Source organism: Oculina patagonica, chromosome 8, assembly GCF_052425735.1.
Source record: "Oculina patagonica isolate OP01 chromosome 8, crgOcupat, whole genome shotgun sequence".
NCBI classification, from domain to species: domain Eukaryota; kingdom Metazoa; phylum Cnidaria; class Anthozoa; order Scleractinia; family Oculinidae; genus Oculina; species Oculina patagonica.
In genome coordinates, this window is record NC_135765.1 from 13,183,365 (window position 1) to 13,320,708 (window position 137,344).

Sequence of the window (137,344 nt, forward strand, 5' to 3'; positions counted from 1 at the left end):
CCATTCTGGGGCGACAAAGTGAACTAGTCTGACCGATTTTTTACGGGTAACATATTTTACGGCTAACGGTTAAAATGTTCCAATTTTAACGCCTAACAGCTAAATTTTTTGGCCGTTTTACGGCTAACGGTAAACCCCATTGAGACCCTCTTCTTTGGTGGGCTTTACTGGTTAATTTATCAAGATTGCTATATCTTCACGATCACATCACATCTTAAGTTCTGTATTTGCTACTGGATTGTTAGCATTTATCTTGCCATCTAATTTGTTGAAGTGCAAAAGGTGTATTGTCGATGGAGCTTCAGCACATCACAATGCTAACAAGCCAGAAGTTTATACACAGCTAATAATACTTCCACCTTATATTTCCTTCGCTGAATATGCGATCAGTGCTCGCAAATTACATGAAGACGATATCTCTCAACACGCCATTCAAGAGGAGTTCAAACGAAGACGTCAAGGCATTAATCTTGGAGACTAGTACGAGGCAATTATTTTAAAAGCAAGCCGATGAAATAGAAACGGTAAATCAGTCCAAAGAGCGCGCATTGGATTAGATTTAGCCGCATAGCTGGAGCAAACCTGAACCCAGAGTTGCTTAAACCGATAAAAAAGGGAGCTTGCTATACAATTGCCGAACAAACTTAATTAACGTTGTTTTATTCATTTCGGTTTAGCTGTACCTTCTTAGTATGATATTTACATGATAATGATAGCATATTTGTGTTAATTAATGTTCGTACTTACAAGCACTTTTTAATTAAAATGATTGTCTTTTAGTCAACTTTTTACCATGTTCTTGTTTTTTAACTCAAACATGGCGCTGATGAAAAGACTATGAAAATTTATCGTGTTATAATTTATTGAAAGGAAAAAGGTGTACAATAAAATGAAAGGATATTGGTGTAAATGAATATTGGTGCAAACATCCTTAATTAAAAAACTCAAAAAAATGATCGTCAATTTGTAAACTCGATATCGCTTTCGTGTTATTGAATTTTAAAATGATGCTTACGAAAACTTATTTGACGTTCTCGAAGGACGAATTTAAAAGATGTTAAAGTTCTATTGTGTTGGACCTTTTGCTTATAGCGAATTATTCCAGTTACTCAAGTGTGGAGAGTTGATAAAGAAGTTTGTAAATCCATTTGTAAAAACAAAAAGGATTGTTCATAGTTGTGTATATAAATTTTGTCTGGTGGAAGCTTGAGTTTGCTAAACACGAGTTGATTTCCATGCAACTAAATCTAAGGAAACAAGCACATTCCAACGAATGTAATGATTTGAGCAGTTTAAAAGGTAGGTTGATGACTTCATTTTGTTTGAATACATTTGTAATTTTATGTCTCATTATAGTGCGTTTGGCGTTTGAGATTTGGTATAAATATTAACTGTCGTTTCTTTGCTAATAACAACTCACTAAATCATAACAATGTTTTGATTTAGTAAGTTATTATTAGCAAGCAAGAAAAACAAATGAACTATCTAACGGTGGCAAGTATGCACCATCGTACGCGTCTGACAGTCCTTAAAAAAGTACCAACTACTTCCTGCCCTTCCATTATTCCAGATTAGTTGTATCGTGATCTACGTTTCTTCTTTTTTTTTTCTTTTGGGGCTCACGAGATATCAACTGATAAATCACCATTATTGCAATCATGTTTAGAGCCAACTAGGGCCGACTAGATTACTGGTCATTACTGGACGATAAAGGGCACGTGTTTACAAGCAAACAAGGCGTGTAGCATAGGTTAGGGAAATCAAAGTTACATGCTACCCAATAAATTAATTTTAGAATGAATTGATCTATTTTAGCATTAAGCCATTCAAAGTGTTTTTGTACTGTTCTTGTAAGTTCTAATATACATTCTAGTACATTTCAAGGGTCAAAGTGTAAACGGCGAATGGCCACGTGAATCTCTCTCACGTGTTTCGTTGATGGTAATTGGTAAACGCAGCTTTTGAGAACAAGTTTGATAAACGCAGCTTTGGTAAACGCACCTTTTGAGAACAAGTTTACCAAGCGCAAAGGAAAATGTTACCAGCTAATTATCATCGAACTCAGGCCAAAAAGTATATATGCCTGTAATGACAACGACTATTGGCTGCTTACTAGTTAGATATGTGACTACTTCACACTTCATTGCACGTCCCGAGTGCACTGCTTCAAAATTAGACGTACTTTACTTGCCACATTTAACGGGGCCAAAAAAAAAAATAAATACAGGCATTGTTACCACGGTTATGTAACAATCTGAGTCATTCAGACAAGCGACCCAGGTGTTTTGTGTGTGTGCGCGCGTGTGTGAACATACATATTGGCTGCTTGTGTTAATACTAATCTTTTAATGCCCACTTATTGTTTTTAAACTCAGTTTACATGTACAGTATGCACTCTTATTTGCATTGTGACTGTTGGATCGTTACCTATTGACTAGTGTTCACTCATTTGCAAGGTACAGCTAAATTACAACTATTTGCCACATTCATGTACATACAACTTGAGTGCATCCCAGACCGACCTAACAAAATTCTGCAATTTCACATTGTTTTCAAACACTGTCACTCAAATTATCAAAAAGTTAGGAACGTTTTGCCTTACCTAATTAAGTAGACTCTGTTTTATTCTGTAAAGTACACTTTCTTATACAAACAAGTGTGAAAAGAAATGCAGTTTTCTACGCACTTTATCCTTTATGACTAATTTTTGGTAAACTTTCAAATCAGCTCCATTTAGATCGTGTGTTAGCTCGATGTTATTTTTGTCTTCAAAAAAGGAGAACAGCAGTTATCCCCCAAAAGATGTCAGCGCCTACTACACCATTCCAAGTTGTCAACTGAGCTGATTTACAATGACAGACATCCAAAATTTTACGTTGTCAATCGAAGACGAAAACGAACCAGCAGTTTCAGGTCACGTGAATTATTCACACGAGTTTACAGAGAGCCCAGAATCGGGATCAACAACAGAGAAAAACCTTCAAAAGCTAAAGACGAATTCTCCAAAGTCAATCAACACAGTACTGGACCAAGAAATTATTGCAGATTCTAAAGAAAACAAGACCGACGAGTGGTGGAATCATGTTAATTCACTGGTGAAAAGTGACGAAGCTGTTACATCAGAAAATAATAATTGTATCAGTAAAGAATGGTGAGATAGTACTTTCTTTTAAGGCATAAATGACTTTTTAAAGTTCTTGCCTAGGGGCTGTTTATATGGAGAACCGTAACCCTGGTTAGAGGGTTACCCTCCCCCCGAACCATCTTTCACCGAGCGTTTCGACGAGAAAAAGTGTTTCTTCCAACTGAACCATAAATTAGCCCTTCTGGTTTCACGCATGCTCTATATGTGCAAACTTTAATATGGAAAAAAGTTCCCCCCTCCCAAACACAAGCAAACACACATACGGGGTACGCCTACCTTCAAAGCGAGTGACCCTCTACCCAGGGTCACCCTGCCAACAGAGCCGACTTTGCGATTGCTCATATTAACGTTTCGAAGCTATTTATAAAGACATTAAATATATCAAAAGTTCTCTCGCCCGGAGTGGCATAGTATGGAGGGTAACCCTTCTACCAGGGACAACCTTTCTCCACATAAACAGGTTCTGTGCTATACGTACTATTATTTTGTTGCAGTGGAGATGAAGAAGGACTATCTCAAGATGTAAAACCCTGCTCAACTGTCAAAGAAGAACCAGACCCCGAAGATAAAGCTAGGAGAGTAAGTCGTGAGTGCCTTTACACATACATTTTACTTCTCTTGGCATTGTAACACAATTATGTCATCTCTCTTTTTTAGGAGAAATTCCCGGAAGAAAACACCAATTTTCTCTCTAGACTCACCTTTTGGTGGTTTAACGGGTAATTATACATATCCAAGCTGGTATTGGCTTTGCGATTGACTTCAAAGTATACCAACAATTTTAATGACAAACATGTTTCTTTCAGGCTTGTAATAACGGCTTACAAAAGACCTATTGGTGACGCTGATTTATGGGCCTTGAGAGAACCTTTAAGAGCCTCATACTTGGCACCCCGCCTTAAAAGCTCCTGGGTTGAGGAACAGAGAAAATGTTATCAGTAAGTGAGCCATTTATGGGATAGGAAGAGAGAGAACTAACATAACAATAAGGTAAAACAGTAGTATACTCTGATAAACAGTTTTTGGTGGATTTGTTTGTCTCAAGAGAGATCCGAGTGTGGCGGCTCGATCTGAGAAGACGTGACAAATAAGATAAATTTTCTTGCTGAACTGTGTTGGGTCCTTAATTTGCAGATAAAAGAAAGAATCTACAATAGAAACCCCTGAGGAAAAGGCAGAGTTGCACCCTTGTCATTCCTTGCCCTCGTTTCTAATAAGGGCCATATGGAAGCTATGCTAATCATTTTTGCTAAAACATAGCGGCATTTTTTATTTATATATGCCCGTATTTCTCCGACAGTGGTGGTATCAAAGGAAAACTTTGTTCTCCTCAAGACACAGCTCATGACGACTCTACTACGTCGAAACAAAATGCACACCACGAACATTACGCCCCACCACATAACACCACGAAAGCAAGGAAGCCAAACCTCCTAAAAGCAATATTCAAGATGCTCTGGCAGAACTTTCTGTTGGCTGCGATTTTTAAGGTCCTCTTCGATATCGTCTTGTTTATCCAGCCACAACTGCTAAAGTAAGTCACACACTATTGTCTCACAATAAGATTGAAATAAAACTTTCTTTAACTTTGAAATTCCATGTTGTAATTAAAATAAACAGCTAATGGAGCAGTTTTCAATTGAGTGTCGTAAACCCGAAATCAATGTTATTACTCTGGCCAATCACAAAGGACACAGACAATCCAGTGAACCAATCAAAACTCGAAGCAAATTCATGAAGCTGGCACGAAGCGCGGGAAAACGTGCGCGAGCGAGTCACGATTGGTTTTGGTTTTACTCCTGAGAAAGTTGCGCGAGATTAGGCCAATCACTAAGCGTAATAATGCAAAACCAAAGCAAACGCAATCTACTTTCGACACTCAAGTGAAAACCGCTCCAATTAAAAAAGAAAAACAAACGAAATTTATATTAATTTAGTTTTAATTCGATATTGACCATAACATAAAGCCCATAAGCCAGCTGATGTTATCCCATCTCGCTTGGCGGTGTGTGACATCACTTAATTTGTCATTTTAGTTTGCTGATCAAGTACGTGGAGGACAAAAACAACAAAACTGGGATTTGGAAAGGATACGTTTTCTCCATAGCTATGTTCCTTACTGGTGTAATACAGTCCGCTCTTCTGGAATACCATTTTCATATCATTCGCTTGTTGGAAATCAAGATAAAATCAGCCATTATAGGACTTATTTATGAAAAGGTAAGGCTGATAAAGTACGTTTTTTGGAGGCTCGTAGGGTCGTAGGACACGTCAACTGCGGAAGGAGCAGCAATAACAACAACAACAACGAAAAACACACAGAAAGCAATGTCGGCGTTTGCCATAAAAGCTCCAAATTCAAAATTCACAAATTGAAACAAATTGCTGCAAGCATCGACAGAAGCCGACATTGTTGTTTTTGTATCACAATGAATATTCCTCGACTTGATGTGAAGTGTCCCGAACCGTCATGCCGGTTGCTCCGGTTGGGTGAAGAGCGTCGTCACCTCCGCTTTTCCCGAAAAAGCCACCCCATGCATAAAATTGGGTTTAACATACCGTGGTGATCAAAACTACTATAAGTTTATTTCGGCATTTTTAAAGGTATGGGTTTTTAAAAACCAGAATGTTCGGTGTAAAAGGAACCTGGCTTAGCCATTCTCACGTTCAGTTGTCAATTAACAACAGTTGATGATAAAGTATATGTTATTTTTGCTGAGAATGTAAAGTTATGTATTATTTTAGGCTATGGTTTCTTCTAGTTTCATGAGATTTTGACAGGTGTTCAGTTTGCAGAACGCTTAACTGCAATATGGCATGGACGCGAGAGTCTAAATTTGCATTTTGCGCCCAAAGGTGTGAAATTGGGGAGATGCCATTTTATGTTCTTGCGTACACTTATTTATGGAGGATTTCCTGCTTTTTCCCTGATGTTTAGGCCCTTGTTCTGAACAGCGCTTCTCGACGACAATCCACAGCTGGTGAAATGGTAACCTTGATGTCGGTTGACGCTGCTCGTCTTTCTCTTCTCGTTAACTACGTGACCATGCTATGGTCAGGGCCTTTGGAAATTGCAGTCGCCATCTACTTTCTGTCGGTTTCAATGGGGATTTCAGTTCTTGCTGGCATTGGAATCTTGATTTTGTTAATACCGTTGAATCTTCTAATTAGCAGACTGACGAGAAAGCAACAGGTAGCGATCTGAGTGAGAATAAGTGTTTTTTTTTTTTTACTGAGGCCCCGTCCACACTGACCGGGGTAAATTTGAAAACGCATCTTTTTCCCCCGGTTAGGCCAACCCGTCCACACTGAACCAGCGTTTTCGTTCACCGAGAACGGTACTTTTCAAAAACGCTCCCCAAATAGTCGCTGGTCAAATAGTCACGTGTTTTCTTTCAAAACAAAAGGTTTAATTAGCTTAACAATAAATCTTTGCATGCGTTGTTTCTATGCGTGTGATGAAGCGTATTATTTTTCAAATTTACCCGGTTTAATGTGGACGGATAACATTTTACACGGCTTTTTTGAATTTTCTCGTTTTCAAATTTACCCGGGTCAGTGTGGACGGGGCTTGAGAATAAATAGTTTTTTTTATCTTATTAAAACAGAATAAGTAGTTTAAGTGCTTTTGGAAATCCTTGTTCGTGTTCAATTCATTTTCTGTCTTCTCATTACAAAAATTCTACATTAAAATTAATTTCTTGTCAGGCCCCAGCCAGATTTTGTTTGAACATAATTAAACTAGAGGTTCTAAAAATAATCGAAAGAGGGAGTGTCGAAATTTAGTTTACTATTTCCTAGAAGAATAGAAATAGGTAAAAACGAATAATATAAAAATATTTATTCTTTAAGACGTGTTGTTATCCCCAAAATATAATTAAATAAAATGATTTAACATTTAAGAAACATTTAATCCAATAAGGGATAAGGTCTATTTCAAAGTCAGAAGTTATTTCTTAATTATTACAAGGTTCCTCGGGGATTTCTATTGAGTTTATACATGAATCATTTTCGTAACTTTCGGGGTATTTTTCGACAACGTATGACGGAACGAAATAGAACTCTAGTAGGAATATAGTGTTTGTTCCTTGACTTAATCCACTTATATTCATATCGTAATGACTTGCGCCATGAGATAAATGAAGTTTTTTTTAGTTTAAAACATTTTGTTTTAAGGTGTGTTATTCTAAAATATGAATGCATTTTGCTTTGTTAGATCAAACAAATGCTGAAAAAAGATTCACGCATTGTCATCATGGATGAGGTTTTAAGTGGAATTAAGGCACTGAAGTTGTATGCCTGGGAGGAATATTTCCTAAATAAAGTTATGCAAATAAGGAATCACGAGCTGAAATATCTCAGAAAAGCATCATGTTTAAACGCCGTGACTGAATTCACATTCACTTGTGCTCCGTTTTTGGTAAGGTTTAATACATTCTTCTTTAAATCTTGTTTTTTCTTGACGATTTGATTTGAGTCCGTACTGCGCAATCACCATGCATGCAATGCGGTTTATGCAAGCCTCACAAGAAAGAATATTTAATAGCCATATTATTTCGTTATTATTAACGTTATATTTCCTTGCAAAACAATAATAACGAGTAGAAGAACCTCGGCGTTATTCCAACTCCACGTTTCAGCTCTTCGAGCATTCCAAGAAACGACTCGTAATAACGAAATCGAAAACTTCATATACGCTATTATCGAAGTGTTGCATGTCAATGAATAATCAATTCAAAACAAAAATAAAACAACCCCAGTGACTGCAAAGTCGTCATCGTCATCTATCCTTTCAACTCCAGGCGGCACATAAGGCCTTCGTTGAGACTACGAGTTCGGACTGAAATTCACCTTTAAAGATAGGTTGTTTTCTTTAAGAGAGAAGGATAAACAATGGTGTCACTTTTGAACTAATGACATTAATCGTTGCACGCTTTGCAGTTCTCCTTTGCGATGTTTGGAGTGTACGTGCTAACTGGAAACGAGATGACAGCCTCCAAGGCCATTGTAGCCTTATCGTTAATTAATATCATAAGGATTCCTTTCACCGGTTTACCGACTGCTATTGTAACTCTTGTACAGGTGAGTTAGATATTCTGTTTTAAAATGCATCAGTAAATATTGAAAATAATTTGTTTTAACCCTTCTTCTCCAAGACCTTTTTAAGAATGTTAAAGCTCGGAACATCCGCCATATTGCATTACGGTATCATCATCTAGCAGAGCCCTTTCAAACTGACGTAGATCCCCATGTGTGGATAAGGGCTCTCTTTGTTGGCTTATAGTACCACCATTACTTAAGCCCGGGCCAAACGAGGATGATAGTTGATGAGAGTCCAAACTCTCACTCTCGTTTGGCATGAAACTCTTATGCACTCTCATCGACTCTCATGCGCTCTCATCAACTTTGAACGTGCTCAAATTTTTCATGAGAGTCGATGAGAGTTTGACGGACTCTCGTTTTCGTTTGGCCTGAGTTCATGATAGTCGATGAGAGTTGACGAAAACTCTCATGAGAGTCAACTCTCATCAATTCTCGTCCTCGTTTGGCCCGGGCTTTACTAACGTCCGTATGGATAGTACATAAAGTAAGTTGTATTCACTTCTATTTTAGGCACTGGTATCAGTAAAGCGTATCACTGAGTTTCTGAACCTTGACGAAGTGAATCCTAATAACATACAGAGGAGTATGCCAGAAGGGAGTAAGTACTTTGATTACGTTCGCATGTAGCTTAACTGTTTGTAAAGCAAAGTGTCGCAACACGAGGGCAGGAGCCAGCAAGGTCTCAAATCATTGATGGGTGCCAATGTATAAAAAATACAATCAGTGCAAGTTGAGGGAATTTTAGTCATTTATAAGCTGTTGTTTGAAGTTGGCTCTTTTGTAGTGGTGAGTTAACCCCATGGCGACCCTACTGCCAAGCGCTTTGAGGACACTGAGTGATTTTTAGTAGCAAATCTCACAGCTATAACAGTTTAATGCACGCGAGAAACCAAAATCAGTTTCGTAGGAAACAGATTTAAGACAAGTAAAACTAGTCGTGAAGTAACTTAAGTTACATCTAATGAATGTCTTATCCTTAAAAGACAGTGGATCAGCCGTTTATGTCCAAAATGGATTGTTTAGTTGGGACAAAGATGAGCTTCCTGTTTTAGAGGAGTAAGTAGCTAATACTAGAAAAATGAGAAAATCAATTAGAGCCAATTAGAGCCAATCGTTTTGAGCCAAGTTTTGAGCCAATTACAGTGGAAAACAAAACGTTCCAATTGTATTAACTGAATGATTATTTTACTGTCCCCGTCGTCGTTGTTGTCGTTACTGCTTTTGTTCGTGTTGTTATTGACCTCTGCTTGTAATTTACATCACCTTCTAGTTCAATTAAATAAAGGCTTGTCAATAGAGCAACAAAAAAACAACAACAGATGCAACAGCAACAATACTGTACTGAAAAGAACTACTGCAATAACAACCAAATTTTAACTTATAGCAATGCATAGTTACAAGAGGTATGTATGCATACGACAGGTGATGAACTAATTTGAGATAATGTCATTTTATCGCTTATCTTTATAACAAAACTGCCATTGTATTCAAAGATGGTACAGACAATAAAATGTATGGACTTCCAATAGATCACGGATTTTTTATTGTTTTAAATTAATCAAAGCTTTATTACAAAGAAACAAGTTGCGCAACACTTTTGTTCTTTGGTTTCAGCATCAATATGGACATTCCCAGTGGATCTCTTGTAGCAGTTGTTGGTCCTGTTGGAAGTGGAAAATCATCTTTGCTGTCTGCATTGTTGGGAGAAACTGAAAAACTTAAGGGACTAGTTGCTGTGGAGGTATTAAGATCGGTGTCACCTTTACCGTTTATTTCTGTGGTTTATGTGCCACTACATACACCCCTGTAGTTGAAAAAAAAAATAATAGTAAACATAAGAGTTGAATTGTTCAAGTTACATTTATTATGCAGGGGTCAGTGGCTTATGTACCGCAACAAGCGTGGATGCAGAACGCCACCTTACGAGACAACATAACGTTTGGAAAGCCGTTTAACCAGAAATTGTACCAAAAAGTTCTCGATGCCTGTGCTCTCAAAACAGATTTGGAAATCCTTCCTGGAGGTGACATGACCGAGATAGGCGAAAGGGTAAGAACATGCAATGTCCCTGTTTATTTGCAGGAAGCTGAAACAGGCTTTGCCAATCATGCAGAAAAAGATTTTGGCATGCTTGATTTTTTGAAAAAAACGCAGCCCAATCAATCTTTTATAAATAAAATAAATAAATAAATAAATAAATAAATCACTTTTTACAACCAAACCGAAACGTGCGCTGTACCCCTGAGGTCAGTGGTTATTTTCAATTACGGATGCATTTCCCCATTTCCTATACAATATCCTGTTAAATATAATTTTCTTTGTGAAATTAAGGTGACTAAGTCTTGATACATTTTTCTGACGCACAAGTGTCTTATAAATTGAAGGAAACCTCAACATGATATTTTTCATAACTGTTCTTTATTGTGGGCTACGCAGGGTATTAATCTAAGTGGAGGTCAGAAACAGCGTATCAGCCTGGCTTGTGCTGCGTATTTCAATGCTGATGTTTATTTCTTGGATGACGCTCTCAGCGCTGTGGACGCACATGTGGGAAAACACATTTTTGAAGAAGTTATCGGCCCAAAGGGAATACTACGTACAAAGGTGGGCACGCCACGCATGCCTGTCAAATTTATGAAAATGATCTAATTTCTACATTTGGAGTTTGGGTTTGTGTTTAACGAACCCAGCAGTCATTCTCAAATTGTAATTTTTAGTTTTACGTTCAACGTGTTTGGTGGATATTCTTCTCTTTTAAGGTAATAACGACTGTTATGGTCGGCAGGGAACGTTAAAGAATCCACATACTTATCGCAAAGAGAAGGGCACGGTGTTCCTGGTGTTGTGGTCTGGCCTATTCCGCACATGTATTCATGGGTTAGGTGGTGGGACAAAATGATATACATGGACGGATAGCAGCTACCAAAGGCGCCTGATCTCATTCCGTAACTCTAACTGTGAAGCGCATCGAGCTTTGAAAATGCGCTATACAAGGACCATTACCATTGCTATTGCCATGTCGCAAATACTCATCATTTATGTTACCCCAGAAAAGTCCTATTCTTGCAGTGGTGTTCAAACTCGTTTTTTCGAACCGTCAGGGGAACCCGAAAAAAGTTCCAAATAGCGGGAGTTCGGAATAGGCGGTAATAAATGACTGAAGTGCAAATTTAAGGGAAATGCGTTTAAGTTCAAAATAACGGGGAATTCGAAATAACCGAGTTCGAATTTTTGGGATCCAACTGTATCAATCGATGCTTCCTAGGAAGAGAACTGATAACGAGTATAGAGTAGCATAGAGTATAGTTACCTTAATCACAGACATTTTTTTCTTTTAATGTAGACGCGTGTTCTTGTAACTCACAACGTCAGCTTCCTTCCTCAAGTTGACAAGATTATCGTTCTCAAAGATGGAACAATTTCTGAGGTAAGTTTACTTTAGCATCCGCTCCTTGTAGCTTCTGTTATTGTGTAAATTCGGGCGTTGTAAAGAGTTTTCTTTACAAAATGTAGTATTCGTATTTTGTGGAACCCAATTTGTGAAAAGTCGCTTAATGAGCTTAAAGCTGTCAATAGGTCTGAGTCAACGACAAATTTATACCCTACCCTAGCTAACTTTACCATCCCTTAAACTGCTTCGCACTGAGTATATGACAGTGTAATGCGTTCGTTATTACTAAGTGTTTGCTACAAGTATTCATTTCTTTATTTGTGTTTTTTCTTATCAAGGAAGGCACATATGCCGAGCTCATGGCTAGTGGAGGAGATTTTTCCGAATTTGTTACCACGTACACTGCCAAACAACAACGCCTAGAACAAGGTGTCTATAAAGTGACTTTGAAATGATATCTTTTCATGTAGTGCATTTGTCTTTTCCAAACAGCTAAGCCTGCGAATCAATATATGCATTTTTTGAGCTCTGGACGGTGTCTCAAAAGGACCGAGAACTACCGCATTCACAATTTTTTTGGCTAAACTAGGTATTAATTACAGCCGACAATTTCCCATCTTGACCGGCATCTAGACCAGTCTAACTATTACATTTGACGTGCAAAAGAAAGTCTAAAATAAAACTGAACTGAATTGTTGTTATAATGTTCGCTAAAAAAAGGTAACAATATTATTTACAAGGCTAAAAAGTTATAAAATTTAAAAGAATCCAAACATTTTCGACTTGTTGTCATCATCAGGGTGATGATGACAACAAGTCGAAAACGTTTGGTTTCTTTTTAAATTTTAAAAACTGAATTATGGTGAAGTTTCTACCGCATATTTTTAGTCATAAAGTGTTATAAATCCTTTACTTACCGAGCCGACTGTGCACCGGACTGAAAGAAAATCAGTCCTTAGTCTTTTCTGTACAGACCTCTTTGCGCTCGATCCGTTCTGTAAAGGGTTCAGGAGAACTTATTTTCGCCCATCACGGCTGTTGCGTTTAGTTGATAACAGATACAAATAAGGTATATCCCTTTTTGCAGCCTAAATTCAATAAACCTTATTAATCTTGAATTTCCTATTACTATATTTTTTTGTTATTTTTGTTTGTAGAGGAACAGCGTGCTAGAGGGTATACATATTTAGAGGAGATTCACCAAATGGATAAAGAAGGATCGGAAGTCATTGATGAAACAGAGGCAAACATCTCCAGTCACACTGGTACAATTATTAAACTTAAAAAATATAATGCTTCTGTATTCTCGAGCTTGGTTAGATAACTGTGTTGCTACAAGGATATCGATCATGGAATGTAGATGGAATACTGTGGGATGTGTCAATTTGGGGCCGATGGATCCAAGTTACCCATAAGTACTTATTATATAGCTTTGCCAACTACTGATGAAGAACAAAGCATAACTTTATGTTTTTTAAAACAAAGTTCAGTTGGAAAAGTGATCTTGTTTGCTTTTAGGATATTCTTTGTTTTTTTTTTCGCATTCTTTAGGTAATGGTTATAAAGAAGAAGAGAAGACTGGAATCGAAGGCAATGACCAGCAATCCGAAATTGAGCTTGCAGAGAAAAAAGACGGTGTTCCACCAAGTACCTCCATTCAAGGCAAGATTAATCTCAGACATTTCCACTCCTAGCTAAAAATGTATAAATCCTTGTTAATTATTATCCACCATTTCGTTAATTAAATGCCAGATCTGAGAGCCAAATATAGCCCACGAGACATAACCTCATAAGGACTGTGGTGTGTACCACAACTCAAATCATATTTAACTGTCTCATCAAACAAATCTTCCCTACCTTTGTAAACTCTAAGAAGCTCAATGTAAATCCACTGAAGAGAGTCCCAAGAGCTTCTGATGAAGGGCCTGATAACATCACCAAATGTGTTGCTATCTCAGTGATAACCACTTTTACCGTTGATGTTTTACCACCTCTTACAAAATTTGACTCAACGATAACTGGTAGTGGCATTGACATGGTTTTCGTTTATTGCAGTGTTGTCTCCTTTTAAGGTACCGTCCTAAAGTACAACTCAAATAGATCACTGCTGGATAATTATTTGTCGCCTAGATTATGTACATGGCTGTTTTTCTTGTTGCTATCACGTTACCGCTACCGCTAATGAAATCGCATTTCTTCGTAGATTTAGAAGAGGGTGAAAGGAGTAGATCTCACACCGTTTTAGAAAGCATCCAGGAAAACGAAAATGAGGACATCGAAGACGATGGTCATAGCATTAATCCTTTCACCGGTAAGTCTCGATTTTTTGTTTGATGGTTTGTTTGTTTTCTGCGTTATTGAGAGCAAATGATATGAGTTCCCATTCATCTTGCTGAGTTTTTCGTTTGCGCGAGACATTTTGGAGAGTGTTCAAATTTAGCTACCTAGACGTAAGAGGCAAAATGGTGCATTTGTAGTGGATATCTAGGAAGTAGGTTTTCAATTATTCGTGTTTTATATTGGCGCTTGATTTGAAGAAAGCTTACTTTCATAATTGCAAAATAATTTAATCTCAGTACATGTACTGGGTGTTGACAGAATTGTGAAATTTTTTGACTATCAAGGATTTGAATGAAAATGTTTGTTTCTGCAGATAAGACCGCATCTTCCGGAAGTAATTTAGAAACACGAAGACGAAAACAAGTCATCACTCCAAAATTCCTATCGATTCCAAATGGCACAGGGGACCACATTAGGGAGCGATCGTGGACCCTTCCTGCAAGTCCAGAAGCACAGAGTGGTGATTTAACTTGGAGCCCGGCACCAGGTGTTACAATAAGTTTAACTTTACACTTTTGCAAAACTTGAACGGTTGATGGTTATCATCGGTCAGCCTTTTACATTCAAAGGCTCAAAATATTAATCCTAGCGGCAACTGACTACCTTATATTTACTGAGGGCCTCCAAACACTAGTTATTTTGGTGTAGACAACTATTTGTCATCGAAAACTAAATGTTATCGACAACTGATTCTGTCCTATGCAAGCATTCCACACATTGGAGTGTTAGTTGTCGATAACTAAGTCAGGCCAGCGAGGGTTTGGGAACTAACATTCACTAGGCATGCTCAGACAATTGACCACTAACAACGCAGTTCACATAGTTGTCGAAAACGAAGGCCGAAAATTTCCACACACGGGAAAAGAAGTCAAAAACTTAGTTCTCGACAATAAGTTAGGGAAACTGCCCAGCTGTTGAGAGCTAACAATTTAGCATTTAGTTGTCGACAACTCGCCTCACACACTACGTTTTTAGCTGTCGGTAACTTTTTTGTCGATAACAAATAGTTGTCGACAACCAAATGTTTAATCAGTGGAAGCCCAAAATTCCTTCAATATGTTTATATTGCTGTAACGCCTAACTCCTATAGATGTCTTTAAACGTCATCGCTCACGAACCACGTTGGAATCAAATACGAATCTTGAGAAGTCCGAACAACTCATCAGCCTTTGGATCCCGAAGAACAGCAACAGGGACAATGGTCACTGTGAGAGAATGAGAAAAATCAGCTACATGCGGGGAAGGCCTCGCCAAATGTCGAGATTCAGGTCAGATACAGTGACGTCCATCAAAAGTTGGCAAGATTTTGAGATTGACGAAAGAAGCAGGAGGAAAAGAGCAAGCAGTCGTTTGTCCACGGTTAGCATTGTCAGTGAAGATGTGGATTACCTGAGCTCTGTCATGCCGTTCGATTCGCTAGCGGAGGCGATGACGTCCAAAGAAGTTTCTCAGGAGGGAACGGTAAGACACACAGTTAATATATTTACAGTGCCTCGAACCAAATCCCATATGACATATCGCACATTTTTAACAAATTTTTGACAAGTTTCAAATGGGTTGAGTTTTAACAAGACAATGAAAGCAATGAGTAGTAAGGGAGGAAGAAGAAGAGAAGAGTGCCTTTATTTAAACAGTGTTGCACTTTAATTTAGGAGTGTAGCAGCTCTCGTTAGCGTGTAATTCTGCTGGTCATCTAGTGTAAAAGTTACTACTGTTTTTTGGGGCTAGAGGCATTGTTCCTGTTGTTTGTTCTATTGTTTTCTCGAAGGGCAGCGAGCCATTTATGTAAGACCTTTATTTGGCCAATTTGAACAAAAGCCACGAGAATGTCATATTTCTTGTGGTAATTGCATCATCGTCCTTTAGCACATTTTCGATTTTACCAATATCAAGTCTTCTTAACCGTATCATGACAGGATTGGGGAAATTCTCAGTGTCGATAACTCTAAAAGTATTACCGTTAACTTTGATAAGTGTTAAAGACAAATGTCTGAGAAAATCACTTTAACTTAAATTTACCTTTTAGCAAGATTTTTGCCAACTGTATTTTGAAAGGTAAGGCTAGTTTACCCACATTTCGATATTGAAAGATTGTCAGGCTGAATGAACGCCTGCCTCTTCTTTCTTTGCAGGTCAAACTGTCGGTGTTTCTGTCTTACATCAAATCTTCGACATGCTGGCTCTTTGTGTCATTTCTTCTGTTTCTACTGTTTGCCGAATGCTGGTCAGCGGCAGCTCGCATTTGGCTCGCCCACTGGAGCAGTTCTTCAACAACGGAAACCACCGCAACACAACACACACGTGACCTCGGTTTATACGGTGGACTCGGTTTTTCTCAGGCCGTTTTTGTCCTCTTGGCTTGTTTTGTTCAAGCGTTTAGCTCAGTTAAAGCATCAGACAGGCTTCATCACGGATTACTCACCAATGTTCTGCATTCTCCAATGGCATTTTTCGAGGCCACTCCTTTGGGGAGAATCGTTAATAGATTTTCAAAAGATATTGACATGATCGACGACCTAGTGCCCAGGTCCTTACTCACATTTCTGAGAAGTAGTCTGGAGCTATTGGCAGCGATCGTTATCATTAGCTTTGCGATGCCGCTCTTCTTGTCCGTCATCTTACCGCTTGGACTTCTTTACACTTTTATTCAGGTAAGAGGAAAGCACTGATTGAAGGTAATATTCCGAGTTTGAGCTTTCTATTTGCTGATAGTTGGCGAGGAGGGTTTCCTTGAGACACCATCAATTGCAAAGTCTAAAGTAACGATCAGTCTAATTGTTTTTGCATGACAAAATGGCTGATCAATAAACGGTGGTTCATCGATAAAACTGCTTAGATGGTGGTATTTTTGACCATACTGCATGAAAACCGGCGCGCGCTCCTAAACCTTCTGTCAATATCATCAAGGTATGTTTGGCCATTCACTTAACGAATTTGCCATTAGTCGGCTGCGAGGGTTGTACTATAACAATTGTCTTCCTACAGAAGATTAAAGATTAGATAATGGAAAATAAATTGGGCAACAATTGAGTGGCAAAAACTCGTGTAACGTATATAGTATCCCTCGGGTTTTGTTCCCAACAAAGCGAATCCTTTATATTGGAACAAATACGTTGCGCAATTTCATAAATATCCTGAACTGATTTTCATCCAGTCTTGTTGTTATATTACTGTCAGATAACTCGCAACCTTAGCTGGATGGTACGTAAAGGAACAGAGCTTGAATCCAGTATAGTGTCTGTGGAACGAGTTAAAGAATATTCAGAGACCGCTAGAGAGGTATGCTGGGGGGGGGGGGGGGGGTTACTCCCTATAATGGCCTATACGGGAGGCTCCACCCGGAAGGGGTACCTGTACCTTATTCAGGCTTCAGGTATATAAAGGGTAGGGATTTATGCAATTTATGGCTGTATTTTTTCAATTTATTAAGCGCTACTTGAAAATGACAAGAAACGTCATGTTTTAAGTCTATACCATGACTTCCAGCTATATGAAAGGGGTACCTTTTTTCATTAAAAGATATACGAGAGGGATACAATTTTTGGCAAAATGGTTATAAAAGGGTAAGGGATAAGAGCTCGGGGCGGAGCCTCCCCTTACAAAACTCTTTTGGGTACCCGTTTTGGGTAACAGTCCATTGGATCACTAGTCTGTGTGCAGCCGTCCTCCTTTCTCGGATTTTTTGAGGGGATTGGATTTTCGACTTTTTAGGCTATTGGAACACATGTTTATGTCCATGCTGACTGAACGGAACTATTGTTTAAATAGTACTTCAAATATATTTGGCAGATTTATGTAGGTTTTGGTAAACTTTTAAACTTTTTGATGCCTATATAATAAAAGAGGGTCAGAATTGCGGTGGAAGGGGAGGGGGGGGGGGGGGGTCCACATGTCGGTAGTCAGGTAAAATTAAATTACTTTTGTCGGTTGTCAGTTATATTTTTCGCCCTTTGATGCTAGTCGGTTTACACCACTCAATGTGTATCTGCATTGATACCGTTTTTTCGTATCCGGTCATACGGAATTTGAAATGCAGCAATTTGCTAAGTGTGTTTGTTATGCTTCAGGAAAATACAGCTATACAGTTGGTCTCCTTTGTTCTCCTTTGTTATAGTTTCAGTCCACATAAACTCTTATATAAACTCTCATAAACTCTTCAAGCTTGAAGAATAAAATCTTTGGAAAAATAATCACATTTTGTAAACGAGACTGCAAAAACATTCCTTTTTGTGTCTAATGTTTAAACTTGATCTCCAGCATTGAGCATTTAGACCGAGGAGATCGAATGATACATAAGCCTTATCTTTGTCGTACTTATTGTGAACCCTTTAACGTCTTTAAATTCTCTGATAACCAAACTTGTTTTTTATGCGTGTTTTTAAGGCGGAGTGGATAATCCCGGAAATTCGACCACCAGAGACATGGCCTCAAAATGGCAACATAACATTTAAAGATTTTGATCTGAGATATAGAGAAGGGCTTCCTCTTGTGCTGAAAAGTATCAACTGCCTCATTGAACCTGGGGAGAAGGTAAATATATTACATGACAAACGAATCCATGATGTTCTTGTAAATATATATCCAACCGTAAGAATATTTTGACTAATAGTCCGTAACGGATAGAGCTACTGAATTTTACATTCTTCAGGAGTCAGCGACTCGTATTCTGATAGGAATCTATATATTTGGACATAATCCTCTAGACGTGCGTCCTGCATTTTTTGTCTAGCATAAAAAGTAAAATTCTTAGAGGGTATTCAAGGTGCTTAACCGATAGCTGAGAATATTTTCAAATTTGGACTATCCCTGAGAAATGACCGACGCATTTTTAACAAAAAGTTGGGATCTGATTTCTGCAAAATTTATCGACAGCTGCGAAATAGGCTGTAACGTTTAATTATTAACTGATGGTTGAAAAATTGCAAAAAAATTAACTAAGTCTGATAACCGAGTGAGATTGCAGGACCCCTATCTAGACTGTCTTATTATTATTACCTTTAACAAACAGATTGGCATAGTGGGGCGTACAGGAGCAGGCAAATCAACTTTGACTCAGGCTTTGTTTCGTATTCTGGAAAGAGCTGGTGGACAAATTGTCATTGATGATATCGACATTGCAACGATTGGATTACAAGATCTTCGTTCACGGCTGACAATCATCCCGCAGGTAGTAATTGTACAGAAACCTCAAAGTAATTGAGGTTTCTGAGGTCTGCATGCTTTAATTCTTTCCAAGCTGCAAATTAAATTCCACCTTTTCGCACTGTTTTATTATAGGATCCAGTGTTGTTTTCTGGAACTCTTCGACTGAACCTCGATCCATTAGGCAGGCACACGGACGAAGAGTTATTGCAGATACTTGAGGCTAGCCACCTTAAGCGATTTGCAGCTGAAACAGAACGCGGGTTGCAGTTCATCATTACCGAAGGTGGAGACAACCTAAGGTGGTTTGACTTAGTTAAATATATTTTGAACACATTTCACCTAGCTTTTAAGTTTAAATGTAACTTCTAAGTGTGCATGTATAAGCCTCATTAAAATGTACCATTTGTCTTTTCGTTCTTACGACATGTTCATTGCTTTATTACGTCATAACTTAAATTAATGTTCAGTGTCATAACACAACACACACTGTTCTACATCAACCAATTCCCCCCCCCCCCCCCTCTAAAAAAAGGGGGTAAGCCTCCAGCCATGGGGCCTATACTTCCGGAGTTAATCCCGGTTTCCGTACCATTAAGCGGCTAGAAATATTTCTACTCCCCCTAAATGGGATGCTAGTCCATCGCAGGATACCCTTCCCAACATTATGTCGCCGGTATCCATTTATGCAACTGGGTGGAGAGAGGCACTATGAGAGTAAAGTGTCTAGCCCAAGAACACAACACAGTGACCCCGGCCAGTGCTCGATCCCGGACCGCTCAATCCGGAGTCCGGCGCACTAACCATTAGGCCACCAGTCCACGCCTCCCATAAGTTTGTCCCCAAGATGGCCGCTATATAAACTGATGTTCAACTGTATTTCTTTAACAAATTTTTCTTTGTTTAAGTTTGGGTGAAAGACAGCTGGTGTGTTTGGCGCGAGCACTTCTCCGCAAAGGGAAAATCCTGATTCTTGATGAAGCCACGTCCGCGCTGGACCTGGAAACTGATGAGCTCATTCAACAAACGATTCGACGTGAGTTCGCTGACTGTACAGTCTTTACAATTGCTCACAGGCTCAACACCATTATGGACTATTCAAGGTATAACTTGAACTTTTTTCAGTTTACTATTTTTGCCAATTTTGACTTTCATATGATGTTAAATCTGTCCCTAAAACACTGTAAGAGTTATTTCTGCAATACAGTAAAAACCCGCGAGTAAGAACCTTAGTTTTCCAGGTTAGCCTTAACAAGTTCTTACATAAATGGTTGTTGACACCAATTTAAGCTATTTAGGTTCTTAATTGGTTCATATTTTCTGAGGAAAAATTTAGATTATTGCTAATAGAACTTTTAGTGATATTCAGCCTATTATTTGTGTAAAATTTGCTTACCACACATAAGTGTTTATGTAAAAATGAAGCACTAATCATTCAAAACATTGCATTGTATACGTGTTCAGTAAAGCCTTGTCAAAACATATTTTTCAAATTTAAAGTGGAAAATAAGAACCTGTTTTCAAATTTTAGGCTAAATAGGTTCTTATAAAAATGGAGTCTTATTTGAAAATTTTAGCCTAACAGGTTCTTAAATGTTAACCCTCGGACGTACAAACAAACTTATACCCCCACCATCGTACAAAGGAGGCGGGAGGGGCGGTGGATGGAACCCCTCCCCGGAGTTTTCGTCATATTAAGGCGTAGTGAAATTATTTTGCATTGAGGAGAAAGCCCTTAGCTTACTCTACAAGATTACATACCTTTAATTGGCTATGACGTCATATGACGTCACCTGACGTCATTAGAGCTGTCATCTTGGATCCGCCATCTTGGATTTCAACATTTTCTTAGAAAGTCACAAAATAACGGAAATTGATGCAAAATCAAGCCGGAATGCTTATGGAATGTAAAAATAAACGAATCTTGCACTTCTGTTTCAAAAAACTGAAAAAAATAAAGAAAAATGTTAAAAATGACGCTTTTTGGCAAGACCTGCTTGTATTTGTGACGTTGCCATGGTAACGTCAAATATCATGGACACATGGTTGATTTATCAAAATTTCTGTAAAGGATGAGTGAACAGCTACTGAAAGTTTCAGCATTGTACGTAGAGTAAATCCTTTTTTCAAAATTTGGAAAAAACCTTGTACGTCCGAGGTTTAAGTTCTTACCAGCGGGTTTTTACTGTAGCTGAAAAAGTACCCGATCTTCTTCCATGATGGTAACAAGGTTGATATTCTCAACTTTAATAATTTTCGTCTCCCTGATGGTAATCTGCCGCCTAACAATCAACCAGGCTTGTATTTTACCACAAGACTTAAGTGAAAGATGCAAGCGCACATGATAACATCACTGCAACACTGATGTACATGTCAATGTGGGTTGGTGACATGCAACGTGCATAGCCCTAAAATACCGATCAGTGGCGTTTAAAATCTTGTGAATTTAAATCAGACCTGGAGTTGGTTTAAAGACCCTCTTTAAACGCCTGTGGGTCCTCGTGTGTTAAACAAACTGCTATGTGAAATAGTTGAGTAGTAGCGTAGTACTTGTTTTGTGTTTAACAGTTAAAGTTTTTACTTTTCGAGTTATTTGTGGCTAAAAACGTAAACAAGCCATCTACGTATTGCAACACGATTGTTTTGTTTTAAAAACCTAAAGTTTAGTAGTTTTAATCTACGCTAAACATGAAAGAAATACACATTCTGATTCACCATCTCGACCAATGAAGTCATACATTGTTCAAATTTCATTTTAATACAGATATAGGCTCTTTAGTCACCTCTCTCTTGGCCGAATTACGTGTTTGGTTAAATGCATCTGCATAATGAAAAGAAAATACATTCAGTGATACGGCAGGTTTGTTGCCATGCTAAAATAATTTGTTCTTGTGAACAAAGCAATTCAGAAATAAAGTTCATCATGATAAAAGTATCTTGTACAAGCTGAGTAGAAAACGACATAAAGAATATTTCGTTCAGTATATTATATAATTTATTTTTAGAAGCTAGGGACAAATAAATAAAATTATTTCCTTGTTTAATTTTGCTGTCTTTGATATTTTCAGAATCATGGTTCTTGACAAAGGAGTGGTGGTGGAGTTTGACACACCCCTTAACCTGTTGGCTCAGAAAGGAATTTTTTACAGTATGGCACAGGAGGCTGGAATTGCTTAAAATCTTAGTTGGATGCAATAATGAGCGAGTGACATGGCTTAAAGGAAAGACCTTTCGGGTGTTTTCCATACATTTAACGAGTGTGTAACGGTTTGACTTAAAGTGGTCATGTGACTTGAAGCACTCTGTTCCTGTGTGACTTGATAATTGAGATATTTTTAAAATGAAAAAAAAGGTTGAATCGTGAGCAAAATTGATTACCTAACGTTGGCAGTGAGTATGCACGATTTATTATTGTTACTGATTTACAAAATAATTATACAATAAGCGCTCGAAGCGTTTTCGAGTGAACACCTCCCTCCGCCTACGGGGTGGATGATATTTTCTGTGCTTGGTCATGCTCCTGCCGGACTGTTTTCTAAAGACTTAACTTCTACAGGAGCCGTGAAAAAGGGGAAGCCTCGAGCCATGCGGCCCCTACTGTTGGCCTCTACCGCTTATCCAGGTTTCTGTAGCATTAAGCGGCTAGGAATATTTCTACTTCCCCCTGAATGGGATGCTAGTCCATCTCAGGGTACCCTCCCCCCCAGCATTATGTTTCCGGAACCCATTTATACAACTGGGTGGAGAGAGACACTATGAGAGTAAAGTGTTTTGCTCAAGAACACAACACAGTGACCCCGGCCAGAGTCGGAGTCTGGCACACTAACCATTAGGCCACAGGAGCCCTACAAGTGGTGTAAATATTTATCCTTATTGATTTCGATAAATGCTGTGCACAAAATGCGAGAATTGGAATTTGTTCCGAGCCTTTGATGAGCGGTTCCTTCCTCTCTTTGAATGTGCTTTGGTATGGTGATAAAATATAAAACTGACCGCTGCCTGTGGTATTCATTAAATATATTTCGTCTGGATTGATTAAAATAATTAAGGTCTAGAGTCAGGGAAAACGCATAATGAGAACATTTGCGGAGTAAACCACTGTGCGTATACTTCTCTCAACATAATCTTGAGATTAAAACAGTAAGACAAACTGATCTCCCAACAAGGAAAGTCTATAGGCTACTAGTGCCTTTGAACGACATCACAGTTCACGTGAAGCTTCATCATGCTCATCCTCGCTTTTCACAGTAGGACCATAAAGTCACTTCTCCATAGCCACCCCCTACAAAAGTTAAAACTAGTTTTTCACTGCGCATAAGCACAAGCACTAGTACAAGAATAAGCATAAGGGCATGAGGAGAACGAACACACGCATTTTTCATGTGCTGTTCTCACTAGAAATAAGAGGGTGTGAATGGAGTTTATTGTTTAGTGTTATTTGCCAATATATTTTAATATTTGCTGTTAAATTGGCCGATTTTTTAATATTTATTGTTTCCGGAGAAAATATTTAGTCTTTAAGCATGGTAAATCCTATCTGCTCTTCGAAAATCGGTAACAAAATCACTCATGAAATTTGAGCCTGTGCTGTTTGTTCTCCTCGGAAATCTTCGGTAGGCTTCCGAAATCCTCGGTAGTCTTCGGTAGTCTTCGGAAATTTTCCAAAATGATCGGGTATCGTCGGAAAATGGGCGAGAACTTTTTGATATTCCAAACAAAATAATTTTGTCTTTTTTAAAACCGTTTTTTATTCTTTCTGGGCAAAATTTACTGTTACAGTGATTTTTTTTTTTAAAAAATGCCTAAAATTTAACTGCTTCATGTTACAGAGCCAAAAAAATTAAGTGTTTTGTGATATCGAAGTAACAGACCCTCAAATACACATTAGCACAGGAGAAGGAAAAATTTTGTTGTCTTTTGAGTATCCTACTGAGGACAGCATGAGAATAATGAGTTTGTTCGTTATTCTTATGGGCTTATTCTTGTCATCATCATCATCACTTTTATTTACCCTCGGATTTCAAGAGTAGCTTTTGTTAGCTAATTATCCGAGCATTTCAACAGTGCGCACAATACAACGGACAAAGACCAGATCACAAAACTGGGAACTCCATGCCCTACTCTTTGCCATAAGTGTGTGGGTTCTTTTACGTCCCCTGCTGATCGTGACACTGAAGATGCAAGGAGACTGGGCCTACGGTTTACCGTCTTGTTCCGTCCTTATCCTCTATGCTAATGCTTATGCTTTAACTTATGCTTATGCCTGAGTTAAGTTTACTTTATTAAATTTGCCAAATACTTGCTGTAGAACTTAATGTTTGGAAAGAAATTAATTCTATCGATCTAAATTTCAAAACCATAGCTTCAAGTTTCAAGGTAAGGAGACTAACTTTGAAAACTGTTCAGCTCATCATTTTTTCAAAAACCCATATCTCAATCCGTTTCAATCTTCGTCACTTTTGGCCATCCGTACTTTCTTTTGTATTTGCTGTGTATTGAAATGTTCCTTCACTGTTATAAAGAGGTTATTTTTAAATTTCACCGAATTTGGTGGCATTTCCCATGCCAAAATTGGGCTAGAATCCGTAACACAGTCCTTTTAAGGACAGCAATAGAATATGAAGTTTGGCAGCGAGCTCAGTGATAACATAAAAAAGTGTTTATCTTCCGACGGGCACTCCACCTTTTTGACGTGTGAACTACCTTTCATAACAGTGCAAATAGTGGACACCATTTGCACTGTGCACATTGTGTGTGCATTGGTTCTCTCTTGCCAAAAGACACTGAAAAGACGAAGCAAGTTTTTAAAGCGGGTCAAATCACTGTTACTTAAGTTTGAACATAAACTGAGAGGTCGAAATTAATCATTTTGTTTACATAGATGTTTAGACCGAACATAAATTATTTTGGACCAACTCGTGGTTCCATGCAAATTTGGCTAAGTGGCAAAATCTTCAAGGGACCTGTTCAACCAAGTCTTTTTGTTCTTTCTAATCAATTTACTCCAGTCACTCAAGTGTGGAGAAAATAAAAGAGAATACATTTGTTAGTAGAAAAATCAACAACAAACTTTTCTTTGTTGTTCTCTTGCATTTGTGCAGTGAGTCACCTATTTTGACTTCGACAACTATATTTGTTAAGGATTTATAATAGATTTGTTCAAGTATATTGTACCATGCGGATATTAAATTTGCACCTTGTGTACAAAAGTGGCGATCAAAGTTGTGTCATGGATAGAATCACGCCTCGATGAAAGGAATAGTTTACAAGCACTGTTTCTTAAGGTAACTTGTTCATGAGGAATTTTTGTATTTCTAAGGGAATCGTTTTACGAAAGATAAACCGAGATGTTTTGATAAATGTTTTGCCTCTTAAGTGCGGATTCCATGTCAGTAATAACTAAAGTATTTGTAGCAGTTAGAAAAATTACAGCAGCAACCAAACCTCTATGTTTCTGGTCAGAAAACACAAAACTATCTGTCATTTTTTTCATAACACATTTAAGGGTGATTGATAACGTTAAGGAACAGACATTCAGTAGCACCAAATTGACTGGCAGAGTTGTGTCCATTAACAATGCCAAAGGCTGGCATGGACAATTCTGGATAACGCTCCTTCGTCACGTACTATGATCTTTTTCCAATCTAAAAAATTTCAGTTTTATAATAACAAAATTTATTGCATTTCTGAAACAAATAATAATAATTGGGACTATTTCGAGAATGATCTTAAAGTTGAAGAGTAAACTTTTATGCGTCTATTTTGAAGGTAGTAAGAGTAATGTTAACAGAAGCCATAAGTACACATGTCTTATATGCAAATCCTGTAACGACAAACTCTAAAAGAATAGTTAATCTTGTTCCATCTTTTTTCTTATAATCCCTTAATGGCCTTTATTGTATGATGGTCTATTGTTTTGATTACTTTGAACTAGCTAATGATAATTCAGTTTTAACTTTGCACTCTGGCCAGTTATACCATTACGAATTATGTTCTGCTTTTGTAAAGGTCTATATGGAAGTTAAATGCTAAATCTTTGCGTAATTTAACTCACATAGTTCCGCATTAAAAGAACAGAACAGAACGCTATAACAACATTATAGAATACTGTCCTATTGTATATTTATATGGATACGGTGTAGGACTGTTTGATTTTATTCTCTTGAAATCAAGTAAATGGCCTTTACACACTCCTTTTAAAATTAAGAAAACTAAAGTCATCTATTGATCAGCCGTTTGTTAAGTAGCTATTTATTTGTTTACAAACTATTCACATTAATTCTCCCACTCGCACTATCACTCCCTCAGTTATTGATCGTTTTTTTTTTTTATAAAAATTAAATCTATTTTGTTCATCTTTTTACTATATTTTTTTAAACAGATGTCAAAATCTAGTATTCCATTCTAGGACGTTGCATTTAAAGATATAAGCAATGACAGAATCTCAAAATCTCGCACTGTCTGTAGCAGATGAAGAAAAGAAGGAAGATGGGTCAGGAATGGTGAATGACGCACTAGCTGCCATAGACAGTCAAAACTTAGAAAACACTCCCAGAATTGAGGAGTCTCCAGACTTGAACAACGCTACAACTAATGGAGATTTGGTGGACAGTGAACAAGTCAATACAGATGAATGGTGGAATTATGTTCATTCGCTGGTGAAAAGTGACGAGGCTAAGGAGCCCGACCATAATAGTAACACACCAAGGTGAGAGCGTACATTTTGTATCTGTGTTCTCTTGCCTAAACGAGGTCTTGGTTCTTCTTTGGTACAAACCATGTACTCATCTTCAGCAAAAAAAAAAAAAAAAACAATGTAGACGGTTCAAAGTCCTGGACTCAACTTCGTTAGAAGGGTTTTTAGGTGGGGTCTTTTTATATTCTTTATGTACTCATTAATTCATTTTACGTATTTGTTCATTTATCTCTCATTGACGGGTTGTGTTTGTATTTACGTTTTAATAATCAATTACTTATCTGAACGCTATGTATACCGCCTTATTATTGATTGATTAATTGCTTTTTCTTTTTCAGTGTTGATAGAATCTCCAAAGAGTTAAAAACTGGGTGTAATACTAAAGGAGAGAAAAACGGTGACAAGAAATATAAGAGAGTAAGATTTTTCTGGGATCCCTTGGGGGGGGGGGGGGGTGCCTTGGTTACTGTCATTTATACCACTGGCTAGGGTTTGCCGTCAAATGATTAAGATGGTTTTCGCCGAACATTCAAGCAAAACAGGCAAAAAATAAAGTTACCACAGAGATCTCGTAGCATGGTAACAGTTTGATGCAGCTAACAAAAGCCTGCCAAAACTTTTGCTCTTAAGCTGACCCCACAAGAAGATAAAAATGGATTTGGAAAATTAGTGTTACCGTACTATGAGTAGGTTTTCCATGGACACGGTACTTAAAATTTTTGCAAGCTCATTGCTCCGAACTTTCAGCATTGTAGGATCCATCTTTTCTTCAAAATTTGGAAAAAATCTTAGGGGGGGGGGGGGGGGCCCCCCCCCCCCCCCCCCCCCCCCCCCCAAAAAACATCAGGGAATTTTAACACTGAAAACTCAAATCTTCATGCTATTCCCGGACCAGCCTAATGGAGCTTAGTAAAACTGGGCTTTGCTAATAATTTAAACATTCATCGTAATTTTTATTCCATCAAACGAAATTTAAAAAAAACAGTAATTCAGCGCCGGTTTTTTTGATAAATTTTAAATAACTATTTGATAATAACTTGGGAAATCTTGCTTTCAGCTATTTTTTTTCCATCCTACACTTTGTTTTTTTTTTTTGTTTGGCGCCGTTGAAGGCAAGAAATCCTGGCACGTTTTGAATATTTTATACATGTAACTAAATCTATTTTTTTTTTAATTTTTTTTAGGTACCATGTCCTGAAGATCAGGCCAATTTTCTCTCCAGACTCACGTTTTGGTGGTTTACTGGGTAATTGCATAACGTTTGAAAAATTACCGACCAGTGTTACATTTAAAAAAAATTGTCACTTTAGATAATTTTATGTCGTATTTTCCAGTACAGTACTAAATTTAGCTAGAAAAAGCTATTCAAATTTATATCTTTTGCTAGGTTTGTTATTACTGGTTACAAGAGACCTATTGACGACAGTGATATATGGGCCCAAAGAGAACCATACAGGGCCTCTAAAATAGTACCTCTACTTAAAGAATCATGGGAGGAGGAACAAAGGAGATGCTATAGGTAAGTGTGACAAGATTGTGAAACAGTAGACCCTTCTACGGTTTCTGACCTCATCTTGGTTGGGGGGGGGGGGGGGGGGGTGAAATCGGGATTCAATGGACAGGGAATGCGGTATAAGATAAACTAAGTCCCTTGTTTTACATTTTAACTCATACTAATATACGAAAAAGACGGACGGAGGGACGGGGGGCCTAGAAGAAAAGAAGAAAGAAAATAATCCATTATGGAAGCAAGAAAAATGACTAAGTGAACAAACAAACTAACAAACAAACGAACGAACGAACGAACGAACGAAGGAACGAAAGAAAGAACGAACGAACGAGCAAACGAACGAACGAACGAACGAACGAACATCCAACGGCCAATTGAAAGTATTTAGGCGTAAAACATTCCAAAAAGCAGCGCCCTAAAATGACAAAATATACTTTTCTTTTTTTTTTATAGCGTTGCGAACCAGAAAGATCCTTCCTCTCGGCCTCCAGAAGCCGACGAAACTATGAAGTCAGACTTGGATTTATACACTGTAAAATACAGCTCGCAAACCAAGAAAACGAAGAAACCAAGCCTCGTAAGAGCACTTTTCAAAGTGTTTTGGCGGAACTCTCTACTAGTGGCTTCACTGAAAGCAGGTTTTGATATCGTCCAGTTCATACAGCCGCAACTGCTTGAGTAAGTTTACCTGAACGTGGCTGTTTTGTTGTCAGATATTAGAGAGCTTTAATTAAAATCACTTCCATCGTAGTTTAGAACAGTTCCCCTGTATTCTGGCATGTTGCTGATATTCAATAACTACCCAAGCCGTTCATTTAATTACAAAAGCTACCAAAGCCCTTTCCCTCACCTGGGGGGAGGGGTGGGGGTGGGAGTGGGTAAGAGAAGGGTAGTGAGGACTTAGTTTTGGGGGGGGGGAGGGGGCTATACTAGCACAGGTAAAACGAGAAGAAAGGCATCTGCAATTTAACAGCCAAAGTTAGCCGACATGTCTCTTCTTAGTCATCCTGAAGGACTTTAGCTACGACACGTTATTGCATGTGTAAAAAGTTTCCTCTTTTTATTGCCAGTATGCTGATTGAGTACGTGGAGGACAAGAACAACCAAGTTGGAGTCTGGAAAGGATACATCTTTGCTGTAGCAATGTTTTTTACAGGAATTGTTCAGTCGTTTCTTCTGCAATACTACTTTCATACCTCGCGGTCACTTGAAATGAAGATAAAATCTGCCCTTGTAGGCCTTATTTACGAGAAGGTATTTAAAAAAAAAAACATGTTACTCACTGCAGTCGTACTTATGACAAAGCGTATGACTGGTTTTCCTTTTTTTATCTTCTTGTAGAATGGTTTTCTGTTTGTACGTCAGTCCATGTTTCAACGAATGTTACGGTACTTCAAAACGTCACGTGTCTGTTTTTCTGTCTGTCTGTCTGTCTGTCTGTCTGTCTGTCTGTCTGCCAGTTTGTCTGACTGACTGACTGATCATGACTGGCTGACTGCCTGACTGGCCGACTAAATGAATGCATAACTGACTGACAAGCCGACGGACTAACTTGTTGTCTTACTGATTGATTGATTGATTATTATTGATTGATTGAGTGATTGATTCAATTGATTAATTGGTTTCTTCTAATTTCTTTTAATTTAATTTAATAGTTAGCTTTGTCCAAGACGTTATCGAATAACATAACTAACAGCTAATGTTTCCTGGATCAACTTAATGAATATCAAAAATAAAAACAAAAAAGTAGCCTAACGGTTGAAGACCGCCAAAACGTATGCTAAATAACATGTTAATGAGATTTGACTGTATTTGCTATTTGTTATTCTTGTGTTCAGGCAAATTGCCCTCCAAGCCTTGCTAGCTTGTGCAAAGAACAAAAAGAATTTGACTCTGCAGCGAGGCTTGGAGGGCAATATTTGGCATGTTCACAAATGAATAACAAATAGGCTGCAAACGGTCTGATGACATGACTATCCTTCAGACAAAATCTCTAACCACTCTGACTTTACGCCTAGACTTTTCTTTTCATTTCATTTTTAGTGCAGAATGCACTATTGTGATGGTTTGTTGGGGCTGTCGTCCGCTAACCCGCTAGTGCGCAACGTGTAAACTTTAATAGTCAATTAATTAATTAATATCAATTAATTAATTATTCCTGTGGAGGGGGTTGGGGTGGGAGCACCTGACCATACCCCCCCAAGTAAAACGTGGAGCACATCTACCACTTTATATGAGGATCCCAAGGAAATTTGTTTCAGAACTGCCCCGCGGTACACCAACGTAATTACACCAAACGCATGCGCAGATAGTCACGTGCACACAGAACACGCTGACTGCGTGTTTGCGGTAGGCGCAGACTTCGGCGCCAAAAAAACCGCAAAGATTTTGAGACTTTCACAGCGCCGTAATAGGTATGCAAAAACTGCACCGGGATCGGCGTGAACCCTGATAACCAGGAAACAAATTCCTAGCTGTACTGCGTTTTAAAAACCTGTCGAAAAATATGTTTTTGATAGATTTGTAGTGAGAATCGCTTCGTGCAGCTAACCGTAACTTATTTAAATTAAACAAATGTCATCGATGCCGCCGTAAAACAAACAAAAAACAAAAGTTTCATGTTATCGCATTTTCAAGGAAGACAAAAGTATTTGTTACAAAGAACAAAAGTGTCGTGTTACGGTTGCAAAGATAGCGTAAGGAACACCTGGGAGAGCCTGTGAACAGTTTTTCTGAAAGTAAAATAAAGCAAATAAACACGAACATATATAAAACATCATACTTTCAATTGTTCCATATTGCATTCTGCACTTACCAAATCATCGAGATTTTTTGTTTTACTTTTCTATTCTTCTTTATACAGGCCCTTGTTCTAAACAGTGCTTCTCGAAGGCAATCCACAGCAGGTGAAATGGTGAACTTGATGTCTATAGACGCTGCACGAGTATCCGACCTTGTCACTTACGTGGACTTGCTGTGGTCGGGACCTTTCCAGATCTTGATCGCCATTTATTTTTTGTCGGTTACCATGGGGATCTCTATTCTTGCCGGCATTGGAATTTTGCTTCTGTTGATTCCTGTTAATCTATTAGTGACAAAACTAGCGAGAAGGCAACAGGTGAAGTAAAAACGACATGCTCTAAACGTGCACAACATTTAATAATCTAGTATATAAAGGACGATAAACCGTAGGTCCCGTCTCCTGCATCTTTAGTGTTATGTTAAAGAACCCAAGCACTTATCCCAAAGGCTAGGGCATGAATGTCCCGGTGTTGTTGTCTGGTGTTTGCCCGTAGTACTGTCAAGGTTTGGGAATGCTCGGAGACTTTAGCTGTTTAAGCTACTCTACAAATCCAAAGATTAAATTAAGTATTCAGCTCAGCTCAGTTCATACCTAAGGTGCTACCAAAATAATCTTGAAGAAAGTAAACATAGTCTTGAGTTTCAAACAACATGTTTTGGATGAAATACCATCTAAAAATAGTTTTAACGGCCATTTCATCCGCTTTTATGTATGATATGAATAAACTACTATGATCTAAATAATCTACTATCCTGATGACTAATTTAAAATCATGATGATAAAATGCGAAGTAATTACAATTTAGAGGAAAACAAAATACTCTTAGAAGTTAAAAACAAACATGAAAAAAGCAGTGATAGATTTATATGATAAATATGCTTGCTTTTCCCATCTTATACCAAAAACATTGAAGACATTCGCCATTTCATGTGGTAGTTCAATTGTATAGAAGCGTGTTTTGAAAATGCAATCAAAAAATATTTAATGTTAATAGATAAGATCTTTTCTTTGTTAGATCAAACAGATGTTGAAAAAAGATTCTCGCATTGTTCTCATGGACGAGGTTCTTAGTGGAATAAAGGTAAGTCCTTCTTTAGCATTCGTGAATGGGTACTAACAACACTTTTTGATATAATCTGGAAACATTAGAAAAGTTCACGAATTTACAGTGAGAGGCTCAAGGTGCTGACACACACAGCAACATTTCGGAGGAGAATATCGCAGGGACATGTGGCCGCGACATTTATATTAGCAGCTAGGGACAAAATCACATGAAAACATTTAGTGGGGGCGTCATCACACACGCAATGTCTGTGTGTGTGTACATGCCACATGTCCCTGCAATATGTATCCCTCGTGTGTCAGCACTTCTGGACACAAGAACAAGCAGATTAAATCTGAAAATTTCCCCATCCTTACACGCTATGGAGTTGCTGTATCACGAGTAAAAGATTTTAAAACAAGGCATTTCTCACGGAACTTTTTAAAATTAACATGGCACCCTTAGGCAGTGAACAGGCACGTTCATTATATAAAGGGCGCTTTCCGTTAGTCAGAACTGGCCGTCCAGTCCGGTGGTTTCGAATAAAGGTGGATTTCCACTGTTGCGTTTTTGTTTACGCACGTTAACGCGCGTAAAAAATATAAACGTACGTAAAATGAAATTTTACGCGCGCGATACGTGCGTCGAATTTACGTTGTCCAATTTCCAATGCCACGTTTTTTTCCAGGTATTTACGCACGTGACGGGCACGTTTACGCACGTAGCGATTTTGGGGTTTTGAAAAAAGTTGAACCGAGTTCAACTTTTTTCGCGGCTGTCTGCGGTTACGCAACGATTTACCCAATCATACTTTTGGATTTCGTCACGACACCACTTACCATGTGGAAAACCATTTGTTTAATCGCCCCTACTTGGGAAAACATTCAGATGTAGAAACACTCTCACGAGAAGTCTAACATTCAAGAAATATCTATAGAACTGCACAGAACCATACACGAACGCAGTGTGGCGCCTGGCGTCAGGTCACGTAGGCTGAACGGGAATCCGGGAAGGTCGCCTCAAATCTTCACTTGATGGTGTCTTACGGAAGTATTTATAAAATGCCTCTTGTCTTATTCACGCATTTCTTTTTCTAGCGTTTGGTACAAAGTGTTTTCATGGCAGCCATGGTGGAAAATCAACAACAAGATTTATAAAGGTATGACTCCCAAAGGAAAAACACTTATTTCACTTCTCCAATATGGCCGACAACACGCACTCTATCACCACTTGATAATTCAGTATGGCGGGCATACGCGCGCGCGAAGGGCGCATTACACGCGACAGTGGAAATGCCACGTATTTTTTACGCACGTTTTACGTACGTAAATATTTACGCGTCAGTGGAAATCCACCTTAAGAAGGGGCCTTTCCGTGAGATTTTACCTCAAATCCACCACAACATTGTACAATATTTATGCATTGACTGATTTGACGGGACAAATCTGGCTAACAACGGAATTCTGTTCTCAAATAATACCGGTCTGGCCAGCCAGTTCTGACTAAGGGAAGTGGTCATAACAAGTGTACTCGACGAGGACCCACCTTGTGTTGGGGTAAGGGGGCTTTGGAAGATACCACCTGTCTGTTTAGAAAAATGGACAAAATTTATTGGCCTGAAAATTTGAGTTGAGGCTTTCGTATTAGGTGTGCATAAAGCTTGTTTTGCTGGAAAAGTGGCACAAGGAGGTTTGAATCTTCTAGTTTCTACTCCTGATAGAGTGGGGGCTATACAAACAAGACACCATCTTTTAAGATGGGGAACGGGGTACATGAAGTGACCACCTGTCTTTTTGCAGAGTGGTGGGTCCTGTCTGAGCACAATAGTTTTGACCATTTTCCTAATGGAAAGCGCCCTAAGACGAAGACTAAAGGACCATTATCAGAGGTGAATATTTCTGATTCTTGCGATGTTTTTTTTTTCTTCAGGCGCTGAAGTTGTACGCTTGGGAAGAATCATTCTTGGGTAAAATCATGCAAACAAGAAATGCTGAACTAAAATATCTCAGAAATGCGTTTTGTCTCACCGCCATCACTGAATTCACATTTACTTGTGCTCCATTCTTGGTAAGTATCGAGCTACTGTTGTTTACTGCAGGATAAATATCTATTTCTCTATTAATTTACCTTTTTCATGAATATTTTACCTTTTGGTGCAGTAAACAACTGATAAGTTTTCCTCCAAATTTATGCCATTTCGAATTCTCAATTCCTCCTTTTTTAATTTGAAAGATTCTTAACTGAAAATTCATACATAGTATTCTCGAAAATAGGGACACAACAATTCGCCCACAGAATATGCACCATGCACAATTCTTGCCTGTATGGTTGGCTTTCTATATCACTGCTATACCGGTAAGTTCACTGTAACCTGAGTTGCAAGGCCAAGCAGGCTGGTTATATCAGGCCACAGCATTTAAAGAGTCTATGATCGGCGCACACGAGGGAACTAGTACCTGCGACTAGTCCCTGCGCCTAGTCCGGGGAACAATTCCCTTTGGGTGAATTACCAATTTTTGTCAAAGAACTTATTGCAGGGATCAGTCACAGGGACTTGACCCCTCGTGTGTGCCGACCTTCACGTCGAAGTTTAACTCAAGATGCAGCCACGCTGGGGTGTTTTTGCAAAAAAAAAAAATAAAGGAGTCATAGGCGCATGCTGTTTCTCAACAAGATATATGTGAATTACTTTAATTATTATAAATGCTTTTCTCTACGCTTTGCAGGTGTCCTTCGCAATGTTTGGAGTGTACATTTTAACTGGAAACGAATTGACAGCTTCCAAGGCCCTAGTAGCCTTATCGTTAATTAACATCATAAGATTTCCTTTTACCGCTTTACCCAATGCAATCGTCAGTTTTGTGCAGGTAACTTATAATTAAATATTTTCTTATGATATTAAGCGTTGCTGACACATTTGAAAGTCGTGTTGTTTCCTCAGTGTAACCAAAACCAGAAATCAGTATAATTCAGTGGGTATTTTTTGCGTCGTCTCAACATAGACCTTGACAGTAATTACCAGCTATCATATGGCTTGGTCAAATAAAAAGAATCCTAAACAAAGTAAAGTCAAGAGTATCTTTGTTTTAGAGACATTCTCTTGCCACCTAGTAAGGTGGATTTTTGTGAAATGTGCAGGGTAATGCAAGCGGCTTATTCCATTGGTCAGTATTTTTAAGGAGGCTCACAACGGTTCCCTGCACTTTGATTGGCCAGTAATACAAATTTTAACCAGTTGCTGCTATAATAATGATATCAACCAAATGTCCAATTATTGCTAAACAAGTTTTCACCCGTTTTATGACGTCAGTGGTTTCCGTGGCAGCGGTATAACCTGTTAAAAACTCCGATCCCTTTGTTTTTCTTTAAGCGCTTATAACTCAAAAACGAGTCCGATGACCCTATTATTTTATATTGAATAAGAGACAACTTTTTGCAAGTTTAAGAAATTCTCTAGAGCGGTTTCAGAGCCACCTTAAATTTTCCTAAATTTAAGGTGGCTCTGAAACCGCCCCGGAGAATTTTTTTTTTTAATTTTGCAGAAAAATTGAAAATTGACTCGCCGATCATTAATTATTTGATAATGAAAAATGGGGTCACCGGACTTGTTTTGAGATATAAGCACTAAAAACGAAAATAAAAGGTGTTTTAATAGGTTTTTCTGTTGCTATGGTGAGAAGTGGCGTTGTCTTGTACAGCAATGATTGCACATGTGTTTGATATCATTATTGTAGCAGCAACAGATAAAGATTTGTAGTACTGACCCATCAACGTGTAAGAGCTGGAAAGTGCTGGAGACCGTTGTGAGCCTCCTTAAAAATAATCTTAATGGATTCGCTTGGAGACTACATAAATACATATCTACGTAAACTTTATTTGAATTCGGATTGTAAATAGCACTATGGTGCTAGTATCTCCGAATAGCAAAGTTGACGCATTCAATAGAGCTATTCGGAGATACTAGCACCATAGCGCTATTTACAATCCGAATTCAAATAAAGTTTACGTAGATATGTATGTATGTAGCTCGCCTCCCACTTATGTGGCCCGGGTTGGAATCCTGGGCACCATATGAGGATTGGGTTTGTTGATGGTTCTGGTCCATAGCTTGCTCCGAGAGTTTTTCTCAGGGTTCTTCTGTTTTCCTCCCTCCACTCTTTCTAACAAGCATCTGAGAGCTCTTTCGTGACACGTGGATAAATAAAATTACCTTTATTTTCTATGTTTTTTTACAATTATCTATACCTCCAGTGACCACAACCATGTTTTTTTCTCCGATTCTAGTCGCTGGTATCAATAAAACGTATGACAGAGTTTCTGAATCTTGGAGAAATAAATCCTGAAAGCATACAGAGGACTATACCGAAAGGGAGTAAGTAACATTACTGTCTTTATAATAATTAATCTTTATCTCTTCTTTGACGCATTAAATCTGCCTTAAAAAACTAAATTTTTTTGTTAAATTACAAGAAAAAAAAATATCTTAGTGGTGAAAATCACCTAACGTTACTTGTAACTATTGAATTTTCGACCAGTATCTAATGGTAAAAATGTTCCTTGTTCATTACTAGTCAGCGGTTTAAACGTTTATGTCAAGGATGGATTTTTCAGTTGGGGTAAAGACGAACCTCCTGTCTTAGAGAGGTAAGTAATATTGCACCATAATTATAATTATTATTCATTCAAAATATTTCTGTGTTTCTGATTGGCTTTTGATCCCCGGCTTATTCCAGCTATTCGGCTAACGCCGACCAAATTTGGAAGAAATTCCAATTATTGGATCGCAACCGTCCAATATAAAAAATTATTGGATCGCAAACTCGTTTCCAAGATGATTATCCGATCGCAACCTCGTTCCCAAGAACCGCTGACGTCACGCAACTGAACGGCTTTGCTGCCGAGCAGGTTGAAAGCGCGAAATGGCCGCTAGATTTGAGCATTACGAAGAGGTAAAATTTAAAGTTATTAGAAGCCAAGGAAAGTCAAAACACGGAAAAAGCGACGAAGGGGCGTCGATCGATTTTGAAAGAGTATCTTCAAGAGGAAATGATCGGATCCAGCCACAGCGGAGGACTTGGAGCGGTTTTATGAAAATTATACGTCGAAGTAAGCAAGAACGATGGAAACCTGTACTGAATACATTGCTTTGTGTCATCAGATTTAGCTTCTATAGACACTTCAAGCAAGTGCTAAATATCGACATTATAAAGGACAAGAAATTTAATGAAGGTAACCGAGTTTTTGAAGTTTAAATCAAATTTAAAAGCGAACGTTGTTGTGTATTTGTGTACTTTGCCTACTGTCAAAACCCTATTAAATTCATTTTGTGCGTTTCTCGGAGGGTGTTATCCGCCTCAGCCTTCCGCTTCGGCAGATAACACCCTCCTCGATCTGCATAATTCTTCATATTATACGCAGCCTCATCCAATAATTGCTAATTATTAGTACATAACTATGTTTCTAATAACAATACGGTTTGAGGCAATATCCCTCTTGCTCGTAAAAGCGCTCTATATCGATTATAGACGTTAAACATTGTACACCAAATTGAAGAAACATTGATCCAGCGAAAAGCTGAAGCCATGAACGATAAGACTGAATCGAACTTGGTAGACATCATTGGTAAGCTTAGTAAAAATCCATTTTATTTATATTCAATATATTTTCTTTCTTTGAGAACTTTAAGAGCATGATTCGTGCAACTTGTTTTATTATAATGTTCATTCTGTCACAGACGACAATTACTTTTTTCCGATTTCCCAGTAAATAAACATTTGGGTCGCAACGTTTATGGTTTATGTTTTTCATGGGTCAACGTTTCTTCAATTTGGTTTATTTAGGTTTTGCCAAGCCTTAAAACCCTTTATTTAAGGCTTAATTTACGTGATGTCTGACCGTGCAGAAACAACAGCAAAAGTGCGGACGTATGACTTTACCAATTTTATTTAGAAATAGGCTTTGTGCACTGCGCGTGCTTAAGCTCCGTTAAATACCCAGAGCCAAGAATCATACTGTCATTAAACACTAGTTATTTGGAAACACCTGAGATTACCTTTTCTGTGTCAACAAATTTCCTTCCTGTTTTTGTTTGTTTGATTGTTGTTGTTCTCGCTGATTTTTTTCCACTTTTTTGAGATTAAGTACTAAGGGATGCTATTAAAGTATTGCTATTTAACTATTCAGTCGCTATGAAAATTGATAACTTTTCGGATGCTTAGCTTCATACTCCCTAAAGTAAAAACGAAACGATTCAAACGGGCAAATGTAAATTGATGTCTTTTTAAATTTATTCCTTAAAATCTTTCTTGTAATAAATATGATAGGCTTTTTTTTTCTAGTTTAGCTGAGTTTGTTACTGATTGTAAAGCCACACGTATGTTGTGACTGATTTATTTATAAAGACTTCCACTACTAAAAAAATCGAGCACCTAGTACCAACACCTAGTAACACCCAATTGCTTACTTAAATCATAATTTCTATGAGAGAAATATGATGGTTTATCTTTAATCGTTTCAGCATCAATATGAACATTCCCAGTGGTTCTCTTGTAGCAGTTGTTGGTCCTGTTGGAAGTGGAAAATCATCTTTGCTGTCTGCATTGCTGGGAGAAACAGAAAAACTTGAGGGATCTGTTGCCGTTGAGGTAGAGCAATAGAGTCATATTTGCTCTTTCCGAAAAATATCTTCATATCTGGAAAGGAAGACTAAATTTCGCGTAAATGGATAAAGTCCCTAAAAAAAATCCTTTATACTGAGAAGGAGATAAAATATGTACCGTGTGTCTACCAAAAAGATACATTTGTCTTCAAGAACAGTTAACGTCTTTCCCACTTGTTCCCCGTAAACTAGACTAAGGACTTCAATACAAACGACCGTTTCCAGCATCAATCATCTGCGCCCCATAAGTTTATTTTTACCTCCGTCAAAGAAAACGTTTAGTGTCCAATCATTCAAGGCTGTAACCAGATCTTTGCCATTGACGAGGCAAGATCTTGCTCGGGGGATACATGCCGTCTAGAAGCTCTGAAACTCTTTCAGAGACATCAATCTTGTTCACCCGGGAATTGTTTTCCCAACAAAACATATTTTGTTTAATTTTGGGTAAAAATCTGCACGAGGCAAGTGCCTCGTCTTTCCTCTTGCTAGTTACGGCCCTGTCATTAGGAAGTATATTTTTTAGGGTTCCGTGGCGTATGTACCTCAACAAGCGTGGATGCAGAATGCTACGTTACGAGACAACATAACGTTTGGGAAGCCTTTCAATTCACGAGTGTATCAGAAAGTGATTGATGCTTGTGCTCTGAAAACAGATTTGGAAATCCTACCTGGAGGCGACATGACGGAGATTGGAGAAAGGGTGAGCAGCAGTTAAACAGCTTTTGTCATTTGGTTGTGGTGAAATTGTTGTCATTTGCGATATTGCCAAGAGGGGATGGCCGCAATTAAAAGGGCACCCGCAGGATAATTGGGCGAATAAATAGTTAGTATGGCAAGAAATCAAAACATACGCAGTTATTTACCCCTATTAAAGCGGCTTTTGGTTTAGTGTTAGGACATTTATCGGCTTACGCGACTTTACGTTTTCATTGCAACTCAGGCCCGCCGGCCGGCCGGGGGGGCCCGGCGGGGCGGCCCGGACCGCCCCGCACGGACGAGTGCGTCGCGCGACGCGGGGCGGAGAGGGCGACCACGAGAGCGGTGGACAGGGCCAGTGAGAGAGGGCGCGCACGGGCCGCGCGGCGGCGAGCCGTGACGGACCCGGCCCCGAACGGACAGGCCGACCCGTGGGTCCGAACGGGGTCCCGTATTTGTAACTTTTCGGTTGAGGTTTTTAAAAGCATAATTATACTTTGGCATTAAGTTTTATTTTTTTTTCTAATTTTCTGAAATTCAAAACTATCAACTTAAGATTATCGTGTTAAAAAAGACGACGTCATTTTTACAATAACGGACAGTTTTTTCTTCTCTGTGTCATTTGTAGGGTATTAACCTGAGCGGAGGTCAGAAACAGCGTATCAGCTTGGCACGTGCTGTGTATTTCAGTGCTGATGTTTACTTCTTGGATGATGCTCTCAGCGCTGTGGACGCACATGTGGGAAAACACATTTTTGAAAAAGTCATCGGCCCAAAGGGAATACTCCGCAAAAAGGTTTTTGTCCTTTGATCTCTAAAGAACCTAAACTTAGCTTAGTTTTGAGTTAAGACAACGAATAAAAAGGCCAATTTTCAGTAAAATTTAACTGTTAAACGGCAGTGATCATTTTAACCATTTATCAGATATCAGTAAAAGGACGTCGAGATCAAGACAATGCTAAGAGTTTGAGCCATTTGTCAATTGAAGAATATAATAAAACTTTTTATTTAAACCTTTCCAGGCCCTTATACGTTTGTGAAAGCAACGAATTTGTAGCAAAAAGGAAGTCGCCATGATCCCCATAAAAATACTCAAAAGCCCTACAGTTCAAGACACATACATTTTATTTTTTTTTTCTGTTTTCTGTAGACGCGTGTAGTCGTTACTCATAACGTCAGCTTTCTTCCACAAGTTGACAAAATCATTGTTCTCAAAGACGGATCAATTTCTGAGGTAAGAGTATTCACCTAAAGTTTAGATCTGATCGACGTTTTTGAATGAGTGAGATGCAGAAAACTTATATTCCAGTTAAATTATTGCTTTTACGAATAAGTGCATTCACGTGATAAAAATATGATCGTCGATGAGAATCAGTCACAAAATATTTGGAACCCGGAGTATTGGAATCTGTCAAGAAAATAAGGAATATAACACGAATTTTAACAGTGCTGTTTGAGTTTTTAATAGTAAAACGCTTATGATATATCTCTTTTTTTGTCTCCTTTATTTTAGGAAGGCACATATGCTGAGCTCATGGCCAACGAAGGAGAATTTGCAGAATTTGTTATTACTTACACTGCCATGCAGCAACAGGAAGAACAAGGTTTCTATTGGGATAATTTATGGGTGGTTTTTCTTCCTGATGAGTAAGTTTTGTTAAAGCCTGTTTTCATATGAGTGCTGCGTGCAAGGCCCCGTCTTCAAATGTATCTGTGGGGGACGCGGTGGCTGAATGGTTAGCGTGCTCGACTCCGAGTCGAACGGCTTGGGTTCGAGCCCTGGTCGGGGCGCTGCGTTGTGTTCTTGGGCAAGACACTTTACTCTCACAGTGCCTCTTTCCACCCAGGTGTTTACATGGGTAGGCGCATTTACTGCTTGGGGGGGGGGGGGGGGGATAACCCTGCGATGGACTCGAATCTAGGCCTTTCTCGATAGCAGTAAACTGGGCACAGAAACGAAAAGCCAAAAAATGCGAGCCGACAAGCACGCAAGGAGACCTCAAAGCTAAAGGTGATGAAACACACACACAGCCACCGACCGACACGCAACAGGAAAGAAGACAAAGATGGCAGGAGAGGGGAGGAAAGGAGGAGAGCAGCGAAGAAAAACGAAAAAAAGCCGCCCAAAAAAGCAAAAAAAGCAGCAAACGAGAAAGGCCTACTCGAATCCCATCCAGGGGTGAGTAGCAATACTCCTAGTCGCTTAATGCTACAGAAACCGGGATAAGCTCCGGCTATATGGGTCACTTGGCTCGGACTCAACACTTCACCTTACCGTCAAATGTATCCACTGCGAACAACATTTTTACCTGCACGCATGTTTTGATGAAAGTGATTAGCGTGTGCGACAGGCGGAAACTCATAAACAGAGCCAAAGAGCAGAAGACGTCATAATAGCGTGTGTTTTTCCTTGAAACTACTTTATCGCACTATCCTCCGTGCGGTCTTTTTTTGTTGATATTTTGTGTCGTAGTTTATTTACTCGTTAACTTACTGTTTGTTTGTCTGTTTCTCAGAGGAGCGCCGTGTCAGAGGTCATACATTTTTACAGGAAATCCAGGAAGTGGAGAAGGAGAGATTGGATGAACATGGGGAAACGAATGGTAAAATGCAGAGATTAGAAGCGAACAGATATAATGCAAATTAAGTTTCCGTAACGTTGTTACTATTAACTCCAGTAGATAGCTATTTATTTTTTTATAACGCACTTAAAAAATGCACCTGTACGGAATGGAGTGTGTATGGGCAATAATTGTACAAACTGCCTATGAACACCTGCGTTTTGCACGTGCTGCTGACCCCGTGCAGCTATTATTATCGCCCTTTTTGGTTTAATTAAACGTGTCATGTATTAACATTATCTTTGTATTTCCTTATGGACCCTAATTCAATATATTTGGTAAGAGATTTCAGTTGGGGTACTTTATCAACTGCAAGGAAATATTTTATTCGACTTGTATCAAATTTCTCATTTTCTTTTTTTCACACTTCAGAGGATGGTGATAACGGAAGAACAAATGGGATACAAACAGGCGAAATAGCAATTATGACAGGTGATAACGATGCAGCAAGCAACTCCAATCAAGGTGCGACTCGACTTATAAAAAAAATAATCGTTGCAGAATATCTTTCAATAATTGTTGCAGAGTGTCTTTCATTTTCTACTGTCTGCTTGACATGTATTCCAGCGATGCAATGCAAAAAAAGCTCTCTAGACTTAGTGTTAGCTGGATTTGTAACGGGATATGTAAGGTAAAAATTCGCGGGGCTATCTACCAGGCAACAACTGGATATGAACAAAATGGTAAAGGATAACCAAAGAGTCATGTTATTAGCTGTGTTCACGTCAATTGCATCAATCCTCAGTCACTTATTGTTTTGAAAACGACAAATTATGAGCTAGTTCTAGCAAAATGTTGTTTATCATGACTGGAATGCAAACGATTGTCACTTGGCATAAACTCCGCTTTAATTAAATAGCTTACAAATTGTGTTTGGATTTTTATTTATCTAGAACCAGAGGCACGTAAAAGGAGTAGAACTCGCACCATTTTAGAAGGCATTCAGGAATCAGAAAACGAAGATAATGAAGATGATGACGATGGAGTCGATATCAAAGGTAAGGTCAAAATCGATTACTTAGTCGGCTTACCCATTTGATAGCTTTGTTCAATTATTGTCAACAAATCTTATTGGAATAATTCACATAGAACCAGAGGCACATAAAAGGAATAGAACTGGTACCCATTTGATAACCTCGTTCAGTTTTTGATAACAAACATTAGGTCTGTAGAAGTGCGTTGTATACCCTCTGAAAATGAGGTTAACAATACAAAAATACCATCAATTTTGCTTATTTTCTGCAGTTGATCCTGAAAGCCTGGACGGCAGCGAACGCGCACGAAGTCGAAAGCAACCAATCGCTCCTAAATTTTTGTCAGTTCCAAATGTCACACGAAATAATTCCGCGTTGGGAGATCAGTTTACGAACGCTGGTGATTCAAGCCACTCTAGGGTGAGATCGTGGACTCTTCCAACAAAAGCAAGCGCAGGAAATGAGGAGAAAGCTGCGAGCATAGCACCAGGTATTGGAGGTTTAAGCAATTGTAAATTCTAAAGCTCCTAATTTTTCCGGTGATTACACTTTACCTTCCTGTATGGGCTTAGAATTTGGGGCGCGTGGCGAGTCCTTTTTTGTGTTCTGATCATTTTTCTTGCAAATAATCCATGCAACATCCCAGCTCTCAGCAACCCAGTGAATAGAGCCTTTAAAGCTAGATTTATTGGGCATAAGCACAGGAATAAGAAAAAAACACAATCATAAGCAAAAAGACCGGTTTTCATTGGGTACACATTGGGTAAAAACAGGTATATATATAAGCAAAAGCGAATGCACAAGCATAAACAATCGCACAATAACGAACACAGTCATTCTTCTTACGCCTTCCTTATTAGGAACAAGCAGAAGTACAAGCACACGAAAATGAAACTGTTTCTTCTTCTTGTGCTTATCCCAATGTTTGAGGGTCTCGATGGGGTTAACCCTTTAGCCGTAAAACGGCAAAAAATTTAGCCGTTAGGCGTAAAAATTGGAAAGTTTTAACCGTTAGCCGTAAAATATGTTAACCGTAAAAAATCGGTCGGTAATTTTAAATAAAACAGACTAGGTCAACTCATCGTCCTAGAATGATCGTAAGACCAAAAATATGTTTTTCAATAATGGAAATTAATTTTTAACTTTTAAAAGCAATGAAAATTATTTTTTAACTTCTATTAACCGTTATGGAAAAATAAAATAACCGTTTGCCGTAAAACAGCCAAAATTTTAACCGTTTACCATAAAAGCCACCACCCCATTGAGACCCTCATGTTTATGTTGCGGTGATTCCTAGTGAGGACAGGATAAGAAGAATGAGTGTGTTCGTTTACCTTATGTGCCTATGCTTATACTTGTGATACCCAGTGAGAGCCAACCTTAAGATGTACCAAACAAAAAATTAATTGTCAATTAAGCTACAATGGGAGAAAAGATATAAAAGATCCCTTTGCGTTGCAGCTGTTGCTCTATCACGACTAGGCATTGCATAAATTCATTTTGGTATGTTGCTTTCCTTAATTCCTGTAGTTTCCTTCGGACGTTTGCGATCACGAACTACATTGGAATCAAACCATCAAATTGAACAGTTTGAGCGGGTGTTAAACCTTTGGATACCGAAAAACAGAGACAGGGAAGGCAGTCATTGTGAGAGAATGAGGAAGATTAGCAACATGCGAGGATTACGTCCCCGAATATCCAGAGTGACAAGAGGAAGATCGGAAACGGTACTGTCCACCACAAGTTGGCAAGATATTGACATCGACGAACAACCTAGGAGGATAAGGGCAGAGAGCATTTTGTCAACCATAACTATAACTGGAGACGAGGATCATCTGAGCTCCTCTCTGCCTTACGACACAGCGGTGGAGATGATGACTTCGAAGGAAGTGTCTAAGGAAGGGGCAGTAAGGATGCGAATGAGGGTTAACTAATTTTAACCGCTATACTTCTGACTTCACTATGGCATCAACCCGCCGAGATAAATGAGTCTTCCATTTACGTACTTTTTTCCTTCTCTGGTTATCGACATCGAGATAACCAGGATCCTTCCCACGCATCCCCCACCCCCTGAAGAAAGTAGTTTGGCCGAGTAGCACTTCGTTGATCCTATTCCAACCAAGGCCAATTCTTTCACTATCTCGCGTGAGACAAAGGAAGAACAACAATGAGAGGTGGAGCGAGAAGCGAGCCAGAAGAGGCCGCAGAAATGAAAATCAACCCATCAATAACTGAATGATGTCTATATGAGTATAGATAAACTACGCACTCCACCCAGCCTCGTAAAGTGATTATAAATTACAAACTGGCTGGTATTTCAAAGCATCACAAAAACATGATCATTTGTTAATTTACGTGTTTCCTGCAGGTGAAGCTCTCAGTATTTTGGTCTTACATCAAGTCCACGACAGGCTGCCTCTTTATTTCATTTCTCCTCTTTCTACTGTTCGCCGAATGCTGGTCAACTGCAGCTCGTATTTGGCTCGCCCATTGGACCAGCTCTTCAACATCGGCAAACTCAACAACAGAACACACACGAGATCTCGGAATATACGGCGGACTCGGCTTCTCTCAAGCCGTGTTCATCCTCATTGCATGTTTTGTTCAAGCCTTCGGCTCAGTTTTGGCATCTCGTAAACTTCATCATGAACTACTTATCAACATTCTGCATTCTCCCATGACATTTTTCGAGACAACTCCTCTGGGAAGAATCGTGAACAGGTTTTCTAAAGACATTGATATAATCGATGACTTGGTACCAAGGACCTTTGTTGGTTTCCTAAGAAGCAGCCTGGAATTGTTGGCAGCGATCTGTACCATTAGTTTTGCGATGCCGCTCTTCTTGACGGTGATTTTACCACTTGGGATTTTTTACTTTTTTGTTCAGGTAAGAGGTTTCTCGTCTCCCAGAGGACCGCCTTTAACCTGGTCATCACGCACCTCTGGGCAGGTCCGATTTTTCTACCGCGAGCAGAGTGCTCATTTTTATGTTTATTAGCCAATCATATTTGAGTCTTTAGTGTCTCGACGTAGTGTCCTGTGATGAGTCGCGACGCGACTGCCTGCAGTCTCTCAGGCGAAGGTCGACTGGTTGTGCGTGACAAGCACGCTGCTGCGCGTGATGGTTGGCACAGCTGTGATTGGCGCCGATCTCGCTGCCTGTCGCTCTCTGACGGTGATACCACTGGGACTGTGCCACCACGATGATAACCACAACATTTTTTACGACATATTTGAGTAGATGGCCACTAATCGCGGTCTTCTAAATTTGAATCTTACAATAACTTTCTAATGTCTCGCATACTCATTGGCTAATCTTTTTTCATCAGTAAGAATACAGACAGTATAGATGACGCCAACACGAATGAGGCACTTCAGAATGTATTGAAATCGGAATACCGAGACAACGTCTTGATAGAAAGTTTAATACCCTCTTATTATTAATGCTTCTTAAACTCGTTAATAATTCATCAAGTCAAAACAAAGAATATCATAACCGTGAAGGAAGTTTGATACCCAGTCTTAATTAGCATACATATTTACGATATTATATATCCGCTTACTCTGTAGTTTTTGTTTCGATTGAGAAGATGAATCAAACATTTGTACAGTGTTTCATCGGCAATCCAAACACCTCGAATTGCGACAAAAATTCTTTGCTGCACGTTGTATTTTTAACTCACTGCTCGGTGTTTGGATATCCCGATGAAACGCGGTCTCTCGTGTTTGATAATTATATTACACAACAACCTCGCACAATCCGAGAGAACATCGATTAATAGAGGGCTTGTGTGTAGCCAATCATGTCGCGAGTTTTCCAATAGCCAGCCGCTGGGTTATGTTAATTGTATTGCATCGTGTTTATTGTTACTTTAGAGGGTGTATGCAGCAACCAGTCGACAACTGAGAAGAATTGAATCAATCAGCAGATCTCCCTTGTACAACCACTTCTTTGAAACTTTGAACGGTGTGAGCACTATCAGGGCTTATTCACAACAACAGCGATTCATACAGGAGAACTTTTCTAAAACGGATGAAAATCAACTCGCATTTTATCCGACGGTTATCTCCTTCAGGTGAGCGTATAAAGTGTATTTAACAATTATTCCACGAGCGAACGTTGGATATGTGATGGTAGATAGGCAACGAGGCGCGTAGCGCCCAGTTGGCTAGAACGATCTCATATCCAACAAGCGCGAGTGGAATAATTGTTTTATTAAAAACAGCCAAAGAATTGCGATATTTGAGCTCCCCAGCTGTTTCCATGACGCGTATCCGCTACCATATTTGTGGTCAATGGTATATGAGCTCATATACCATTGGCTGTCAAACAATCAAAACGCAGGAATTGCAATATACCATTGCATTTGCTAGTTCTTAATGACAACTTATATTAAGTTGAATTCAAATGTTCATTGGAGTAACTTGACCCTCGGACGTACATGCAAATTCATACACCTACTGTGGTACAACGGGGGCTAATGGAACCCATCCTAAGATTCTCGTTCTGTTTAAGGCACAGCAAAATTAATTCCCATTTAGTAGCTGTACAAGATGACACAGTTTTCGTTAGCTGTGACGCAAACTATGATAATTACTGTATTTTCTGAATAAAAACAAAATGATTACAGATTTTGTCAGACTTTCATATCGGTGGTTATCCCATTTAACAACCTCGTTCCCAGGGCTTTTCCCTTTGTTGTTTGGCTGGGAGGGGGGGCCCATTTAACTATTTGTTTTTTAATTTATTTATAGGTGGCTCGGATTACGTCTAGATTTCATTGGAAACTGTGCAATTCTCTTTGCTGCTCTTTTCGCCGCAGTCACTCGGGATAAGCTAGAAAGTGGTCTAGCTGGTTTATCCATTGTGTACGCCTTACAGGTAAGTGAATTATCTGTATAGGTAATTGTAAACTGGCTTCCTCGCAGGGTGGGTAGGCGGGAGCCAACATCTCGATGTCGCGGACTAGAGTAGGGTGCACAGAGGATGGCACGTGTTTCTCTTTTATTATACAACTATTTGCATATAATTATTTTATCCCCGGGGCTTCATTTCCAATTCAAATTGAGGTTAAGTAGTATAAACATTAGATTGACTAAGTAAGACATATTTATAAATAAATAAATTAAATTTCAACTTATATTTTGCACAATTAACCTGAGCTTATTTGACCCAGAGGCCTTACGTGCAATGTATGCATTTCGACGATATGAATGCGATGACTTTAATTTTCTTAGACTGGGCCATCCTAACCTGAATATGTATACAATTCTTGTCAGATCACAACCAATCTTAGCTGGATGGTCCGCAAGGGAACTGAGCTCGAGTCTAGCGTAGTATCAGTGGAGCGAGTCAAGGAATATTCAGAGACGGCTAAAGAGGTACTCTTTACTCCATAAGATTGCTTAATCTTTGGATGGTAAACAATTTCTGCCTATCAAAGGACTTGATAGTTGGTTAGTGCAATATTACATTACAAAATAAAGTTTCTATTCTATTCTATATTTCTTTCCATCTTGACGTTTCATAATAACCCAAATTGAGCTTTGTTAAAAATATAAATTGTTTTGTCTTACTCCGTTTTAAAGAGCAGAAAAAACCCTTTTTAAACTTTATAAAAATAACAACGAGCTAATCTATATACGTCTTTCGTTTTAAGGAGGATTGGATTATCCCAGACAGTCGACCACCAAACGAGTGGCCTCAATATGGAAACATAATGTTTAAAGACTTCGATTTGAAATATAGAGAAGGTCTTCCTCTTGTCCTGAAACATATTACGTGCGTCATCACGCCTGGAGAAAAGGTAAATACGTTTTGAAGTAGTTTTCTAAATATAGGCAGATGCAGGTAGCGAGGTAGGCGCTGACGTGAAGGCGTACGCAAACGCGACTAGAGCTACAGACCAGCACGGACACAGACCCGGACTCTCCGTTGACGCTGCGGCTATGGATCAACACGGGCACAGACCCTGACCTGCGCATGAGAATTGTTGACGCGGCAGTAAATGGACTCATTGGCACCTGCTTATTCGTAATTCGCGTGCATGTCCGGATCACTTGGGAGCCGGAAGGGAACAGAACTCAGGACGTGGGTCTTGCATGTTTGTTCTAACATGTTTTGACAATATCTATTTTTGATTGACAGATTGGTATAGTGGGGCGTACAGGAGCAGGCAAGTCAACTTTGACTCAGGCTTTGTTTCGTATCTTGGAGAGAGCTGGAGGAAACATTTTTATAGATGACATTGACATTGCAACGATTGGATTGCACGATCTTCGCTCACGACTCACGATAATTCCACAGGTGAGAATGATACAATCACATCATCAAAGTTTTCAACAGAATCGATCAAATTCACTATGGCCACTAACGTTTCGTACCCTTGTTTACCAGGCGAACGAAAGCTCCCTTCTTTTGACTTATTACATAAACCAATTACCTCTTTATACCATTATACCACTGTTTTGCCGTAGGACCCAGTGCTGTTTTCTGGGACTCTTCGTTTGAACCTGGATCCGCTCGGTAGACACACAGACGAAGAGTTATGGCAGATACTTGAGGCGAGCCACCTTAAAAGATTTGTAGCGGAAACAGAACGCGGATTACAGTTTGTGATTGTCGAGGGTGGAGACAATCTGAGGTAATTTGACTATGTATTCATGCAGACTTCGTATTAGAGGGCATGCACGTGCTTAATAAAGAGGTTAGGTATGGGACAGAATGACTTGCTCACCGTTGAGCTCAATGTTCCATTGTAACCCCTAGCATGATGAATTCGAAACGCACTCACTACACACTTTTTTTTATCTTTCAGTTGTAGAATTGTATATATTAGGCCAGAACTGAAGGCATTGACAACATTTCGAGGATTGCTTTTTTTTTTCTATTTTTTTTTTACCTCCTTTCAATTTTCTTCCGGCTTCACCCTTTAAAACAATAAATTATAGCTCGATATCAATTACAGTTTACTAACGAAGTCCTGTTAAGTACATACAATAGGCGATTAACAAAGTTCCCTATTCTCTATATTTGCTTTCTTTTTAGCGTGGGTCAGAGGCAGTTGGTGTGTTTAGCGCGAGCACTTCTCCGCAAAGGAAAAATCTTGATTCTTGATGAAGCCACGTCTGCGGTGGACCTGGAAACTGATGAGCTCATTCAACAGACGATTCGACGTGAGTTCGCTGACTGCACAGTATTCACAATTGCTCACAGGCTCAACACCATTATGGATTACACCAGGTAAAAGTGAAAAAGAAGCTCGGTTTAGTTTTAAGCAGGACAATTGCGAAGCGCTGAAGCTAGGGGTAAAATTCGAAGTGTAGAAGCCCAGAAATGCCATGTTTAGGTAATATCAGAACGAGGAACACTTTTTTCACATTAACCTTTTTACAGGAACATAAAAAATCAATTATTTCAACATTGTGTCCGGGGCAAGTACCTCGGTTTGCCTGTTACTAGCCCAGAACCATTGCGTAACGACGAATGTCTGCGTACACTCTTTTTTTTTATATAAGAATACAGTTTTTCCGACCCAGGCTGAATATTCTTATTTTTCTGCCGATTTTAGGCTGGAAATATTCTTTTAAAAGAACATTCTTAGAAAATACGGTTTGACATTTCCGTTTTAGCAAGTATTGGGTAATCAATTACAAGTGTTTGGTGTCCAGATCTGTATCGTGTTACATTGTGCACATGTACCATTGCTTTTCGTTGCAGCCTGGCCGTTTTGGCTTTAAACAAAGCATTCTTCACAGAGATAAAGTGACGGAAATGAAAAAACCTGATTTTGTTTCAACTAAAAAATATATTCTTTTCAAAATCTCAGCCTCGGGTTTATTCTTAGAATATTCTTAAAAACTCGCAAATTTCAGCCTCGATATTCTTATAAACTAGATTCTTATAAAAATAAAAAGGGTATATACGTAGAAGGATAGTTATGTACAACATTCCCATTGCGGAATATTTCTTTAGATATATTTGAATGTAATCTATCAGATGTATCGGATTTTTTTTCACTCTACGCATTTTTTTCGATGCAGTTATAAGATACACGTGTCATTGGGCCTTCTGCTACTAAGGTCCTCTAAGCAAAGATCATGCTAGTGCTAAGACCTTGCTGGACTGGAATCCAACTGAGATACAATATAGGTGACAATTTCTATTTTGTTTGTTAATGGCTTCATTGAAATTTTCAGGATAATGGTTCTTGACAAAGGATTTGTTGTCGAGTTTGACACGCCCATTAACCTGTTGGCTCAGAAAGGAATTTTCTACAGCATGGCACAGGAAGCTGGGATTGCGTAAAACAACGGAAAGCCAGAATTCAACGGCAGAAGAGGCATCTTGCTTTAGATTCTACGATTTAGAAACCGTCGTACGCATTAAATCTTGAACGGCCTGATATAACAATGCAAAGTGCTCAATAGATGTAGAAAAAAGCTAGCGAGGTTGTTGATGGTTGAAAGCAATTGTATTTGCATGACTGAATTCTTTTCCATTTTTGGCTCCATCACGTATGCTTGCTCGCTCATATATATGCAGTGTAATTCTGGGCGACTAGCCTTTGCGGTATCCCAGTTTACATACTACTTATTAACCGAGAGTGAGGGCATTATGGGGGTTCGGGTTTTTGGGGGGGGGGGGGGGGGGGGGAATTTTTTTTTTTTTAGAAAAAAAAAATAAAAAAAAAAAAAAAAAAAGGATTTTTTTTTTTTTTTTTTTTTTCCACAAAACCCCCGAACCCAAAAAACCCCCCCCCGGCGCCGATTATTAGAAATTGCCAGTGCTGCTGCTTCGGTAATTCACATTCCAGTTATGCTGATTGTATCGTGGATTACCTAGTCCTGGACCGGTGGTTTAGAATTTCTGCGACGCAGACTAGGATAAATGAGCACATTATCTTTTCTACATAAGTATATTTTTAAAAAAATATTGGTTGAATTTCTTTTGAGGGAATTCAAGGGGTTTATATTTGCTTCACGTCTCTTTTAAGTAGGCTTATTTCTTTATGGAGGGCTTATATACTGGCGTTATACAGCTATTTCAATAAACGTTGTGGGTCAAAGTTAAAGTAATTTGTTTTGTTTTTTTTTTTTTTTTTTTTTTTTTTTTTTTTTTTTTTTTTTTTTTTTTTTTTTTTTTTTTTTTTTTTTCCCTATACGGACTTATGTCTGGACAGGATACTGTGACTAAAGTGTTTTCGGTGCAAACAGGAATTCCACATAGTAAAACTCTCTAAACATAACGATGTGAAACCCAAAACAATTCCCACAGTCGCTTTTAGAAAGCCTTACACTACAGTAGGGGCTATTATTCAATAATTATAAGCCCATGAGCCCTGGGCTTGTAATCGGGAAGGGCTAATTTTAGGAAAGAATTTTTGTGTCTGATATTTGGGGGGGGGCTTCTTTTTTTGTGGGGGGGGGGGGGGTGGGGGTCTTAATTTTATAAATTTACGGTGTGTAGGTATAGCATTTGCCAAGTTATTTACTCAAGTTGTAGGTTGTAAAAAGTGTGAGAAAAAATAATAAAATATTTAAAACTTTTCAGTTAGTTTTCTACTTACACACATGTATTTAACTGTCAGTATACGCGGAATAGAGTGACGTTATTTACCAGTTGAAGAACTGTTTAAAAACACGGTGCCTGTGTTAGGTATAATTAATAAATAATCCATTACTTAATAAAAACATTTTATGTTTCCGGAGAGTTCTTTGTAACAAGGTTTTGTGTAGTTTGTGCTGATCAGTTCGGAAGATTTCCGAAGATGTCCGGAGACTCCCGAAGATGTCCGAAGACTACCGAAGATTTCCTAGGAGAAATGCAAATAGTTTATCTAAGTTTATGAGTGATTTTATCGGATTTTGAACAGCAGATAAGAATTTACAATGCTAAAATTTTTAATGAACACTTAACAGTATTTTCTTCGAAAACAGTAAACATTAAAAAATTGACCAATGTAACAGCAAATACTAGCAATTGTGAGGAAATAACACTAAACACTAACCCCATTCAAACCCTCGTTTATGGACTGATCGTTCAACTTAAAAGTCCCTATTTTTCCTGTTCTGCTTCGTTCTACATAGTTCGCTTAAAACCATTGCGAACGATCCAAAAGTATTTCTTGCACTTTCTGTCTACGACTTTGTAAATATGGCAAAAAAAAAAAAAACATTCATTTATAACTTTATGTCAGTCCCTAATGGCTACGAGTTGTTCTGCAATAATCCCAGAATATTTTATTTCGAATGACAGATTGTGGTTAATGACCCACGCGTTAACTCGTACCGGAAGCCAAAGCTATATCACATAAAAGAGAAATGTATGATATGTCGTAACATCGATCGATATTTTCACAGCTCTAATACTGGGAATTTTTGCGTATCAAACGTTTAAAGAAGGAGCTGGAACTAATTTGTATTCCAAATAGTATGTTCGTAAAGCAATCATAAGCATTCATGCATCTGAAAATTTATGAGTGAGTGAGTTGGTCCAACATGCGAGTTCAATGAATTGGCGCAACTGTACATTAAAGACGATTGTTATATTGAATTTTCATCGAACAAAGGCCGACCTTGCTTTTAGTGTTTTTATTTGCTACCTCATTTCTTCAATCTGAGCTCTAACCCCAAAGTACATTTACGGTTTAATGAAATTGCACATTGTAGATCAATATTATTTATCGCTTTACCAAAAAGTAAAGCTGTTGAAGAGGTTGTCTGTCTGTAACGCCAACTGAAAACAAGAGGCGTTTGCATATCACTTAGAGGTGTGAATTTTGACAGGAAATGTTTAGCACCTAATCAACACATTTTTGCACATATTTCAGGAAGTAGAACCATATTCATTCGCCAGTCGCCGACTTTAGTACTTTAGTAAGGGAAAGGGCAAATATAAAGCCCTGTTCACATAAACTGACCTTGAACTGTTCGTGTAGACTTTTTGATCACTGGAGGTAGGTTTCAAGAAGTACTTTAATTATTAGATGCTCTATATATTTTGTTGTCAGTAATGTTACGTTTAAAACGGGCAACGAGGGACACATCGTTTTGTTTTAATAGGTCTTTAATTGTTGCTGCCCTTAGCGCCGATGGCGTATAGGGAGAAATAATATTATATAGTGCTTGAGCTTGCTCTGTGTTAAAAGCGACGCATGTGAAGACGTTGCTTGAGCTTGAGCTTGCTTGAGCTTGAACTTAAAACTATATTTTATTTATTTATTTTTCTTTATATAAATATGATTTACAATTCATTGCATGCCCCCCGCTTTTAGTAACAACTATAAATTGAGGTGGGGCATGGGTTTTCGAGGACAAGGTTGGCGGGGGGCAAGGAGTTGACGAAAACGCGATTTTTTTAAGTCAAAATAGTTTATTGACTTATCATTTTCACGAATCAGTATAATGCGCAATCTGTCGACCGCTTGAACAATATAAATAACATTTCTAAATTTTAGAGTGGGTAGCTTAGTATAGCAAGCTTGCTCACGATTCCAAACTCGTGGAGTCATTTATAACTAAATTACGATCGCCCGCCATGTTAGTGTTTGACTTTTATGAGGCAGTGAACCATCAAGGGTACAAAAGCTGATTTGAAGAATAAATTTATAATCCATCCTGCTTGTAAACTAGTATTTTAAGAATATGTAATATAAATCGGTTGAAAGACTCTTGAACGCCCACCATTTCTGTTTCTGTCACGCAGTGCGTGACACAAATATTTTGTTATGCAAATTTCATGGAAGCCGACATTTACATAACATCAACGTGATGTGGTTCGGTGAAGTTGATTCACCGAACTTGCGCTCAGACCGAAAGAACAAGAAAGGTATAAGTCACAATGATAACGCAGTTTTATTTTGGGCTGAGGTGTATCCAGAACTACCAGGTAACTCTCTTCATCAGAGTACGGACAAAAAGATTGGCAAGCTTTGAGGTGCAGTGCTATGGTCACGTCCACGATTAAAATCTTACGGGCTCTGCACTTGTGTACCGGGAATAACCCTTGTATTTTCTTTGTTTAGGGGTCATTAGATAGCTGTAGTGTATTCTTTTTTCGATTGTATCGGCCATTATGTACCGGTGCACGAGGACAGAACCACCAATTTCTTTCTTGATATTGTGTAACTTAATTTACTTCTGTATTGTAATACAATTACTTCCACGCTGTTGTATGTTACTTAATTCTTCTTTCATAGTAATGAAGACATGCAAGCTAAGATGACCTTGGAATACTTAACTTGTGGATTTTTCTGTGAAGCCACTATCAAGAAAAGCTGAAATACCGGCCTCCGGGTGCCGAATGAAGCGTGGAAGTCCATTGATTTTGGGAACAAGCCATAAAATTTAGGTAAGTTTTATAAGTCCGTCACACTTTTGTATCTGTTAAAGATCTTGAGTAGTAACTCGGTGCTTGGATGCTTAAAACAACGTAAAAAGTGCTCCAGTACTACCTAAGTAGAAACTTGAGCACTTTGTTGTTTTGTACAGTCGAATATTATGCAAATGATGGGTGGAAATGTTTTGATCAGAGCATTTTTGGAAGAATTTAACTGTCGCTATGGTCAATTTGCTACTTTCGCATGATCGACGATTAATTTATAAGGAATCTTTGTTAAAGAAATGCAGTAAGATGAGCTAGCAAAGACTCAAACGCCGAGTTTATTTTGTTTGAATTAGCCGCCGAGTATTCGAATTTGAATGTGGTGTTTGCAGCGGACATAGCCTGTCACGCAACACACCCGTCCGTCAGAAATATGGAAATATCGGAACATTTCCTTTTCCTTCTCCTACAGACGACGAAACGTCGTTATATAAGTTCTTTACCCAGTTGTACTAGTATCAGATTGTTCAAATATTTCGTTCGGGTATTTCGGACTTTGTGGACGCGATTAATTTCTGATACACAGATATAAGAAAATTAAAGTTGCCGCTACGCTGATTCTCGTACCTCGAGTCTTCGTTCCTTATTGCGTACGCTGACCGCTGGACAAAGGGAACGAAGACCCTGGGTACAAGAATGCTCTCCGCTCTGTCCTGAAACTCTAAAACACTTGCCCCTACTTAGCTGCTAATACCTGAGGAATTGTGCTTGCTTCGGTTCGAAATCAGCATATCCACCGTGTGACCGTTAACGTTAATCCAAAATGTATATGTGAGTCTTATTAGTTCGAACGTAAGAACTAGGCCAGTATGGCCGAATGGTTATCCGGAACGAACCCCCCGGGTTTAAGTTCGTGTTGTGTCTTTTGGCAAGGCACTCTACCCTTGCATTGAAAGTATGTCCTTTAGAGCAATGTGACAAAATTCCTTCAATTGACTAACATTCCTACCAGAGGGAGTGGCTGAATATTCCTGGTCGCTTCATGCTCGCGCTTCGCACCCAGTAAACCAAATCAGTTCCGTGCATCTTCTGGTAACCAGGTAATCAGAACAAAATTGCCGTGTTTCGGTCATTCGGTGTTTTTGTTTCGAGTTGTGATGAGTTGAGTACGCTTTTTGCTGATTTGCTGTCCCAGGCGACGACTTTGCATTATTAGCTTTTTGTGGTTGACACTTCCAACAACTTGTCGATTTTGATAGACTACTTTCAACTTTTATTTAGGCATGATGGCCGGGAGAAAGCCCCTTACGACCGACGAAGAAAACTTCCGTGTGGGCTGGGCATCATTTCCAGACGATCCTGCTAAAGAAGAATGCAAAAGGGTAAGAACAAACCAGGTCAAATTTTTCCAGGTCAAATAAAGAGAAATCGTCCTCACTGAACACGGATGTACTGTCTGGATGTTTTCGCCATATCTTCACTTATAATAACGTAATGACTAAATGTATATAAGCATGGATATTTTTAGTTTGGGACTGAAACGTATGGAAAGGTCAACCTAAAGTAAGGAGAGCATAACTCAGAAATACTGTAAACTTTTGAAAATATATAACAAAAACATGATAACTTTTCCTATAGTCTGCATTACGACTCCATCGCGGTTTAAATGTGTACCTAAAATTTTGCTGGCATGCATGCTCGCTTTAGTTTTTTAATCTACACTCAAATTTTAAGGTACCATACATACGGCGTTTACATTCAGTGACTATTCATTGTTTATTTAGAAATCGTGCCCAGAAGACACAGCAAACTGCTTTTCAAGAATGACATTCTGGTGGCTTAACTGGTAACTACCGCTACTTGAAGTTTACTAGTGTTAAGGGAGATCTTCTCTTGTGTATCACCAAACTCACCGAAACTATCGAAATTACTTTGAAAGAAATGCAATCAGCCAAAAGGTGGCAACAATCATTTTGATTAAACTGGTTTTATTGCAAGAGTATCAAAATGCAAGTGAATTCCTTTTTGTTATTTCACGTGCACATACAGTATTTGCATACTTTACAGTCAAGTTTTAAGACTGAATTAAAAGTAAAGGTCCATTTACTCAGGCGACTTTCGATGGAATTCTTGAAGCGATTTCCACTGCCATTTCTGTCGTTCACGCCTGCAAGGATCTGCAATTTCAGTCCACATGTAGGTGATATCGCTAGACTTTTCATAGAACGTGATAAATTGAACAGATGTTTTGCATGACGGAGCATGTTCACACCTTTTATAAACAAGGATGGTGTTGTTTGGGTTGTAATTTCAAAAGTTTTGGCGACATCGTGTTTACAACCGCGACCGAATCGAATTGGAATCGCAGTTGGTTTATCGCGACAAAAAATTGCAGTGGGCTGCCACGTCCTCTTCCATTTCTTCAGTCGTCTCTCAGAACTTTGCACACCTACTTGAATAAAATAAAAAGACCCAGAAAGGTAACCATGCATTCCCACTTTTCACGTTGTCAGGCAATTACTGCGTCATAAAAGCAATTTATCTTTATCTTTTCATTCTTTTAGGATAATATATACTGGCTACAAGAGGCCTCTGGAGGACAAGGACCTCTGGGCACTAAATAAAAAGAGCAGAGCGTCATACATCGTTCCCAAAATGAAGTCCATCTGGAATCACGAACAAATGAAATGCAACAGGTAGATGAGATACGACAATGAGTCAAAAAATTGTTCACCTAAACCATAAAAAGACATACCATTTTTCGTAAGTGCGTCTACGTCCTGCAAACCATAGAAAAAAAAGTGATGGATTTGTACCCATTCCACCCACCCCCAACCCACCCTCCACCATTATTTAGTTTAACAAACTACTCGGTAAGACTTCAATATTGATGGAAGAGAGGGTAGCTTGTCGATTCAAAACATGTTATCTCCAAACTCTATTTTTTTTTTTACAACCTTCCCGACTTCTATTGTCTGGCCCCAGTACGGTACTGTGGGCGCCTGATCTAAAGTTATAACGAACGAACGAACATTCACGTAAAATGAAGTAACAGAACCCCCGGTAGGAAAACCAACAATTTAACAATTACAACCTTCTCAACAAAACCAATATCCAACATAACGAAGGAAATTCACGAGTAAAGAAATCTCCTTTCTGAAATAACGGTAATTAACATACCGTAATGATTCGATTTAGCGCCCGGGGCGCTTATTTACTTTTGGCACCTTAAGGGAGGGCGCTTATTCGGGACAGGGCGCTTATTAAATTTTTTGTGAAACAACCAAATGTTCAAAACAAAACTTTAACATATTTTAAAATAATTAGCAATAACAAAAGCTGTAACAGTAACAAATTGTTAAAAGTTCAGTTATTTTTACAAGAATTGTTCATTTTAGCAGTAAATATATACATGTACGGTACGGTGAATGTTCATGAGTTTATCTTTTCGACGTCGACGACTTCAGTAGGGTCAGTTAGCCACAATAGGAGCGCTTTTAAGAATAGGGGCGCGTATAAGAATGGGAGCGCTTATAAGAATGGGGGCGCTTATTGGAATAGGGGCGCTTATTAACAAAAACACATTCGAAGGGGGCGCTATTCGGAAGGGGGCGCTTATTGGAAGGAGGGCGCTTAATCGAATCATTACGGTAAGAAACTTTGAAAAAAGTTTATAAGTGAACTTAACCGCATGAACCGTTTCTCATAATTGCAGGAAAAAAGAATTTCTAGTTGAAGATCCCACACTGATTGAGCCCTGTGAAACCGACCCTTTACTTGGCGATAAACACAAGGAAGAAAGACAAGAATTTAAGAAGAGAAAACCTTCACTTTTGAAAGTTTTAGTGAAGATGTATGGCTTGAACTTTCTGTTAGCCGTTATTTTCAAACTCTTTCACGACTGTTTTATATTTGTACAGCCACAAATATTAAGGTAGGTATAAGTAACTGTTTTGTAAAATTTAATGCGAATGTGGGCGTTACTGTGTAATAAATAAAATGTTTGGTATTATTCATTAAGTGCACAAATTATTGTAACATTGGTAAAAACCGAGTAAGACTGAACATATTTTGAAAACAGAGCACTACCACGTAAATATGAAAGAAATGACTGCTTGTTTGCTTTCTAGATTACCGGATTGATTGATTGATTGATTGATTGATTGATTGATTGATTGATTGATTCATTGATTCATTCATTCATTCATTCGTTGTTTGGTTGGTTGGTTGGTTAATTGATTGCAATTGGCTGGTTGGTTTGTTGATTGATTGGTATATGGGCTGGTTCAGTGGTTGGTTGGCAACCTCGTTCCCAGGGTCTCTCTCTCACCGCCCTCGCTATTGGTTGGTTGGTAGAAATGATTGCTTGTGGTTCATGCTTATCGACTAATGCAGTATAAATTCATTTTTACTTTCTCCTTCAGAATGCTAATTGAATTTATAGAAGACAAAAACGATTCCGAAGAAACATGGAAAGGTTATGTGTATGCAGCGTCCATGTTCGTGTCAGCTACATTGCAGTCGTTAGTGTTACAACAGTATTTCCAGATAATGTACATAATTGGTATGCGAATACGTTCATCCGTCATCGGACTACTTTATGAAAAGGTAAGCCATTAACAAGAAGATACAGTGCGTTTTAAAGACCGACTTTGATCCTGCATACTTCCTTATTTGTGTTGTTGAGTTATTTTTTTCCAAAAATACCTCTTAGTCGGCGCGATGGACTAAGTAGTGAGTCAGTCACTAAGTAACTGTAACTGAACATAATAACAGAGATTGTCAGATACCCAAGGCCCGTATTAAGGTTAACGTTAGAAATCTCATTTAATTTTATATCCAAGAACTTTTTACTCATTCGATTTGACAACAGTCTATTTGACGAAAATAAGACTCGTGCCAGGCCTCTATCAATTAGACAGGCTAAAAAAAAAAAAATAAATAGAGCATGTAAAATATTTTTGAACTGGTTCTTTTGTTAGTTTTCATTTGATAAGATGAACCGGTTAGTTAACTGTAGCAACATGAAACAACATTTTCGCGATTTTGCAATCCAAATCCGATAGCAAAGATCCACAAAACATGTATTGCCTTTTACAATTCATCAACTTATCAAAATGCTCGTGTATGCTCAGGAAGTCCGACTTTGTTATCTGTTCTTTATTTTATAACATATATCCTGCGATGTACGTATTTTGCCAAGATTCCTTCCGAACTGTTGCAAACCATTGTAGCATAGCCACATTTTTACTAACTATTGATAAAGGGCGCGTTCATTTGGGATCAATCCGGAATACGAAAAATTGGAATAATGCGAGTTAGCGTTCGTTTGGCTGCTCTTCCTATTCCGGAATACTTGGATTTCCATTCCGGCTATTCTGCTCCCAGGAGCAGAGTAGCCGAAATGTATTCCGGAATATATTCTTATTCCAGAATATTCCCAAACGAACGCGATCTAAGAAAACAACTATCCTGCTCAATCCTGCGGACTCATGATCGTGCAATTTAGTACACTCGGCCTACGGTACCGTCGGCCAAGTATCAGGCGATATTTCCTGCGATTTCGTAGAATAGTTTTTACTTATCATTCAACAAATTGTCATGAAGTCTATACATGTATATGGGCTAAAACCCTTGTCATTTGTCATCCGTACAAAACAGGTATCCTGCGATATACGCAGATTCGCAGGGTAATCCTTTCTTGTCTGCAGCTCACAGAACAGACTGAGGCAAAAGAGGTTACTGCACTTCTGATCTGCACACATTTTCACTTCAATCCGTCATCGTAATAGCTTGGTGCGTGTTTTATCTGTTCTTATTCATTACATAACACTATATTGCACCTCATTTCACCGCTTTATACTACATTATAATTACACTTTTTTACTCACAGTTGCAATTAACTTTATTTGTTGAGTTGTTTGCGTCACATATGATAGAATGCTAAAAGAGCTATTTGCCGCCAAAAATGGACGGCTTGCCGGATATCAGCTTCATGAGCTTTGTAACTTGTGTGACAAAGGCAGGTGCGTTTTTTAAAGACGATTTAAAGTGCTTTTTTTAAATTTGTATAAAAATAATGACTTTCAGGTAGAGCTCATCTCATCCGACAACGAATGGTAATCGTATCACAGTAAATGTACTGCAATAACAAATTGACATTTGAAAAATGTAGAAGCACGGTAAAATGGTTTAATTATCGCAAAAAAAGCGAGATGGCTGGAATATAATGTTAATAAATAACAATCCACCGAAAATGTACCATCGAAAAAACGTTTTTTATTATTATTATTTTGGAGTAGATGTTTTTTGTGGTTGATGGGTTTTACGGTTCGACCATCGCTTCAACACCTTTACTGCGAAACGGTAACTAAGAAACATTCCGGAAAACTTTCTGTTAGCAAGGCAAAACGAATATCATTTTCGGTGTTTCTTTTTTTTTTTCAGTGTAAACTGAAAATCCGGTTGAATCATTCTGAGTGGATAGTTTGAGACTGTACTGGGCTGTACTGTTAAACTTATGACTTTTTCTATGGCTGTCTCAAAAACGTTTTGCCGGATTGAAAGTCAGTTCGTGTCGTATGACACATGCAAGTGTCTTGATTTAGATGAGAAAAAGGAAATTAAAACTTCTATTTTATTACATCTGAAAAACGTGACGTTTAGTAAAAAAGCTATCCGGAGTTGTCAGCGTATAGGTGGCCCTATGTCAACAAAATGACTATTTAAAATCAATAGGAAATGGAGGACTGCATTAAGAAAATGGACATACTTAAATTAAAAACACGGTAAAATGGTTTGCTCATCGTTGGAAATTCTATTTAAATTGTGAAAACCCATCAAAAATCCAACTTCGGAAAAAAAATGTAGTTCTCGCAGATACTGCATTCTGGTATCGACTGTATATTTCGACCACGCTTCAAATCCTTTACAAAGCTTTGGTAAACTGCAAGAAAGCAAAATACATTCAATTTACCACCTGCTAACGGGAAGGTCAACACATAGCCCTGTTGCTCAGAGCAAGCCATCACTAAATAACTACTGCTAAACAGAGATCTTTCCTGTAAAAAAAATGAATCGTAAGGAGGGCGCTATATCCCTCGTAATTTTACTTATTACGTTCTACGTTGCGGTACAAGCACCATATAAGGAGGGAGATGTCATTTTAGGTCAAATTGTAACTATTCACCAATGTGGTGCGATTTTTCCTCCAGCATTGGCTCGAGCGCTGGCCATGATATATGATATAATATAACCTTCTTCCAAATTTGGTCAGCGCTAGCCGGTTAGCTTGAATTAACCGGGGATTGAAAGCCAATCAGAAACGGAGAGATATTTTGAATGAATAATAATAATAATTATACAATGCTCATACATGCCTAATTTCTTATTGCCCAGGCCCTAGTACTAAGCAACGCATCTCGAGCAAAGTCAACGGCAGGAGAAATTGTTAACCTGATGTCAGTGGACGCGCAAAGGCTTATGGATTCGATGACTTATATAAACATGATATGGTCAGCGCCTTTCCAAGTTGGTGTTTCGCTTTACTTTTTGCATCGCACTATGGGCTGGTCAATCTACGTCGGCCTTGGTGTTATGGTCGTCTTTACACCACTAAATTTTCTGATTGGAAGAATGGTCAACAATTTGCAGGTATTTATTTACTTAGTTCCTGCTTATTGACCGACTGACCGACCAACCGACCGACTTACGGACGGACGGGCAGTTGTACGGACGGACTGACTGAGTGATTTTTGACTAACTGATAAGTGTTTGAAAATATGATGGAACACTCTCGAGTGTTTGATATTTCTCGTCAATCGAAACTAAGACGACGTAGAAAGTGGAGAGATAAAATCGTAAAAAAAAATCTATCCTAATTAAGATCACATTTTAAAACCACCGTCACGGTTCTGATTTCGTTTGTTTTAACTAGATGAATGATAAATGAGTTTGAGGAGGCACGTCTAAAGGAGATGTTTAGTTTGACAAGTTTCCAAACAAGTAATATATTGTAATAAATCAAAGCTATGACTATATCATATTAAAATCAAGTTATTGTTTTGGTGTCTTTTTTAAAGTAAAACGGCGCTGCATCGTGATCTCTTTCGCTTGAGTAAACCTGGTACAACTCATCCTTATTATCACTACAAACATTTATGTTCGTTGCCAATAAATTAAAGAGGTATTTTATTTCAGTAGATTTATTTTTTTTCATGGTCATTCAGAAATCTTCTGGACACTTGAAAGGTTCTTAAAGATTTCCTAGAACCAGTCACTAGGGACTGATAATATTTAAACTAATAAAATCGAAAGGAGTTTTTTTTATGTTTCTGATGCATGGATGTTACTGCCTTTTTTAAATAGGTGAAGCAAATGTCAGAGAAAGATGACCGAATAAAGATAATAAATGAAGTCCTTAATGGAATCAAGGTACTTTTATATGATTTTTAAACTCAATGCTCTAGATCTGTAGTAACATAAAACTAGTAAAACTAGTATAAGTAATCAAGTAACTTAAGCCCTATTCAGACACGGGCTTTTTTGAATCTTTTCAGACAGGAGGGGGGATTCCCCCCCCCCCCCTCCGTAACTTCCAGAATATTTAAGCAATCACAATGAAACTTAGAGGATATATATATATATATATAATATTTCCGTAAATCTATCTATCTATCTATGCCTGTCAAAATGCCGTTGCCATGGTGACGTCAAGTATCTGACACAACAACCTATCCTACCGAATTATTCCCAGATAAATTTTAAATAGACTCGCAAAGTTTGGCAGCATTTGGTTGAATCTTGAAAAAGTTATTAGCGTTCAAAGTCAGCGCGGGCATCCCCCCCCCCCCCCGGTCTGGAAAGGGTTAATTTGTCCTTGCTCCGAATGTTTTGCTCCAGGTTTTTTAGTTTTTTTTTTTCGCCATCCACAAAAACCAACAGTTCAATCGAGAATATACACCTCAACAAGCCTCTATCTTTAAATACTACTGTATATAAATAAAGGAAATTCATTTGTCCTATTATTTTTTTTTTATTTTAACTACAATTAACTGAGTTTTAGCAAGTTGTCTCAGTTAAACTGGAAAAGTGAATCTTTGTAGGAGCTCCATAAGTCTTTTCTTTAAGTCTGTCCATTTGAAGAAAAATCAAGGTATTTTCGTTTGAAAGGCCTTACACCACGCTTCGCAAATGGTTTACTTTTAAGGTCCTCGACAGAGGTATATATATTTATGAAAATTATTTTTTTTTGTCGAAACCAAAATAATCCTCGATAACTGAAAGAGCAAGAGTGAAGGAAGATATCGATATCTAAACTGCAATAAATAAATACCAGTAACTGAGAAAAACAAAACTCAGATTATGTCTGGATTAATCATTCCCTCGTGCACATAAAAGGTGTAACTAATAACTTTAAGCTAGAATGTTCTAACATGGACTCTTGTTCAGTGTTGTTTTCTTCCATTAATTTAACGTAAAATTTAGCGTCATGCTGAATGCTATACCATAATTCACTAACGTTTTAGTAATTCAGCATTTAAAAGTCATTTTTTGATCATCTTTCTTCAATACTTTAGTATAGTCTTACGAATATTATCTTCTTAGGTCCTGAAGCTTTACGCTTGGGAAGAGTCTTTCTTGTCAATAATCAACAACAAGCGTGCCAGGGAACTGAAGTACCTTCTGAAATCCAGAATGTGGAGAAGTTTATTGACCTTCATTTACAACAGTTTGCCTACCATGGTAGGTCGTTACAACCCAACCTCTTTCCCAGGGTCTCTTTTGTAGATCTCCCATCTTTCCCTTCTTGCCCTCGGTCGTGGGTATGTGCGGGGTTGTTGGTCGTGGTTGGGGTTGGGAGAAAATATGCCTTTAAAGCAGAGTTGGTAATCCTGAGACGAACTCCCCCCATACCCAGATGTCCTCAAGGTCCGTGCAAACTGGGATCAGGGTATAAGATTAGTAACAAACACCAAGCCTATCCTCAAGATCTTAATATAAGCTGCGATCATGAATGATCATGACGAAATTCTAAACAGTAATATTTGAAATGAGCGGTTAGATGTTGGTCAAAACATTTTAGAGACCTTAAGATTGAGGCTTCCCCCTTTAACCGCAGACCACAAAAGTCTGGAGTTTGGAGCTCATTTGCAGTTTGGAGCTCGCAGCAGTGAACATTAACTGGGCTACTCAACCACGTGCACTTGCTTTTTTAGAGATAACCCTTGACGAAAAGTAAAATTGACCTATTGACTTTTAAATTCGCCTTATGGTTTTATAGCTAGCGAAAAACTCTGCCGTTATTCTCTTACCTCTAGACCGGGTGCTTGACGTTGAAACCTGAACCTCCAACGTCAATCATGAAGGCCAGATCGGAGTCTCGTGACCTTTAAAAGTTTGCGGGAAATGAGGAAGAGCCTCAATCGTAAGGTGCCTATTGCAAATCACGGCGCCCTTATCCTGGAAAACCTGATCAATCCATAAAGAACGCATTTTTTGCTCCCAAATCTCCTTTGGTCATTTGATTGTTAAAATATCCTTAGAGTCTTTATTAGGTTAGTGGTTCGCGCATCAGACACCTCATTAGTCGAAGACTGCAGTTTTATCCGTGATTTTTCGCGCTCCCGTTTTCTCGATCCAATTTCTGTTTCCCTTGATAGTTCAAAATATCTGGTTTCTACTTTAGTTATGTTTTTTTCGTGTGTAAACTTGTCTTTATCAGGTCGCTGTCAGCACATTTGCAGTGTACGTTCTCACAGGTAACAACTTGACAGCTTCCAAAGCATTTGTGGCCCTGTCACTGTTTGGAATTATGCGTTTCCCGCTTGGATTCTTTCCAGATGTGATTACAACGTGTATACAAGTGAGTTCGAAAAAATAAAATCATTTAACTTATAATATATAATATTTAGTAAATAATACAGATGGTAAATTTTAAGCTCGGCGATAAAATTATGAAGATAAATTGTTCAACAATGACACTCGATATCAGATTGTTTCTTTGCCTCATCTCGTGTCATTGTTGAACAATTCATCTTCATTAATATATAGTTGTGGTTTATCCGTGCTCACCCCACACTTAATGTCGTATCGATCTGGCAAAATCTTCCGCGCCCGCCTGTCATAATATTATATGCATTGTGCGGTTAAAAATAGAGTTCAACTGTTTTACTGGAAATGTAGTCGTAAGAAATGGCATGTGTAGCCGTAAGGTAAAGAATAACGCGAGGAGAAGCGGCTTTTGGTAATATCCAAACGAAAATTTACTTCTCAATGTGGGGTTAAGATTGCGTGACGAGACAAAAGGTAACTCTATCGTGCGTAACCTTTATCGAGAACCCTGCATTAAGCCAAGTAGAAATCTTTCTAACTCGAAAGGAAACAACTATTTGGATTAAAGGCAAACGTCAAAGTTTACCATTTTTAACCAAGCCAAAGTATATGAGTCGCAAATCACCCAGCCGTCGCGACTGACAAATACAGCATTTCCTCCGCGAAAGACGAAAGACGATTGAATTCTTCCATGATATGTTCGAACAACAATGCCCAGGATAAACCTTCTACTCATACTAACTTCATGCAAAAAAAGTCGATATCTCGAAGAGATCTTTGATTTTTTTTCGTTTTTTGTCGAAAGGCTCGAGTCTCAATCAAGCGCTTGGAAGAATTTTTGGATTTAGAGGAACTGGACCCCGATGCCGTTCAAAGGACATCACGTAAGAAACACGAGATGGACTAGAATTGCAGTCAGGAGTATACAATAAAGTTCTTTAAAAATTCTGACGCTGACTTTGTTGAACGTAAAACAACGGTCATAATGCACTTTCTACAAGACGTTTCGAACGAGAACCTTCGGTCTTCTTCGGTTTAAACATGGCAGAAAAAAGCAACGTCTTTTTTAACGGTTTCACATTTGTACCGTTTTTTTAATGGTAACACATTTGTACCATTTTTAAATGGTTACACGTTTGTAGCATTGTGCAAATGTGTAACCATTAAAAGAGCCGTTGCTTTTTTCTGCGATGCTTAAAAACAGAAGAAGACCGAAGGTTCTCGGTTGAAACGTCTTGTAAAAAGTGCATTATAAGCGTTGTTTTACGTTCAACAAAGTCAGCGTCAGAATTTTTAAAGAACTTTAACAAGAGATATGTTAAGTCTGAATTAACAATAACAGCTTATGAATATAGAATAATAAGGGAAAAGTACCTTTAAAATTAGTTAATGTTCGCACCGTTGTGGTCGTTTAGATCAGTAATTCATGCGAGCACAAAGTTAATGTCCTATATTACGGAACAAACGGTTTGAGGCAAATGTACCAGGGTCGATTTCTTCCGCTCACTCGCGTCCGGGCTTCGTATTTTTCCGAACAGCGGCTGATAATCGAGCCTGCAGAAGTGCTTGCAACGGCGCTGTTAAGAAACACTTCAAGCGTGGTTAGAATTGTTTTGCTTCGGAAAACTAAAACCCCCAGCATGTTTCACGATGAATTATAAATAAGTTAAGTTTTAGAAAAAGTTTCCCGAAAAAAGAGGTAGTTTAGAAAAGCTTGACACGTAACATTTAACCCCTATAACCAAAAAACGATAGAGATAATTAATACAATACCGTGAAATTCCGATTATAAGACCCCCGCTTATAACCCCTCCCCCTCCCGGTAAAAGGCCTTTTTACCTGGAAACAAAACAATACATCCGATTATAAGCCCCCCCCCCCCCCCGGATATAAGCCCCCTTATGCCAGATGACACTACTGAGCAGGGCTAAATGTTGCTTTATTTCGCGTTTTCAAAACGGAAACGTTTTTCGATCAACACTTGCCTGGCTGGTTCCGAAACGTTTTTTTTTTTTTTTTATTCCGCTTTTAAGCCCTCCGGGATATAAGCCCCTCCGATTATAAGCGCACTTAAAACCCCTCACGAAGTTGTATAAGCCCAGGACTTATAACCGGAATTTTACGGTATGCGTTCATTTTAGAACTTACAAGTTATTCAAAATGTTCCTGCGAAATCACTGGAAATTTAGACATCTAGACCATAGCCCAAATAGTGACCAAATATCCTCCTTAAGAGTTATGTTGTAGTTTGGGTCGATTTATGATTTCTCATAGGTCAGGCTATTTTTTAAGGCAGTAAAATAACGCAAAAAATAATAATCACATTTTTTATACTCTCTTACAGCTACCCTGCTTACCACTGGCATGGTTAGTGTTAAAAATGGAGTGTTCGGCTGGAATAAGAATGACGCACCAAAACTGCATGGGTGAGAATCTAAAAACAATTCTGTTAATGCTGCCGGTTAAACCCAATTTAATTATTATATAATGCACTTTTGTTTTTGTTTTGAAGGTTACAGAGCATCTTTCAAAAAATATTGTAAAAAAACGTGTCCAACGACTTTTGTTTTTGTTTTGAAGGTTACATAGCATCTTTCAAAAAATATTGTAAAAAAACGGGTCAAACGACCATGTCAATCATAAGAAAGTTTACAATACATACATATATGTGAAAGGTCCGTTCCCCCCCCCCCCCCCCTTCCCACTCCCTCTATTTTAAACCTTCCTTACCTTCCTTTCCGGATAGTTCTCGTTTTGTAATAAGCAACCTTCTCCGTTTAATAAAGAGTAGATCATAACATTATATCAACATAAATACACGCAATTTCTTCTTGTTTCACACAATTTTAAAAAAGCTCCTCTTTCTAATAAGCTCAAACCCCCCCCCCCCCCCCCCCCCCTTCCCACGAAAGGTTTGGAAAAGAAATGAGCCCCTGGGGCTTAATAGTGCCGGTAAATGTATTAGCTAATTATTCCTTTGTTAGGCTTAACCTTATCCTGTCAGGCAAGTCAATAGGCTAGTTTCGAATTACGCTCTAATGATCCTAAACAAAGTAGTGAAGTCGAGGTTGAGGGGAATAAAACAAAAGAAAATTCAAATTATTCCCCTGAATCTCGACTGAATTTCTTTGTTTGTGATCATTGGAGCGTAATTCGAAACTAGCCTATTGCGGCTGAATGCCCTACGAAAATATTTAATGGTTGTTTTTCTTTTTCATACTTTTTGTTTCAGCATCAATCTGAACATTCCAACTGGCTCACTTGTTGCAGTGGTCGGTCAAGTGGGATGTGGAAAATCTACGCTGCTTTCCTCTCTTCTTGGCGACACTGTGAAATTACATGGCACTGTATATGTAGACGTACGTAGTACAATTTAGTGATTTTATTTACTGCATAATGTTTCCTTTTGTTGGTATCATATGGATGACACAATGGGCGTCAAAAGCTTGAGTTGATAAATATATTTAAAATTTTTCTTCCCCCCCCCCTTAAAGGGGGGGGGGGGGGGGGGGGGGGTAGTTAGATTAGACACATTTTAAAAGGAATAGAAATGAGAGTAGAGTGCATGACAATTTTCATATTATTTTTGGTAAGATTTCAAGATGTTTGATATATCACGCTTCCAATTGCTGGGTTTTCCAAAGTTAACCAAACAAACTTCATGTAATTATTTTTCATACCGTTAGTTATGTCACACAGTTACTCTAAAAGCCCTGAATCAAAAGGCAAGTTACAAAAAGATGAAAAATAATGCAAAATTAATATGAGTACAAAGTTTCAGCATGCCAGGTTGGACATTGAGACAGCTAGGTACTAGGCTACAGATCTACTGTTCAGCTAGTATTTGACAGGTAAGCAGCTGCCTCGTCGCCATATGTCCCTCCTTGGTAGTGCTCGGTACGGGCTTGATGTGCGTGGAGTGTTTTCCGCTATCATGATGATTGACTAGTTGACCGACACATTGCAAAGGCAAATAAGAACAAATGGGGGTCTCATTTCCGCATTTTAGAGTAGTTTTCAATGTTTTTAATGAAAATAGTGTATTCCTTTGGATCCTTTAATTTTCAGGGTTCTGTAGCATATGTTGCCCAGCAGGCCTGGATACAGAACGACACTGTGAGAGATAACATCTTGTTCAACAGAGCGTTTGATTCCGCTCGTTATGAACACGTGATTGACTCGTGTGCTCTAATAACAGATCTGGACATTCTTCCTGCTGCTGACTCGACAGAAATCGGAGAAAGGGTGAGAAATAATGATGTTTTATCGTGTAAGTGTAATAATAACGGATGCGGTTACAAATCCAGACATCATTTTATGTTTGAGCCATTTTAGGAACGCTTCTTAACAGTCTCGGACAAATTTACAAATTAATTTCATTTGCATTCTTGTTTTAAAATACAACAGGGTATTAACCTGAGTGGTGGTCAGAAACAACGTGTCAGCCTGGCCCGTGCTGTTTATTTCAATGCTGATATCTACTTGTTGGATGACCCGCTCAGTGCTGTGGACGCTCATGTTGGACGAAAACTATTTCAAAACGTCATCGGACCAAATGGAATGCTCAGAGAGAAGGTAATTAAATGGGGGCACACATTTAACATTACCCTCAAAAGATGATATCATGTTTCAGTTTTTCTAGATGTTTACAAGTTTTGTTGAGATACAGGCCGGTTGTTCGCAGGCAGAACAGTAGATTGGCACTTACATTAGCAAACAAGCTTCTTATCGAGGTAGATTCCCCTTTCAGCTTACAGTTCCTTAACCATGCACGATTACTCGCCTTTTCCTTAACTCATAACCTCGCAGTCATACCTTATACTTCATGATTTTAACCTATCTGTTATAAATTACTACTTTAAGTAACAATACACAAACTTTCACAATGTGTAGTACCTTACTTTATTGCCAATAAACAGCTTGCTTACTTGAAAATTTCAAAAAGTTTCAAACTTACAAGGGTAAAAGTTATATGAGAATAAGTATCCGAATGCTTTGGCCGCGTTTTAGTCAGCGCTTCGAACACCATTGTAAGTTAACAAGTATATGTTTGGGTGAACACTGCTTTTAAGCTTTTATACAAATATTTGCAAGGATTACCTCTTAAGACATTCCTGTCCTCATTTGTTCTTAAAACAAAAGCCAAAGGCAATATTTTCAGAATTTATTACAACAATTTTGCACAATTTTTTTCCATTATTTAGACTCGTATCCTTGTAACTCATGGCATCAGCTTTCTCCGTCATGTGGATCACATCATTGTTCTTCAGGACGGATTCGTTTCTGAGGTAATGTTGTCTTTGTCAGTTGTTGCATCAGCGGTGTTTCTTCTTCGTCTCTTTTTTCTTGCGTGATTTGAAAACATCTTTTCTCTTCCTCTTCAGGAAGGCACCTACGCGGAACTTCTGGAAAATTCAGGAGCCTTTGCAGATTTTCTCCAAACGTACAGCTCGGAAGAAAATTGTGGTTGGTGTTAGCCTTTGTTTTGCTTACATCTTAAGCTTAAGTTTCGCACGGATAACACAAAAACGAAGGCTTGGTAGTACAATGCGAAAAACGAACGATAATTGCATAATTATACATTTATAACTATAATCATTTCTAGTAGATTTTTCGTAAGGAGTATATAACACTTGTTGCATGTTGTTGTTGTTGTTTTTGATGTTGCTAAAAAATCTTCAGATATAAAAAATGTTACGAATCTGTTCTGAAGGCTTTTTTTCCATTATAAACATGCACCACTTTTATCATTGCTACATAATGGGGCTGCAAAAGCCAGCAGCGTCTGTTACATTTTGGTATGTGTGTTCACATTGTGTTTTTGTTTCTACACCAGGGTCCTGCAACAAATCCCTTCGTTTAACTTTCTTGCACTTATAATTGTTACTTTTCGTAATAGAGACAGATATAAACAACGACAGCGAAGACGAAGAAGTGGTTCTGGAAGAATATGACAGCGTACCTCACAGAAAAGAAAGCAAAGCCTCTCAGAAAAATTGCAAAAAGGAACAAGAAAGTGATAAAAGGGTTGGAAAAACTATCACAGAGGAAACGACGGAGACTGGAACGGTAAGTTGTCGTGATTGGAAAGGTTTGAATTTTTGCGAAGAGGGACGAAAATTGTGTCTGGTAGTTTTAAAAACATACAATTACACATCTCATCAAGTTCTTTTTAGACTACTAAATTGTTTGTTAAATCATGTCTTGCTTCTGTTTTGTTTTCGAAGCGTCGCTCGCGTAGAATCGTGTCAGATCTCGTTAGAAATTTTGCTTTACTTTGCTCAACAATGCGGATAGTTTTGTATTCTAAGTTCTCTCCTTAACTGCTTCCCCACTAGGGAACATAACTTAGCATCACTGTCTGCTTAAGAGTTGGTCTTTCATTCGTTAGAGAGTTTTCTTTCTGAGATACAGTGTCTTCCTTTGAGGGTCCGCTTTAGAGAGTTTTTCCCTTACAGAGTACCTTCCCTATGAGGGCGTTTGCCTTGATATATGTTCTTCTTGAGAAGGCGTTCACCTTTTAAAAGACGTGCCTTTGAGAAGTGGCCAACTAAAATAATTCTCTGCCTTGAGGTGTACACCTTACCTTAAAATGCTTAAGGTCGCGGGGGATACCAACTGCATGAATAAATTCATGAAGGGAAATTTTGCTTGACCTGCATCTTTTAAAACGCTTATTTCTCGGCTGTTATGGGTGCGATTAAGCTCAATTTTAAGAGACAAAAGACATGACGAAATATTGTGAATGTCATCTTTTTTTGGTAGATTGCATTTAACGGCGATGTTAAAGCCTCGTTAGTGCAAATTGGAAAAACATGATTTTGTGGAGAGTTTGCGGAACGAGTAGGAGACAGCACACTGTGATCTGTCAAAAGCTAATCAGTCAATACCTCAAGAGTGTCATAACAGAAGCGGATTTTTTAATTTAAAGTTGCCAGCAAGTTATGGCGGTTTAGTGCACAATTGAATGTAATGTCTTCTACCTCTTTCTAAAAGCGCTCTTTTAAAATTCCGCTTCTGTTATGACACACTACAGTATTCATAGTTTACCTATCTGCAGTGGCAAGTAATGAAGTTCTGTATCCGCGCTGTATCTCGCCAATGGAAAAGTCCAAATTTGAGATTTGAAGGTGTCCCGACTAAATACGATCATTTTGCCAAGGAGAGATGTTTATGGTATTATATTCCACGCTTTTATGGTGAGAACAATGCGCTTTTAAAAGGGCACGATGTTTATGCCAATTTTTGTGATTACTCTAGTTGCAGAAATTATTAAATAAAAATAAGCTCAAAGACTTCCTACATTATATGAACGTATATCGCTAAGTGTTGTTTTAAATTGGTAAAATATCAAAGAAACAGGGATTTTTACAATTCACACGCACGCGCCCATATTTTTGTCCAGTCGTAAATATCTCGTAAAGTTGTCGATGTCAGTCGTTGTACTTCGTGCATACGCTTTAAATAAATGCATAATAATGAGCCTAAGGTGTCCCCCGCGACCTTAAGACCGAAATAAATTCGGCAGTGCCGAAAAAACCTGTTCCGAGTGCCTGCGTTAGAATGGTGGTCTGATGAGGGATTAGTATAATAGAGAATTGATTCTACCGGGTTTTCAAATAAGCTAAACAACCATTTAAATTAAAACAATGTTGAAGATAGGCGTTTTTATCCTAGTTGATTTCCGTCTGACTGCATGTTTTAAGAGCAGAAAGCAATTGCTAAGCTAAATTAAGGCACCTCTCGTTGCTCTCGTTAAACAGGTCAAGCTTTCAATATTGTTGTCATACATCAAGTCCAATGGAATACACTGGTTCTTATTCTCCTTGTTCTTCTTCACGGTCATGGAAGCATGCGCTGTTGCCACGGGAATATGGCTGGCTTATTGGAGCTCCGCAAACGTCACAACGAATCAACAAAGGGACTTTTACCTCACAGTCTATGGTAGTATCGGTGCAGGGCAGGCTTTCTTCACCTTCCTGTACTCCTTGGCATTGTTTTATGGGGCGTTTAGAGCTTCCAGAACACTCCATCGAAAATTGATAGTCAATATTTTACGATTACCAATGACTTTCTTTGATACGACTCCACTTGGAAGGATTATGAACCGGCTGTCAAAGGATATTTATGGTATCGATGTGACAATACCAGTATCATTGAGGGCGTTCTTGCAGATGTTCTATGACGTCCTTGGCATGCTGGTTGCTGTTAGTTACGCTACACCACTTTTCCTCACCATTGTTCCTCCTTTGGGAGCTTTGTATTTTTATATTCAGGTATGTAAGTCAAAAGTGATTAACTTAATATGATGCGCTTGGTACGTACCGTTGCCATGCAACGATGATCAGTGACAACGATGAACAATTTCCTTATGAGTTCTCAGTTTTGTTTTGACCGCTGATAAACTAAAACGTTCAGAGGGTGTCTAACTAAAAGTGGAAAAAGTTCAAGTTCCCTACCTAAAGCTATTGCTTTGCCAACTTCAACTCCTTCGCTTTTAACAATACTGTAATTGGCCAGATAAACAAGAGATTATATATTAAACACTCGTGCAAACTGATATGTCGCAAGAATTAAAAAAAAAAATCTCTGACATGGGATTCAGCGCAGATTACTTGTAACCATATGTGTCTTTTTTTAGAAAAAAAAATAACTTAAACAATTTCTATAAGTTTTGTCATTGCTTTTCAGTTAATGTTTGTTATCCTATTGCCAGAAAGTTTTAGTGGTATCCCTGTCTGTTTGACTTGAGGGGCGAGGAGAGAAAATTTCAAGCTTCCCTGTAGTTCTATATACTTTGCCGGAAATTATAACAGTTTTATATATGTATATATTTTTAATTTGCTTTATTCTCGTTAACCTACTTATTGAATGGTTTAATTTTTCGAGTAAAGTAGAGAGCTATTGTAAAACACAGCGGATTCCACTTATTTACACCATGCATCCCAATCGTTTCCAGTACCTCATGCATAAAGAGGCTTTATTTTTAGGCTCGCGATTTGCGTGATTCTTCATAAGTGGAACAACATTAGTAAACTTCGTCATAATAAGAAAGGTACACTATCGCTATTCTTGCAAGTACGCTCTAACGTCAAATAACTAGTGTCTGTAATTTAGTGAATTACCGAGAAGCACAAAATGCTTTTCTCTCTCTTTCTTCAGAGGGTGTACGTGGCCACATCGAGACAACTGAGAAGGATAGAGTCAGTGAGCCGATCACCAATCTACAGTCATTTCTTAGAAACAATCAACGGCGCCAGCACCATCCGGGCCTTTTCACAACAGCAGCGCTTCATCCGGGATAATTATCGCAAAGTGGACGAAAACCAAGTTGCCTATTACTTGTTTATTTCCGCTAACAGGTAATTCTATCATTGGTAGTAATGGACAAATACTCAAGTATACCGAGTTGACCCTTTTAGCCCTGAAAGCCAACATAAATTTTACTTACTGCATGGCGCAGGATTCCTGATAAGTAAAAGCAGTTTTACATCATCAGTACTTGTTTTTCTGTATTACCGCCTAAAAGAGATGTTTTGTTTAGCAAAATATGCTCCATCTATAGAAACAAGAAACAAGAGGCACAAACCATTCACAGAAGGACAGGAACACTCGCGAGAAAAACTCAAGCGTGTAGGCACTTTGGCACGAACGTGCTCATGCAGAAGAAAATTAGGAGGAAGAGTAAAGGAGGAAAGGAAAATCCCAGACACTACTGGTTTATTAAGAGTCGGTAAATTTAAAGTCTGTCCGAGCCTAGTGGCCCATACACCCGGAGCTTATCCTGGTTTCTGTATCATTAAGCGACTAGGAGTATTACTACTCCCCCTGGATGGGATGCTAGTCCATCACAAGGTTACCCCCAGGGGTAAATTCGCTGGTGCCTATTTATACTCCTGGGTGGAGAGAGGCACTATGAGAGTTAAGTGTCAGTTGCCCAACAACACAACGCAGCGCCCCGGCCAGGGAACGAACCCGGGCCGTTTGACTCGGAGTCGAGCGCGCTAACCATTAGGGCACCGCGCCTCCCAGACAGACCAACTCAGCACATGTTTTTTTATCGTTTGTAGATGGCTGTCTCTTCGTTTAGAGTTCATTGGAAATTGTCTAATCTTCTTTGCGGCATTGTTTGGTGTGATCAGCCGGGGAAAGATCAGTGGAGGTCTCGTTGGACTTTCTGTGACTTATGCGCTGCAGGTAAAAGCAACAAAACACACAAATAAAAGAAACAAACGAATAAACCAAAAGTAATCTAAATATATATACATAGACTAGAAAGTGTATTCTCTTGTATAATATTAAGAAGGCGTAAAAAGCATTTTCACCTTACGCCAAATTTTCATTAAAACGTTGCCAGATGCCGTTTGTTGTTTTAATTATAGATTACCTTTTTTCATTGTTATCTCCTTGATAAGATTACTCAAAAGCTTAACTGGATGATTCGAATGTCGAGTCAACTGGAAACTAACTTGGTATCAGTTGAGAGGGTCAAGGAATATTCCATTACAAAAACAGAGGTAGGTAGCGTTAATGAAAATGTTATGCTGCTATAAATTTATAACTGTCCAAAAGTGTTTTAAATAGTAATTCATACTGTCCTATATTGTGATAACAATATAGGAGCCTAGCTCCCCAGTTTTGCCCTATCGTGAAATGTTGACGATGTTGATAATCAAAACCACGCATGCTTATATGTGCGCATATAGAAGGCTCTAAGACAGGGCTCTTTAGGTTGATTTTCACTAGCGACAGAGTCGTTGGGCTCGTAAGACCTAGTAAAAGTCGATCGTTCGAATCGGAGTAGGAGAATCGGAACGTTTCCATTTTCTTCTGATTTCACCCACAATACTAGATTTTCGGCTTTTCGAGTACTTCTTTTCTGCTTTCGAGTTTGACAATTTAGTTTTTTACTGGATTAGAGCAGTTTTCAATTGAGTGTCGTAAAACCAAAAACAAAATAATTACCCTAGCCAATCACGAAGGGCACAGACAATCAAGTAAACCAATCAAAACTCAAAGCAAATACAGTAGCTGGTGCGAAGCGCGGGAAAACGGTGTGAAAACTCGCTTTTAAGCCCGGGCCAAAAGAAGATGAGAGTCGATGAGAGTTCAAACTCTCACTCTCGTTTGGCATGGAATTGTCATGCACTCCATCGACTCTCATGCGCTCTCATCAACTTTGAACGTGCTCAAATTTTTATGAGAGTTGATGAGAGTTTGACGAACTCTCGTTCGCGTTTGGCCCGAGTTGATGATAGTCGATGAGAGTTGACGAAAACTCTCATGAGAGTCAACTCTCGTCAACTCTCATCCTCGTTTGACCCGAACTTTAGGAATGCTTAGATAGGGGTTTATAGTTAAATGTAAATTTGTATCACATTTCAGGCCGCGAGGGTCATTCCAGACAGCCGTCCGTCAAGTGACTGGCCACAACAAGGAGTCGTCTTGTTTGAGAATTTCCAGTTACGGTACAGAGATGAGTTGCCCTTGGTTCTAAAGGAAATCAGCTTTATGATCAAACCGGCCGAAAAGGTATAGTTCAATTTTTTAACACACTGATACGATGCCATTTTTTTCTTTAGCATGTTTGTCCCGGTGGGGTTTAACATCGTTTTGCTAACATGAAGAAAAGCAAAACCAAAAGATGGTGGTCAATTGAATTCAAATTTTACCCTGTCCCTACTTCCTGTATCCTGCTCTTTTTTGACACCCATCGAAAAGCAATTGTTTTTCAGACAATTTTCCTTTTTTTCCTCGTGCATGATTTAGATTTTAACTGACAACAATCCCATACCCGTGTCTTCATTTAATTGAATAGATTAATGATAATTGACGCAGTAGATCTTAAAGAAATGACCTTCTTGGGGCTCGTCAAACGGTGTCAAGATAACTTTTCAACGTTATTCAATATTTAGGAAACAACGTTGAAACCGTTTGAAGCGCTTACCATGTTGCAACATATTGCGTTTACTTAGCCACATCGTATCATATACAGTAAACCCGCGTTAGAACCTAGATTTTTCCAACAGCATAGGTTGAAATGGTATTTAGTGATTTTAGGCTACTAGGTTCCTAAATAGGTTCTTTGATAGGGGATGGGAGTACTGGGGTGTATGGATTATTGCTTTAATAATTCTAGATTACAGTTTAGATGATGACCATACAGTAAATTTATCTTCCAAAGTACTAGCATGCATGTCTAGACTATTCTGTATTATCTGTGCGTGTAAATAAGACATTGGATAGACTAAATAGGTTGGTATTTTGCCTACAGATTCTTTTTTAGTTTCTTTACGCGGGTTTTTACTGTACGTTACCACTACGTATTTGTAGTGTGGTAGATATTGTTGAACTAGAATACTTAACTTTATAGATTTAATATTTCATTTTACAATATTTGAAATAAATTGCCAAGCAGACTGGTTTGTAGAATGCAGAAAGTTATCGACTGATGCACAAGCAAATCGTACTGAACGAGATTCAAATTCTTTACAGGAGTTTAGTTTTGTATTGTTCTTCAATTGCACTTTGCAGATCGGTATTGTTGGTCGCACAGGAGCTGGAAAATCATCCTTGACTTTAGCCTTGTTTCGTATTCTTGAGAGGGCCGGTGGAAAAATTGTTATTGATGGCGTTGATATCGCTACTATTGGACTAAAAGATCTGCGGTCACGACTCACTATAATTCCACAGGAATTAAGAAGTGAGTATTTTTAATCAATGTTCTGTTGCCAGAACTTCCAAAAAAAAATATTGATATTACACGATGGGACAAGCGTGCCTTTGGTAAAACACATTCCATCCTACCAGAGTTTCACTACCGTCTTCTGATAAATGAGAATACGTTAAACTAACAATTTTAACCGTGGATTGCCCTCAGTGGGCATCAACGTTAAGGGTCCATAGAGGTTCGAATGTCATGCGTTATGGATGAAAACATTACCTAGCGAGGAATGCAAGTTTTTTAGCTTTAAAATGCGTCAGGACGTGAATTATTGATGGCGAGAAAACCGCTACCTTTACTAATTTGAAACTGCTTTTTTTTAGCTGTACTCTAAACATGATAAAGTAGACTGTGGCAAAATAAGCAAAGTATATTTAAGTCCACAGAAGCGGTTGACCTAAATACCCACCTGCACGTTTTTTCTGACAACACTCTTGGTCATGATCTCTGTTTTTGGTCTTATTATTTTTCCTTACAAAACGAAAAGCAAAAAAAATCTCACTCTATACAGAAAGATATCAACTACGTGTCTATTGCTCCAGATAAAAAATGGCTAATAGTAATCATAGCAATGAAAAGCTAATGAAAAGGTAGCTAATCATTATGCAGAAATCGTTGCAATTAGTATGGAATTTTTCGGGTCGAATCAGACGTTACAACGGAGGAAAGTTGAACTCATTAAGACACATCCTGTGTTGGTCTAAATTAATTACCTAACTCCTACTTTTCTTCTATGTACAGGACCCAGTGCTATTTTCTGGAACTCTCCGTCTCAACTTGGACCCGTTTAACAAATACACGGATGAAGAACTATGGAAAGTACTCGAAGTGAGTCATCTGAACAGATTTGTTATGGGTTTAAATGGAGGACTACAACATACCATAGCAGAAGGAGGAGAAAATCTCAGGTACGTAATGCATATAAAGCACTACGCTTCTGTGCACATGTCCCCAACGAGAGCCGGAAAGTCTCAGTTAGTAAGCACGTGAAAGTTGCCAAACACAGCTACGGTAATAAGTACACCACGAAAGACTAGTTGCCTAGACTCTGGCGTATGAGCAATGGTTCACTTTTTTTCTGTTTACATTTTTGCAGCGTTGGCCAGCGGCAGTTGGTGTGTTTAGCGCGTGCGCTGCTCCGTAAAAGTAAGATCCTGGTTCTCGATGAAGCCACGGCCGCGGTGGATCTGGAAACGGATGAACTCATTCAGCAAACAATTCGGCGTGAGTTCGCTGACCGCACAGTGCTTACCATCGCCCACAGGCTCAACACCATTATGGACTATGATAGGTAAAAGTTCTGCCCTATATCCATGGACCCCACCTCTACTAATTACGAGTTAACTTTAAAATTGAGTGCCCCTTTCATGAATAAGTCGAATAAGGATGTTGTCTACACTTGACCGAGGGCACAGTTTTTCCCAATACGGACCGACCTAGGCTGGTGAAAAACGTTTTTAATTTTTTTCTACTTTATTTGTTTTTAAAAGAAACCTAGAAAGATTGTGTCACAAAATCTTTGTTTGTATACGCGCGCCATTTGATTTCAATGTTGAGTCGATCGACGGGTTAGCAAGAGTGTAAAATGCTGTTTGTTATTTAGTTCGAAATTAATCAACAAATAGTCGCCTTGCTTAAATGAACCGTATTTACAGAAAGGTTCAGCATATTAAATTTACACTGAAGAGATTCAATCCAAGAACCGCCCGCTGTGAACGGGCCGGATTGGAGAATACCGCCCGCTCCCGGAACCAATCAGATCGCAGGATTTGTAGAATACCGCCCGCTCACGAACAAAGAAAAAAATAATAAAGATAAAGAATAAACACAACAACTTACCGCCGACCGGTTAGCTCAGTTGGTGGAGCGCCGGACTGCTGTGCGGGAGGTCTGGGGTTGGACTCCCAGAACGAACCAACACCCGGGGTCTTGACATAACTGAAGAGAACGTGCTGCCTTTGCAATATAACATCTGCAAATGGTTAGATGTTCAAAGCTTCTCGGATAGGGACGATAAACTGTAGGTCCCGTTTTCTGCATCTTCAGTGTTATATTGTCAGCAGGGGACGTTAATGAACCAACACTTTATCGCAAAGAGTAGGCCACGGAGTTCTCGGTGTCGTGGTCTGGCCTGGTTTCACGGGTTGGTGCTTCACATAGGGTTAACGTAACCTCATTGCGCCTTTCTTCCTTGGACAAAATTGCCCAAGAAAAAAACAATATGATTATGATTGATGATTATAACAAACTTTAAATTCTTTCTTTTTTTGTAGGGTTATGGTTCTTGAAAATGGTTCTATCGTGGAATTTGACTCACCAAACAAACTTCTTGAGCAAAGAGGACTGTTTTACGAACTTACACGAAATGCGAAACTTAACAAGTGTCCATCAATTAATTGATGCCGAGAAACTTTGTTCTTAAAAGTGTCATAAATACCCAATTCTCCTCCTGTGTTAATATGAAAATTTGAAATACCACAAGTGTTTTGGACAACACTGAGAATGAGGCTTCAAAAGTGGATGTATGCATTATAATATCCTTGAGGTAATTGCCTCGATAAACCTTCACAGGGAAATTGTAGTCTTCTGTTCTATTGCAAAGCGCGGACAACCAATTAATAGGTCTTTATTCAAGATAGCCGCCATGTTTGTTTTCGCGTTATAATGCAAATTAGCCACGTATTTTCTAAAGGCTGGTTCTCATATGATCGCCCCGATCGTCTCTGTCGCTTCTGTCGTTTGCAAAGTCTGAGGTGATTGGAGCAAGCACACTTTTTGAAGCGACAGAGACGATCGGGACGATCATATGAGAACCAGGCTTAAGAGGGCAAACAAGCCGAGAGTATCGACAAATTGCAATTGGTTTCTTATTATGTCCGGTAATTTTTTTTTTCCATACCATAGCTTGGTTTTAGTATTGTGGTAAAAATGTTCTAGGTTTTAGGCAATTTCGGCGCTTTCATTAAAAGAAAACAACATTTTCGAACTAACCTTAATAATGAAATCATTATTTTATATCCTGGCTCCCAAATGTGATTTTGGCCCACATAGTTCACTGTTTTGCCTGGAAGACAATGTATCTAATTTGCTTTCTAATCATCTTTTAAAAAATAATACTTAACTTTAGTTTCTTATAATTGTTGTACAAAGCATTCAACTATTTATTGCAATTTAATAAAGCCATGTACTTTTTTTATTTATTTGCTCTTTTTTGTAATCAACAAAAATGATCAGCATGTTTTAAAAGATACAAATATAAATACGAATTTTCTGCGGAGCGGTTCGCGTCGGGGAAATTTTTTCAACTTTGCAAAACAATGCTTCTTAACATGCTGATCATTACGCAATAACACTTAGTCTAATGATTTTGCATTTGGTTGACATCATTATTATAGGCAACAACTGTTAAAGATGTGTAGTACTGACCCATGGAAGGTGTTAGAAACCGCTGTGATCCCGTTTAGTTAATTAAGAGGGTCTCGATGGGGTTGTGACTTTTACAGTTAAAGGGACTGTGTCACGGCTGAGTTAAGTTTATTTTATTTAGTTTTGCCAAATGCTTGCTATAAAATTATGTTTGCAAATAAATTAATTGTATGCATCTTAATGACACAACCATAGCTTCATTGTAACCAAATGTGTATCTCGGAGGTTATAATTTAGAGTTTCAAGCAAAAGGAACTAACTTTAACAACTGTTCAGCCCAACAATATTTGAAATACCCATATCACATTCCGTTTCAATCTCCGTCACTTTTGGCCATCCGTTCCTTCTTTTGTATTTGCTGTGTTAATGAAATGTTCCTTTACTGTTTTAAGTGGTTATTTTGTATATCTCACCAAATTAATTGGTCATTTCCCATCACTAAATTTGGCTAAAATCCGTGACACAGTCCCTTTCCCGGTTAAAATTTTGGCTTTTTTACGGCTAACGGTTAATTAATATCAATTACGGTTAACAAAAGTTAAAATCCAGTTTCAATTGTTTTTAAAAGTTAAAAATTGATAAACATTATTGAAACACACATTTTAGGTCTTAGGACCATTCTTGGACGATGAAGTGATCTAGTCTGTTCTATTTATAATTACTGACCGGTTTTTTTACGGTTAACATATTTTACGGATAACGATTAAAATTTTTCAATTTTTACTTCTAGCGGCTAAATTTTTAGCCGTTTTACGGCTAACGGTTAACCTCGTTAAGACCTTCCTTTAAATACCTATATGAAACTTTATAATAACAAGTAGCTCATGCTGACGGCTGACGGATCGATATTAAAATAAACCATTTTATAACACCATTAACATTTTTTTTTAATAGCAGGGTCGTAACCAGGTATATTTTTTCATCGCTAATCCCAAATTTTAGCTCTAAATTTTGATTCCTGATCCCCAAAATGTGGCAGCATTTGATCCCTGATTCCATTCTGATCCCATCTGATAGGCCGATCCTGATCCCATGATTTGTGACCCGAGATTCCGGGTCCATGATCCCGATCCCGAGGCTATGATCCCGATCCGAAGGCTGTGATCCCTGATCCCATATACCTGGTTACGACCCTGAAAAATTTAATAGGAAAACGGTGTGTTCCAAAAAAAAAAGATAGGGATTAATTGTACGAGTGAACAGATTGGAAATAAGAAAAAGTCCGATCTGGACACAAGTACAATCCCTAGCTGTTTCGAGAAAAAAAGACCGATTATCGTTTAATAACAATAATTTGAAATACGCAGTTCAGCAAATCTTTGAGCTTACGCTAGTTATCAAAATATGGGTCAGGCGTCCCTTCGACGTAGCATCGCTCATTTGTTGGCTTTGAATGTCAATTAAAACACAACGTAGAATGTTACCTAAATGCGTGCCTTATTACATGAAATTTTCGCAACACGTTAATTTCGCGAATTTCGCGATTCTAAAAAAAATCGCGAAATTAAAGTGACGCGAACAATAAGTGTCGCGAATATAACATGACGCTAAAATTAAGTGACTCACATTATGTCAACACTGAAGGAAGGAATTTTCAGAATTTTCAATGTAAATGGAGTAGTCGTTAATTGACACAAGAACAATAACTCTTGCGCGTACGAGGATGACCTACTTGTAGACATTGTGAGAACTGCCGCTGTTGTTGCTCTCGCCCTTGCGTTTTTGTTAACTTTATCGTTATTGTTCCTTTGACGAAGTCGTTTTATTTAATTCAAGGGCATGTTAAATAGTATTGCCAAGGAAATGTAAATTGTGTCTTACCCCAAAACGCGAAATTAAAGCTATTTAATATACAAAATTTTCGCCAAATCGCGGAATTTAAGTGTCGCGAAATATGCGCACCTCAAAATCGCGAAATTAACGTGTCGCGAAAATTTCATGTAATAAGGTACTTGTTCCTTCATTTCTGTTCCGTATTAAATTTGTCGATTAGGGCCTTCAACGTTCAGCGTTTTTAGATCGATCTTTGACTATTCTTCAGAAAGAGAGTAGCCTGCAGAACAAGCGGTTTATTTTGCGGGTCGTGCGAAGTGCCTCTTTATACGCGCGACCCGCAAAAGAAGCCGCCGTTTTGCAGACTAGAAAGAGAAAGCCGCGACCGAAGCAGACTGAAAACGAGTTGTGACAGTGGTACAGTGAACGATTAGTTTTTAATCGTTCAGCTAGCGATACAATTTGGGGTAAATTGTTTCTGACGTCAAACAATCAGACGCGAGTATTTACGGAAGCAGTATTACTAAAATCAAAACAAATCAGCTTCGAGTCCAGCCTCTTGCCATCGAGCGGTCATTAATTGTTGAGCATGGAGGGCTAACTAAGCTTTACATTTTGTTGCTTTTTTTTTTGCGATTGCCATTGAATTAGATAATAAAAAAATAGTTTTCTTGCTGAAGCTTTTTTCATCTATCAATCTAATTATAACCGACGCTTTTGCTCCCTAGTTTATCTTCTCGGGCACAATTGGTGTTCAGTTTCAATTATTTTATAGAGAATTGCGTAATAAGAACGGGCCGCTCGGTCACAAAGCCCAAAGTAAGATCGCGACAAGGCGCGCTACTTCAGTTAATTCGATATCCTTTTTTGGATTTTTAGCCTCAAATCTTGCATTTTACTGTAGATAGTTAAACGGGCTATGTCACGTAATTTTAGGCCATTTCAGCACTGACGAACTAGTCATAGAATTAAATGAAACATCACAATAACGGTTTAAGAGGAAATTTCTAGAAGAATTCAACAACTTCCGCCAATGCTCTGAAAAATTGTTCGCTTATGCCTCTGCATGAAGGTAGTCCTTATTAAAACTAAAAACGTCATGTTGTTTTTTTCTTCAAATATTTTTATTTTTCTGAGAAAAACGAAATTTTCGATTTGACGTCTAGACTCGTCTAGACTCGATTGAGAGGGTACAAATTGGGTTAAAAATCGACCATTTTCATTCGATTCGCATGTCAAAACGATCAAGCACAGAAAAAAATGAATACAACCGATCTATTGCATGACTCTTCCTTGTCCTAATAAGCATAGTTTCAAGAGTTTTGGTTTAATCTAATTATTTAACGGTAAACAAAACCAGACTATTCTCACGCAACATGAAGGTCGGTCGGTCAATTGAATCGTCATTTTCACTTTGTGCCATATCTCAGAATTACTTGAGATAAAAGTATTTCAACTGTAAAAGGATGATACTTTGGTTTAGGCAAATGATTAAGCACTTGTCAAAAAATTATTCAAAATCACAAAATCACGCCAGCCTTCGAATGCGTGACCAACATTACTACCACCGTATTTGTTCTTTAAATCAATTTAATCGCAATACTAGCAATACTTAGGCATAAATCAAAATAAATATGTTCACCTTTGCTTGATTATGATGTCCTGACCGCTGCAATATGTTACTTTCCTGTCATTTCTTTAATGGCTTCCCGTTCAGTTCGCATGTCGCTTGCTGAATCTGTCTTGCGACTGGTGAATTTGAAGCAAGCACTGCTAGTTTTTTGTCCAAATATGTATCGTCATGATTTACGAGCACTACTTGTGTTACTTGATTAAGCCATATTCCAGGTAATAGCCGGCAAAGCGTTTTCAATAAGCCACTTTGAAAAGTGAAGTATAAATTTGCATACTTTCGAGAAAAGCGTGACATTTTTATTATACTTAAGGGGGAGGGGGTAGGGTCTTAAATTTTTATGATTTTCTATATCCTTGTTACATGACAGCAAAGGGACCTCCCGTCGATCATATAAGCAAGGACTGCCAACTATCGTTTTAAAAGAACAAGAAACTTTTATTAGTACATGTATACCAAGTACAAATAGAGAGGCTGTGGACAGCCTAGGGACAGCGTTGTGCAGTGAGAAAAAAAAATATATTAAAAAATCTATAATCGAGTTTAGTAATTTTATTAGCCTCGTCTCCTAGAAGTAAACAATGTGAATTCTCGCACACACGAGGTCAAATATTTAACTTTGTTGTTTGGGAGAATAACGAAGTACATAACTAAAATATGAATATAAATTTTGGTTTTTATAGTAGGAGCAACCAGCAATTAGTAGATTATAGACTACCACGAAACCGGAAACGAGAAGCGAACGACTTTTTAGAAAGGCTAAATTAAAAAGATTTCAACACTTTTTCCTGAGGGACCGGTCGTAAAGTACAGGGAGGGGGGGAGGGGGGTGGGCTTTGAAAAATTGGGGGTGGGTGACTATTTTTCACCATGTCAAAAAGGGTGGGTCAGGAATAAAAAATGCACTGCATTAGGGGTGGGACAATTATTCATTGAACGGGATCTATAATAGTGCAGAATTCCCTAAAATAGCATTTCAGGGGTTCTAACACTAGGTTTTTCTGTGCCAGTTATGGGGTGGGCACAATTTTGTCAAATAATTGAGGGATGGGCCACTTAAAATGAGTACAGTCAACTCTCCTTAAGACGGACACCGTCGGGACCGGCCTCAACTGTCCGTCTTAGAGAGGTGTCCGCCTTATAGAGAGACGAGGTAAAATGGCACCAGAAATTTTGAGATGATAAAGCTAAACGTATCATCCTTTTACAGTTTAAATACATTTATCTCAAGGAATTCTGACATATGGCACATAGTGAAAATGACGATTCTTTTGACCGACCGACTTTCATGTTGCGTGAGAATAGTCTGGTTTTGCTTACCGTTAAATAATTAGATTAAGCCAAAACTCTTGAAACTATGCTTATTTGGACAAGGAAGAGTCATGCAATAAACAAGTTGTATTTATTTTTTCTGCGCTTGATCGTTTTGACATGCGAAGCGAATGAAAATGGTCGATTTTCAATGCAACCCAATTTGTACCCTCTCAATCGAGTCTAGACGAGTCTAGACGTCAAATCGAAAATTTCGTTTTTCTCAGAAAAATAGAAATATTTGAAGAAAAAACAACATAACGTTTTTAGTTTTAATAAGGACTACCTTCATGCAGAAGATGAGCGAAATCCCTGTATTTTTAGAATTGCCGCAAAAAAAACATTTTTGTTCGATTTTTCTACAAACTTGCTCTTAAAACTTTAGAAAAACTCAAAAGAAACACAAAACGGTCAAAGAGGGGCATGGATGGGCAAAATCTGAGAAGATTAAAATGGATTGCATTCGGGTAAACTTGTTAGACGTCGGCTCGACCTTTTTCAAGTTTATCTCAATTTGTAAGAAAGTGTCATTTACAATGCTCGAAAATCATCCATGTTTGTTACGTAGCGGTGATTTTGCCAATAAAAGACTTTTGCTCTGCCATCTTAAAGTTTAGAGCTCTTCAGTTATTAACTAAAATAAATGAAATTATCTAAAATACCGTGGCATATCCCCCCAATAGATGAATACTCTAAAACGATATAAAAATCGGTGGAAAGCAATTTCAAGTGTATTTGGATATTTGCATGTACGTGGCAATTGTTTCAAAGGTGGGTAATGTTTATATAGTACAGGACGCACATTCTTTTTTTTTTTTATTTCTCGAAATCAGACATACACCATGCTTGCTAATTACCCTAGATGGCCATAAACCCAAAAAGGAAAAGAAGAAAATAGATTAAGTGGAAGCCAATTTCAAGGCCAATAATATACATACACACATTTCTGCATGCTCATAGGCTGAGAGCACGTCAATTAATCCCAAACAGTGTTGAAAGTTGAAATTGAGTGCAAAAAGTTGAAATTGGGTGCAGAAAGTTGAAATTAAATTGATTGACAGGAAAGTCGGAAAGCGCGCCAAAACAAAATGGCGGCCGATCTCGAAGTGTTTGAGAGAGCAAAAATCGAGCAAAAACATAACGATTCATGAAAAGTTTGACCGATTTAACGAAAGTTATAAGTATATAAACCAAAGTACTTGGAATTAGACGTTTGTACAGCACAAGAGAGGATTTACGAAACTTCTGAAAACTACCAATCGTGGATTTTCTTACGCGACAGCTCGAAAAGAAGAAAGATTACAAGCGTGAATTAAAGTTGGACATTTCAGCCCAAACCAATACAACTGAATAAGGATAAAAGCACCTGATTATACGGGCTCGTGCAATTTGGTTAGCCTTTGAAAAATTTACTCGTGCTGATTTATCCCAAATTGCACTCGAAATCATGTGATTACCTATACAACTCAGTTTTGTGTGCATCTGTTAAACAATTATTTCTAAGAGATTAAAAACACCTTTTAATCATTCTACAGAATTCGGTTGAAAAGGGTTTTTCTTTTATGCAGCTATGAACCTTCGAAAAACTCAACTTTAGTCCTGGATAATAGGGGACAAGGAGGATAAAAATATAGTCATGGCAATTGTAAGTTTTGTAATGTAACTTAATTTATTTTCCCTTCATGTTACATGTGTACGACTAGTTAATAACAGCAAATCCTCAATAGCACTAAAAATAATAAGGTAATAAAACCCAAGTTTTATATACCCATAACCAAAATTATAAGACTTAAATCAAGAATACTTAAATATACCTATATACCCAGAACCAAAATTAAGACCCAAATCAAGAAATAATATACCAAAAACCAAAATGCCCATATATACTTATATACCCAAAACCAAAATACCTAAAAACCCAAAATCAAGAATGATATATAAGAACATCCAGCTCCTTTAGAGACCGTCTAAGTCACTAAGCTCAAACGGTGCTTCTACATGTACTATTTCTAGCCCTTTAGTAATATTCCAAAGTCGACAAAATAACCGTGGAACCCCAATAACTTTAGCCTCAAAAGGATACGATACGCGAAATCGAGGGTAAAATTGCGTAGTACTTGACTGAGTGAAGGAAACTCAAGGGAAACGACCTTAGCTAGGTTGGAGGTAACGAGAGGTTTGAGAAATAGAGGCTTCGAGTAGTCAGAATTCCACTGTAATTTAAAAAACTTCCCCTTAAAATATAAGACGAATTTAATATTGGGGAACGTTTCCCCAGTGTCCCTTAATAGGCTGGGGATAACCAGTATCAACTTGCAAACTCGAAGGGTTAGAATATCGAATGTATTCAGTGCCCTTAACCACATAAAGTTTACCATTCGGGAAAACCTCCATTGCATCAAAACCACTTTTAAAGTTTTCTGGCAAATTTCCCCACTCACCGGAATCAAGTCTTTTGGGATACCCAGCATCCACTTCATACAGGTCTTCATCAGAGTACCGTACATACAAGGGACCCTTTGTGACATAAGTTTTGCCATTAGGAAGTTGCGTCATAGAATCAAACCATGTGCTCATGCTACGGCTAATACCCCAGTGGCCATAAATGTCGAATGGATACCCTCCAACAACTGATGACGCCTTTCCATCTGTGAACTTAATATACTGACCGCCCTTTGTGGCATAAGGATACCCGTTTAGTTTGTTATAAATAAAACTATCAAACCCTTGGGTAAACTTTTCAGGCAAATCGTCAAAACCGTCATTTAACAGCACCGGGTTAGCAGGGTTAAGAGTATTAGCATGCCTATCTGTATATCGCGCGTAAATATTCCCTTTAAACAAGTATGTATAACCGTTTGATAATGTGGTCATGGCATCAAAACCGTAGTTAAATGGAAACAGCGTATCTACAAAATAGCAATAGCTGTCCGCATTATTAGCCGCTCTGTGAGGGGCCGACTTTGCCAATTGTTTGCAATTACTTATACCGTAAGCAATGTCGTCCATGTAAGCTAAAGCATGGGCTAGTTCGTGTACAATTGTTCCCATTCTACTATCATATCTTGATCTTGAAAGACTTAGGGATCTCTCGAACAAACCGCACAGATAAACTTTGCGCGATCCTTTATAAGTGTATGCATACCAGTTATATTGGCATTTACCCCCTCCATGGACATAAGTAATTGTATCTGATCTTAACAATATCTCCATTACCCTGAACTTTTCGATAAGAAAGTCTGCACTTGTTGTCCCAAACCAAGTTCTAACACGGTCTGGACTGCTTCCGAGGTCTGAAATAGCAGATGCTATATAAAGGTATGCAGCGCGGTGATCTTCTTTGGTTAGTTTTTTCTGGGCTGCATTTCCCTCGACAACAGGATCTAGAGGAACATTCAAACTACCACTACGTTTTTGAAAGTTCCCGACCACTACGGTACGTTTTTGTTTCTTTTCAAGAGCGCGAGCCCTTTGCCCCAGGGTTTCATGACCCGCCTTTCTTCCGGCCACTTGAAAACTAACTGATGGCGAAGATAGATGATTTATTTTGATGGGGATACCTGGTTTACCAGGCTCGTTCATACCCTTTACACTACCTATTGCATATTCTATGTAAGTGTCTACTGCTATAGAATACGTTCCAGCTTTGCTCATGTCGTATCCTTCAGAAACTTCAAAGGTGGACGACACGGTCTGTCCAACTGCCACGAGCACGAACTGATCAGGGCCAGGAGTACTGCGCTTTATGGAAATACCATCGTATGGTATCTTCTTTCCATTCCGCGTGACAGACAGGCAATCAGAGGTCAGTTGCACCAGCGGTGTGCGCCATTTGAGCACAGAAAAGTCTTGTTGTCCCTCGTTCTTTAATTTTGAATTTGCATTCAATTTTCTCCGTGGTTCTGTATCTCGGTGAACACTCAAGGGAGGCAGAGAAAACTCTGTGTAAACCAAGTAAAATGAAATATTTAAGAGAAATTTTATTGCATTTTTATCAGGGAACTCGTTTTTCTAAAAGGTGACTTTCCACTCGTCTATAGAGCAAGTACTTATAACATGACATTCTTTCAAGCGGATAATGGAGAAGTACTTTGTCGTGTTCCTTTATTATTTCTACTGGAAGGTGACATTGATCATTTTGCCCTAGATACAATTCAGTAAAAGTCATGAAATGACAAAAAAAAATTTAATCGGCGGGACGCAAAGTGGGTGCTTTACTTTTGTTATTATAAAAGACAAAATGTTTGAAAGATCTTCCCTCATGTTCATTTGTAAACTACAAGTTACAACGTTGAATTTAATATAAAGATTTAGCCAAGCCTAAAGGCGGAGCTCCACACTCATTTTCTGGTTCTTAAAATTTTGCGAAAATGCTTGCATTGAAGAAACGCGCAGTTATTGAAGTTATTAAACGTATACTACTCAAGAAAAATCCAGAGCCAAAATAAATCGTCAGCTCCAATACTGTCTTTACCCTAGACCAAATAATTAGATTTGAGCTCGCGATTCAATGAAAGACTATAACCTGGTCAGTGGATCAGCTTCAAAAACACATGACCTCAATGAGCTGCACACTTGACCCCGCGATATGGTCATGTGATACTGAAAGCGGATACCTTGTGTTGACAGCTGTCAATTCACCATCAAAAGGATGTCCAATATGAAAGAAGATACACGCCGACGTTAACCTTAACGTTCGTTGGGATATGATAAGATTGCACTCTCCTCCCCTGGTCGGGCTGCCTTGTGACTTCCCTTCCTGCCTGTCTCAGAGTCCGTAGGCGCGGGCGGGCGAACGCTACCATTTTTTTTTTTTTTTTGGCCGCATGGGTTTTCTACCCATGGTGCTCCGCTGGCACGCTTTGCGCGCTGGAGCTCCGTTATTACGAGTACGCGAGTAAATAGAAATGCTAATGATAAAAAAAATTAACAGAATAACTAACAAATACTCGTTATGCTTGATTGCAAAGAAAGTTTTTAATTTGCGTAGTAGGATTAGCGGTTCAGAGTAGGCTGCTCTAACTCTGGTGGTGCATGATGGAAGCGTGGCCTTTAAACATTAAAGCAATTAGACGAGCAAAGTCAAACGCATTGTTTAGAATTTTGAAAATGTTTTTAGTAGCTAAGTGCTCACATGCGTGTGAAAAATGCCAGGTGTTTCTTAAATATACCAACTTCAGGCACCCACAACATCAGGTTTACTATGGAAAAGGAAGTTGATCACAGAATAACATTCCTACTGTTGTTGTTATGATTGTAACAATGGTCCCCATTCACACATTACTAGTGTCTATCACAAGTAGGCAAAGAATAATTTAACTTTCATGTCGTCTTTGTATAAACTGGATCTCATTTGCACTTTTTGAAACTATAGTGAAGAGAAATTAATGTTGAAATACTGTCATTACTTACTTGGTTTCAGAAACGTCGAATTCAATATCTTCATATGCGTCTCCATTTGACCTCCACATCAAAAAGACTATCCACCAGAATGGCAGCATCTTTAGTCAGCTTGGTGTATCTTTTGGAGCTCTGCAAAGTAAAATTTGTCAGTCAAATATGAAAATTTTTTATCAACCCTCCAAAACTAAAAGCCAAAAATTAAAAACTTTATTCGTTTCCCGTGGTCATCTGTGCACATTTTGTAAAACACATTTTGTTTAACAAAGTGTTTAACTACGAAGTCTTGATTTTAAACAAGAACAAATTAAAACACACATGCTTCGAGCTTCTGTTGTGATCGACAAGTCATTTGCGAGCATCGAGGCTAACCAAGAGTTGCACTTTGTGCCGGTTCATTTTGCAATTTGCATTGAATTTCCTACTAAAATTTATATTTGTAGTTGAATAATTCTTCCAAAAACATAAATCTAAAATTCATGTAGCTTAAAAGAAATAAGTTTATTTTACCAAGCATAAGTGGTGTTGTGAGAAGGCGCTTCGGGTGATTGCTGTTAAAGAGTGAAGTAAAAAGCATAGCTACTAGTACACCAGTTTTATACATCAGGCTTAGGCTGCTACTGGTGAGAACGCCTTAAATGGGCCAGTTTCAATTAAATTGTTTTACAAAGAATTATTACAAAAAGTAACTAGAGTAAGCCCCTTTTCCGACGGAAATAAGTTGTACTTGAATGCCGCAATTGAGTTTTAATTTTCAAATATCAGTTTAAGATCTCTTCGATGAAAAAAACTTTGGCAACGATCATCCGTTAGATCAACAGTTCGTGCACAGAAATAAGTAATTGGTACTTAAGCGCCTTCTTGTGGTGAATGAAGAATCGCCAGGAAAGTGAAAAACAATATTTTAAACATGTACGATTAGGCTTAGGCCGCGCCAAATGAAAGGTCAGTTTACTCGATATCACTTTAAATGATCATAAATACATTCATAAAAATTATAGGAAAACAAAATTCAAGAGTGATCGTTTTTTCCTCGCACATGTAAAACAAGTGTTTCCAAGAGACTGAACACACCTTCGTGTACAAAAATACATTGCTACTAACCGCCTTCTTGTGGTGAATGAAGTATTGCCGGAAATTGAATAGTAATGCTTTTGCTCGTGAACGATTTGGCCATGGCCAGTCCCAATGGAAGGTCAGGTTATTTTCTTTCAGCCTTAGTCCTGCACATTACTTTAAATTGTCACAAATATGGGCATAACAATTACTGGAAACCAAATTCAAGAGTGATCGTTTTTTACTCGTACTTGCCAAAAAAGTGTTTCCAAGAGACTGGACACAACTTCAAATCATTCTATAGAACTTGGCTGAAAAAGCCGTTCTCTTAAGAAACGACAGTCATCTTGAGAAAATTACACCTCTTGTCACGAAAAAAGATACGATTTGAAGATTTCCGTTTTTATCCTTTTAACTTCTTCTAACTCTTCCTCAAACTTTAGTATTGTATTTGGCTTATTATTACTTCTAAGGTTTTTTTCACTTATAACGGAATTATTCTGCATGATTTTTCCACTGCAAAAGAATAAAATCTTGACGCAGTTTTTATACACCCAATGCCAACCCTCCACCAAATAATTGGGCACTACTCGGTACAGAATATCCTGTGTTAAAAACTGTGTTGTTACGAAATTAAAAGAATATCTCGTTCGTGGCAAACGTTTTACAATCTGCGCCACGATGATACATGGTTGAATATATGGCAGCCCGAAAACGAATATTTAGCGGTTCTCTTTGTGGTATCAAGTAAACACATCTGTGCACATTTCAAACCCGGCACCACGAAGCCTTGATTTCGAAATCGTAAAATATGATTCGAGACATATGATTCGAGCTTCTGTTGTGACAAGTCCCTGACTGTTTAGCATCGAAGGTTAACCAATTTTGTCCCCAATCATGTTGTGTTTGGCATTAAATTTCCCACTAAAAAAATAGTTTTAGTTGAAGAATTCTTCGAAATATTTAGTCTGCCTTTTTTCCCTTGAAGTTTATTTAAATAAAAAGAATTAACTTTATCTTACCAAGCACTTGAGGTGTTGTGAAAAGGTGAGAAGGCTCTTCGGTTGATAGTTGTTAAAGAGTGAAGTAAACAGCGTAGCTACACCAGTTTTATACATCAGGCGTTGGCTGCTATTAATAAGAGTTTTTGTTTTAACGCCTTAAATGGACAGATCATTTATTTTCAGGATAATTATTTAAAGTCTTTATTAAAGAAAGTCCATTTTCCGAAGGAAATAACCTTGATCCCGAAGTTGAGTTTTAATTTCCAATGATCATTTTTAGGGTTTTGTCGATAACAAAACTTTGCTAAAGATCATACATTAGATCTACAGTTTGTGAACAGAAGAAATACATTGGTACTTCAGTGCCTTTTCGTGGCCGATAAAGTGTTGCTAGGATATTAAATAGTGATACTTTTTGATCTTGTACGATTTGGCCAAGGCCAGTCCCAATGGAAGGTCAGTTGATTGTATATCCTTTTTTTTCCTTCCAGCCTTAGTCCTGCACATAACTTTAAATTGTCGTAAGTATGGTCATAAAAATTACTGGAAACCAAACTCAAGAGTGATCGTTTTTTCTCGTTCATGTAAAACAAGTGTTTCCAAGAGACTGGACACACCTTCAAGTCATTCTATAGAATTTGGATGAAAAGGCGGTTTCCTTTTAAAACGGCAGTGACCTCAAGAAAATTGCACGTCTTGTCACGAAAAAGAGATAAAAATAGTGATTGGCATTAGAGTTTGTAAGTGTGATTGCTATTGTATTGAATGAATTTTTATATATCTCCTGTCCTCGTCCACTCAAGAATAAATTACAATTATTTCTAAGTTGATGGATTTTTTTGTAAAATAGAACGCCTTTTTTAACCAAAGTCTATAAAACTTTATGACAAAGTTTTTAATTTTTCAGAAACGATTGTGCCCTAAAACAATAGTGCCTTTAAACTGTAATGCCAATCAGTACTTTTATCGTTTTTTTTTTCGTGACAAGAAGTGCACTTGTCTCAAGGTCAGTTTCAAAAGGGAACGGCCTTTTCAACCAAACTCTATAGAATGATTTGAAGGTGTGTCCAGTCTCTCGAAAACACTTGTTTTACATGTACAAGAAAAAAAGGATAGCTCTTGAATTAGGTTCCAATTTTTTTTGTATTTTTTTTTTTTTTTTTTTTTTTTTTTTTTTTTTTTTGTTTTTTTTTTCATTTTTATTTTTGGTTAATTTTGACTTTCCCCTTTAAATATCTTTTTTTTTTTTTTTTTTGTTTTGCCGTTTCAAAAGGGAACGGCCTTTTCAACCAAATTCTATAGAATGACTTGAAGGTGTGTTCAGTTTCTTGGAAACACTTGTTTTACATGTACTAGAAAAAACGATCACTCTTCAATTTGGTTCCCATTTATTTTTAACCAAATTCATGGAATTATTTGACAGTGTTTTCAATCTCTTAGAAACACTTGTGCCCAAAAACAATGGTGCCTTAAAACTCTAAAGTCAATCAGTATTTTTATATTTTTTTTCGTGACAAGAGGTGCAATTTTCTCGAGGTCATTGCCGTTTCAAAAGGGAATTGCCTTTTCATCCAAATTCTATAGAATGATTTGAAGGTGATTCCAGTCTCTTGGAAACACTTGTTTTCATGTACGAAAAAGTAAGGAACACGTTTGAATTTTGTTTCCAGTATTTTTTATGACCATACTTATGACCATTTTTAAAAAGTTATGTGCAGGACTAAGGCTGAAAGAAAAAAAAGGGATTTAGAATAAACTGACCTTCCATTGGGACTAGCCTTGGCCAAATCATACACTATTCGATTTCCTAGCAACACTAACTAGCTTTATCGGTCACGAAAAGGCATTGAAGTACCAATGTATTTTTGTTCACGAACTGAAGATCTAATGGATGATCTTTGGCAAAGTTTTGTTATCGACAAAACCCTAAAAATAATATTTGGAAATTAAAACTCAACTTCGGGATCGAGGTTATTTCCTTCGAAAAGAGGACTTTGTATATATAATAAAGATTTTTAAATAATTACCCTAAAACAAAAGATCTTTCCATTTAAGGCGTTAAAACAATACATCTTACCAATAGCAGTCAACGCCTGATGTATAAAACTGGTGTAGCTACGCTGTTTACTTCACTCTTTAACAACTATCAACCGAAGTGCCTTCTCACCTTCTCACAACACCTCAAGTGCTTGGTAAGATAAACTTAATTATTTGTTTAACATAAACTTCAGGGAAAAAAGGGTAGATTTATTATTTCGAAGAATTCTTCAACTTAAAAAATATATATTTGTTTTAGTGGGAAATTCAATACCAATCACAACCTGATGGGGGACAAAATTGGTTAACCTTCGATGCTGAACAGTCAGGGACACATAATGTCTCGAATCATATTTTACGAGTTTAAAATCAAGGCTTCGTGGTGCCGGTTTTGAAATGTGCACAAATGTGTTTACTTGATGCCACAAAGGGAACCGCTAAATATTCGTTTTGGGGGTGCCATATATTCAACCATGTATCATCGTGGTGCAGATTGTAAAACGTTTGTCGCGAACGAGATATTCTTTTACTTTCGTTACAACACAGTTTTCAGCACAGGGTATTCTGTACCGAGTAGTGCCCAATTTTTTGGTGGAGGGTGGGCATTTTGTGTATAAAAACTGCGTTTAGATTTTATTCTTTTGCAGTGGAAAAATCATGCAGAATAATTCCGTTGTAGGTATAAAAAAAAACACCTAAGAAGAAATAATAAGCCAAATACATTCATTAAGTTTAAAGAAGAGTTAAAAGGATAAAAAGGGAAGAAACTTCAAATTTTCAAATCTTATTTTTTTTTTCGTGACAAGAGGTGCAATTTTCTAAAGATCACTGCCGTTTCAAAAGAGATCGGCCTTTTCAACCAAATTCTATAGAATGATTTGAAGGTGTGTTCAGTCTCTTGGAAACACTTGTTTTACATGTAAGAGGAAAAAAACGATCACTTTTGAATTCAGTTTCAAGTTTTTTTTTATTTATTTATTTATTTATTCTCGTTTTCTTACTCGGGTATTTATAACCATTTATGATAGTGTCCAGGCTAAGGCTGAAAAAAAAAAACGGATATCGAATAAACTGACATTTCCTTGGGACACCCCTTGGCCAAATCTTACACGATTAAAAATATTGCTATTCACTTTTCTGGCAACAGTTCACATACCACAAGAAGGCACTAAAGTACCAATATATTTTTGTTCACGAACTGTAGATCTAACGGATGATTTTTGCCAAAGTTTTGTTATTGAAAAACGCTAAAATTGAAAAAAAAAATATTTAAAAATTAAAACTCTATTGCGGGATCGAGGTTATTTCAGTCGGGAGAAAAGGGCTTGCTCACATATCGATTTTAATAATTACCCGGAAAACAAGTGACCGGAACATTTAGGGCGCTTAAACAATAACTCTTATCAAAATAGGCCAACACCTGATGTATAAAACTGGTGTAGCTACGCTGTTTACCTCACTCTTTAATAACTATCATACAGAGTGCCTTCACTTAACACCACTTGTGCTTGGTAAATAAACTTAGAAAAACTAAAAAAAAAAAAAAAAAAAAAAAATTTCTTTTTAGTAACATAAATTTCAGGGAAAAAAGAGTACATTTTATCTTTTGAAGAATTCTTCAACTAAAAATAAGTATTTTAGTGGGAATTGCAATGCCAAACACAGCATGATGGAGGACAAAATGCAAAGCTTGATTAACCTTCGATGCCCAACAGTCAGGGACTTGTCACAACAGAAGCTCGAATCATATATCTCGAATAATATTTTACGAGTTTAAAATTAATGCTTCGTGGTGCCGGGTTATATAATGTGCACAGATGTTTTTTCTTATTGATGCGACAGAGACCCGCTAAATATTCGTTTTCGGGCTGCCATATATTCAACCATGTATCATCGTAACGCAGATTGTAAAACGTTTGCCGCGAACGAGATATTCTTTTATTTTCGGAACAACACACTTCTAAATCAAGATACACTGTGCCGATTAGTGCCCAATTATTTGGTGGAAGTTTATTGTTTTGCACTGGAAAGTCATGCAGAATAATTCCGTAATAGGTAGAGGCAATAATAAGCCAAATACAATACTTACAATTTTGAGGAAGAGTTCAAAGGAGTTACAAGGATTAAAACGGAAGAAACTTCAAATCTTCAAATCTTATCTTTTTTCGTGACAAGAGGTGCAATTTTCTCAAGATCACTGCAGTTTCAAAAGAGAACGGCCTATTCATCCAAACTCTATAGAATGATTTGAAGTTGTGTCCAGTCTCTTGGAAACACTTTTTTACATGTACGAGTAAAAAACGATCACTTTTGAATTTGGTTTCCAGTAATTGTTATGCCCATATTTGTGACCATTACCGTAATGTGTAGGACTAAGGCTGACCTACTAAACTGATCTACTATTGGGACTGGCCTTGGCCAAATCGTACACGAACAAACAAAAGTGTTACCATTCAATTTCCTGGCAATACCTCATTGACAACAAGAAGGCGGTTAGTAGCAATGTATTTTTGTACACGAACTATTGATCTAACGGATGATCGTTGCCAAAGTTTTTTGATCGACGAAATTAAACTGATGTTTGAAAATTAAACATTAAATTGCGGGATAAAAGTATAACTTATTACCGTCGGAAAAGGGGCTTTCTCTAATAACGATTTTTAATAATTCATTGTAAAACAATTTAATTGAAACCGGTCCATTTAAGGCGTTAAAATAATAACCTTTATCAATAGCAGTCAGCGCCTGATGTATAAAACTGGAGTAGCTACGCTGTTTACTTCACTTTCTATCAACAATCACCCGAAGTGCCTTCTCACAATACCATTTATGCTTGGTAAAATAGACTTATTTCTTTTTAGCTACATAAATTTCAGATTTATGTTTTTGGAAGAATTATTCAACTACAAATATAATTTTTTGTGGGAATTCAATAAAAATCGCAAAATGAAAGGGGGCAAAATGCAGAACTTGCTTGACGAGAAGCATATGTTTTTGTGCTTGTTTATTATCAATACTTCGTAGTTAAACACTTTGTTAATGGTGTACAAAATGTGCACAGATGACTACGAGAAACAATTAATGTTTGTTCTTTGGCTTTCAAGTAGGTAATCATGTATCATCGTGACACAAAGTGTGAAACGACAGCCGCAAATGAGATATTATTTTATTTTCGGAACAACACAATTCTAAACTGAGGGTACTCTATACCGAAGTGTTCAATTATTTGTTGCAGGGTGGGCATAATTGGGTGCAAATAAATTGCCTCAAGATTTTATTCATTTGCAGTGGAAAATCATTCAGATATAGTTTCCTTATAGGTAGGAAAAAACAACTTGGAAGTAATAATAAGCCAAATACAATACTAAAGTTTAGGAAAGAAAAAAACAGAAATTACAAGGATTAAATTGAAAGAAAATCTTATTCTCTTAAGATGCCTCATCCGTGGCGTATTTTTTGTACATCTTGAAGCTCGTGCCGCGGAAGAAACTAAGGCAGTAGAACTGCTTTGGTTTTGGAGGGTTGATAAAATTTTTCGTTTTTGATTGACAAATTTCACTTTGCTGAGCTCCAAAGGATACACCAAGCTGACTAAAGATGCCGCCATTCTGGTGGATAGTTTTTTTGATGTGGATGTCAAATGGAGACGCATATGAAGATATTGAATTCGACGTTTCTGAAACCAAGTAAGTAATGACAGTATTTCAACATTAATTTCAGTTCACTATAGATTCAAAAAGTGCAAATGAGACCTAGTTTATATGAAGACGACATGAAAGTTAAATTATTCTTTGTTTTCTTGCGATAGACACTAGTAATGTGTGAATGGGGACCATTGTTACAATAATAACAGTAACAGTAGGAATGTTATTCTGTGATCAACTTCCTTTTCCATAGTAAACCTGATGTTGTGGGTGCCTGAAGTTGGTATATTTAAGAAACACCCGTCATTTTTCGAACGCTTGTGTGAGCACTTAGCTACTAAAACATTTTCAAAACTCTAAACAATGCTTTTCTCTTTGATCGTCTAATTGCTTTAACATTTACAGGCCATGCTTCCATTATGCACCACGAGAGTTGGAACGGCCTACTCTGAACCGCTAATTCTACTACGCAAATTAAAAACTTTCTTTATAATCAAGCATGTCGAGTATTTGTTAGTTATTCTGTTAGTTTTCTCATTATTAGCATTTCTATTTACTCGCGTACTCGTTATAACGGAGCTCCAGCGTGCAAAGCAAGCCAGGGGAGCACCAGGGAAAAAAAATTGAAAAACCCACAAAGCCAAAAAAAAAAATGGTAGCGTTCGCGCTCCCGCGCCTGCGGACTTTGGGAAAAGGGGGAGGGGGGGGGGGGGAGTCACAAGGCAACCCGACCATGGGAGGAAAATGCAATCTTATCATATCCAAACGAACGTTAAAGGCCCAACTTCACCCAAAAGGGCGCTACGTTTGCTGTTTATGAATTTTGTGCAGCACGAAATTGTTTCTGAGCAGGTTTTCTTTCAAAATCCGTTTCCTTCGGAGTCATCTTGTCAAGAATCATCCACAAGCATGCAAGAATTTATTCTTCAATTTTCAGGCTGTTGTTCTCTGGAATTATTTGTGACTGTGTAGGCCAAACCTTTTTTATCGCTCTTTCTTTGTGCAAAATGTTTTCTGCAAAATGATACCTCGCAGTTATATATGTTGTACACTTCTCCCGAAGAAAATATTGTCAGTATTCGTCTCAGAGGAGTTGTGTTATGAATCAAAGAAATGGAGATTTGACAAATCTCTTGTCGTGATGTTGTTTGAATACCTGATTGTATTGAATGCGGCATCTTGGCAAGTAAGTTCGCGGTGTTTTATTCGCGCGATATAAATAGAGCGTCTCGCGACTTTGTAATAAAAGAATGGGTTTCCAGGACTGTTTTCTTTTTCTTCCTCCGTGTCTTGTCGTACGATTGAATTAAAATAATTATTTTAGTTAGCCACAGGTTCAGGTAGATTTGAATGAAGATTAGTTCACACGTATACATGATTGGCTTTCAAAGGATAAAACTGTAATGCAGGAGTCACTGAACAAGTGCTATTTTGCACGCGATAACCAATGAGTTGCTATCGAGTCGTATACGCTGTTTATTTCCCTCCAGACTATTCTCTATAATGACTATGAAGGACTTCAAAATCACTGTTTCCTTGTAAGACAAACTATAGCAATATGCAAAACAATCGAATGTGAAAGTAAATGTTGGAGTCTTCTGCTTAGTCGCTTTCTGACGCTTACAGAAAATAATAACACTTAGTCGCTTTCTATGTCATTGAAACTTTCATATGAGAAACATCAGAAATTCTTTTCGTGGAAGCCGAAGATTTGTAAATGGCCGTAGATATGGAAACGTCACAAAGTAATTCGCTGAGTTGGCTGCTCCAATTTGTTTTAAATATACGTGACGAATTTCTCGCTCTTAAGAATATTTCGGCAACCAATCAGACCGCTACAAGAAGGATTGAGCCGTTTAAAAACAATAACAAACGATCGCAAGGCCGTTTGCGTGAAGGTGGGTCTTTAAGATTAACGTCGGCGTGTATTTTCTTCCATATTGGACATCCTTGTGATAGTGTATTGACAGCTGTCAAAGTAAGGTATCCGGTTTCAGTATCACATGACCATATCACGGGCTCAAGTGTGCAGCTCATACAGGTCATGTGTATTTGAAGCTGACCGCTGACCAGGTTAGAGTTTTCCATTGAATCGCGGGCTCAAAAATTACTTTTTTAACTAGGGTAAAGAAAAACATTGAGCTGACGATTTATTTCGGCTGTGGATCTTTCTTGAGTAGTGTTCGTTTAATAACTTCAATAACTGTGCGTTTCTTCAATGAGAGCATTTTCACAAAATTTTAAGAACCAGAAAATAAGTGTGGAGCACCGCGTTGAGGCTTGGCTAAATCTGCATATTAAATTCAACGTTGTAACTTGTAGTTTATAAATGAACATGACAGAAGATCAGTCCGAATATGTCTTTCAAACATTTTGTCGTCTTTTGTTCTTAAAATTACAAAAGTAAAGCACCCTCTTTGCGTCCCGCCGATTAAATGTTTTTGTCATTACATGAATTTTACTGAATTGCATCTAGGGCAATCAATGACACCTTCCTGTAGAAAGAATAAAAGAACACAACAAAGTACCTTCTCCATTATCCACTTAAAAGAATGTCATGTTATAAGTACTTGCCCTATGGACGAGTGGAAAGTCACCATTTAGAAAAACGAGTTCCTTGGTTAAAGTGCAATACAATTTCTCTTAAGGAAGTCCGCGCAAAAATTTTCTACTCAATAGATTTCTTTAATTTTTTTTTTTTCTGCGGTCAGATAATGAGTTACTTGTGTCAGGAATGCGAAAAAAAGTTGGGGTCACCGACTTCGTTTAAAAGAGAAAGCATGTGGAAAACTACCCTGATTTTGAAAAATTGGCGCACGTTATTCAACATGGTGTTCAGGGTTCAAAGTTAAAAATAAAGAAGATGAGTAAACGGAGGCTAACGATCCTAGTCACATTTTGTAGAAGTGTGTTTGTTGTGTAAATAATTCCTCGTTTTGCCATCTTTTTTGTAAAACTAAACCCTGGAAAAAAGCATTTGAAACTGTCGTACGGCAGAAAAGAAAGCTCAAAAAGCGGAATTCAAACCGTCAGTGTGACCAAAAAATCAAACTTCCACTCGATAGATTTTTTTCATTTTCTCGCAAAACGTACATATTAATTAATAAAAGTGATCCGTTAAGAAAAAAGTAGGGGTCACCGACCATTTAAGAGAGCAAATTGCAAGCGAAGCTAGAGGAACGGCAGCTCACCCTATATGTTCTTAGAAATTTTACTTAGCGCGCGCGCTCAAAGTATGAATTACGTGCGCAGTAGAGATGCGCATAAACAATTAGCGCGAACGTCCTTTAATATCTCCATTTTACTTGGTTTACACAGAGTTTTCTCTGCCTCCCTTGAGTGTTCACCGAGATACAAAACTACCGACACAATTGAATGCAAATAATAATAATAATAATAATAATAATAATAATAATAATAAATAATATTTTAAGAGGAGGCCTCCAATCACCTAGGGGGTGGTTTTCAGGAGGGTCCTCTGAGAAAATAAATGTTAAACATTAAAATACATTAAAATCTAAAATACAATAAAAAGACAAAACCCATTTTGTATGCTAACTAAGATTAAAAACTAGGACAAGAATTAAGATACTACTAACTAAGGTTAAAAATGGGAAATAAAAAAGTCTTAAAATCTAAAAGGAAGTACAAATGTCACAGATCTAAAATATAAAATAACTACCTACTGTCCAAAAAAAACTAATTACAAATAGTTATCTATTAACATTATATAACATTGTGCAACTAAAAATATTTTTCATAGTCTAAAATGTTTATCCAGTAAGAACTTTGTAAGGGTCTTCTTAAAAATCTCGCATGGCATCGGCTTTCTTAAAAATTCTGGAAGAGACAACCAGTCATTTGTAAAGCGGAAGTAGGATACTCTCTTTCCGCTTTCCGTTTTAGGTTTAGGCAGTTAGGTAGGTATCCATGTCTAGTGTTGTAGCCATGTAAACTTCTTAATGTCGATTTAAAACTTTCAAAATGTTGCGGAATGTCTCCTTTAATTGCATTTTGTACGGCTGTGCATCGGTGAGAAAGACGTCTTCCAGCCAGAGGGAGCCAATTCAGTGACTCAGAGCTCTGAAGAAGACATTTTGCCTAATTTAATTTTTTTCGCAAATTTGTTCTGAAACTTTGCATTTTTCCATTTCTGATTTTAGACCGGGTTGATCTCCCCATACTGTGTCGGCATAGTCTAGGTGTGGCAGCACTAGCCCATTGTAGAAGGCTATGCGAGTTCTATTGTCTAACATATGAAATATGCGATTAAACAGAGAAAGTCGATGACCTATTTTCTTTAGCAAATTGCTGATATGTGGCTTCCAGCTCCATTTTGCAACCATTGTTACTCCCAGATATTTGAATGACTGCACGCGATCGATTTGTGTACCATTGATTGAAACTCAAAGTCTTCAAATAAGGACAACATCCTTTTACTGCCTGTCAGCATAAGTTTGGTCTTCTTGACATTTATAGTCCACCTTTGTCGGTGTACCAATTACTTATTTTAGCGAATTCACTTCTCAGAGCAATTTGAAGTTCTTGACGTTTGATGCGTCGCAAAAGAGAACAGCATCATCTGCATACAAAATCACCCGGGTCTTTTTAACAGCATTTGACAGGCTATTAATGTACACATTAAACAGCAAGGGGCCCAAGATGCTGCCTTGTGGCACGCCAAGTGTGATGGTATGTGGCTCTGATGATTCTCCGTTTATCAAAACACTTTGCTGTCTATATTTGTAAATATGATCTGAACCATCTTAAAGATTTTCAGACAGTCCTAAATGCTCGAGCTTGCGTAGTAGCACTTTGTGGTTCAGAGAGTCAAACGCCTTAGAGATATCGATAAACAGTAGGCCGGTTACTTTACCTTCGTCCATAGATTCTAGAACCCAGTTATTCAATTGCGTGATAGCCTGTTCAGTGCTATGCCCACGCCTGAAGCCACACTGGTGTTGATACAGAAAATTTAGCTGATGTAGATGGGCATTCAACTGGGAATGCACTGCTCTTTCTACGACTTTACTCAATACCGGCAACACAGAGATAGGCCGATAGTTCTCAACTTGCAATTTATCATCAGACTTGTGTAAAGGAGTAACGCGTGCAACTTTCCACAGATCAGGGACAATACCATCGCTAATTGATTTGTTCACAAGATAGGTGATTGACGGAGCAAGCTCCATCTCAGCATCTTTAAGCAGCCTTGCTGGAATTTTGTCAAGTCCAGCCGCCTAATCACTTTCAAGGAATGAAAAATCCTTTGAACAGTCTTCTGTTCAACCCGTTGTAAGTCCCAGGTGGATTCGATATCACTCTTCGTATTTGCTTCTTTCACCGTTTCATATTTCTTCCATGCGTCCTTACTCACAGGGTTCAATCGACCAGCAACTTTGCTGCCAATGGCAGCAAAAAACTTGTTGAATTTTGTTGCTACGCTTTTTGCCTCGGTTACTAAACGTTTCCTGCCATATACTTGAAGAGGTGAGCCCCCCTGCTTATTAGAACCAATCACGGAGTTTAGCGAACGCCACATGTCCTTAGGATTCTCAGCTGACTCAATAAGATTTTTATAGTGCAACGCCTCCGCTGATCTCATCTTTCTGTTCGTGTAGTTTTTCAATCTACGGTACTCATTCCACTGTTCCTGATTGCCAGATCTCTTAGCAACTCTTAATGCATAGTCTCTTTCAGCCATCAGTTTTTTAAGGTCATTAGTGATCCAAGGTTTAGACGCATGTTTTGTTCTAACTCTCTTTAAAGGAGCATGCTGGTTTGCAACATCAACAAAAAGATTATTCCAGGCGACTACAGCATCATTAATATCGTCAAAAGACTCTATAACACTCCAGGGAACGCTAGCAATGTCTCTCTGAAAATGTTCTTTATTGTAATGTTTAAAAGATCTTACGTCGCGGATTTCCACGTGAGCTTTGCAAACTCCGGCTTTCTTTACGGCAAAAGTAACAGAATGATCACTTGCTCCGAATTCCTGGACTCCATGCGAGACAATACGGTGAGTGTTATTAACAAACACAAGGTCAATTGCAGTACTTGTGAATTCCGTCACGCGTGTGGGTTCTTTGACAAGTTGACTCAGACCATGGAGACGAGTCGTTTGCATTAATTTTCTGGTATATTTGCATGGTTTCTGGGCAATAACATTAGCATTGAAATCTCCCATAATGATCAAATCCTTTACCCTTTCGTCGTCCAATTTGGCGAGAAACTCCTGCTCCAGGCCTGAGATAAATTTCTCTTGATTCATATTTGGTGGTTTATACATCACAGCAAATATCGTGTTCTTAGCCTTTTCGGGACATATTTCTACGCATACCATTTCTAAACAGTCAGATTCCAAGTCACTTCTCCGCTTGCTTGGCCATTTGCTCCTTACAAAAACGGCACAACCACCTCCATTGCGATTTCTATCTTTTCTGTAGCATGTATAACCGGAAGGACATATCTTACTATCGGGCAATATACAATCTAGACGCGATTCTGTCACCGCAAACACATCCAATGCTGCTTTCTCCATTAGTACTTCGGCGTCAGCATAGTGTCCCGGCAAAGTTGTAATATTTACATGAGCAAATTTCATTCCTCTCTTCTTAAGATTTGCATGAAGACTATTCATCGTTACTCTGGGGTTTCCTTCTTTTCCTCCCGTGTTAGTTTTTTCATGTGACTTGCGGACAGGTGTGTCAAAGCCAGGAGATAAACAAGTTATGCATTCCCAAGCCAAAGAAGGTTGGCAAAGTTTATCATATTCCGTTCTCTTCATACCGATACACTTAGCATGAAACCACTTGTCGCATGAATCGCATTGTATCGCCATCTGATTCTTTCGGCATCCTTTAGTGCAAACAGCACAAGCATCCGTCACTGGCCCTGGATTCTCCTGTATATCTCCTGCTAACAGAACCATGTAAGTTGCGCAGAGAGTGATATTTGTAAATTTCAGTGCCGCCATACATTTCAAAGATGGCGGCACATGTGCTACACGAAGGAACCTCCGAGTCGGACCAGAATTTCGCGTTGGATATTGCTTAATATCCAAACCCGTCGACACAGCGATACTGCAGGACGTCTTATCGAAACCAAGGTTAGGTTTTAGAGAGTGCAGGACAATTGTGATATGTAGCCAAGCCAAGAATATCAGAGAACATCGATAGCCCGGGGTACTCCCGGCTTGTAATAATTTTATGTAAATTCAACTTAAACAACGAGGGACAGCGAGACTTTTCTGTGCTCAAGTGGCGCACACCGCTGGTGCAACTAACTTCTGATTGCCTGTCTGTCACGCGGAATGGAAACAAGATACCATACGATGGTATTTCCATAAAGCGCAGTACTCCTGGCCCTGATCAGTTCGTGCTCGTGGCAGTTTGAACTTTCTGAAGGATACGACATGAGCAAAGCTGGAACGTACTCTGTAGCAGTAGACACTTACATAGAAAATGCAGTAGGTAGTGTAAAGGGTATGAACGAACCTGGTAAACCAGGTATCCCCATCAAAATAAATCATCTATCTTCGCCATTAGTTAGTTTTCAAGTGGTCGGGGAAAAAAGGGGCAATGGAACCATTGGGCAAAGGGCTCGCGCTCTTGAAAAGGAACAAAAAAGTACCCTATTAGTTGGGAAATCTCATAAACGTAGTGATAGTTTGAATGTTCCTCTAGATCCTGTTGTCCACGTAAATGCAGCCCAGATAAAACTGACAAAAGAACTTCACCGCGCTTCATACCTTTATATAGCATCTGCTATTTCAGACCTTCGAAGTAGTCCAGACCGAGTTTTAGCTTGGTTTGGAACAACAAGTGCAGACTTTCTTATAGAAAAGTTCAGGATAATGGAGAGATTGTTAAGATCAGATACGATTACTTACATCCATGGAGGGGAATACTGCAAATCTAACTGGATGGCATACACTTGGAAAGGATCGCGCACAGTTTGTATGTACGCTCAGTACTATAAATACCCAAGTCTTTCGGGATTTTGGAGTAAAATGTCAACTATTGTACACGAATTAGCCCATGCTTTAGCTCACATGGACGACATTGGTTACCATGAAGATTTTTGCAGAAAGCTAGCCAATTCGGCCCCTCACAAGGCCGCTGTTAATGCGGAAAACTATAGACATTTTGTAATAACGTTGTTTCCGTTTAACTCCGGATTTGATGCCATGACCACATTATCAAACGGTTATACGTACATACTTGTTTAAAGGGAATATTTACGCGCGATATACAGATAGACATGCTAGTACTCTTAACCCTGCTTACCCGACGCTGTTAAATTATGGTTTTGACGATTTGCCTGAAAATTTTACCCAAGGATTTGATAGTATTATTTATAACAAACGTAACGGGTATGCTTATGCCACAAAGGGCGGTCAGTATATTAAATTCACAAATGGAAAAGCGTCATCAGTTGTTGGAGGGTATCCATAAGACATTTATGGCAACTGGGGTATTAGCCGTAGCATGAGCACAGGGTTTGATTCTATGACGCAATTTCCGAATGGCAAAACCTATGTCACAAAGGGTCCCTTGTATGTACGGTACTCTGATGAAGACCTGTATGAAGTGGATGCTGGGTATCCTAAAAGACTCGATTCCGGTGAGTGGGGAGATTTGCCAGAAAACTTTAAAAGTGGTTTTGATGCAATGGAGGTTATACTGAATGGTAAACTATATGTGGTTAAGGGCACGAATACATTCAATATTCTAACCCTTCGAGTTTGCAAGTTGATGCTGGTTATCCCCTGCCTATTAGGGGAACTGGGGAAACGTTCCACAATCAGTTGTTGGAGGGTATCCATAAGAATTTAAGGCAACTGGGGTAAACCGTAGCATGAGCACAGGGTTTGATTCTATGACGCAATTTCCGGGCAAAACCTATGTCACAAAGGGTCCCTTGTATGTACGGTACTCTGATGAAGACCTGTATGAAGTGGATGCTGGGTATCCTAAAAGACTTGATTCCGGTGAGTGGGGAAATTTGCCAGAAAACTTTAAAAGTGGTTTTGATGCAATGGAGGTTATACTGAATGGTACTGAAACTCTATGTGGTTAAGGGCACTGAATACATTCGATATTCTAACCCTTCGAGTTTGCAAGTTGATGCTGGTTATCCCCTGCCTATTAGGGGAAACTGGGGAAACGTTCCCCAATCTAGTTAATTCGTCTTTTATTTGAAGGGGATAAATTGTTTACTTACAGTGGAACTCTGACTACTCGAAGCCTCTATTTCTCGAACCTCTCGTTACCTTCAACCTAGCTAAAGTCGTTTACCTTGAGTTTGCTTCACTAAGTCCAGTACTGCGCAATTTTACCCTCGATTTCTCGTATCGTATCCTTTTGAGGCTAAAGTTATTGGGGTTCCACGGTTTTTTTTGTCGATTTCGGAGTATTACGTAAGGGCCAGAAATTGTACATGTAGAAGCACCGTTTAAGCTTAGTTACTTAGATGGTCTCTTATTTATCATGTCTTGATTCAAGTATTAATTTTGTTTTGGGTATATTGGTATATATGGGTATTTTGGTGTAGGTCTTAAGTTTGGTTTTGGGTATACAGTCTTGGGTGCTATCACATATTTTTTTTAGTACTGGTCAGGATTTGCTGTTATTAACTAATCATACACATGTAACATGAAGGGAAAATAAATTAAGTTGCTTTACAAAACCTTACAATGGCCATGACTATTTCTTTATCCTCCTTGTCCCATATTCTCCTGGACTGAAGTACAGTTTTTTCTAAGGTTCATATCTGCATAAAAGAAAAAGCGTTTTCAACCGAATTCTATAGAATGATTTGAAGGTGTTTTTAATCTCTTAGAAATACTTGTTTAACAGGTGCACGCAAAAATCTGATTTGTCTTGACATTGACTTCCACTTAATCTATCTTCTTCTTTTCCTTTTTGGGTTTATGACCATCTAGGGTATTTAGCTAGCAGGGTGTATGTCTGATTTCGAGAAAAAGAGAATGTGCGTCCAGTACTATATAAACAATACCGATCTTTGAAACAATTGCCACGTACATGCAAATATCCAAATACGCTTGAAATTGCTTTCCGTCAAATTTTACTTATATCGTTTTAGAGTATTTATCTATTAACTATTTACAGTAAAATGCAAGATTTAAAGCTAAAAAACAAAAGAAAAGAAATTGAATAAACTGAAGTAGCGCGCCTTGTCGCGATCTTACTTTGGGCTTTGTCTGCTGAGCGGCTCGTTCTCATAATGTAATTCTCTATAAAACAATTGAAACTGGATACCACTTGTGCCTGAGGAGATAAACTAGCTATAAAGAGTAAAAGCGTTGGTTAGATAGATAACTAGATGAAAAATGCTTTAGCAGGAAAACTATTATTTTTATTACCTGATTCAATGGCAATCGCAAAAAATGAGCAACAAAAGAAAAGCTTGGTTAGTCTTCCATGCTCAGCAATGAAAGACTCATCGATGGCAAGAGGCTGAGCTCGAAGCTGATATGTTTTAATTTCAGTAATGCTGCTTCCGTAAATACTCGCGTCTGATTGGTTGACTTCAGAAACAATTGACCCCAAATTGCATCACTTGCTGAACAATTAAAAATTAATTGTACCGCTCCTGCCTCGTCCCCAGGCGCCGATTGGCCGGACATTGAGGCGGTAAGGCGGGAAAACAGGGAGCGCAGGGGTTGATGGTTAGGGAGCGAGCCGCGGAGCGCGTCCGCTTTCCCGTCCGCATCAGGCCCAGAACGCCAAGCGAACCGTGCACGACCAAGGACGAGGACGCCTGGGGACGAGGCAGGTACCGCTCAGAGTTTCGCGCCAAAAAACGCGGCTGCACCACGATCACAACTCGTTCCCAATCTGCTTTAGTCGCGGCTTTCGTTCTGAGGAATTGTCAAGGATCGATCTTAAAACGACGAAAGCTGAAGGCCCTAATCAACACATTTAATCGGGAACAGTGGGCATTAAGGTAAGATGTTACGTTGTTTTTTAAATATAAAGCACTCTTTAATTGAAATTCAAAGCCAAATGAGCGCGGGCTACGCCGAAGGCACGCCAGGCACGTTTTTAGGTTATATCAGCTCTCGCAGGTCTCACATGAATTGATCACCACCCTTCGAGAGAACAATAGAAAAAACAACTAGAACAATGCCCCTAGCCTCCAAACAGCAGTAACTGCTACACAAGAGGACCAGTAGAATTACATCTTCATCAGAGCTGCTACACAACTGACATTTTTTGATAACTAGCGTTAAATCAGAAATTTGCTGAATTAAGATGCTCGCATTTGCGGTAGCATTATTATTAAAAGGAAATTGGTCTTTTTTTTCTCAAAAATATAAGGGATTGATTGTACTTGTGATCATGAGCAGATCGGTCTTTTTGTAATTTCCACTTTGTTTACTCGTACAATTAATCCCTATTAATTTTTTCGAACATACCGTTATACTAACCTCTGCATAATTAAGACTTCGTGGTTAAAAAATTTGCAAATAGTGCGATTATCTCAATATCGATCCGTCAGCTGAGCGACTTGTTATAATTACGTTTTTTTAATATATATTTTTTAAATAATTTTTTACGACCATAGTAATTTGTTTGTAAAGATAGAGCTCATCGAAATAGAGCTCTTTACTCTTTAATATTCAATAAAAACATCATAAACTCCGTTTAACCCTTAACATGCTAAGCGCGGATTATTCCGGGATTTGGAGAAATGGCCATTCTGCCACTTATGACGTCACCAATTTACACGTCAGCAGATTTTTGTGAGTTGCATCTTATAGCGATTGGATAGATCTTTCCACAGGACTATCCATCTTCAATATTGACTGCATTCCGACAGAGCAAATCGAAAAAAACACGATCAGTTTTTGGTGTACAATTGGTGCTAAAACAGGCAAAAATACTAGGGCTTTCCACAAGTTGCTCGAGATTTCCAAAAAAGTTGCCCGTAATTTCTCAAAAAGTTGCTCAAAAGTTGCTCCAAAACTACAAAAAGTTGCTTCTGATAATAAAAGTTGCTCGAAAGTTGCTCCAAAAAATCCAAAACGCTGCTTCTTATCAAGAGAATTTCTCTAATTAAATATAGGCTAATTTCCCTTTGAGAGTAAGATTTCTAAGCAGTTTTATGCACTTTTACAGCAAAAGAAGTATCTAAACAACATATTAGGGGGAAAATTTGTAAAATAACAAGGAATTCTTTAACTGAGAAAAATCGTGATGATATCCATGACGTCATGTTTGTGACGAGTTTTGTAATGCAGAATGAGCCGAAAGGTGGAACGTCTTCAGATGTTTCTCGAAAATCTTCGGCAAACTTCGTAAATGTTCGGAAACGTTCGTATTGCCTTTGAACAACACTCGGATTATCTTCGGAGATCTTCGGTCTTGAAATTGCTCAAAATGCAAAAAGTTGCTCGAGAGAGATAAAGTTGCTCGAAGGGGAAAAAGTTGCTCGAAACATGAAAAGTTGCCAAAAAGTTGCCGAGCAACTTGTGGAAAGCCCTAAAAAATACCCGTACTTGATCATGATCTCCTTTCCAGGGTTTTCCATTGATTCAGATCAAAACTTTTCAGGCCAGTAGAAGGGGTGCACAGAGTAAAAGATAGAGAGAATAAAAAAGCAGAGAAAAACGAAAAGGAAAGGAGCAAGGAAAAAATCGGAAAGGTTCAGCAAAAAAAAAAAAAAATTGGCTTATGCGCATGCGCCAAAGTAAAATATTGTACATTTTTACATGGAAATTTCATCAAAATCTTCCTGCATTGTCAGAAAGTGCATTTTTAGTGAATTTAGAAAACTTTTGGACCGTAGAGCCAAGAAAATCGATTAACGGTTAAGAAAAACGCGTTTTTAGGAATAATTTCAGCATATTAAGGGTTACAACATTTAAAAAATTTTTCGACGTTTAGACGTTGACTTAACGTCATTATCAATTCATGAAAATATGTGATAAGAGGTATAAATACTAAAAAAAGTTGTGAAGTAAAAGAAAAAATGTTTAAAGTCAACGGAGTTTATGAAGATTTTATCGAATATCTTATCGCAAATTTTTATTGTAAAGTGTTTTACAAAGTCATCGAAGGTAATTGGTAATATTAATCGAACCGCCAAAAACAAAGAATATCAGCTTACTTATCATGCTTCAAGCTAGCCAAGGAGTTTAACGTCTCACTAGTGAACGGGGATCGGAGGGGGTACTCTTTATTATGGCCTATACGGAGAGGCTCCACCCGAAAGGACTACCTCTTTCAGGCCTGTAAAATGTAAATGTTGTTTATAGTGGTCATGCACTTAGCTTCGAGATAGCTAGTTTACAGGCATGCCACTGAAACAGAGGAAAAAATAAACATTTTAACCCTATTCAGACCGTGGGGGGGGGGGGGGGGGGCTTTTGAGGCCCGCGCTGACTTTGAACGCTTAGGATTCAACCAAACCCTGCCAAACTTTGTGAGTTTATCTAAAATTTATCTGGAAAAAATTTGGTAGGATAGGATGTTGTGTCACGAACTTAACATCACCATGGAGACGGCATTTTGATAGGCATGTTTTCCCAAATTTGTAATTTCCGTGTCTCTATTAATTCAAAATGACCAAAATGCAATTCATTTTTACCTTTTTAGGGGTTTTAAGCACAGTTTTATTGAGTTTTTGCACTTTTTGAGTAATTTTGGGTCGTTTTCTGGCATTTTGGAAATATTTTAAAATCCAAGATGGCGGCTCCAAGATGGCGGCTGTCTTGACATCATGATTTAATTTTCACGTGATGTGACGTCATCATCCCACGTGACATATACCAAAAGAAAGATGTTTGGATATACTATACATCCTAAAAGTTTCATTGTGCCCCCCCCCCTCCCCCCCCCCCCCCCTCTCCTCCGGTCAGAGAAGGTCCAAAAAGCGCGGTCTGAATAGGGTTAAATGAACATAACATGGTTAAAAATCCCAACTGGCAAAAGGCATACCAGTTGGCTATATAACAATTGTGACCAAGGATTTGAAACCGGGACTACTGAGCACAAATCTAGCTAGTGGCAGGGGCAGGTCTTGAACCTTGGACCTCCGGATTACAGCACTAGCGCCCTAAACCACTCGGCCACGCTTGCCTCCTTGCTTCAGGTATCTATCAGGGTAGGGATTTCAAAATTTGGAGAACATGAAAGGGTTAGATAACATGTCGTTAAGGTACTGCATTTAAAAGGGCCTTTAATCAAAACATTTTTAACAGACCGAACAAGCTATGTAAAGTACCTGCCGGGAAGTCGCATAATTGGGATCAGTTTTGGATTACAATTAATATTATTCTTTTATTTACTCGAAAAAAGTGTGAATTTTACTTCGCTATTTTGAATAATTTAATCAAGCCGGAAAACTGGTTTGACCGGTTACCTAACAAGATACGTGCGCCATGCTGAATTCAAAACTGGTTTAACTTGATTGGCCGTGCACCCTCGTTGGTTCTCGTTTAAGCCTTTGTTCTTGTTCGAAAGTGCGAAACCTTACGGATGGTTGGGTGACCAGATTACTGCATTACAACACATAGATTTCTCTTAAAAAACCCATGAAATATTCACCAAAAAATAATAAATACTCAAAACAATGTCATGCATAAATAAAACGTCAATAGTCTCCCTCATACACCTACGTGACACGCATTTCATTAAATAAGTTCATGAACCAACGTGACACGCATCTCATTAAACCAGCTCATGGACCTACGTGACACGAATCTCATTAAACCAGCTCATGGACCTACGTGACACGTATCTCATTAAACCAGCTCATGGACTTACGTGACACGAATCTCATTTAACCACCTCATGGACCTACGCGACACTTATCTCATTAAACCAGCTCATGGACCTACTTGACACGCATCTCATTAAACCAGCTCATGGAATTACGTGACACGTATCTCATTAAACCAGCTCATGGACTTACGTGACACGTATCTCATTAAACCAGCTCATGGACTTACGTGACACGAATCTCATTAAGCCACCTCATGGACCTACGTGACACGTATCTCATTAAACCAGCTCATGGACTTACGTGACACGAATCTCATTAAGCCACCTCATGGACCTACGCGACACTTATCTCATTAAACCAGCTCATGGACCTACGTGACACGAATCTCATTAAACCAGCTCATGGACTTACGTGACACGTATCTCATTAAACCAGCTCATGGACTTACGTGACACGAATCTCATTTAACCACCTCATGGACCTACGCGACACTTATCTCATTAAACCAGCTCATGGACCTACTTGACACGCATCTCATTAAACCAGCTCATGGACTTACGTGACACGTATCTCATTAAACCAGCTCATGGACTTACGTGACACGTATCTCATTAAACCAGCTCATGGACTTACGTGACACGAATCTCATTAAGCCACCTCATGGACCTACGTGACACGTATCTCATTAAACCAGCTCATGGACTTACGTGACACGAATCTCATTAAGCCACCTCATGGACCTACGCGACACTTATCTCATTAAACCAGCTCATGGACCTACGTGACACGAATCTCATTAAACCAGCTCATGGACTTACGTGACACGTATCTCATTAAACCAGCTCATGGACTTACGTGACACGTATCTCATTAAACCAGCTCATGGACTTACGTGACACGTATCTCATTAAACCAGCTCATGGACCTACGTGACACGTATCTCATTAAACCAGCTCATGGACCTACGTGACACGCATCTCATTAAACCAGCTCGTGGACCTACTTGACACGCATCTCATTAAACTGGTTTTGGAAATCCAGAGCTCATTAACTCAGGCGTGTTAAATTCATGAATAATTTGGTCTAACCATCTCCGGGATACTGCTTGGAGATATCGAATTTATCATCGAGTGTTTAAAGCGATATCTCAAGAGTAATCGCAGCTAAAGTGCGAGATATCGATTTGCACTCGAAGATAAATTTCATATCTCCAAGCAACCAGGTAGTATTCTGTTTATTATAGCGGAGCTCTCCAGCGGTCTCAAGGGCCGCAGATAGAAAGAGCATCATAACTATGGAAGAAGGAAGGAAAAAACACAGTTAAACCATCGATTTGATTTTTAATGTTTACCATGGCCAGTGGCATGGCTCACGGGCGCGTCCATACGGTGTACATGTGTTGTGTCGCACAAAAACCAAGATGGTGACCATTACCCGACTGATTTTTTTAACTGTTAGTTCTGCATCGTTAACATAAAAGAAAACATAACTTTAGTACTTTTGTATAGGCTTGGCTAAATCTATTTAATGTAAACCTACTAATTGCGTTGTTTTTGGCGATTTTCCGAATAATTCAGACCATTTTCCAAAAATGTTTAAAACGTTGTCCGAAGGTCTTACTTATGTTCCGTACATTTTTCTAACTTTTCCAAAAATTTCCCAAGATTTCCAAACATTGCCGAGGGTGCCGAGTAAGATCCAAAGATGTTTCGACTTATAATCGATTAACATTGGCTTATTCACCAAAAAACGGGGAAAACTTGTCAGAAAACGTTTCGAACTCGATATCTTCACATGTGAAGAAAACATGTAATTTTCACGAGTGAAGATGTGATTTTTCTCAGCGAGAGAAATCCTGGTATTTCACTCTAGTTTATATAATAAACAATTATTTTTAGTTATGTTAAGTAATCCATTTAATTTAATTGTGGGACTCTTTTGTAGTATTGACTTTAGCTTTAAAGGTAAAAAAAGCACATTTTCACGCCACTCAAGGTATTCCGTTTCAAGTATATTCATTTGATTGGTATATCTTTATTCTTGGCTTACAGAAACTCAATAAGAAGTTAATACTAGTAGCTGTCAGGAAAATAAATTAATGGTTTTTGAATGTTTTTTTGCCTGGAACATCATTCGTGAAAAAGGTTTTTGACTAACCAAGGGTAAAACATGAGCTATACATGCACAATAAACCAAACATTCTGGCATATTTTAATTAGTCCTAAGCCCCGAGGATATAAGAGAATGGTAATCCAATATTGTTTTTTCGTCGGCCCAATTATGCAACTTCCCGGCGGGTACTTTACATAGTTTGTTCCGTCCTTCAAAGAATTTTGATTAAAGGCCCTTTTTAATACTTTGATGACATGTTTCCCTACCCTTTGGTATACTTCAACTGGAATAACCTTTGACGAGCTCTTTCTTCACAAACAAATGATTATTACTATTGTCGTAAACGATAATTTACAAATATATTTATAATTTAAAAAACGGTATTATAACAGGTCTGACGGATCGATATTAAGATAAACAAAAAATTTAATGCTAAATGTAAATACGAGCTTCTGAATTCAGCAAATTGTTGAGTTAGCCCGAGTTATCAAAAAATGTGCCAGGCGTCCATTCGGCTATGAAAGTCGATTAAAGTGAGCTTTTTATTTAAAAGACAACGTAAAATCTTGCCTTAACGCCTTCTTGTTTATTCCTTTCTGTTCCAGACTAAATTTTTGATTAGGGCCTTCAGCGTTCTTCGTTTTTAGATCGATCTTTGACGATACCTCAGAAAGAAAGCCGCGGCTGAAGCAGTCTGTAAACCAATGGTGACAGTGATGCAGCCGCGCTTTTTGGCGCGAAACTCTGAGCGGAACAATTAGTTTTTAATTGTTCAGCAAGCGATACCATTTGGGGTTTATTGCTTCTGACGTCAACCAATCAAACGCAAGTATTTACGGAAGCAGTATTACTAAAATCAAAACACATCAGCTTCGAGCCCAGTCTCTTGCCATCGATGATTTATCATGATTCATCAGCATGAAAGGCTTATCAAGCTTTACATTTTGTTGCTCTTTTTTTGCTATTTCCATTGAATTGGATAATAATAAAAAAGTTTTCTTGCTGAATCATTTTTTATCTATCTATCTAACCAACGCTTTTGCTCTCTAGTTTATCTTCTCAGGCACAAGTGGTGTTCAGTTTCAATAATGAGAACGAGCCGCTCAGTCGACAAAGCCCAAAGTAAGATCACGGCAAGGCGCGCTACTTCAGTTAATTCCATGTCCTTTGTTGGCTTTTTAGTGTTAAACTTGCATTTTACTGTAGATAGTTAATATATAAATACTCTAGAACGATATAAGTAAAATTTGGCGGAAAGCAATTCCAAGCGTATTTGGATATTCTATTGCGTGTACATGTCAAGTGTTTCAAAGATTGGTCATGTTTATAGTACAGGACATACATTCTTTTGTTTTTTCTCAAAATCAGGCGTACACCCTGCTAGCTTATGACTATGGATGGTCATAAACTCTAAAAGGAAAATAAGAAAATAGATAGAGTGGAAACCAATTCCAAGACCACTCAGATATTTGCGTGCGCCTGTTAAACAGGTATTTCTAAGAGATTAAAAACACCTTCAAATTATTCTATAGAATTCGGTTGAAAAGACTTTTATATGCAGTTAGAGAAACTGTACGCAAGTACTGGATAATAGGGGACAAAGAAGATACAAAAATTAAGTCATGGCAATTGTAAGGTTTTGTAAAGCAACTTAATTTATTTTCCCTTCATGTTACATGTGATTAATAACAGCAAAACCTCAACAGCACTAAAAGCTATTATGTAATAGCACCCAAGTCCATATACCCAAAACCAAAATTAAAACTTGAATCAAGACATAATATACCCAAATCCAAAATACCCATAAATACCTTTATACCCAAAACCAAAATACCTAAATACCTATATATCCAACACCAAAATTAGGACTGAAATCAAGACAGTTCCTTTAGAGAATGTCTAAGTCATAAAGCTGAACCATATCTTCTACAAATTCTAGCCCTTTGGTACTATCCCAAACACGAACAAACAGTGGAATCCCAATATCTCGAGCCTCCAGTGTATACGACAATTGCTTCAAGAAATCGGGAGCTCGCGAAATCGAGTGCAAAATTGCGCAGTGACTGAATAAAGCAAATTCAAGGGAAACGGCCTCAGCTAGGTTCAAGTAAACGAGAGGTTAGAGAAATCAAGGCTTAGAGAATTAGGAATACCACTGTAGGTAAGCAATTAACCCTCTTCAAATATAAGACGAATTTACAATTGGGGAACGTTTCCCCAACTTCCTTTAATAGGCACGGGATACCCAGCATCAAATTTCGAACTCGAAGGGTTGGAATATCGAATGTATTCAGAGCCCTTAATCACATAAAGTTTACCATTTGGGAGAACCTCCATTGCATCAAAACCACTTTTAAAGTTTTCTGGCAAATTTCCCCACCCACCAGAATCGAGCCTTGCAGGATACCCAGCATCCACTACCATCAGGGATCTATCAGAGTACCGTACATACAAGGGACCTTTTGTGATATAGGTTTTGCCATTCGAAAGTTGCGTCATAGAATCAAACCCAGTGCTCATGCTACCGTCTACACCCCAGTTACCAAGAATTTGGTGTGGATACCCTTTATCAACTGATGACGCTTTTCCATCTGAGAATCGTATATACTGGTCGCCCTTTGTGGCATAAGGATGCCCGTTACGTTTGTTATAAATAAAACTATCAAATCCTTGGGTAAATTTTTCAGGCAAATTGTCAAAATCGTCATTTAACAGTACTGGGTAAGCAGGGTCTAAAGTTCCGGCATTGCTATCTGTATATCGCGCGTAGATATTCCCTTTAAACAAGTATGTATAACCGTTAGATAATGTGGTGATGGCATCAAATCCGTAGTTAAACGGAAACACACATGCTGCAAAATAGCAATAGTTGTCTGCATTATTAGCGGCTTCGTGAGGGGCCCATTTAGCCAAGCTTTTGCAATTAGCTACACCATAACCAATGTCGTCGATGTAAGCTAAAGCATGGGCTAACTCGTGTACAACCGTTGTCATTTTACTATCAAATCCCGAAAGACTTGAGGATCTCTCGTACATACCGCATAGGTGCATTGTGCGCGTTCCTTTCCATGTGTATGCATATATGTAAGATCTGCATCTACTCCCTCCATGGACATAAGTAAATGTATCTGATCTTAACAATCTCTCCATTACCCTGAACTTTTCTATAAGAAAGTCTGCACTTGTTGTTCCAAACCAAGTTTTAACACGGTCTGGACTGCTTTGGAGATCTGAAATGGCGGATTCTATATAAACGTATGAAGCCCGGTGAATTTCTTTTGTTAGTTTTTTCTGGGCTTCATTTCCCTGGACAACAGGATCTAGAGGAACATTCAAACTATCACTACGTTTATGAGATTTTCCGACCAATAGGGTACGTTTTCGTTTCTTTTCAAGGACGCGCGCCCTTTGCCCCAGGGTTCCACTGCCCGCTTTTTTCCCGACCACTTGAAAACTAACTGATGGCGAAGATAGATGACTTATTTTGATTGGAATACCTGCTTTACCAGGTTCGTTCATACCCTTTACACTACCTACTGCATATTCTATGTAAGTATCTACTGCTATAGAGTACGTTCCAGCTTTGCTCATGTCGTATCCTTCAGAAACTTCAAACGTGGACGACACGGTCTGTCCAACTGCCACGAGCACGAACTGATCAGGGCCAGGAGTACTGCGCTTTATGGAAATACCATCGTATGGTATCTTGTTTCCATTCCGCGTGACAGACAGGCAATCAGAGGTTAGTTGCACCAGCGGTGTGCGCCACTTGAGCACAGAAAGGTCTCGCTGTCCCTCGTTCTTTAAATGGAATTGGCATTCAATTCTGTCCGTGGTTCTGTAACTCGGTGAACACTGAAGGGAGGCAGAGAAAACCCTGTACAAAAAATAAAATGAAAGTATTTTTGAGAAATTGTGTAGCGCTTTATACTAATAAAGGACACAATTTTAAATGGCCTCATCCATCCAAGGCGCAAGATTAAGTGAGAAGTACTTTTTCGAGGTCTTATTCTTACAAGAAGATGTCATTATTTGTTCCTCTGTGCAGATCGAGAGAGTAAAACCGGAGAACTCGAACAAAATCTCAGAGGAAGGCGGCAACCAATACCAAAATTAACCCACATATAATACCGGGTCGGAATAAAACCCCGGCCACATCGGTGGATGACGAGCGCTCTCGCCACAGCGCAAATCCTTCTTTTATCTAAGATAGAAAATGTATTACACGTGTACAAATATAATGCATTTTCTTTTAAAATGTAAATTTGATTTCATCCAGTGAGGAAGTACTTGCTTTCCATAGCAACACCTTCCTTTTACTAGATATGGGAAAAAAAAGTCTGCCCACGAGTTACTCTGTTTCATGTTTTAAATTTCTTATAAACTGAGTCTTGTTAGTACTTTTTGAAACTGTAGTAAAAGAAACTTTAACTTGAAATATCTTCATTACTTACTTTGTTTCAGAAACATCAAATTCAGCTTCGTATGCGTCTCCATTTGACACAGTTCTCATTATCAAGATTATCCACCAGAATGGCAGCATCTTTAATCAGCCGTGAGCTTGGTGTACGTTTCAGATCTGTACAACGTAAACTTTTAATATCTGCCAATCAAAAATGAAAAATTAATATCAACTCTTCATAGCCAGGGCAGCTCTACTACACTGGGACGGGCTTTTAAATGTGCAGTAAACACATATTTACCGGTTCTCTGTGTTACATCAAGAAAACACTTCAGTGCGCATTATATAACATCATTAATAAAGTCTTAAAGTCTTGAATATGTACTAGAACAAATTAAAACGTATATGATTCGAGCGTGCGATCGACTAACATTGACCGTTGAGCATTGAAGGCAAATCAGGTTTTGCATTTGTCTACTTCCAGTTCTGCGATAAGCATTGAATTATCTACTTAAATATATTTTTCTAGTTGAAGAGTTCTTCGAAAAGCTGAATCTACGCTTTTTATCACTAGAAATTTATGTATTAAAAAAAAACTTAGTTTACCTTTCCGAGCACAAGTGGCGTGTAAGAAGATACTTCTGGTGACAACCGTTAAAGAGTGAAGTAAACGGCGCAGTTATACGAGTTTTATACATCAAGCTTGGCTGCTATTGGCGATGGGGCTATTTTTAACACCTTAAATGGGGCAGTTTGAAATCAATTGTTTTACAAAGAGTTATTCAAACCCTTTTGTAGAAAAAGGCGCCTTATTGCACGGAAAAAAAAAATAAACTTCCGCAATCGATGTCCAATTTTAAAATATCATTTTACTTACTGGATAAAAAAAAATCGTTAAATCATCTGTTAGATCTTCACTTTGTGTACAACAAGACATTGATATTTCTTGGCTTTCTTGTGGTAAATGAAGTGTTGCCAAGAAATAACTTATATTCTAGAAACAATTTAACACTCACGGTGCATCCAAATTACTCTATAGAAAATCCCCGAAAAAGAAAATTTTAAATGAGGTTCTCCTCCACCAATAGATTGAGTTATCATATGAAAGAAAAAATACTTTTATTTTTGATTTTCCCAACTAAACATATTTTGTGTTTAATTCTGAGTTAAAATCTAGACAAGGCAAGTGCCTTGTCTTGCCTCTTTCTTGTTACGGCCCTGCATTAATACCGAAAACGTAATAGTGGTAAAAGAAGAAGTTAACAACAAGACCCATAACGTTTTCAGCTTATTGTTTTGCATTGTAATTTTAAACAAGTGTTTCTAAGGGACTAAACATATCGTCAAATAATTCCATAGAATTTGTTCAAAAAGGCGAAAAAAACTTCGTTGAATCATCTGTTAGATCTTCACTTTGTGTACAACAAGACATTGATATTTCTTGGCTTTCTTGTGGTAAATGAAAAGTTGCCAAGAAATAACTTATATTCTAGAAACAATTTAACACTCACGGTGCATCCAAATTACTCTATAGAAAATCCCCGAAAAAGAAAATTTTAAATGAGGTTCTCCTCCACCAATAGATTGAGTTATCATATGAAAGAAAAAATACTTTTATTTCTTTATTTTCCCAACTAAACATATTTTGTGTTTAATTCTGAGTTAAAATCTAGACAAGGCAAGTGCCTTGTCTTGCCTCTTTCTTGTTACGGCCCTGCATTAATACCGAAAACGTAATAGTGGTAAAAGAAGAAGTTAACAACAAGACCCATAACGTTTTCAGCTTATTGTTTTGCATTGTAATTTTAAACAAGTGTTTCTAAGGGACTAAACATATCGTCAAATAATTCCATAGAATTTGTTCAAAAAGGCGAAAAAACTTCGTTGAATCATCTGTTAGATCTTTAGTTTGTGTACAGTAGGACATTGATATTTCTTGGCTTTCTTGTGGTGAATGAAGTGTTGCCAGGAAAGAACTTATATTCTAGAAAAAATTTAACACTCACGGTGCATCCAAATTACTCTATAGAAAATCCCCGAAAGAGAAAATTTTAAATGAGGTTCTCCTCCACCAATAGATTGAGTTATCATATGAAAGAAAAAATACTTTTAGTCGCGAATGGGGAAAAATTAAAACTTAGCAACAGTACTATGGCTTTTGGGTAAAGGCAAATAACAAAAATACTTAACCCGACCAGTTGTTTGAAGTTTTATTATGCCTCTTGTAATTGAATCTGCATGAAATGCAACGGTAACAGGTAAAAAAAATAAGCAAGAGATACATTCGATGTTATACACTGCAACAGGCATCTTTGTTTTCCATATTTCGTTTCGTAGAATCCTGAAAAATAAACCGAGATGCCGTTTTACTGAAAAGTAATGTTTCTGCTCGTGTACCATTTGACCAATTCTGGCATCGGTGAAGTCGGTATCCGTTGATAATTTTAGCCTTAAATACTGAACATTAATTACTGCAGATGGTCATAAATCCCTAACATTTATTGAAGAAAAAGTTAAATAAGTTGAAACCGATATAAAGACTCGTCAGTGTCTCCAAGAGAATAAACGCACCTTCAAATAATTGTACATAATTAATTCTGGTCAAAAGGCCGTTCTATTTTTTTAAAAACAAGAGAAATTGACTTTAGAAAAATTGACTTCTTGTCGCATATGGTAGGGGATAGTCAGAAACATATAAAAATTCAGCCATCACAGTTTAAGGGAAAATTTTTAATCGTTTTTGATATTTTGATGTTGTTGGGTTTTTTTTCAAAACGTCTAAAAAACGTCTTTGGAATTTGCTAACACTCTTTATTCTGCCATTCTTGCAGCTTAACACAAATGTTTTATACCTATGCTAATAGCTTATTATCTGTAAAGTTTGCTCATGTACAGTATACGTAGCATTAGAAACTAATAACCCTTTTTAAACCGTGTACTTTACTGTAGATGGTCATAAATACATGTACCAAAAACGTAATAGTGATAAAAGAAGAAGTTAACAACAAGATCCATAACATTTTCAACATATGCTTGTTGTTTTGCAGGGTAATTTTAGACAAGTGTTTCTAAGAGACTAAACATACTTTCAAATAATTCCATAGAATTTCGTTGAAAAAGGCGATTTCTATTTTAAATCAATCTCCTTGAGAATATTATAATTTAGCCTTGACTTGAAGGACAGAGGATATACATAAAAGTTCAGTCTTAACAATTGTAAACCCACTTACAACTGCTCTGTACAAAATACGTAACTTTAAAAAACAAGCCTTTTTAAACCGTGCACTTTACTATAGATGGTCATTAATCAGGACCGTAACCAGACCTTTGGCATAAACGAGGCAAAATCTTGCCAGGAGGTTCAGGGGGCATGCCCACTAGAAAATGTGGCTCTGAAACTCTTTCTTAAACATTTTTCATAAGGTATTTCTTGAAACAAAAAATCAATCTTGTTCAACTGGGAATTATTTTCCCAACTAAACATATTTTGTGTTTAATTCTGAGTTAAAATCTAGACGAGGCAAGTGCCTTGTCTTGCCTCTTTCTTGTTACGGCCCTGCATTAATACCGAAAACGTAATAGTGGTAAAAGAAGAAGTTAACAACAAGACCCATAACGTTTTCAGCTGATTGTTTTGCATTGTAATTTTAAACAAGTGTTTCTAAGAGACTAAACATATCGTCAAATAATTCCATAGAATTTGTTCAAAAAGGCGAAAAAACTTCGTTGAATCATCTGTTAGATCTTCACTTTGTGTACAACAAGACATTGATATTTCTTGGCTTTCTTGTGGTGAATGAAGTGTTGCCAGGAAAGAACTTATATTCTAGAAACAATTTAACACTCACGGTGCATCCAAATTACTCTATAGAAAATCCCCGAAAGAGAAAATTTTAAATGAGGTTCTCCTCCACCAATAGACTGAGTCATCATCTGAAAAAAAAAACTTTTAGTCGCGAATGGGGAAAAATTAAAACTTAGCAACAGTACTATGGCTTTTGGGTAAAGGCAAATAACAAAAATACTTAATCCGACCAGTTGTTTGAAGTTTTATTATGCCTCTTGTAATTGAATCTGCATAAAATGCAACGGTATCAGTTAAAAAAAAAGCAAGAGATGCATTCGATGTTTTACACTGCAACAGGCATCTTTGTTTTCCTTATTTCGTTTCGTAGAATCCTGAAAAATAAACCGAGATGCCGTTTTACTGAAAAGTAATGTTTCTGCTCGTGTACCATTTGACCAATTCTGGCATCGGTGAAGGCGGTATCCGTTGATAATTTTAGCCTTAAATACTGAACATTAATTACTGCAGATGGTCATAAATCCCTAACATTTATTGAAGAAAAAGTAGAATAAGTTGAAACCAATATAAAGACTCGTCAGTGTCTCCAAGAGAATAAGCACACCTACCTTCAAATAATTCTACATAATTAATTCTGGTCAAAAGGCCGTTCTATTTTTTTTAAAAACAAGAGAAATTGACTTTAGACAAATTGACTTCTTGTCGCATATGGTAGGGGACAGTCAGAAACATACAAAAATTCAGTCATCACAGTTTAAGGCACCATTTTTAATCGTTTTTGATATTTCGATGTTGTTGTTGTTGTTTTTTTTTTACACTTTGTACATTCTTTATTCTGCCATTCTTGCAGCTTAATACACATGTTTTATACATATGCTAATAGCTTAGTATCTGTAAAGTTTGCTCATGTACAGTATACGTAACTTCAGAAACTAATAACCCTTTATGCCTTTCTCCCCTCCCCAGGCTAGGGATTCACAAACTACTGGGCTGCATACCCGCGCTCGTTTACAGGGAACTCGACTAAAGACAGACAATTTCAGATGAAGTAAAATGGCTAAGGGCAAAGACCCAAAGCCGATTTAATGATTAAAACATTCTTGAATTAATTACAGAAACAATTGGTTCTAGAAATTGTGTTGAGCCCAGTAAAGGTGAGGGCAAAAAACGCCAAGAAAACTAAACTAAAAGTACCACAGGAAACAAAGTGGACAGGACAAGGGGAGGAGGAGGGACTTTCAAAAACGAACGTGTCATCCAGCGAGAAAAAGCAAAAGGGAATAACTGACTGCTTTTTAGCCAGGCCACGAGTCAAAACATACCACCGGGTGGGGGAGGGGGGGGGGGGGTCAATACATTGAAAAACCATACCCCCTTGTCCAGACCCGCACGTTTCCTATTCTGTTACATAACAATATCTGTTGCATAATTAGCTAACACACGTGCCAACCGTGTTGCATTATTAATATAAACTAAATTCACTGGGAAGAAAGACATAAAAATCCTATTCGCATGGCAAATAATTTATTTTTAAACTGTGTACTTTACTGTAGATGGTCATAAATACATGTACCCAAAATGTAATAGTGGTAAAAGAAGAAGTTAACAACAAGACCCATACTGTTTTCAACATATTGTTTTGCAGGGTAATTTTAAACAAGTGTTTCTAAGAGACTAAACATATCGTCAAATAATTCCACAGAATTTGGTTGATAAAGGCGATTTCTTTTTTAAAAAATCGATCGTCTTGAGATTATTATAATTTAGCCTTGACTTGAAGGGAACATAGGATATACATAAAAATTCAGTCATTACAATTGTAATCCCACTTACAACTGCTCATGTACAATATACGTAACTTCAGAAACAAGCCTTTTTAAACCGTGCACTTTACTATAGATGGTCATAAATCAGGACCGTAACCAGACCTTTGGCATAAACGAGGCAAACTCTTGCCAGGAGGTTCTGGGGGCATGCCCACTAGAAAATGTGGCTCTGAAACTCTTTCTTAAACATTTTTCATAAGGTACTTCTTGAACAAAAATTCAATCTTGTTCAACCGGAAATTATTTATCCAACTAACATATTCTGTCTTTTATTCTGAGTTAAAATCTAGACAAGGCAAGTGCCTCGTCTTGCCTCTTTCTTGTTACGTCCCTGCATAAATGCCAAAAACGTAATAGTGGTAAAAGAAGAAGTCGATAACAAGACCCATAACGTTTTCAACACATTGTTTTGCATGGTAATTTTAAACAAGTGTTTCTAAGAGACTAAGCATATCGCCAAATAATTCCATAGAATTTGGTTGAAAAAGGCGATTTCTTTTTTAAAAAAATCGATCTCTTTGAGAATATTATAATTTAGCTTTGACTGGAAGGGGTCAGAGGATATACATAAAAATTTACTCATTACAACTGTAATCACACTCAATTGCAAGTTTTTTTTGCAAATGTATTTGCATTTTTTTTAGAATCAAACACAAAGTGTTCTAAACCTGCATAAGTTTGCATTCCTCTTGTTTCCCCTTCTTGTGCAATAAGAGATTGATGCTTGACTTTCTCTTTGAAAGAAAACTGTGGTTGATAGGATGTTCGTCATCATCATCTTCATCATTTTATTTGCCACTTTAGAGATTAATACATACAAAATAACTTAAATAGATAGGGCGAGGAGACCTCCAAGAAACCACAAGCCTTATGGGGGAGGCCACCTCGGGTTAGCAAGTAGTTAGTAATTTCGCTGTGAATGTGCAGCTAGGCCAATTTCAGACTCATTTTATTAGAAATTTAATCATTTTTTCTTAAGAGAAGAGAAGCTAATCGAACCAGTCATCGATTCTGGTAGAGAATTCCAAATTTTCGGACCCTGGAAAAGTATTGTAAACTACTTTAGCTTTGTACGACAGTGATGTGGTCGATAACCTTTTCTATTCTTGTCATAACTGCGTATTTGACTACTAGCAGAAAACAAATTGAGAAACATCGGGGGCAATTATTGGTTATGATAGTAACGATTGGTTAAGCAGAAAAAGAAAGTCAGAGAAGGGGAAACAAAAGGAATGATAATTTTAGAATTATTTTTTACGTAACCTTGTTGTGCTTTCGTGAATGAAGAGGCGTTTATGTATACTAAGTCGTTTTTGTTGCTGTATACAATTTTTTGTTTTAATCACTATGCATAAATTTCGTAACAGAGACGTTTCTATTGGTTAGTTGTTTTGGCAGAAATGTACAGCTATTGTGTTTTGTGCACGGTCAAGACCAAAACATGCGATCTCAACAATCAACTTTGTCAAGCTATTCGCATTCTACAGGCATGCACGAATTGATATTAAAAACTTTCCAAGAAAACAAAATTTTGTCTCGCTGTCTCGCTGTCCGTCGTTCTTTGAATGGAATTAACATTCTATTTTGTCCGTGGTTCTGTAACCGGATGAAGGCGGTGTAGACTAATCCAAGATGGCGGTTATTTCAATGTTATAGTCATCATAATGACGCCAGGTTTTGAACCCGTCATAATAACATCAGCCGATTTTGCACTTTAGTCCTGAATGGCATGGGGCAAGAAAGATATTGACACCTAGTTATCACAATAGTAAAGTTCTGTATTGCAACTTGATATTTTTATTTTCCATTCGTGTGACATTAGCTTGACTCAAACAATAATTAGGCAATACATTTAATAGCCAAGTCATAATCTTAGACATAACATGTAAGAGAATGTCTAGTTCCTATCAAAACCGTTTAATTTACACAAAGGTAAACAGTATCCCTCACAATTTATAGTGTTTTGGTACAATCTAGACTCGACAAAAATAAGTAGAAACGTGATCCCTTCAAATAAAATAAGAATTTGCTATTGAGGAACGTCTCCCCAGTTTCCTTTAATAGGCTTGGGATAACCAGTATCAAATTGAGGACCTCGTGTATATCGAAGGTATTGAGAGCCCTTAAAAACATAAAGTTTCCCATCCGGAAGAAACGCCATCGCATCAAAACCTTTTCTTAAAGTTTTCAGGCAAATTTCCCCAATCATTATCGAGTCTCCTGGGATATCCCTCATCCACTATAGCTTTGGCCCTATCATGATACCGTACATACAAGGGACCTTTTGTGGCATAGGTTATGCCATTTGGTTGTTGCATCATAGAATCGAAACCTGCGCTAATAATACGACTTACACCCCAGTCGCTAGAAATTTGGCGTGGATATCCCTTATCAACTCTTGTTGCTAATCCGTCTGTGTAGCGAATATACTGATCACCCTTTGTGGCATAAGCATGCCCGCGTTCGTGGTCATAAAGAAAACTATCAAACCCTTGAGCAAAGTTGTCAGGCAAATTTCCATTTATCAACATCGGGTAAGCAGGGTTTAGAGTCCGAGCATTGCTATCTGTATACTGCACGTACATATTGCCTTTAATCAAGTATGTATAACCGTTCGATAATGTGGTCATGGCATCAATTCCGTAGTTAAATGGAAACAGCGTTGCTGCAAAATATCTATAGCTGTCCGCATTATTAGCGGCTACGTGAGGGGCCGTATAGGCTAGCTTTCTGCAAAAATTTTCACCGTAACCAATGTCGGCTATGTGAGCTAAAGCATGGGCTAATTCGTGTACAAGAATTGACATTTTACTTGTAAATCCCGAAAGACTTGGCAATTCGTCGTAAAAGCTGCACAGATGAACTGTGCGCGATCCCCACCAAGTGTATGCACCAGTTTTAGAATCGCAGTATTTCCCTCCATGGACATAAATCATTGTATCGGATCTTAACAATCTCTCCATTTTCCTAAACGTTCCGATAAAAAAGTCTGCGCTTGTTGTTCCAAACCAAGTTCTAACACGGTCTGGACTGCTTCGTAGGTCTGAAATAGCAGTTGCTATATAAAGGTATGCAGCCCGGTGAATTTCTTTTGTTAGTTTTTTCTGGGCTGCATTTCCCTGTACAACAGGATCTAGAGGAACATTCAAACTATCACTACGTTTTTGAAACTTCCCAACCAATAGGATACGTTTTCGTTCCTTTTCAAGAGCGCGTGCCCTTTGCCCCAGGGTCCCATAACCCGCCTTTCTTCCGACCACTTGAAAACTAACTGATGGCGATGAGAGATGATTTATTGTGATGGGGATACCTGGATTACCAGGCTTGTTCATACCCTTTACACTACCTACTGCATATTCTATGTAAGTGTCTACTGCTACAGAGTACGTTCCAGCTTTACTCATGTCGTATCCTTCAGAAACATCAAACGTGGACGACACGGTCAGTCCAACTACCACGAGCACGAACTGATCAGGGCCAGGGGTACTGCGCTTTATGGAAATACCATCGTATGGTATCTTGTTTCCATTCCGCGTGACAGACAGGTAATCAGAGGTCAGTTGCTGAAGCGGTGTGCACCACCTGAGCACAGAAAATTCTTGCTGTCCCTCGTTCTTTAAATGGAATTTGCATTCAGTTTTGTCCGTGGTTCTGTATCTCGGTGAACACTCAAGGGAGGCAGAGAAAACTCTGTGTAAACGAAGTAAAATGAAGATATTTAAGAAAAATTGTATTGCACTTTTACCAGGGAACTTCTAATTCTAAAATGTGACTTTCTACTCATTCAAAGAGCAAGTACTTAGTAAGGTGTGATTGATTGCCCTAGATACAATTCAGTAGGGTCATGAAATCAAAAAAATGTTTAACCGGCGGGACGCAAAGTGAGTGCTTTACTTTTGTCATTTTAAGGGAAAAAAACGACAAAATGTTTGAAAGACATACTCAGACTGATCTTTGGCGTGACACACGATCGACGCGTGACTCAAGATTGACTTGGGCTCCCGGTTGGCTCTTGAATAAACGCTACAACTCTTCTTTTGGTTAGCTTTCATTTTGGAAAGCGTTTCTTATCGCACGCGTGTCATATCGCACGTTAGCGTGTCAAACAGCACACTGCTCTTGATCATAAAAGCTTTAGCGGGCGAAACAATAACAACCGTGACACCCTTTGTTTCGCTTATTAAATATGCGCATATCCGTGCGATGTGTGACACGCTTAGCGTGCCGTGCCGTGCCATGGCACGCGCGCCCGTGCGTTCACCTTTTTCCCTGTTTTCCCGTGGAGGGTCACATTTTTAAAGTTCAAGTTAAGTCTAAGTTACAACGTTGAATTTAATATATAGATTTAGCCAAGCCTAAAGGCGGAACTCTACACTTATTTTCTGGTTCTAAAAATATTTGTGAAAATGCTCTGATTGAAGATGCACACAGTTATAATTATTGAAATTATTAAACGTATGCTACTCAAGATCCAGAGCCGAAATAAATGGTCAGCTCCAATCCTGTCTTTACCCTAAACAAAAACGTAAGGTTTGAATCCGCGATTCAATGGAAAACTATAACGTGGTCAGCGGTCAGCTTCAAAAAAAGCGCATGACTTCTATGAGCTGTATACTTGAACCCTCGATATGGCTATGTGATACTGGTCAGCAGTTACCATTTTTTAACAACTGACAATTCACCATCACATGGATGTCCAATAGCAAAAAAGATACAAGCCGACGTCAATCTTAACGTTCGTTGGGATATGATAGGATGGCATTCTCTCACCATGGTCGGGATGCCTTGTGACTCACCTCCCCCCTGCCCCAGAGTCCGTAGGCGCGGGCGAGCGTACGCTACCAAAATTTTTTCTGCTTCATGGGTTTTCCAAATTTCCTTATCCATGGTGCTCCGCTGGCACGCTTCGCACGCTGGAGCTCCGGAATAACAAGTACCCGGTACACGAGTAAACAGAAATGCTAATGATGAGGAAATTTAACAAATACTTGACATACTGGACTGTAAAGAAAGTTTTCAATTTTCGTGATATAATTAGCGATTCAGAGTGGACTGTTCTAACTCTGCCGGTGGTGCATGGTGGAAGCACCGGGGGGGGGGGGGGGGGCTTTTGAGGCCCGTGCTGACTTTGAACTCTTATAACTTTTTTTTAAGATTCAACCAAACGCTACCAAGCAATCAGAGTTTTTCTAAAATTTATCTGGCAATAATTGACTTAACATCACCATGGCAACGGCATTTTGACAGGCATGTTTTCCCAATTTTGTAATTTTGCGTGCTTCTTTTAATAAAAACTAACTTTAATGAGATTATTTTTTACATTTTTACGGTTTTTAAGTACATTTGTATTGATTTTGAGTACTTTGCAGTAATTTTGGGTGATTTTCTGGCATTTTGGCAAATTTCTCTGAAATCCAAGATGGCGGATCCAAGATGGCGGCTGTTTTGACATCATGATGTAATTGTCACGTGATTTGGCGCCACCATCTCACGTGACTTATACCAAAAGAAAGAAGTTTGGACACACAATACATGCTATAAGTTTTATTGTGATTGCTTAAATATTATGGAAGTTACATAGGGGGGGGGGGGGGGGGGGGGGCAAAAAGCCCGGTCTGAATAGGGTTTAATATTGAAGCAGTTAGGCCAGCATAGAAAAAAAAACATTGTTTAGAAGTTTGCAAATGTTTTCAGTAGCTATGTCTCCCCACACGCGTGTGAAAAATACCAGTGGTTTCTTCAAATATATCAACTTCAACTTCATGCAATCCAACATCATGTTTACTATGGGAAAGGAAGTTGATCACAGAATAACATCCCTACTGTTGCTGTTATTATTGTAACAATGGTCCCCATTCACACATTACTAGTGTCTATCACAAGAAGGCTAAGAATAATTTAACTTTCATGTCGTCTTCGTATAAGCTGGAACTCATTTGCACTTTTAGAAACTATAGTGAAGGGAAATTAATGTTGAAATACTGCCATTTCTTACTTGGTTTCAGAAACGTCGAATTCAATATCTTCATATGCGTCTCCATTTGACATCCACATAAACAAGACCAACCAGAATGGCGACATCTTTAGTCAGCTTGGTGTATCTTTTGAATCTGTGCAAAGTGAAATTTGTCAGTCAAAAACAAAAAAAAATTGTATCAAACGTCCATAACCAAAGCTGTTCTACTACCTTAGTTTCTTCCGCGGCACGGGCTTAGAGATTTACAAAAAAAAATACGCCACGGATGAGGCATTTTAAGAAATAAGACTTTAAGATTTTATGTTTCTTTCGTTTTAATCTTTGTAACTCCTTTAAATCTTCCTCAATCTTTAGTATTGTATTTGGCTTATTATTACTTCTAAGTTGTTTTTTCCTATCTATAACGGAATTAGTCTACATGATTTTTCAATGCAAATTAATAGAATCTGTAGGCAATTTGTTTACACCCCATTATGCCCACCTTCCAACAAATAATTGGACACTTCGGTATAGAGTACCCTGAGTTGAGAATTGTGTTGTTCCGAAATTGAAAGAATAGCTCATTCGCGGCTGTCGTTTCACGCTTTGTGCCACAATGATACATGATTAACTACTTGGTAGCCAAAAAAACAAACATTTATCGTTTGTCGTGGTCATCTGTGCACATTTTGTAACACCATTAACAAAGTGTTTAACTACGAAGTCTTGATTTTAAACAAGAGCAAGTTAAAACACACATGCTTCGAGCTTCTGTTGTGATCGACAAGTCATTTTTGAGCATCCAAGGCTAACAAGGTGTTGCATGTTTGCGCCTACAAAAATATATACTTGTAGTTGAATAATTTTTCCAAAAACATAAATCTAAAATTTATGTAGCTTTAAAGAAATAAGTTTATTATGCCAAGCATAAGTGGTGTTGTTAGCAGGCACTTCGGGTGATTGTTGTTAGAGTGAAGTAAACAGCGTAGCTACACCAGTTTTATACATCAGGCGTTGGCTGCTATTGGTAAGGGTTATTTAAACGCCTTAAATGGACCGATTTCAATTAAATTGTTCCGAAAAAAAAAGAATATCTGCGCCACGATGATACATGGTTGAATATATGGCAGCCCGAAAACGAATATTTAGCGGTTCTCCTTGCCGCATCAAGTAAACACATCTGTAAACACATTTTAAACTCTTAAAATATGATTTGAGACATATAATTTGAGCTTCTGTTGTGACAAGTCCCTGACTGTTGAGGATCGAAGGTTAATTAATTTTGTCTCCCATCATGATGTGATTGGCATTGAATTTCCCACTAAAATAAATATTTTAGTTGAAGAATTCTTGAAAGATTAAATCACAGGGCACAGAGGAGTCAAGTTTGTCCGCAATTCAAAATCTCTACCGTGCAAAACGACCTTCAAAAGCTTTTCAAAGCGATCGTGTGAGCCCTACGTGATACAACGCCGTCATGCGATACTTGTTTACAGATTGTCTGGTCTGGTGATATCGTATTCATAACCTCATGCGACATCCGCAGACATCAATGTTTGTGGGCGTTACCAGAGAGACCAGCAGAAAGAAAAAGTGCAAGGGACGAAAGCGATTTGAAGCGAAATTCCGATCCCTCGTTACTCGCTAAAAATCAAACGGAACGATCTCATCTTTGACATGTGGTTTAAGACTAGGATTGTCTCCCCATACGCTGTAGAAAATCTTCAAACAAGTCGTTTAAGCTGTATTCCGGGGACGAGTTTTAGGCAGTTAAAAATTCGTTTTCGTACAATGTGGACCGGAGGATACTGGTGGCGGAAATGCGTCACGAGACATGTGATGTTGCAATACCGTAATGTGTTTCACAAGTAACCTGACTTTGAAGAGAAAACATTGTTTTCCACATTCAATTTCTTCGGATTTCGTTGTTCTCGTATGGTAAATTTCGCTTTTCCCGGAGAGCACTATTCATATTTTGAATCTTACCGCCGGTCGAAAGATCAGTTGTTGTTTTGAATTTCGGATTAGTAACGGTTGATTTCAGCTGTCACAGCATGGATCTACACACGACTTCCGTTTCCGTCACCAATATGCTACGGGTGACATCGAGCCGATCACGTGGTATAATGTTTCGTCCCTTGTCTCTTTTTCTTCTCGGCACTTCGTGCCTCGTCGGAAAGCTTCGCTTTCCGAAAAAAATCGTCGCCCTTCGGGCGACGATTTTTTCGCCCCAGGCGACCATTGTCAGAATACGATATCACCAGAAGATCTGCAAACAAGTATCGCATGACGGCGTTGTATCACGTACAGCTCACACGATCGCTTTGAAAAGCTTTTGAAGGTCGTTTTGGTCGTTTTGCACGGTAGAGATTTTGAATTGCGGACAAACTTGACTCCTCTGTGCTCTGTGATTAAATCTACTCGTTTTCTTCTGAAATTTATGTAAATAAAAAGAACCAAGTTTATCTTACCAAGCACTTGAGGTGTTATTAGAAGGGGAGAAGGCACTTCGGTTGATATTTGCAAAAGAGTGAAGTAAACAGCGTAGATACACCAGTTTTATACATCAGGCGTTGGCTGCTATTGATAAGAGTTATTGTTTAAACCCTTTTAATGGACCGGTCATTTTTTTTCCGGATAATTATCAAAATCTCTATTGGAGAAAGTCCTTTTTTGCAACGGAAATAACCTCGATCCCACGATTGAGTTTAATTTTGAAATAATTTTATCAATTTTAGGGTTTTGTCGATAACAAAACTTTGGCAAAGTTCATTCGTTAGATCTACAGTTCGTGAAGAAAAATACCTTGGTACTTCTGTGTCTTCTTGTGGCGGATGAAGTGTTGCTAGGAAACTGAATAGCAATGTTTTTACTCGTATTCAATTTGACAAAGGTGAGTCCAAGAGGAATAGAGTTAATAGGCCATTTCCGAGTTACCCTATGCCTCTGTCCCAAAACAGGCCTAGGTCTACGTGCGAAACCACTCACATGATAATAAGTTTCACCTACAGGTTCATTTTCATGCAAATCAAACTCATTTTCATTTGAATGGTTTCGGACGTAGACTCGTTTTAAAACAGAGGCAAAGAGTAACTCGGAAATGACCTATTTGTTGTCCGTATTTACCGACTTTTTAGCCTTAAGAGGGCGTCCGTGTTAAAACGGATAAGGCACTTTTCGGACCTTCACCGATTTCCCTGATTTTTTCAGTGAAAGTCGACAATTATATCCCAGTAACAAATATCACATTTATTTGGATAAATTCGATATTTTATATTTTTTGCGAGGCGATTTTCAAAGTCACCTCAAAACCATGCAATTCGCCATTGGAGACTCCGTAAACTTGCTATAAATGACGGTAGCTGCCAAAACTTTATTACTCAATTCAACGAGCTGATTATTTTACATATTGAAGTTTCATCTTCCCTCGATAGTGTAGAGGTTTTATAATTGAAATCTATTTAAGTTTCGTTAAGTTATGATTTTTTTAATTTGACTCCCAACAAACTCCGGGATGTGCAAAACGCGACATGCCTGTAGTTGAAAGCCATTTTCTCGAATGTGGGACCTGATCTAGAATCGTGTCTATTGTAACTCAAAAGTACTAACACCATTATAGAAAAGTATGAAATAAAATTTGTGGGCACTCTTTACAGCGCGCCGTACAGAGCTCCACGAATTTCCCAAATATTCGCCATTTTGATCCAAAACAAAGAAAACGCTCGAGCGACCGACAAACCAATTTCAGAACCGTAAATGTTTGGAGATGTGTTAAATACTGCTAGAAGTCAGACTGTAAATGAAAAATATTGTTCTTTCGCAGTTCCAACCGTTTTAGCCGATTTCTCGGTATTTTCAACGCTCATAGCAATAAAGATATCACTTTCGATCAAATGCAAATTTAGGCATAAGCCAGTGTTGTCACGGAACATCTGTATACCGCAAACAATTTGCCTAAAAACGTTTTCCAAAGCAAAGATTTCCTTCTTACCTGGCGGGGTGATAAGTTTCTTTAGGCCTCTATGTAAAAGCTTTCTTTTTGTTTGTGGCTGTAGAGAAGCTGTTTTCATTTCCCACGCTGCGATAAGACAGTGTTTGTTTTGCCGCAAGACTGAGTTGTTCGTTTCAGTCTAATTCAATTAAAACCAGCCAAGCTGCCTAGTTTGTCAAAACCCAGGTTTTTGTTTTCGCTTGGCCTT

General features: G+C 38.2%; 6 protein-coding genes across 6 annotated transcripts; 3 read left to right on the top strand and 3 right to left on the bottom strand.

Annotated features, from left to right (window-relative positions):
• Positions 1-2,852: 2,852 nt before the first annotated feature.
• On the top strand, positions 2,853-23,095 carry LOC144664157 (ATP-binding cassette sub-family C member 3-like). The gene is made up of 28 exons (XM_078525271.1): positions 2,853-3,151; positions 3,640-3,724; positions 3,803-3,864; positions 3,952-4,083; positions 4,446-4,679; positions 5,182-5,365; positions 6,084-6,338; positions 7,362-7,565; positions 8,087-8,227; positions 8,759-8,846; positions 9,232-9,304; positions 9,863-9,989; positions 10,121-10,297; positions 10,685-10,852; positions 11,592-11,675; positions 11,978-12,068; positions 12,797-12,904; positions 13,191-13,301; positions 13,843-13,950; positions 14,293-14,439; positions 15,070-15,440; positions 16,112-16,630; positions 17,157-17,258; positions 18,363-18,509; positions 18,988-19,146; positions 19,257-19,423; positions 20,030-20,224; positions 22,190-23,095. The coding sequence occupies exons 1-28, from the start codon at positions 2,853-2,855 to the stop codon at positions 22,296-22,298; spliced, it is 4,647 nt and encodes a 1,548-aa protein (XP_078381397.1). The 3' UTR covers positions 22,299-23,095.
• Positions 23,096-26,554: 3,459 nt separating this feature from the next.
• On the top strand, positions 26,555-51,429 carry LOC144663118 (multidrug resistance-associated protein 1-like). Its single transcript, XM_078524055.1, has 31 exons — positions 26,555-26,829; positions 27,156-27,234; positions 28,002-28,063; positions 28,205-28,336; positions 28,781-29,005; positions 29,398-29,581; positions 31,191-31,445; positions 32,146-32,211; positions 34,102-34,239; positions 34,899-35,039; positions 36,457-36,544; positions 36,744-36,816; positions 38,690-38,816; positions 39,354-39,530; positions 40,155-40,322; positions 40,677-40,760; positions 41,040-41,130; positions 42,043-42,129; positions 42,520-42,612; positions 43,041-43,145; positions 43,393-43,611; positions 44,652-45,028; positions 45,490-46,008; positions 46,998-47,197; positions 47,877-48,003; positions 48,402-48,503; positions 48,782-48,928; positions 49,270-49,428; positions 49,599-49,765; positions 50,170-50,364; positions 51,321-51,429. Exons 1-31 carry the CDS (start codon positions 26,555-26,557, stop codon positions 51,427-51,429), a joined length of 4,971 nt encoding a protein of 1,656 aa, XP_078380181.1.
• A 3,451-nt stretch (positions 51,430-54,880) lies between these two features.
• On the top strand, positions 54,881-82,196 carry LOC144663853 (multidrug resistance-associated protein 1-like). Its single transcript, XM_078524926.1, has 28 exons — positions 54,881-55,059; positions 55,322-55,473; positions 56,728-56,828; positions 57,231-57,292; positions 58,011-58,142; positions 59,162-59,380; positions 59,871-60,054; positions 62,845-63,099; positions 63,814-63,879; positions 65,053-65,190; positions 66,170-66,310; positions 67,085-67,163; positions 68,624-68,705; positions 69,512-69,638; positions 70,348-70,524; positions 70,687-70,854; positions 71,484-71,567; positions 71,664-71,745; positions 72,179-72,348; positions 74,043-74,555; positions 75,442-75,641; positions 76,350-76,476; positions 76,695-76,796; positions 77,665-77,811; positions 78,814-78,968; positions 79,741-79,911; positions 80,100-80,294; positions 81,277-82,196. Exons 3-28 carry the CDS (start codon positions 56,730-56,732, stop codon positions 81,401-81,403), a joined length of 4,002 nt encoding a protein of 1,333 aa, XP_078381052.1. The 5' UTR covers positions 54,881-55,059; positions 55,322-55,473; positions 56,728-56,729; the 3' UTR covers positions 81,404-82,196.
• A 7,203-nt stretch (positions 82,197-89,399) lies between these two features.
• Positions 89,400-92,647, bottom strand: LOC144663119 (uncharacterized). Its single transcript, XM_078524056.1, has 3 exons — positions 92,559-92,647; positions 91,986-92,056; positions 89,400-91,087 (listed from the first exon to the last, which is right to left on the bottom strand). The coding sequence occupies exons 1-3, from the start codon at positions 92,645-92,647 to the stop codon at positions 89,400-89,402; spliced, it is 1,848 nt and encodes a 615-aa protein (XP_078380182.1).
• Positions 92,648-105,445: 12,798 nt separating this feature from the next.
• Positions 105,446-107,266, bottom strand: LOC144663120 (uncharacterized). The gene has a single exon (XM_078524057.1). It carries the CDS (start codon positions 107,264-107,266, stop codon positions 105,446-105,448), a length of 1,821 nt encoding a protein of 606 aa, XP_078380183.1.
• An 11,708-nt stretch (positions 107,267-118,974) lies between these two features.
• On the bottom strand, positions 118,975-121,699 carry LOC144663121 (extracellular protease-like). The gene is made up of 2 exons (XM_078524058.1): positions 121,611-121,699; positions 118,975-121,033 (listed from the first exon to the last, which is right to left on the bottom strand). Exons 1-2 carry the CDS (start codon positions 121,697-121,699, stop codon positions 119,353-119,355), a joined length of 1,770 nt encoding a protein of 589 aa, XP_078380184.1. The 3' UTR covers positions 118,975-119,352.
• Positions 121,700-137,344: the final 15,645 nt, after the last annotated feature.

Bases quoted from the DNA above. Each gene is read 5' to 3' on its own strand.
- LOC144664157 (XM_078525271.1), top strand. From the start codon at position 2,853: ATGACAGACATCCAAAATTTTACGTTGTCAATCGAAGACGAAAACGAA. The intron at 8,847-9,231 runs GTAAGTACTTTG...TATCCTTAAAAG, and splicing joins GAGGAGTATGCCAGAAGGGA to ACAGTGGATCAGCCGTTTAT. The intron at 10,298-10,684 runs GTAAGAACATGC...TGGGCTACGCAG, and splicing joins TGACCGAGATAGGCGAAAGG to GGTATTAATCTAAGTGGAGG.
- LOC144663118 (XM_078524055.1), top strand. From the start codon at position 26,555: ATGACAGAATCTCAAAATCTCGCACTGTCTGTAGCAGATGAAGAAAAG. The intron at 39,531-40,154 runs GTGAGCAGCAGT...TGTCATTTGTAG, and splicing joins TGACGGAGATTGGAGAAAGG to GGTATTAACCTGAGCGGAGG. The intron at 42,613-43,040 runs GTGCGACTCGAC...TTATTTATCTAG, and splicing joins AGCAAGCAACTCCAATCAAG to AACCAGAGGCACGTAAAAGG.
- LOC144663853 (XM_078524926.1), top strand. From the start codon at position 56,730: ATGATGGCCGGGAGAAAGCCCCTTACGACCGACGAAGAAAACTTCCGT. The intron at 70,855-71,483 runs GTAATTAAATGG...TCCATTATTTAG, and splicing joins ATGGAATGCTCAGAGAGAAG to ACTCGTATCCTTGTAACTCA. The intron at 71,568-71,663 runs GTAATGTTGTCT...CTTCCTCTTCAG, and splicing joins AGGACGGATTCGTTTCTGAG to GAAGGCACCTACGCGGAACT.
- LOC144663119 (XM_078524056.1), bottom strand. From the start codon at position 92,647: ATGCTGCCATTCTGGTGGATAGTCTTTTTGATGTGGAGGTCAAATGGA. The intron at 92,057-92,558 runs GTAAGTAATGAC...TTTTATCATTAG, and splicing joins TTCGACGTTTCTGAAACCAA to CATTTCTATTTACTCGCGTA. The intron at 91,088-91,985 runs GTAGAAAACCCA...TGGTTTACACAG, and splicing joins GTGCCAGCGGAGCACCATGG to AGTTTTCTCTGCCTCCCTTG.
- LOC144663120 (XM_078524057.1), bottom strand. From the start codon at position 107,266: ATGGCGGCACTGAAATTTACAAATATCACTCTCTGCGCAACTTACATG.
- LOC144663121 (XM_078524058.1), bottom strand. From the start codon at position 121,699: ATGCTGCCATTCTGGTGGATAATCTTGATAATGAGAACTGTGTCAAAT. The intron at 121,034-121,610 runs GTAAGTAATGAA...TTTTTTGTACAG, and splicing joins TTTGATGTTTCTGAAACAAA to GGTTTTCTCTGCCTCCCTTC.